Source organism: Quercus suber, unplaced genomic scaffold (genome assembly GCF_002906115.3).
Source record: "Quercus suber isolate HL8 unplaced genomic scaffold, Cork oak 2.0 scaffold_915, whole genome shotgun sequence".
NCBI classification, from domain to species: Eukaryota; Viridiplantae; Streptophyta; class Magnoliopsida; order Fagales; family Fagaceae; genus Quercus; species Quercus suber.
The window spans coordinates 82,080-213,451 of NW_027070339.1; the positions used below are offsets into that span (position 1 = coordinate 82,080).

The window sequence follows — 131,372 nt, forward strand, 5'->3', positions numbered from 1 at the left end:
GAAAAAAAAAAATTCAAGAATTGAAATAGTATTGACAACTTTTTCAATTCTCGAGAAAATGTTTCCAAAAATGGATATCTTAGGGCACACATTAACCGGACCTTTAGTAGATTACCAAATTAACCTATAAATGTAAATGTTGTGAATAATTTTGTCACCCCATGTTTTTTCTTAAGGAATTATTTTGGAAATCTACAAAAACTATACCGCCAAAGTTGGTCAAGATCATTGAATTTTCATTTCCTTTGTTATGAATTATGATACACCACATGACATGAACATATTGTAATTTCCAAACCACATAGCAAGCATGGTAGTAGGTATGATCTAAATTTTATTAGTTAAAAAGATCAACTATAATAGATGATTAAAGTAACATAAAACTTATTTACATTTATAAATGGTTTGTAATAGTTTTAAAAAAAAAAAAAACAGTTGGTAATAGAATTTTAATATGAGTAATAGTTTTAGAATTCTTAAAAGTTTGGTAGTAAAATTAGGCTTAGACCAAATTGTGTTAATAATTTTAATATGTTCATAATATCCCAACTGGCATAAGAAGAATCAGAAATCATATAAAGAAGAAAAGTAGAGAGGATGTCCATGACATTGTTTGGTATTTCAAACAGAAACATCCAAGATTCGATTCTTCTCTCCCCCCGCCTAAAATGTATCAAAAGTACATACTGGGCTAGAAGAGAAATTAGAGCCCTATGATTTCTTCTTCTGAATCATAGGCCAGAGCTAACTAAAGATCTGGGTTGATATTTTCCTAACCTGAAAATTTCATTTTTCTACCTCATTGTTTAGCAAAAATAACAATATAATAAAAGAGCCAAAACTTTTGGGACTGTTTATGCCACATCCATACTTCACAAAGTGGCACGATAGTATAAAAGGTTCTACAGATTAATGGTTTATGGAAAATGTTTGATGTGAGCTGATTAGCTGGCCTAATCTCTCAAGATTCAAGGAGAAGGAAGGCTTTTCCTTCACAAGCAAAATATTGTAGAATAAAAGGAAGAGGGCGAAGAGAATTCATTGTCTACCATGTGAAGTGGAGCCTACTCCGTAGCATAATTGCATAAACAAATTGTAATTGGAAAAGATAATATAGAATACAATTGGAAAGTAATAAGTACACAAAGCAATCAGTATCAGTGGCCTAATCTTAAAATTAAAATGTGTGTACTTTCTCATGGGAGAATGGAACCATGTCCAATCACTTTAATAAAAGGGTCATGTTAACGGGGTGTTCTGAGGGTAATAGTTAACAATTCATTTTATGAAAGTTTTAATATCACTTTTATGAAAAATGAAAAAAACTGTTAAAACATTAATTGCTTTTTTTTTAATTCTTTTTCTATAATTTTTTTTAAATAAAATATTAATTATTACCCTAAAAACATCTGTTAGTATTTCATTTTATAAAAAATAAGGTGGTGTAAAAAAAGTTCTTTGATGGTGGGCCTTTTGGTGTGCAATATGAGCCAGAAGAGAAGCCCAACAAGTATGACTTTTTTTTTTCTTCTCTTTCGGATAAAAGTTACACTATCAGTGGCTTGATCTTAAAATTAAAACGCATGTACTTCCTCACAGGAGAATGGAACCCCATCCAATCACTTTTATAAAAAGTGAGATGATGTAAAAAAAGGTCCTTGATGGTGGGCCTTTGGTGTGCAGTATGAGCCAGAAGAGAAGCCCAACAAATACGACTCTCTTTCTTTCTCTTCCGGATAAAATTTACGCTATCAGTGGCCTGATCTTAAAATTAAAACGCATGTACTTCCCCGTGGGAGAATGGAACCATGTCCAATCACTTTTATAAAAAGTTCGGTGATGTAAAAAAAGGTCCTTGATGGTGGGCATTTGGTGTGCAGTGTGAGCCGAAAGAGAAGCCCAACAAGAACGACTCTCTTTCTTTCTTCTCCGGATAAAATTTACACTAACAGTGGCTTAATCTTAAAATTAAAATGCATGTACTTCCCCATGGGAGAATGGAACCATGTCCAATCACTTTTATAAAAAGTTCGGTGATGTAAAAAAAGGTCCTTGATGGTGGGCCTTTGGTGTGCAGTATGAGCCGAAAGAGAAGCCCAACAAGTACGACTCTCTTTCTTTCTCTTCCGGATAAAATTTTCACTATCAGTAGCCTGATTTTGAAATTAAAATGCGTGTACTTCCCCATGGGAGAATGGAACCATGTCCAATCACTTTTATAAAAAGTGAGAAGATGTAAAAAAAGGTCCCTGATGGTGGGCCTTTGGTGTGTAGTATGAGCCAGAAGAGAAGCCTAACAAGTACGGGTCTCTCTCTTTCTCTCTCTTTCGGATAAAATTTACACTACCAATGGCCTAATCTTAAAATTAAAACGTGTGTACTTCCTCATGGGAGAATGGAACCATGTCCAATCACTTTTATAAAAAGTGAGATGATGTAAAAAAAAAGGCCCTTGATGGTGGGCCTTTGGTGTGCAATATTAGCCGAAAGAGAAGCCCAACAAGCACGACTCGCTTTCTTTTTCTTCCGGATAAAATTTACATTATTACTATAGCAATTATATATTCTTAAATAACTTTGCATAATTTAATGTGGATAAATTTAGGACTTAGTTGACTAAAATGTGATACTTTTTTCAATTATGCAAACGCAAATTCAAGTGCTCTAAGTAGTACTTGTAACCCCATTTTATTAGAACTAGTCGCGACCCCACTCGTTGGGCGTGATAATTTTTTTTAGAGTGGTCTTATTATTATTAATATTTATAATGTTATTATGACTTAAGCTGTGTTATATAGGAATCACCAATATATAGTAGGATTCATGCTAACAGGAGCTTTTACTCATGGAATAGAATTTTTTTATTAGAGATTACTATTTGGAACAAAATGAGGATAATTTATAGTATAATTGATTTTTTTCTTTTTTTGGAAGTATTAATTCTACAATACTCGGTTGACTAATTTATACATTTTCAAGTCAATTGAACACATTTTGCATGTTACATGTAATTCCTTGTTTCCATAAGGGTAAGGACATTCACAATCCCAACATTTTGCATGCTTGGTTTTTTGGAATGCGAAATGTGTTTGTTCCAAAAGTTGTATGTCGAAAGATTTATTGATAGTTTTGGAGCAGTTGTTTTCCATCTAGTTGATTTAGAATCGATAATAGTAGTTGTATTCCCTTGTCATTTGATTCACATAACAGAGCAATTGCTAGTCCATATCTTTCATTTTTGTCCCATTCTATGTTGGCTTGAAGAAGGATTTTTTTTCCCCTTGTACTTTGATCTTGTACAAAATATTTGCGATCATGTTGTATGCTCATTTTTGTGATTCTGTAGTTGTATGATGTCTTTAAATTGTAATTTTCAAGTTGTTTAGGATTGTAATTTATAGTGTTGTGTGTGTTTTATGGATTAGTGATTGCTTTAGTTATTAGCAATAATTTTTCATTTTCGATTAAGTGAACAAAAGCTTTTCATATATACTCCAAGCCTCCACTATAAAGCCCAAGCCTTATAGTATTTAATATATTTTTCAATTATATCTAACGTTTAATGTTTTCCTCAATAAAGCCCAAGTCAAATTGTCTTTCACGCTATAATACCCGTTCAATTGCCACTTTCCTTAAATAAAAAAAATAAATAAATAAAAACTATATATATATATATACACACACACACACACACTAGCCTCTGAGCACGCACTCACGAGTGTGCTCAGAGGCTCTTCTAGTTTTTTGGGTAAAGGTTAATAATTTACATCTATCATAATTTAGAAATATATATATATATATATTTAAACAAATAAAAAGGATAAACTTTAGAGATAAGCAGTAACTGTAATTTTTTTTTTGAACGTGAAGGGAAAAAATCCTAAATTTTAGGAGTTTTCTTTTTGAATTCAAAATGAATTTGTTATTTGACATTTATGACAATATTTCTAAATGAAGTCATCCTTCAATAATAAGGGTATTTTTGAACCACATAAAAGTCCAATTGAAAGAGGAGAATCCTCTTATATATAGTATATATATATATATATGTGAACCATCAAAAGTCTCTTATAATTAAATTATTAATAATATTGAAATAGTTGAAACAATCATTAATATCCCGTTCTTCAGCTCGTCCTCTCTCTATTTAATTGAATTACTTCTTCATACTTATTCAATTGCCACTTTCCTTAAAAATAAATAAATAAATAAATCAAAAATCAAAAGACAGTATATCTGAACTATCAAACTCCTATATAAATTAATTATTAATAATTTTGAAGTAGCTGAAAAGTTATTAATATCCACATAAGTTATTTTACCTTTTCGTAATTAAAGGTGAAATAAAATGTTGGAAAATGGGATTTTTCAATTGGGTAACTTTATTTTTTATGCAATTTATATTATTACCAGAGGACATATCCTTGGTAGCTATTTAATAGATTTGGAGGATATAGTTGAATTCAAATGTTGAATAAAATGAGCTGAGATTATATTTTGATTGTTAAATAATGAAGTTTTTATTGCTAAAATGAGTAAATTTCATGGAATAGTAGTAGCCACAGTTGCCGGCTGGTATTGATGTGATTCATTATTTTTCTATATTTTACTATTTATTTTTATCAGTGCTAGTGTTTAATTGGATACCCTTGATTCATGTGCCTCATGAGGTCAAAAAATTTTCTGCTTTATTTATTTATTTGTTATTTTAATGATAATCGAAGTAGGTAGAAGTTAAGAATGTAGGTAGTATAACTTGCATAAGTTTTGATTTTCCAAAAAGGTTTTATTATTAATGGAGCAAAGACTTGTATTTGATTGTTTTGACACAATATGAATTCCTATATCTGAATATCCTTCCTTCCTTCCAGTTATAGCCGTTAAGCTTTAGTTGAAACACAAATGTTTTTCCAATGAGCTTTTCTATTTTCATTTAGTAGGTTGAAATTTGCATTTATCTGATAAAATATTGAATATAATTTAGTATATTCTTGTCAAAGTAAATGAAAGATCATATATGCTAATTGTATGGTCTTACAGTTGCACATTTGTTTGATAGTTCTCTTGCTATTGTTTAAAGTAATTTTTCTGCTTCCTTATCAAACAAAATAAATATAGCACACTCTATTGCATCATCAACATTGAGTTGAATTCTATACCTGCATGTATAAATATCTAATTTGATTAAATTTATTTATTAAAAAATTTACTTTTATGTTTACATATATTGTATGATTGTAAAATTGATAATTTATATTTTATCTTGGTGTTAGGACATATGTGGTTCACATGTTAAGAACATATGTCATGATTTTATATAATTGGCTAATCCTTTGACAAAACACACTTTACTTGTTATTGGATAGATCTAGGATGTGTTAAAATACTTCAAGAAACCATGTTTCAAGATCAAGTGTTGAAGCCTTCAAGTCTATCCAAGAAAACAAGCTGAAAGTGCAAAGTTACTAAAACTCGATAGCTATCTTGACAGCTAGCATGTGTCGAGGTTTAAGGAAGCTGTTCTGCCCATGTCTCGACAGCTATCTCAACATATGCTCGACAACTTCTATTTGTCAAGGTTTACAAAATCAGAATTTCTAATTTGATTTCTTGGGATCCGATTTTATGTGTTTGGGCATTCTTTTCTCCTAACCCTAGACATATAAAAGGATTGTTTTAAGGGCCGTAAAAGAGTACACAAGTTGCACAAGCATTGAGCAAAGTCTGTTCAAGCAATTTGTGATTGAAGACAAAATTTCACCCTAGTTCATCTCTTCTGAAGAAGTTGCTGTGTATGTGCACCTTTGGGTTTTGTAACCAAGCATCTTTTTGATCTTCATCGTGGATGAACTGAAGAACTTTGCAGCCAACAACTCTTTCTAGTTGGTGTTTGAAGTCGTGTACTGGGATCCGCGCATTGGTTAGTCACGTACTTGGGAGCCATGTATCAAAATAGGAAATTGTCACTACAAAACAAGTCCAATTAGGTATTGGGGTAAGTGTTCAACTGTAGGTTGATAAGGTACTTGGGATTCCTTTACTTATAACAGCTTGTTGTGATAATAGTGGAATTTTGGGAGTAGTGACCTAAAAATCACCTAGTGGGGTTTTTGCCGTCAGGTTTTCTCCATTCGTAAACAAATCACCATGTTATTTATTTTTCACTGTATAATTAGTTTATTAGTGATTTGTTTGTGCTACCACGCGTTTGCATGATAATTAATTTAATTAATTCACTTGGCTAAATTAATTGGTTAATTTATCACAAGGGGTCAATTCGTTTTTGGCCTATCACTTGGAATTGGAAAATCAGAGTTACTTTTGCAATGGTTACATCGAAAATCATTTTCAAATTTAACTTCCTACAATATAAAAGAAAAACATTACTTTTTTGTTCAGTTTATTGAAAACTAAATATATTATTGGTGTAATGTTATTGAAAAAAAAAAGAAGAAGTAGAGTACTTGATTATCTGACTCCCACACCAAGGATATTATTTGCTTGATTTTCCTTCTATTTTTTGTGATCTTTTTCAAGCGGTATTACCTCCTTGAATTGTAGAGGAATTCCTTCAATTTGAGTATTTTCCATATTTCTTTCATGATAGATGATTAAAATTAAAATATAGTTAACAATTATTGAATATGAAGGTTGTTATTCTACTGAATTAACGTATTAGGATTATTTTTAAAAATAATTGATTAGAGTAAATCAGTAATCAAAGAGAACAAAAAATAAACATCCTAAAATACAAAATTTAATCGCATCAACCAAAGTAGAGTTCTAAAGAATACACAACTTTATCAACCTAAAGCAAAGATGTAAGAAAAATAAAAAAAATAAAAAAATAAACCAAAAAATTAAGAGAGAGAGAGAGAGAAATAACATTTTTTTGTGAGGGAAAACTATGCAAAGAATGTAAAAAAGAATGACAAATTTATAGAAAAATTTGTGAATAAGAAGTTACAAAATAAAGTAAGATGAAGAGTGATATTAAAGTAGAAGGTAGTGGGGAGATGAAAAGGTAAAGGAGAGAGAAAAGTATAGTAAAATGGTGTGAATAAGAAGAGACAAAATAAGAGAAGATGGAGGGAAAGATGAATAGTGATATTAAAGTAGTGGGGAGATGAAAAGGTAATGGATGGAGAAAGGTTGGAGAAAGTATAAATATTAAAAAAATGAGTAAATGTAAAAAAATTACAAAAAAAATTGGAAAGAAGCTAGATAATGACATGGACGCTAATGTGCTCAACTGAAGCATAGGAACAATAAATACTACGCTTCAGTTCTTAAAATTTTAGAAATTCGTTATGAATTCTCAACAAATTAATCATGGTCGACAGCATATTTGTTGCAACTATAGCATTACTCCAATACAATGAATGAGTGAAATGATTTTTGTTCAATTGACTAGAAGACTAATGAGGTGATGGAGAGGAGACGTTCAATGGAATCCAACCGGCACAAGAATTGACATTATTAGCATAATAGAGTGAAAGAAGCACAGGCTCAACAATAGGAGATGGCAAGACTTATTGGGAGATGTTGATAGGAGAGGTCATTCTTTTATGGTTGATGAGGATTTTTTTTTTTCTCTCCTAAATGGTGTTATCTTAGTATGATTCCTAAGTTTTTAAGGATCTGTTTGGTTGGAGGGGTGGAAAATTGAAAGGATAGAAAATGGAGAGTAGATGGAAAAGTGGGAGGATTCAAAATATTTTACTTTTCTCTCATGGTATTTGGATGGGAAGATGGAAAAGTGGAGGAATAGAAAACATATTTATTTGGTTGAGAAGAGAAATGAGAGGATATAAAATTTAGTTTGTGGGCCCAAGGAGAAGACACTTGGGCCCCGCCACTTTTTTTCCTTTCCCCCTCCCAACCAAACAACCATTAAAAATGTCATCTCTCCACTTTTCTCTCCTCAATTTTCCAGCATTTCTAACTCCAAACAAACATACCCAAACAAACAAACTCCTATATGTCAGTGGTGAAGTCAGGAATTTAACTTTGAGGGACCAAAAAAAAAAAGAGATTTAATTTTTTTTTTCAGTACATATTTTTAAGTATATCCCTATTATGTACAATAGTCTAAAACAATATTGTAAATGTATTTAATGTGCAAGTTAAAGTATATTGATTAAGATTACAAATTGTTGATTCATAAAAAAAATACTAATAGATTAAAGATTTGCTAGAAAGTAGACAAATAATCATTCAAATCTCAAAACAGATCTAATGTATTGTTTTATGTTTTTTGTCATTGCATGTCAACCACCATTAATCAAGTAATGAATAATAATAGGGCCCCTGATTTTATTTGAACATGGGTCTAGGCATTTAGGAAGGCTAGTACCTAATGTGTGCAACCTATCCGTATCAATTGTAAAATAATTTGATTACATTGTCATAATCCTAACCATTAACCATGTTTCTTGTGCTTCATATAATAATAATAAAAATTACCTCCCAAGTTCCTCAAAAAAAAAAGTTCCACCAGAGACCTTATGGTGCTATTCTAATGTAGAAATTATCATTTTTCTCACATGAAATTTTGAAATGATAGCGTCTATCATATCCTTCTTTCTGAAGCTCAAATTCTTTTTGGTTTTTGATGAATCAAATGAATTTGCACTCTCATTAAATCCCAAATCTCATTATAACATGAACTGCAAAATCTTCTTATATATCATAAATTGTAGAGTATGGCATGGGCAGTGAGGTATCAATTGAGGGGGACATGTGTAGCTTTGGAGTATTTCTACTGGAGATGTTCTTGGGAAAGAGACCAACTAATGAAATGTTTAAAGATGATCTCAATCTCCACAGTTTTGTTTGGATGGCATTGCCAAAATGACTTGTTCAAATTGTGGACTCAACACTTCTCATAAGAGAAGTTGAAGAAATGCTAGCAGTTGCAGTGGCAGCTAGAGAATATAATAATGAGAATGAAATTGAAGCAGATGAAGAAACTCAAGGTATTGTTAACCACAGCCAAGTGGAAGCTAATGTGTATAGGTGCTTAGTCTCAGTCCTTTAAAATTGGCATTGCATGTTCTGTAGAGTCGCCAAAGGAAAGAATGAAAATGGAGGAAGTTAGCAAGGAACTACTTTCAATAAAAATTGCTTTTCTAGGTTCTAGGATTTGAAGAGGTTAGAGAATCCAAGTTGAGGTCCTGCTACTTTTCAAATTCAAATTGGCTTAAATAAAATTGCAAATGAGAATTGTCTCATAAAATGGTGATGTCCTAAGCTGTAATATGCGGGTCATTAAGGTCTTTTTTTTTTTTTTGGATAGATGATCCTGATTGTACAACTAAATTTTCTTCTATATCAAGATGTTGGAGTAATATATTCGGTTGTTTAGACCCCGGACCTTACTGGACAGGATATTAATTTTACAAGAAATGACAAACATAACTAATTTTTACTTTTTTCTATTTTACATACTCACTTTTCAAAACATCCCACATTAGATTATTTATTTTACATTACATGTTATTAAAAAATCAAATTTTCTTGATTTTTATTAATTGTTTCTTTTTTCTTCACACACAATTACTATAGCAACCATGTATTTTTTTTTCATAATTTTGCAAGACTTAATGTGGATAACTTTGCATGGTCTAATGTGGCTAAGTTTTGGGCTTAGTTGACTAAACTATGATATATTTTTTATTATGCACTTATGCTAGTACTCTCTAATTACTAAATGGACATAGTTCAACTACAAAATTGGTTAGAGTCTAAGGCTATAACCTTACTCAATAAAATAAATATTACTACATATTTTGAAAATCTAACCGTTAAATTGCATATTTCTTACTCTCTTAATACATGTCAAATTTTGTGTCAATCAAATATTATTTATTATATAATCTATAAGCTTATATTTTATGCATAATTTTATACTACAAACACTTGCAATTTAAACAATGTATTGATGACATAGCTATTGATCTTTAATTTTCTAGTAATTTTACAAGCATAAAGGATATAAGAAAAAGTTGTAATCTAATGGTGGATTTGTCAAAATTCACCTCCAATAAAAAAAAATATTAAGTAAGGTTGTAGTCTAATATTATAACCAATTTTATAGATAAACTTTTTTTTTTTTGTTTTATACAAGATAGAATTTTAATTCTAGCCTAATCTAAGTGTATATGTGTGTAAAACTCCCTTCTAGAAACTTGAACTCGGACAAAGGGTGCGCGGTGGTAAACTTTGTTCTTAATAATTCTATATTATTAGAATTCTGAAAAAACTTAACAATTAACAATTAATTCTTAATCTTAAAATTTTGAGAATCAATTATAAATTCTCAACAAATTATGGTCGACAACATGCCCGTTTGGTACGTGTGTTTAAACAACAGTTTTCAGTTTTTTGGAAATAGTGTGGGTAAAAAAGTGTTTTAAACAACAGTTTTCAATTTTTTTGGAAATACATGTGGGTAAAAAAGTGTGTGAAAATATATGTAATGTTGTTTAAAAACTGAAAACATGTGTTTAAGTTTATGTACCAAATGGGCCAATAGTTGTAACTCTAGCAATACTCCAATAGAGTGAACTTTCGTTCCATTGACTAGAAGATTAATGACATGATGGAAACGTCCATGGAATCCAACTGGCACAAGAATTGACATTCTTTAGCGCATTCTCATTAAAGGTGTTAAAAATGCTAAATGTTATTTTTTAGCATTTTTAGGACCTTAAATCATAAAACCCATCTTTATCAAGGGTGCCAAATCTTAAAAATTTTAGCTACTTGCTACAGTGAGATTTTATTTCTAACACCTCACTATAGCAAGCTGCTACTATTTTTTATTCTTTTCTTTCTTTCCTTTTCACACTCTCTATCTCGTGCTCTCTGTCTCATCTCTCTTTCACTCTCTCCGCCTCTCCGTTTCCTTTTCTCTCTGCATCTCGAGTTCGTGGGTGTTGGGTGTGGCTGAGTTGAGTGGGCATTCTTAAGGTAGACCCAAATGTCGGCTTAATCGGTGTTCTTGGTTGGGGTTGAGATCAAAGAGGTTGGGCTGCTGGGTGGTGGTTATCGGATAGGTTGGGTTGGGGTGGGTTTTGGCTACGATTTTGTGGTGGGTTCAGATCAGGGTGAGTTTGATTTGATTTTGGGATTTTGGGTCTTAATTTGGTTGGGGTGGGTCTTGATTTGATTTACAGTGCAAAGGAGGACGTCAAGCCACGCCGTGGAAGAAGATGACGACGGGGAGGGAATTGGTGTCCGTGTCCTATGGGTTTTGGTTCGGCATGATGGGTCCGCTCCACTGGTGGGTTTGCTAGTGGTAGCGATGGTGGAGGGTTTTTTTTTTCTTTTTTTCTTTTTTTTTCTGCTGTGGTTTGTGGTGGTGAGTGGATGTGGTGGTTGTGGGATGGATGTGGTGGTTGTGGGTGGATGTGGATGTGGATGTGGAGGTTTCTTTCTACTATGTTTTTTTTTCTTTTTTTGTTAGTTATGGCATGGGTGGTAGTTTTGTGGTGGTTGTGGTATGGGTGGTGGGTTTTTGGTGGGTGTTTGGGTGGTGGGTTTTGTGGAAATTGTTGGTAGTGTGGTGGCCGGCGGTGCTGAGAATAGTTGGGTTAAGAAAGAGAGAGACAGAGGAGAGAGAGGAAAAATAAAAAATGAATAAAAAATAATAAAGAAAGAATATTTAAATGAAGTGGTAAAAAAAATAGAAGTTTTGATGTAGATTGTATTGTAAAGTGATGTGTTAAATGTTATAAAATTGGTTTTTAAGATGCTAAATGCTAAACTTTTTAGAACCTTTAATGGGAAAGGGAATGGGAATGCTCTTACCATAATAGTTAAGAGAGTTAAAGAAGCACAGGCTTGGCAGTAGGAGCCGGTGAGACTAATGGGAGATGTTGATATGACAGGTCATTCTTATATGGTCGATGATGCTTTTTTTTTTTTTTAATAATTTATAAAATGGTGTTATCTTGGTATGTGATTGCTTTTTTTTTTTTTTAAATACAAGATAGAATTTCTACTCTAGAGTAATCTAAGTGTATATGTGTGTGAAACTCCCCCCTGGAGACTTGAACCTTGGCCCTTACCCCCTATACACCACAAACATTTATACATGTGAAGTGACCACCGCACCAAGGGTGTGCAGTGGCTTGGTATGTGATTGCTAATGGGGCACATCTTGGTACCACATAACCATAACACACGCTAGATTCAACTCCCTATTGGTATCAAAGTTTCAATTCCTAGTAGTAGTTTTCGTTGGGCTGAGCGGCTGCTAGACTGACTTTTGAGTCCTTCGTTTTAATAATATCAGTCTTTCAAAGTTTTAAACAAGGGCAACCCAACGAATTAGGAGGAGGATATATATAAACGGGGTCTCTTTGTTATCACTTAATAATACTCCTATTTAACTAGTTTTAATATCATCATTTTTTTTTTATAACAAAACTCTATTCTTTATATTTTGTAATATGCTTTTTTTTTTTTTAAATGCTAAAACTATTACAAATTTTACTTCAAAAATGATATAGCAATGATTTGATTACAAACAATATAGCAATGATTTGATTAGTGACACTTTAAGAAGATAATTAACAAGTATTTGAATGAATGGTATTAGGGATATGATAAATTTCATCAAAGAGAATAGTTTTATTTAATGAAAATTTCTTTTGATGAAAATTTCTTTTGAAAATGTATGATCAATAATGATAATCAGTCATGTGAATCTCAGGTCTCAATAAACATCAAGGGTACGTTTGGTACGCTGTAATAGCTCTTGTAATGGAATAGCTATTCATGTGTAATATCAATTTGGTCATTTGGTTGCATCTTTATTACATGGATTAATTATTACATTGGAATAACTATTCTTTAAATTGAAGAATAGCTATTCCTCTTTAAAATGGATGTAATAGCTATTCCTTAGTGTAGATAATAGGTTTTAAAATTAATATATTTCCAGAAATGTAAAGTTTCCTTATACATCTTCTTTTACAAGTTTTCCATATGTAACAACCAAACTTATGAATGGTAATAATTATTCCATTACAATGTCTTCTATTCCCAATAATAAAGATTACTATTCCTAATGTAATCTACATTCAGTGTACCAAACGTACCCCAAGTGATAAACAGCAGCGTGTTCTACTTATTTTAATATTTTGACACAGAAATTTTCAACCTTCCACAATGAATTCATGACTAAAATGAAAAACCAGATATTTTAAATCAAAAATATCTAAAAACTACTTCTTTTTATGTAGAGCTTGCCTTGCTTGACGGTGCTAGAGGCCCAGGCCCCAGGACTTGATGTCCTCACCTTGCTTTGTGGGTTGTAAGCCACTAGTTGAACTTAGGATTGACCCATATATATAAAATATGAAAAGTCTATTTGCTTACATAAACAATTAAAAAAAAAAAAAAAGAAGAAGCTAGTAAAAGCATTCCCATACGTACATGCAAAAAAAAAAAAATTGATCTATTTTAGTATTGGAATTTACTTTTTTTATTCTATATACTTACTTTTCAAAACACCTCACATTAGATTATTTATTTTACACTTCATATCATTAAAATATCAAATTTCTTGATTTTTTTAATTGTTTCTCTTTCTTCATGCACAATAATTACCATCGACTCTCTTTCTTTATCTATGGATACGTAAAGAAATAATAAAAACTAAATGTAAAATGAACAGTATTAATATAAATACACATCATTACTATAGCAACCAGCCAACCACGTATTTTTATATAATTTTGCATGGCCTAATGTATATAAATTTTAGGTTTGATCGGCTAAAATGTGATATATGCAAACACTGATACGGTACAAGTGCTCTAAGTAATAACTTCCTCTTATTAAAATTTTGAAAACACTTACAATTAAGTTTTACTCTTAAAATTTTGGGAATAAATTATGAATTCTCTGCAAATAAATCATGGTAGGCAACATAATTGCTGTAACTCTAGCACTAATCCAATACAATGAATGAGTGAAATGATTTCCGTTCAATTAACTAGAAGACTAATGAGGTGATGGAGACGTCCATGGAATCCAACCGGCAAGGCTTAGTGGGAGCTGCTGATGTGAGAGGTCATTCTTTTATGTTCAACGAGAAATTTTTTTTTTTTCTTCCTAAATGGTGTTATCTTGGTGTGATTCCTAAGTCTTTAAGGCTTTCCCAGACTTTCCTGGCACATTGTGTTTCTGTTCCAACCTTAGCTCTCATTGCAAGTCCACCTTTACCAAAAATATATTCTATATATAGATCTTCACTCGTCCCCCTTACAAAATTGCAACCAAGTGAAGTTGATTGTTCAGTTGCATATCTGGCACCAACAAACAATTTACCAGCTTCCTGCCCCCTCAAGCCAAATGAAGCTTCGCCAAACCAACCTATATGCACTTTGGCCTATGCACCTTTATGTCATTCTTCTTTTTTCTATAAACTTATTGCAACCCACCATTACTGCCAATGCTCCAACAAACGAGACTGATCGTTTGGCTTTGATTAAATTCAAAGAATCTATAACTCATGACCCAGATATGATGTTGAGCTCATGGAATGATTCTATGGACTTCTGCAACTGGTTTGGAATCACTTGTGGCCGACGGCACCAAAGAGTCACGGCCTTGGACCTACAAGGCTACAAGTTACAAGGATCCATATCACCTTACATCAGTAATCTCACCTTCCTAAGGATCATCAATCTCCAAAACAACAGCTTCTATGGCAAAATCCCACATGAAGTTGGTCATTTGTTCCGACTGCAAAAGCTCTATCTTAACAATAACACATTGGAAGGTGACGTACCATCCATCTTATCCAATTGCTCCAATGCCATACTGATAAATCTTCAAGTGAATAAACTCGATGGGAAAGTTCCAGCAGAGTTAGGCTCTTTGAAGAAGCTTGAATTGCTTCGGCTTGGTGCAAACAATCTGACAGGAAGAATCCCACCATCTTTTGGAAATCTTTCATCAATTAGAATTTTCTCTCTAGCATATAACAAATTTGTGGGAAATATACCATATGTCATTGGTCATCTAAAAAACTTAGTCTTTTTCACCATTACAGCCAATAAAATCTCAGGTACAGTCCCTTTCTCCCTTCACAATATATCATCTCTCCAAATATTCTCAGTCTCAGAAAACCAACTCAACGATACACTGCCAGCCAACATTGGCCACACTCTCCCTAATCTCAAATCACTTTTATTTGCTAATAATGAATTCTCTGGGCCAATTCCTATTTCATTATGCAACACATCTCAGCTTCAAATCCTTGATCTTGGTGGAAACAAATTTTTGGGATTAGTTCCAACTAATTTGGGAAATCTGCTAGATCTTTGGGCGCTAGACTTGAGTCACAATTACCTAGGAAGGAGCCTGGATTTCTTAAAATCTTTGACCAATTGTAGTAAACTAGATATATTGGATTTCGATACAAACCAATTTGGAGGTGTTTTGCCTATACCTGTAGGCAACTTGTCAACCCAACTTACTGAATTATATTTTGGAAGCAATGAAATTTCTAGAACTATTCCAGTAACATTAGGGAATCTTGTCAACTTAATTGCCTTGGGCATGGAGTATAATCTATTCATAGGCCTCATTCCCACTATTTTCAAGAAGTTTCAGAAAATTCAACTATTGGCTTTAAATGGAAATAGATTGTCAGGAGAGATACCAACCTCCATAGGCAACCTTACTCAGTTATTCAAACTCGATTTAGATGAAAACAGATTAGAAGGAAGCATACCTCCAAGTCTAGGTAATTGCCAAAATTTGCAAATCTTAGACATTTCACAAAATAATCTTAGTGGATTCATCCCCGCGCACCTTATTGGTCTATCTTCCTTTTCAATACTACTTAACTTGTCTCACAACTCATTTACCGGCAAACTACCTTTTGAAGTAGGCAATCTGAAAAAAATTAACCAACTTGATATCTCTGAGAATAATTTGTTTGGAGAAATTCCTAGCTCCATAGGAAATTGTTTGAGTTTGGAGTACCTCAGCCTGCAAGGTAATTCCTTTGAAGGATCCTTACCTTCAACTTTGGCTTTCTTAAAAGGCCTCAAATTCCTTGATGTTTCAAGAAATAACCTGTCAGGCTCAATTCCAAAAGTTTTAGAAAAGCTTCCTTCTTTAAAAAAATTGAACCTCTCATTCAATGATATCGAGTGTGAGGTGCCAACAGAGGGAGTTTTCAAAAATGCAAGTGCTATATCAGTGATTGGAAATACTAAACTTTGTGGTGGTGTTGCACAACTGATGTTGCCTCCATGTCCTGTTGAAGTCATAAAACCTACAAAGTCCCTTTCATTCAAACTTAAAATTGCAATCACTATTGTCGTTATATTTTTCCTTCTGTTTTCATTCATTCTTTTTCTCATTGGAGGAAAAAATCAAAAAGGGATTCATCTTCATTGGGCTCAACAATAGACCTCCTCCCAAATGTTTCTTATAAAATGCTTTATCAGGCAACCAATGGATTTTCTCCTAGTAACTTAGTTGGGACTGGCAGTTTTGGCTCTGTATATAAAGGAGTTCTTCACCCTGAGGAAAGATTAGTTGCTATAAAGGTCCTTAACCTTCAATGAAAGGGTGCTTCCAAGAGTTTTATGGCTGAATGTAATGTACTAAGAAAGATCCGGCATAGGAATCTTGTCAAGATATTAACATGTTGCTCAAGCATGGATTACAGTGGGAATCAATTTAAAGCTCTAGTCTTTGAATTCATGACAAATGGGAGTCTAGATAACTGGCTGCATCTAAAGATAGATTGGGAAGATCAATCAAGGGTCTTGAGCCTTCATCAAAGACTAAATATTGCAATTGATGTTGCTAATGCATTAGATTATCTTCACAACCATTCTGTGCAACCAATCAGTCATTGTGATTTGAAGCCAAGCAATATTCTTCTTGACAATGACATGGTGGCTCATGTAAGTGATTTTGGTTTAGCAAGACTCCTCTCAACTACTACTGATTCTTCTCAAAAGCAAACTAGTACAATTGGGATAAAGGGGTCTATTGGCTATGCTGCTCCAGGTAACTATCTTTCCAACTGTCTAATTTCATAAAAATGATTATGGATCTTGTTATTAATAGTTTTTGAAACATATTGAATTGTTTTTTTGCAATTATCCTACTATTAATATAAAATTATCTTTGTATTAATATGCAGCATAGAAACACACAAACTCACAACAGGATTTATACCTTGATAAATCATAAATTTCATTAATTGACAAAGCTAAATATTGACTATGCATTGGCCATGCCTTTTTTAGGCATTTACTTCCTCAACTCTATATGTTGTGATGACAGCTTGTCAATCAACTATATCAGATATGGTATAGATGGTCTCAAAACAGATCTAACGTATTGTTTTATGTTTTTTTTACTGCATGTCAACCAACATTATTCAAGTAATGGATGATAATTGGACCTCTAATTTTATTTGAACATGGGTCCAGCGAAGGCATTTAGGAACGCCAATACCTAATGTGTGCAACATATCCATATAAATTGCAAAATAATTTGGTTACATTTTCATAGTACTAACCATTAACCATGTTTCTTGTGCTTTATATAAATCAAAAAATACCTCCCAAGTTCCACCAGAGACCTTAAGGTTCTATTCTAATGTAGAAATTCTCATTTTTTTTCACATGAAATTTTGAAATGATAACATCTGTCTTATCCTTCTTTCTTAAGTTCAAATTCTTTTTGGTTTTTGATGAATCAAATGAATTTTCACTCTCATTAAATCCCAAATCTCATTATAATAAGAACTACAAAATCTTCTTACATATCATAAATTGTAGAGTATGGCATGGGCAGCGAGGTATCAACAGAGGGGGACATGTATAGCTTTGGAGTATTTCTAATGGAGATGTTCTTGGGAAAGAGGCCAACTGATGAAATGTTTAAAGATGATCTCAATCTCCACAATTTTGTTAAGATGGCATTGCCAGAACGACTTGTTCAAATTGTGGACCCAACACTTCTCATAAGAGAAGTTGAAGAGATTCCAGCAACTGCAGTGGCAACTAGAGAATATAATAATGAGCATGAAATTGAAGCAAATGAAGTAAATCAAGAAGCTAATGTGTATAAGTGCTTAGTCTCAGTCCTTGAAATTGGTCTTGCATGTTCCGTGGAGTCACCAAAAGAAAGAATGAATATAGAGGAAGTTAGCAAGGAACTTCATTCAATAAAAAATGCTTTTCTTGGTTCTAGGATTTGAAGAGGTTAGAGAATCCAAGCTGAGGTCCTGCTACATTTCAAATTTGAATTTGCTTAAATAAAATTGCACATGACAACTGTCTCATAAATTGGTGATGTCTTAAGTTGTAATATACTAGCCATTACTGTTTTTTTTTCTTTCTTTTGGGCAGATGATCTTGATTGTATAACTAAATTTTCTGTATTAAATTATTTGAGTAACATATTCGGCTGTTTAGACTCGAACTTACTGGACAGGATATTAATTTTACATGAAATGACAAACTTAACTAATTTTTACTTGGATTGCACTGTAAGAAACTACATTAAAACTAGATTTGTGGATTCCCCTTACTCTGTAGTTGATTTGGCATTTATACGTAAAATATGTTCTCATGTTTGTTAAATCTTGCTTGAAAATTTTAGTAGATGATTTTGTTATCATGTTATGGCACTAATGATGCTCCACATTTTATTATATAGATTTATAAATTAATTTATTAACTTAACAAAATTAATAAAAATTATTTATTATGTGGTTAATATTTATTGTCAACTCAGTTTGTAAATTTTTGTGTTAAAATTAATATTAACTTTAGCATTTTCCTTTTGTTGTGCACTCTTCTTTTGGGTCATACTTGTATGTGCCTATCATTGGGGATGGACTTATGCTTAAACCACAAGGGCCTTGGTCCTTGGCCTTAATTTTTTTCAATTTCAAAATAATTTCTCTTTCAAAATATTAAATTAAGTGGAACTCATTAGATAAATGGTTGCTGTTTAACACTTGATGTTCATAGAGAGTCGCATGACTAAAGAACATCATACTTTGTCAAAAGAAATTTTCACCAAATGAAACTATTAACTCTCTGCTTGAATAAAAACTCCCAAGTATTAACTCCATTTTATTTGGATTCCGCAAACTCTTCAACAATCAAGTCTTAATCTTAAAATTTTGGGAGTCAGGCTATGAATTCTCAAAAAAATAATTAGGGTCAACCCCATATTATATAATGAGTGAAATGATTTCTGTCATACAATGTTCAATTGAGTAGAAGATCTATGAGGTGATTGAGACCTCGATGGAATCCTACTGGCACAAGAATTGATATTCTTAGCATAAAAGAGTGAAAGAAGCACAGGCTGCGCAGTTGGAGCCGGCAAGACAATGTAGTAGGAAATGCTAATTTGAGAGGTTATTCTTTTATGGTCAATGAAGCTGTTTTTATTTTATTTTTGATAGGCCAAGAATGTATTAACCCCTTTGTGATAAATTAATTGATTAATTAGCCAAGTTTATTAATTAATCAAATTAACATGCAATGTACATAGTAGCACAAACAAATCACCAATTAAACTAAGTATGCAGCGGAAAATTGACACGGTGATTTGTTTACGAATGAGGAAAACCTACACGGCAAAAACTCCACCAGGTGATTTTAAGATCACCACTCCCGAGAATTCATAATTATCAAAACAAGCGATTACAAGTAAAGGAATCTCAGTACCTTATACCAACCTACAATTGAACCCTTACCCCAATACCCAATTAGACTTGTTCTGTAGTGACAATCTCTCCTTTCAATGCACGGCTCCTAGTACGTGACTAACTAATTGTGCAGATCCTAGTACGCAACTTCAATCACCAACTAGAGAAGGATGTTGGTTGCAAAGTTCTCTAGTTCATCTAGACGATGAAGATCATAAAGTTGCTTGGTCACAAAAACCCTATGATGTACAAACACAACAGCTTCTTCAAGAATTAGGGCAAACTAGGTTTCCGGTCACACTCTTCTTTACTCTTGTGAAATTTGCTCTTGTGCAACTTGTGTCACCCTTTTCAGCCCTTAAAATAATCATTATATTTGTTTAGGGTTGTGAGAAAAGAAAACTCAAACATACATTCACGGATTGGATGAAAAACAGTCCTAAAAAATTGAACTTCATAAACCTCGATAGATAGCCATCTATCGAGCTAGCTGTCGAGCCACAAGCTTTAGCAGCTTTTAAACCTCGATAGATACTAGCTATCAAGCTAGCTGTCGAGCTTTAATGAACAACACTTTCTAACTTGGTTCTTGGACAAACTTGTATAGTTTTAACACTTAAACTTGAAACATTATTTCTTGAAGCATTAAACACATCCTAGATCTACCCAATTACAAGTAAAGTGCGTTTTGTCAAATGATTAGCCAATTACATAAAATAGTGACATATGTTCCTAACATGTGAAACACATATGTCCTAACAATCTCCCCATTTGCCAATCCATGACAAAATCACAACAAACAAATGAACATATGGGAGAAGTCATAAATCACTCAACTCATACTCACTTGTTGAATACAATAAAATCTATCCTAACACAAACTCTTGAAAAATTTTGCAAGAAGAGAGTTTATGGCAAGTAAACTTTGATAACCTGTATTTTTGAAACACTTTAAACGAAACTCATCAAGGCATCTTAGTGTGAAACGGAACTAATAGATTGCATACAAGTAATAAGAGGCATGTGGAGAAAGAGAGAAAAGAAACAACACATGTAAGGGTAGGTGAAAAACATACATCAATATATATAAAGAATATAAGTACAACGTATGTCAAAATATGTACAAGAATAATGTATCTAAAAAGGAGAGAAAAGAAAAAGATGCATCAAATCCTCACTAAATCCTTCAATATCAACACTCCCCCTAACAAAAATCTCCTATACTAACTCTCCCCCTAACTATGACTACTCTCATAACCAAAACTACTTCTCATTTTTGTCACAAGTGACAAAGGGTAAGAGTGTTAAGTGAACATCTCGTCGGCACTGGAAGAGCTAGCATCTCCATCATCCTCATCATCGAAAGCAGTAGCATCATCATCATCATCCTCATCCTCAGAAGCCTCTGGAGTAGGTGAAGGAGAAGCAACGAAGCCACCCATGACTGCCTGGCGTCGTGCAATACAACTAACATAGATGTTCACCTGACACAACTCATCATTGAGAGTGTCAAGACGAGCATCCATGTGTTGAAGTTGCGCCATGATATCCTTGAGAGTCACACCGCTCATAGAAGAAGAGGGAACAAATGTGGATGGAGCTGAAGGAGTGGGAGGAGCTGCTGATCCAGACCGCCTTAAATGAAACTACGCCTCGCTCCGTTTAACAGTAGCGGCGTCAATGTCACACATAACGTGAAAGTGGTCGGAAATGGGAAAGGGAATAGAAAAATGGCGTAAAATCCTCGTGATAGCAGAAGGGAAGATGAGCTTATCACAAGACGCCGTATCCCTATACACATCTATGATAGAAAGAATGAAATGAGAGGGAAAATCTATACTAAGATGCTCTAAAAGTGAAAGAAAACTGAGCACGGGGCTCTGTAATAGAGATATAATGAGATAAGGGATGTAAAACAAAAGTCATAACCATGTTAAGAAAACGAGGGCCTTTAGCAAAGACCGTACAATGAGTGAACTGACAATCACCCTAATCAGGTAAATGCTCACAAAAAGCAAAAATAAGCTCGTATTTGGACACAGTCCTCAGATGCTCACAACTGGGGTAGTCAGAATGCTCTACCCTCGGGACACGGAGCACATCGGATACAACATTCAATGTGACCACAATGCGCGTACCTCGAACGCGAGTAACAAAAAGAGGTACTAAATAATCAAATCCATACGTGTTGAAGTAGAACTCCTGGATCTGCACAGATGAACAAGTGACGGGGACGTCACACAGTGACTCCCAACCCCACTATGAATGACAGTGGGTAGGTCAATGTCAGAGAAGTCCGACAAAATGACATGGAGTTCCAAATGAATGCCTTGCCTAGAAAAGTTCTCTGAGAAGTCCTTTCGAGCGTCCTCATCACAGAACCGAACATAAGAGAAGGTAGGATTAGAAGAAGAAGTGGATGCCCCGAAACGAAGAGGGTTCCGGGATGGAACAGACTTACGTTTTGGTGCCATAACGCACTAACGTAAACTAGAAAGTGAGGGGGGGGGGGAGAAAGAGACAATCAAAAAAGTCCCAAAATAGCAAAATATATTAAATAGAGAGTACGTATGCATGGGAATGCATGAACATGTGATATGCAAAGATAATTGCATCATGGGCTTAGCCCAATCCAATCCTACCAGCACACAAGTTTGCAACAAAGTAAACACACATCTAAGAATGCATGAAACAATGTTATAATGCAAATGAGATGTGTTGTGAAACTTTAAAGTACTCGCAAGTGTATGAACTATACCAAAGTATAGTTTAACAAGAACGAGGTCGAACCCACAGGGACTTGAATGAACGTAGGAAAATTAAATCAAATCTTAACCAAATTAATCCTAATTTAGTTTAATAAAAATTCGTTGTTTTGAAATTAAATAAACTAAGCAAATAATAAAATTAAGCAAATAATTAAACTAAGCAAAAGATATAAAGCAATAAAAAGATGTAAACAATCAAGGGAAAGGAATTAAGGTTTTGGAATCCGCCTTTTAAGTTGTATCAACATATATTTATGATCATTAATTTTTTCCAACCACTACATGATAATCTAGAAATCAATCTTGCTATCATGGAAAATATCATCATTAAAACTTATGTTTGAAAATCTAAAGCTTGTTCTTCTTCGCTTCTTACGTATAAAATCAAATCATCAATTGTATCCGTAGCCAAACAAATCACAAGATACATCCAATTCTAAAAATCAAATCATAAATTTTATCCATTAACAGACAAATCACAAGTGATATCCAATTTTATAATCAAGAATTAATAAACCAAGTATTCAATTAATTAAGACAAATCCTAAATCATGAGAAAAACATGATTGAACTTATATCTAGAATCTCATTTTAGTCAATTGATATGAAGCAAGAACAATTTAAATCATTAAAGAACAATTATTGTGGGAAAAATCAAATTACATAAATATTACTGATAATCCTTAATAAGGTTTCATCCTCAACCCTAATTATAAATTTAGCTACTCATGATAATTGAAAGAAAACACAAAAATAAAATACTAAACATTAAACTAGACAAATAAAATAAAACTAACTGTTATGGAAGAAAACCAAAGAAGTAGTCGCACTCTCCATGTTCAGCCCTCAGCCCTAGCACTAGCCTCCACCCCTTTTGAATTTTTCCCTGAAGAGCCTTTAAATAGGTCAAGGAATCCTATTACAAGTTGAATTCCCGTTTGGAAAAAATCCTAGATTTTTAGGCTTCACTTAACCGATAATTTTGGCCCATTTAACGTCATAATTTGGGCTTTTGGTAAACTAAAAAGTTGTAACCCTTTATGTTAACTTTCCAGCTTAACTTGAATCATCTCGATTGGACATCTGACCCAAACGTTATACCAAAAATACTAACTGATGTGCAGGCTGGAATCCTAATCCGAATTGGACTTGGATTTGGTGCAAATTTCCTTTGATTTCTTGCTCCAATTGGACTTAAATTTAATTGGGTTGGTCTTCTCTTGAATTCATGCCTGGCTTGATGTAAGTTGGCTTGAGTCAATTGGCCTAGCCCCACTTTGCATGTAGAACCCTTGTTACCTGCAACACAAAAATATATAATCAGTCACAAAATAACATAAAAGTAAGGTTAAATATGTAGATATGTGAGTATTTTATTGTATATATTTCATGCATATCAAGATGCAATGCATGAAGTCTTAAGATCAAAAACACAAAACCCATCCTAAAAATTTTGCAAAAATCTCTTCAATTTGAAAAAATCCCGAACATTTTCCAAAAACCCCAATTTTTACGTTAAAAGATATGAAAATGCATGAAAAAGAAGGATTAAGACACTTACCAGGTGAAGAAAACTTGATTAAGGCCAAAAAATCCTTGAGGAAGAGGTTTGAAGTGAAAGAGAGAAGTTTTGGGAGGTGAAGAGTCTAGAGAGATCGAGCAAAGTGAAGTCCGAATCGCGCTGACCCTATATATAGAAGCTCAGTAATTCTCGACAGATAGATAGGTATCAAGAGGTATTGAGCTTTAAAAAATTTCGACAAATGCAACTATCGAGCAGGTGTCCAGAGGTATCCATAACAAAAACAAGCTCGATGGATCGAGGTAGCTGTCGAGGAGCTATCGAGGGGACATAAAGTTTTTTGATCGATCGACATAGCTATCTAGAGGTGTCGAGATTGCGATAAAAAGCAACTGAAGAGCTCGATAGATAAGCTAGGTATCAAAAGGTGTCGAGGAGCTATCGAGATTGCTTTAAAAATAGTTTTTCAAGAAGAGAAAAACACAGACATAAATGCAATCAAGCATAAAACTCAACCAAGGATCCAAAAAACATTTTAACCTCTCAAAAACATCTCTCAATAAGAAAAATGTAAAGCACATAAATCCCAAAACACACACACACACACACACACACAAAATAAGTCTAACTAATTTTATATTTCAAAAATAAGTTAAGACAGTTTAGTGAATATACATTAACACATGTAAACCTTGTGATGGCTAAATCACATTGTACCTACACATGTATCAAGAGTAGCAAAGAATGTTGCGTGTTGTGTGTGAAAAACATCGCAAGACTGCATAAGTGTCTACATGTTATGACGATTTGAGATATGAGAAAATCACTTGAACTCACACACAATCATAACCGTTTGATGTGAACTATCACCTTCGATGTATATCCTATAACTCTCACATCTCCTAGAAGACACGCTTGCAATCATATTTAAAGCATTTTAATTCTTTTTGCTTTTTATTTTTCTTTGCATATTTTCTTTTTAAGCAAATCATATATGAGTATATAAAAGAGAGAAAAGAAATACCCAATGATGTTAAACTTTTGACATTGCACTTTTGCTATGCCAAAGCATACATATGTCATTTCATGATTAGCGAGAAACAGTGGTGAGATAGTTATTTATGCTTTTCTCTTAGGATTTTCTAGTCCTTCCCGTCAAAAAGAGTGATACGAGTGTTAAGTACAAGAGATTACTTAATCTTACTCATCATAAACACGAGCCACAAAACTCATTTGCTTAATTGTGCATAAAGATGCTCATCTAAGCTACAAGAGATACAACGTTCAGAAAACTTTGTTTCAATGGCCATCCAAGGTACACAAGTACCAATGTACACAAACACATACTGTTTTTGTATTTTTCTAATTTTTTTAATTTTTAAGTTTTATTTTTATATGAAAAACAAAATAAACAAAACTGAAAACAAAAAAACAAAAAAACAAAAAAAAACATGTTAAACAAAGCAAAGCATAAAACTAGACTGACTCAAAACTTGAAAGCAAAACATACAAGTAATGCAAATCCAAAAACAAGAAGAGAGAGAGAAAAAGTAATAGAATCACTTGGAGCCATTTTCCTTCCACACCTTGGAAGAACCTTTCCATTTAGCGAACTCTTGATTTGGTGGTGAGGGGAAAAAGTTAAAACCGTTCAAGTTCGAAATGAACATGAGTGCTTTAAGAAGATCTCCAAGAGGAGCAAAAGAGGATGGAAGCTGATTCTGATCTCCCGACACGATCATGCTATTACTCTTTTGAGTGGCTAGCCACTTGTAGCAATTAAGTCGAGTATGTTCAGCTGTGCCACAGTGATGACAAAAATATTGTTTCTTCTGTTTAGGCTTTTGAGAGTTACCCTCTTAGCTCTAGGGTTTTTAACTTCTTTTTTATCCTGCTTAGGGGGTGCTTCTAAGATAGATTTACCCTTGTCTATGTTCTCACTAACCAAGTCATTTTTAACAACATTGTTCTCAGTTTCAACATTATTAGCAGGAGGAACAAAAACAGTAGTACTAGTAGACGTAATACTAGGAGAAGAGAAATCATACTCTAAACCGATTCGATCGGAAGTTGATTTCTGAAGACTGAGCATCTCATCTAGCTTAGCACTCGAAGTTTTTTCTAGCTGAACTCTGACTTGGAACAATTCTGCCTTAAGCTTCTTGGTCTTTGATCTTCTCAGCGAAGAAATTATTCTCAAATCTCAGTGCTCTAATAGTCTGATTTGCTTTATCAAACTTTGTAGAGATTTCTTCTCACTCAAGCTCCACATCACTAAACTTCTTGGTGGCCAACCTATACATCTTTTCATGCTTTTTTGAGATCTTGTATAACTTTGCATAGGCTGTGTGGATGTCATCTTGTTCATCCATCTTCTCAAACTTAAACTCCATCAATTCCTCTTCTTCATCCACATCTTCAACAATCCCCTCAATAGGATTGATCGTGGTAGTGAAGGCATTTAGAATTCCATCATCTTCGTTTTCTGAATCATCCTCAAGTTCTGTGTCACTTAATGTAGCAGCAAGTGTCTTGTTCTTCCCAATGCTCTTGAGATATGTAGCGTACTCCTGTTTCATGTGTCCAAAGCCTTGACACCTGAAGCACTTTGGTTCTGAGGGAACAGTGTACTGACCGCCATCCCTAGCATCCTTCTTCCCTTTGTCTTGGCTTTTGAACTGAGAGGAACTAGATTGCTTACGATCCTTGTCGAAGCCTTTCCCATTGGCATTCTTCATGAACTTCTTAAATTTCCTTGTAATCTAGGACTTTATCTTAGAATCTTCATCATCTGAAGACTTATTGATATCACTGCTCTTGGCCTTCAATGCCATGCTTTGCCCTTACCCGGCTTACCAATTCTTGTTAATCCTAATTTATAGGTCTGCAGATTACCAACTAGCTCTGTCAAAGGAATCTTGTCAATGTCCTTTGATTCCTTGATCGTGGTGATCTTGGCATGGAATCTCTCAGGCAGAGATCTGAGCACCTTTCTCACAATCTTGGGTTCAAGAATAGTTTCCCCAAGATTAAAAGCTGAGTTCACTATGTGCTTGAGCTTGGTATAGAACTCATCAAATGATTCATCATCCTCCCTCTTAATCTCTTTGAAGCTAGTAGTGAGCCTTTGAAGTTTCAAGTTCTTGACAGCCTTTGTTCCCTCATAAGTTGTCTGGAGAATGGTCCATGCTTCCTTTGCAGTTTCAATGGAGGATATCTTCTTGAACTCCTCATTTGTGACTGCACTGAATAAGGCATTCAATGCTCTGTTGTTGAAATTTGCTGCTTTGATCTTAGCATCATCCCAATCAACCGGCGCTTCCTTTGGCTTGGTCCAGCCTATCTCCACGGCTTGCCACACCTTTTCATCTAATGACTGCAAGAAAGCTTTCATGCATACTTTCCAGTATGCATGGTTAGTACCATAAAATAAATGAGGTATAATAAGAGATTTTCCTCTATCCATAACAAACAGAGGTCAATGGATCACACAACAAAGATTAACTCTAATCAGAGTGTGCTTGCTCTGATACCACTTGATAAGCCAAGAATGTATTGACCCGTTTGTGATAAATTAATTAATTAATTAGCCAAATTTATTAATTAATCAAATTAACATACAATGTACGTGGTAGCACAAACAAATCAAATTAAACTAAGTATACTGCGGAAAATAAATTGACACGGTGATTTGTTTATAAATGAGGAAAACCTACACGGCAAAAACTCTACCAGATGATTTTAAGGTCACCACTCACAAGAATCCACTATTATCAAAACAAGCAGTTACAAGTAAAGGAATGTCAGTACCTTATACTAACCTACAGTTAAACCCTTACCCTAATACCCAATTGGACTTGTTCTGTAGTGACAATCTCTCCTTTCAATGCATGGCTCACAGTACGTGACTAAAAAATTGCGTGGATCCTAGTACACGACTTCAATCACCAACTAGAGAAGGATGTTAGTTGTAAATTTCTTCAGTTCATCTAGACGATGAAGATCATGAAGTTGCTTGGTCACAAAACCCTATGATGTACAAACACAGCAGCTTCTTCAAGAACTAGGGCAAACTAGGTTTCTGGTCACACTTTTCTTCACTCTTGCGAAATTTGCTCTTGTGCAACTTGTGTCACCCTTTTTAGCCCTTAAAATTATCATTATATATGTTTAGAGTTGTGAGAAAAGAAAGCTCAAACAAACATTTACGGATTGGATGAAAAATAGTCCTTAAAAACTGAACTTTATAAACCTCGATAAATAGTCATCTATCGAGCTAGTTGTCGAGCCACGGGCTTTAGCAGCTTTTAAACCTTGATAGATGCTAGCTGTCGAGCTTTAATGTACAACACTTTCTAACTTGGTTCTTGGACAGATTTGCATGGCTTTAACACTTGAACTTGAAACATTGTTTCTTGAAGCATTAAACATAAGTAAAGTGTGTTTTGTCAAAGGATTAGTCAATTATATAAAATAGTGACATATGTTCCTAACATGTGAAACACATATGTCCTAACAATTTTCAACCTTAGCTCTCACTCTAAGGCCACATTTTACATAAAATAAATTCTCTTTAAAGTCCTTCACTCATCTCCCTTACATAATTGCAACCAAGAGAACTAGGTTGTTCATTTCATATCTGAGAGTGACACCAAAACAATTTACCAGCTTCCTGCCCTTCAAACCAAATGAAGCTTCACAAAAAACATTTATATGCATTTTGGCCTATATACATTATCTTGTTATGAACCTATGTTTATTGCAACCCACCATGACTGCCAACACTCCAACAAATGAGACTGATCGTTTGGCTTTGCTTAAATTCAAAGAATCAATATCTCATGATCGATATATGATGTTGAGCTCAGGGAATGATTCTATGCACTTTTGCAACTGGTTTGGAATCACATGTGGCCGACGACACCAAAGAGTCATGGCCTTGTACTTACAAGGCTATAAATTGCAAGGATCCATATCACCTTAAATTAGCAACCTCACCTTTCTTAGGTTTATCAATCTTCAAAACAACAGCTTTTATGGTGAAATCCCACATGAAGTTGTTCATTTGTTCCGACTACAAATGCCTAACCTTAACAACAACACATTGGAAGGTGAAATACCATCCAGCTTATCCAACTGCTCCAATGCCAGATTCATCAATCTTCTTTGGAATGGACTTAATGAGAAAATTCCAGCGGAGTTAGGATCTTTGTTGAAGCTTTAAACACTTCAGCTTAGTGGAAACAATCTAATAGGAGAAATCCCAACATCTTTAGTAAATCTTTCCTCACTCAGAATTTTGTCTCTATCAGATAACAAATTGGTGGGAAATATTCCAAATGGCATAGGTAATCTAAAAAGCTTATACTTTTTCTCAATTTCAATCAATAATATGTCAAGTACAATCCCCTCCTCCCTTTACAATATATCATCTCTCCAAACCATTTCATTTATAGAATACCAACTTGAAGGTACACTTCCAGACAACATAGGCCTCACTCTTCCTAATCTCAATAGTCTTCTCTTTGTTAATAATAAATTCTCTCGGCCAATTCCTGTTTCATTATGCAATGCATCTCAGCTTCAAATACTTGATCTAGGTGAAAACTATTTGTTGGGATCAGTTCCAACTAATTTGGGAAACCTACTAGATTTTTATTGGCTAGCCTTGAGTGACAATGACCTAGGAGGGAGCCTGGATTTCTTAACATCTTTGACAAATTGTAGTAAACTAGAAATAATGGATTTGAGTACAAACTAGTTTGGAGGTGTTTTGCCCATATCTGTAGGCAACTTGTCTACCCAACTTACTGAAATATATTTTGTAAGCAATGAAATTTCAGGAATTATTCCTGTAACATTAGGGAACCTTGTCAACTTAATTGCCTTAGGCATGGAGTATAATCTTTTCACAGGCCCCATTCCCACTATTTTCGAGAGGTTTCAGAAAATTCAATTATTGGCTTTAAATGGAAATAGATTGTTAGGAGAGATACGACTTCCATAGGCAACCTTACTCAGTTATTCCTACTTGATTTATATGAAAATAGATTAGAAAGGAGGCATACCTCCAAGTATTGGTAATTGCCAAAATTTGCAATTCTTAGACCTTTCACAAAATAATTTTCATGGATTCATCCCCCAACAGCTTATTGGTCTAACTTCCCTTACAACACTACTCAATTTGTCTCACAACTCATTTGATGGCACACTGCCTTCTGAAGTAGGCAATCTGAAAAACATTAACCAACTTGATATCTCAGTAAATAATTTGTCTAGGGAATTCCTAGCTCCATAGGAAATTGTTTGAGCTTGGAATACCTTAGATTGCAAGGGAGTTCCTTTGAAGGATTTTTACCTTCATCTATGGCCTTCTTAAAAGGCCTTCAGGTCCTTGATGTTTCAAGAAATCACCTGTCAGGATCAACTCCAAAAGGTTTAGAAAAGCTTCCATTTCTAAAAAAATTGAACCTCTCATTCAATGATATCGAGGGTGAGGTACCAATAGAGGGAATTTTAAAAAATGCAAGTGCTATATTAGTAAACGGAAATACTAAACTCTGTGGTGGTGTTCCACAACTGCAATTGCCTCCATGTCCTGTCAAAGTCATGAAACCAAGAAAGTCCCTTTCATTCAAACTAATAATTGCAATTGTTGTTGTTATTCTATGTTTCTTTCTATTTTCATTCCTTCTTGTTCTATTTTGGAGGAAAAAATCAAAAAGGGATTATTCTTTTGTCTCAACAATAGAACTCCTTCCAAATGTGTCGTACAAAATGCTTTATCAAGCAACCAATGGATTTTCTCAAAGTAACTTAATTGGAACTGGCAGTTATGGATTGTATATAATGGAGTTCTTTACCCCCAAAGAAAGATTATTGCTATAAAGGTCCTTAACCTTCAACGAAAGGGTGCTTCTAGGAGTTTTTTGGCTGAATGTAATGTATTAACAAATATCTGGCATAGGAATCTTGTTAAGATATTAACATGTTGCTCCAGCATAGATTACAGTGGGAATCAATTCAAAGCTCTAGTCTTTGAATTAATGAGAAATGGGAGTTTAGATATCTGGCTGCATCCAGAGATAGATAGGGAAGATTGATCAAGGGACTTGAGCCTTCTTCAGAGACTAAATATTGCAATTGACGTTGCTTCAGCATTAGAATATCTTCATAGCCATTCTGTGCAACCAATCATTCATTGTGATTTGAAACCTAGCAATATTCTTCTTGACAATGACATGGTTGCTCATTGCGAAATTACTCTCAGCCATGACTTATTCTTTTGAAACACAAACTAGTACAATTGGGATAAAAGGATCTATTGGCTATGCTGCTCCAGGTAAAACCTATTCTATTTGTATTAACATGCTGCACAATAACACGCACAGCTCTAAACATGATTTATGCCGTGATAAATCATAGATTTGATTAATTGGCAGACATCAACTATTGACTATCCATTGACTAAGCTTTTTTTTTAGGCATTTACTTCCTCGACTCTATAAGTTGAGATGATAGCTTGTCAATCAACAACATCAAATATGGAATAGCTAGCCTCAAATTAGAACTATGCTATTGTTTTATGTTTTTTGTTATTGCGTCTGTCAACAAATAATATTCAAGTAATGGACAATAATAGGACTCGTGATTTTATTTGAACATGGCTCCAGTCAAGGCTTTAGAAGTCAAGTACCTAATGTAAAGTGTGCAAATTGTAACAGTTGTAAAATAATTAAATTAGATTATCATAATCCTGACCATTAACCATATATTCCATTCAACATGTACCAGGTGCTATTCTAATATAGAAATTATCATCTTTTAGAAATGAAATTTTGAAATGATAGCATATATCATACCGTTCTTCTTAAGTTCAACTTCTTTTTGCTTTTTTGACAAGTGAATGATTTTGTACTCCCATTAAATCTCAAATCTCATTACAAATAAGAACTGCAAATCTTCTTACATATCATGAACTATAGAGTATGGCATGGGCTGCGAGGCATCAATCAAGGGGGACATGTATAGCTTTGGAGTAAACCCTTCTCATTAGAGAAGTTGAAGAAATGCCAGCAGCAATACTGGCAGCCAAAGGAGATAATTATGAGAATGAAATTGAAGCAGATGAAGAAACTCAAGGTATTGTGAACCTCTGTCAAGTGGAAGCCAATGTGTACAAGTGCTTAGTCTCAGTACTTGAGATTGGACTTGCATGTAGCGTGAAGTCACCAAAAGAAAGAATGAATATGGAGGAAGTTATCAGGGAACTACATTTGATCAAAAATACTTTTCTTAGTTCTAGGATTTGAAGACTTAGTAGAATCCAAGTTGAAGTACTGCTACCTTTCAAATTTGAATTTACTCCAGTAAAATTTCACATGACAATTATCTCATAAAATTGTTGAAGATGTCCCAAGTGAAATATACTGGCCACGAAGGGTTTTTTTTTTTTTTCATAAACACAAGGGTGGAGTCAATCATTTATTTATTTATTTTTGCAGATGATCTTGATTGTACAACTAAAATTTCTGTATAAAAATGTTGGAGTAAAAACTTTGGCCATTGATCCATAAAATTTACATATTAAATGTCTTTTGTCCCAAATGTCTTAATTTTTTTTTTTTTTTTTTTGAGAAACATCAAATGTCTTAATTAAGTGTGAATTTTTCTCAGCACAAAATAAAATCTACTAACTATATAAAAATGGCTCTAGCTATAGGACCCTTGGTTTATTCAACTTTTGTTTTTGTTTTTTTTTTTTTTTTTTTTTTTTTTTTTTTTTTTTTGTAACAAGCTAAAAAGGTGAGTTTAGGTGAGAAAGAAATATTTTTAATATTAAAAAAATGTTATGTCCATAATATTTTCACAATAAATCTCTTGTCTTAAGTAGCAAGTTATTATTGACTATTATTGGTGATGAAAAAACAATTTTAGTAGTGGGTTCAAATTAGAAACATTAATAATTAACTAACCACAAATTTTCTTTTTCTTTTTTTTGTAAAAGTATTGTAGAAATATTGTAGATGATTTGTTTACCAAAATTTTATATATATATATATATATATTATAGATGTAACACTTAGTATTTAATACTATTACCTAAAAGCCTTAAAGTAAGGAGAATTGGTGAGCTCTCTTCCTCTTTTCTTTTTCTTTTTCTTTTTTTTTTCCTTCAAGTACGCTGGTTTGGTTTGAGCTTTTTTTTTTTTTTTTTAATGATTTTTATATGCTTACTTTGAACTTTTACAATGTAGGCTTACAGCGTAAAATTTAGACACACAAAAAATGACAAATAATAAACATATTTGTAAAAAAATGGTAAATATTGTACAAATTTTGCAAATGTGTATAACATTTGCCAATTTTTGTGTGTCTACAATATAAATTTACATTACAAGTACACTGTAAAGATAGAGATATTGTGAAAATGTTGTGACACGTGTTAATTCTTTTTGGGTCAAACTAAAATAAAATAAAATAATAAAATATCAAACCGAGACCTAGCACAACTAAAAATGAAGCTATTGTATCGTGAAAATGTCGTAATATTTTGTTGTTATCACAATATTTTTATAATTGTTGAGGTGTAAGTTCCTTATAGGTCAAAATAAGATAATAAATATTAGATTGAGATCCACCATAGTTGAAAATAGAGGTATTGTGAAAGTGTTGTGATATTTTGTTGTGTTCCTAGACTTTTTTTTTTTGGTTAAGTCAAATTTGGTAAGCCAAAATTCACTTTTTCACAATTTTCTTAAGTTGATGTTTTTTTATACACCGTTTAAAATTTAAAGTAAAATAAAATAAAATAAAAAGATAGTTTTACACCAAAATTAAAAAAATAAAATTGGTCATTTTAAGTTTGGGGTAATTTTATTCCTCCCTAAACTTCAAAACTAACGAAATACCCCTAACTGTTACTCTTTTAGTTAAACCATTTTGAAATCTTACGATTCTTAAATTCTATTGTAAAATGTCTAAAATAACCTTACTAAAATAATATCCCAAAACATTTTCTATGTATTTTGAGTTTTATGTGGTAGTCATACTTGGAAAGTTGGAATGGTGATATATGACGTTCTATTTGTTACCTAAAGAACGTTGATTTTCCTAGGTTTAAATATTCTAGAATTAAAATTTTATCTAATTGAAACTTCAATGACACATCTTTGTTATCCTCTTTTTCTTTTTTTCTTTTTTTCTCTTCTTACTTAAAAGGGTGTTCATTAAAAACTAAGTAAGATAAATATCGTGGTTAGACTCATAAAATGTAATATAATAAAAAATGAAGTATGAATAACAAAATCTTTATTGTAGATAATTGCAAGTATTTGATGAAGGCCTTCAATTGTATTATATGATCACATCATTCATTGTGAAAATTTATATATTGTGATAATGTTTTAGCAAAACTCAGTTGCTTATTATCCGAAGAAAATGATATTCATTATCGCTCTTAGAAGTTTTTAGTGAATGGATATTGCTTTTAGCAAATAGATTCTAAGAAACTATCATGGCAAATAAATACTCATATATTAAAATAGTTACTCTAAATTTAAATACATGGTTTCACTTTTCTTCAAATAGACGTTTAATATTAATTTTCTCACTCAAAGGGGCACAAGCACCCAAACTAGTAAAATAAAGAAGTGTGCATTTTGGAAACCGATTAAAAACTAGTTTTTTGCTTAAATTATTCATTGTTTGTGGGTCCTAAAGTACTTTTTGTCTCAATCTTTATTTCAAATATTCTAACTTTCAGTTTTATATATATATATATATATAAGCTTTTAGCTTTTTATTTCACACTATGCAAATAGGAATAAACTACTAGAAATAAACCATTCTCAAAACAGATACTAAAGTTTAACAAATTAATGCTACTGATCTCTCTAATTACATTAATTTTTCTTGTCTATATGGCTAACAAAGCAATGAGATGACTTTGTTTAGTAACTTTTTTTTTCTTTTTTTGTGGAAAAACTTTGTTTAGTAACTTGGCAGTTGAATTTTTATTAAATTATTACAACATGAAAAACTTTATAAAACTATTATGAAAAAAAATTAAAAAACTTTTTTTCTTCAAATTTAAATTTTCTTACTGGCCCTTGAGTTTCAAAATTTTCAGTTTTATCACCAAATAAAAAACTGAATCAAATAAAAATGACCAAAATAAAATATTTAAAACGTGAAGGTCAAATATAAAGAAAATTCAAATAGGAAGGGTCAAAAAAAAAAAAAAAAAACATTTGAAACTTAAAGGCCAAAATAAAAATAGCTCCAAACCAAACTTTAAAAAAGTTACTAAAAGTTAAAACCTTCTGAGAGTCCAAAATCATTGTATTTGTACCCCTGTCCCTAAAACCCTAAACCCCTTCTTTCTGCAACTCAAACTCAAATTAGAGAAATGGCTTTCCCTTCCATTCTTCGCAAGTCGGGTTCTTCTTTGGCCCCACTCGCAACTCGACTCGTTCGTGACCAGAGAAATTACCATCGTGCCCTCTTCACGGCCAAAACCCACTCCAATCTCTCTCACAGTCACAGGATCTCATTTCTGAGCCCTCTTTTGGTTCCCAACCTTCACTACTCTTCTGCTTCGAAGAAGCCCAGCTCTGATGAGACCCTTTTACGAGTGATTCTGTCAGAGATCCAGTGCTTGCAGGAGACTGATGATCATGATCGGGTAGGTATTTATGTTATTTTATTCTATTTTTTATAAATATTTTTGGGGTTTATGGGCTGTTTGGTTGCTGAGAAAGTGTGGGAAAATGAAAAGAAAATGGAACTTATAGGGCTATTTTTGTAGTTTTTTGGGAGAAGATGAAAAACCCACCTCAATGTCATCGAAGGGTTGTGTTTGGGCACGGAAAAATCAATAATAATTTGATATCTAGGATTTTAATTTCTTGAATGTTTACTATCTTTCTATGCAATAGAAGGCACATGCTGATGCTGCTTGGTTTGCTTGTGGACTAAAGGTTGTCTTTTTACTATTAAAAACAAAAAAGTAAGGCAAATTTAGTTGCTCCAAGAGGAATGTAATGGAAGGAAATGAAGTTTTAAATGTTATGACTTTATGTGTTTTGAATTGCAGACACTTGGTAAAAAAAAAAAAAAATGTAGTTAGGCGGGGTTGAGTGGTTGCTTCTGTTTTCAGGCCCTGGGACCTGAATTGTGAATAATTTTAGCAATAATGGGAATTTCATATTCTTTATTGTCACAAAAAAAAAAAAAAAAAAAAAAAAAAAAAAAAAAGAAGAGAGAGAGAGAGAGAAGGATAGAGTTTTGTGCTTCAAGTTTTGATTATTGCAATTCTTAATATGCAAGCAGCTAGAGGAGGTTTTTTGAAAGTTGTAGTTATTCTTTTTATTCTTATTACTTTCCAGATAGACAAACAGAATTAAGACTTGTGATAGTTATTGTTGCCTCATACTTGGGTTGTTATTCGGCTGTAATTCTTGGTTTTTAATAAAAAAGAGCCAGATGATCGAGAGTTTTCAGATGGATTTTGGAGATAATACTTTGAATAGTGTTGGTTTTGGTTTACTTAGAGAAACATTTATTGGTTTGTTAATGTTCAACGGATATCCTTGTATACATTGTTGATCACTCGTGGAAACTGCCTTTGATGTGGATGTCTTTTAACTATTGATGCTCTTGTAATGTAGTGCTTTAGGAGCTTACCTTATCTTTTCTTTTTTTCTTCTTTTAATGAATATGCTTATACACTTATTAATTGCCTTACTGATAGTGGTGATCACATCTTTTTATTGATAGGTTGAACAGATTCCAAGTGATTTTCCTTTCGAAATTGTGGATAATCCAGGACTTCAAACTCTAACACTGAAAAGAACTTATCAAGGTGAAGAGATAGAAGTTGAAGTTCACATGCCCGATCTAGTTACTGGTGAAAATGATGATGATCCTGATGGGGATAATAGTGAAAAGGCTAGTCTATCTAGCTTGCCACTGGTTGTTAGTGTCTCTAAGAAGGATGGACCTAGTCTAGAGTTTAGTTGCATTTCTTACCCTGATGAAATTGAGATTGACAGCTTGGCAGCTAAACGTCCAGAAATTTCTGATGAGGAGATTGCCTATAAGGGCCCTAGCTTCGTGTAAGAATTTATCGTTCTTACTTTCATATCATCAATTCAATATCATGGTATATGTATTTATATATATAATTTATGAGTGTCTTCATATTTTCTTTTCCAGTGATTTGGATGAGGATCTGCAGAAGGCTTTCAAGAGGTATTTAAATATAAGAGGAATCAAGCCCAGCACAATTAATTTCTTGCATGAGTACATGATCAACAAGAACAGTAAAGAAGAATTGATTTGGATGAAGAAACTTAAGAAGTTTGTTGAAGCCTGAACTTTTGCCCAATACAGGAACTTTGGTAGAAGAGAACTCAAGGACCAAGTTTTGATATTGTATTTTCTTCTGCATAGAGATATACACTGCTGCAATTTATTTACAGAGCCTTTTTTGCAAGGCCTATGATGGTTACACTTGGTCATTAACAAACAGTTGTGTTAGGTGAGGTCTTTTATTGAGAAGTTGGTTAAGTTGCTTTTGATATAGAATGAATGTGTTGTTTCAATTAGAATTTAGATCCAACTATGATTGAATGGATCTGTTTATAACTCCTGAAGTGTTTCATTAGGAAGTCTAGTACCTAATATAAAGTGTGCAAATTGTAACAGGTGTAAAATAATTAAATTAGATTATCATAATCCAGACCATTAACCATATTTTCCATTCTACATGTACGAGGTGCTATTCTAATATAGAAATTATCATATTTTCTAACATGAAATTTTGAAATGATAGAATGTACCATACCGTTCTTCCTTAAGTTCAACTTCTTTTTGCTTTTTTTGACAAATGAAATGTATTTGCGCACTCATTAAAAATCAAATCTCATTATAAACAATAACTGCAAAATCTTCTTACATATGATAAAGATAACTGTAGAGTATGCCATGGGCAGTGAGGCATCAATCAAGGGGGACATGTACAGCTTTGGAGTATTTCTACTGGAATTGTTAGTGGGAAAGAGACCAACCAATGAAATACTTAAAGATGATCTCAATCTCCACAATTTTGTTAATATAGTATTGCCGGGATGGACTTGTTCAAGTTGTGGACCAAACCCTTCTCATTAAAGAAGTTAAAGAAATTCCATTGCCAGCAGCAACAGTGGCAGCTAGAGAAGATAATAATGAGAATGAAATTGAAACAGATGAAGAAACTCAGGGTATTGTGAACATTTGTCAACTGGAAGCCAATGTGTATAAGTGCATAGTCTTGGTCCTCGGGATTGGACTTGCATGTAGCGTGGAGTAACCAAAAAAAAAAAGAATGCTTTTCTTGGTTCTAGGATCTAAAGATTTGGTAGAATCCAAGTTGAAATACTTCTACCTTTCAAATTTGAATTCACTCCAGTAAAATTGCACACGACAATTATCTCATAAAATGGTTGAAGATGTCCCAAGTGAAATATTCTGGCCATGAAGGGGTTTTTTTCTTTGTTTTTTCATAAACACTAGTGTGGAGTAAATCAATTTTAACCTTTTTACTTTTTTCTGCAGATGATCTTGATTGTACAACTAAATTTGCTGTATAAAATGTTGGAGTAACAACTTTGGCCAAAATACATTGTTCATCCATAAAATTTACACATTAAACCCCTTTTGTCCCTAATGTCTTAAATAAGTGTGCATTTGTTCATCAAAAAAAAAAAGTGTGCATTTGATGATGGATTAAAAACTAGTTTTTTGCTTAAATTATTTACTGTTTCCTAAATTATCTTTTGTCTCAAACTCTCAGTTTTATTTTACATAATCTAACTTTCAAACTCTCAGTTTTATTTTACATAATCTAACTTTCAATTTTTTTAAAAGTAAGCTAACTTTTAATTTTGTCTCACATTATATAAATAAGCTACTAAAAATAAGTAATTCTCAAATGGACACTAAAAATTAACAAACGAATGCAATTGATCTTTCTTAGTAAGTTTATTTTTCTTGTATATTTGGCTAAAGAAGCAATGGGATGACTTTGTTTAGTGATGTGAACATTGTGAGTTGAATTTTTATTAAATAGAAAGTACTCAAAAAAAAAAACTATTATAAAACTTTTTGTTTTTAATTTTCAATATTCTTACTGGCCCTTAAGTTTTGAAATTTTCATTTTTATGAAAGGCAAATAAAGAACTGAAGCAAAAAAATAAAAATTTTAAAACGTAAAAAGTTAATATAGTTTCAAAATAAAAAATTTGAAACTTAAAATCTAAACTAAAAAATAAATCAAAATCCCTAAACCCTAAATTCCTAAACCCCTTCTCACTGCAACTCAAACACAAGTCAGAGAAATGGCTTTCACTTCCATTTTTCGCAAGTCGGGTTCTTCTTTGGCCCCACTCGCAACTCGACTTGTTCGTGGCCAGTGAAATTACCATCGTGCCCTCTTCACTGCCAAAACCCACTACAATCTCTCTCACAGTCACAGTCCCTCGTTTCTGAGCCCTTTTGGCTTCCAATCTTCACTACTCTTCTGCTTCGAAGAAGCCCAGCTCTGATGAGACCCTTTTACGAGTGATTCAGTCAGTTCAGAGATCCAATACTTACAGGAGACTGATGATCATGATCGGGTAGTTTTTTTTTTTTTTTAATTTAATAAATATTTTTGAGGTTTAGGGGCTGTTTGGTTGCTGAGAATGTGTGGGAAAATGAAAAGAAAATGGAACGTATAGGCTATTTTTTGTAGTTTTTTGGGAGAAGATGAAAAACCCACCTCAATGTCATCGAATGGTTGTGTTTGGGCACGGAAAAAATCAATAATTTGATATCTAGGATTTTAATTTCTTGAATGTTTACCATCTTTCTAGGCAATAGAAGGCACATGCTGATGCTGCTCGGTTTGCTTGTGGGGTAAAGGTTGTCTTTTTAATATATAAAAATAAAATATAAAATAAAAATTCAGGTGAATTTAGTTGCTCCAAGAGGAATGTAATGGAAGGAAATGAAGCTTTAAATGTTATGACTTTATATGTTCTGAATTGCAGAAACTTGGGGAAAAAAAAATGTAGTTAAGCGGGGTTGAGCATTCACAAAAAACAAAAACTAAAACTAAAAACAAGAAAGGCAAGAAATGAAAGAAGGATAGAGGTTTGTGCTTCAAGTTTTGATTAATGCAATTCTTAGTATGCAAGCAGCAACAGGAGGTTTTTAATAGTTCTAGTTATTCTTTTGGTTATTCTGACTTTTTAAATAGATAAACAGAATTAAGACTTGTGATAGTTATTATTGCCTCATACTTGGGTTTGTTATTCAGCTGCACTTCTTGGTTATAATAAAAAAGAGCCCGATGATCCAGAGTTTTCAGATGGATTTTGGAGATAATACTCTGAATAGTGTTGGTTTTGCATTACTCACAGAAACATCTATTGGTTTGTTAATGTTCAACGAATATCCCTGTATACATTTGTCGATCAATTGTGGAAACTTCCTTTGATGTGGATGTCTTTTAACTATTGATACTGGTAAAGTAGTGCTTTAGGATCTTACCATGTCTTTTTCTTTTTTCTTCTTTTGATGAGTATGCTTATACACTTATTTATTGCCTTGCTGATAGTATTGATCACATATTTTTATTTAATAGGTTGAACAGATTCCAAGTGATTTTCCTTTCAAAATTGTGTATAATCCAGGACTTCAAACTCTTAACACTGAAAAGAACTTACCAAGGTGAAGAGATAGAAGTTGAAGTTCACATGCCCGATCTAGTTACTAGTGAAAATGATGATGATCCTGATGGGGATGATAGTGAAAAGGCTAGTCTATCTAGCTTGCCACTGGTTGTTTGTGTCTCTAAGAAGAATAGACGTAGTTTAGAGTTTAGTTGCATTTCTTACCCTGATGAAATTGAGATTGACAGCTTGGCAGTTAAACGTATAGGAATTTCTGAGGATGAGATTATCTATAAGGGCCCTAGGCCTAGCTTCAAGTAAGAATTTATTGTTCATACTTGTATATCATCTATTCAATATCATGGTATACGTATTTTTTTATTTTATTTTACAAATATCTATAATTTTTGAATGCCTTCACATTTTCTTTTCCAGTGATTTGCCTCACCTGTCAAAGCCTTTCAAGAGGTACTTAAAACTAAGAGGAATCAAGCCCAGCACAATTGAGTTCTTGCATGAGTACATGATCAAACAAGAATAGTAAAGAAGAATTGATTTGGATGAAGAAACTTAAGAAGTTCATTGAAGCCTGAACTTTTGCCCAATACAGCTACTTTGGTAGTAGAGAAGTCAGGGATCAAGTTTTGATGTTGTATATTTTCTTCTGCATAGAGATAGACTGTTGCTGCAATTTATTTACAGAGCCTTTTATGTAAAGCCTGTGATAGTTAACACTTGGTCCTTAGCAACTAGTCGTGTTGGGTGAGGTCTTTTATTGAGAAGTTAGTTAGGTTGCTTTTGATATAGAATGAAAGTGTTGTTTCAATTAGAATTTAGAACCAACTATGATCGATGGATCTGTTCATAAATCCGAAGTGTTCCATAACCTTTTTTTAACGTTCTGATGAAGATCCATATCAATCTCAAATAATTTGGTGAAAAAGGTCATATAAGCTTATAGTAGCTTAAAGCAGAGCCATGATGTTGCTTAATTGTTGTAGGGGTGGCAATTTTTCTTTAAACCTATTAATCCATCCACCGTCCGCCTAATTTGGTTAAGCCTTAATCCAGCCTAATTAAATATTTGGGTTAAATGGGTAAAGACCCATTGAGTAATTCAATTAAATGAGTTTTGACAGATAGACTCACTGGATACCAAGTGATAACCATTTAAATTTTTAATACATTAAAAAAAAAAAAAAAAAAAAAAAAAGAATACCCCAAGCCTAACTTAGCTTCTCTACACAACTGCTGGACCCAATCTCCCCCAACTTTCTTCCTATTGACTTCCTTCCCTTTTCTTTCACATTTTCTTATCTACCAAACGTATTCTCTACCCCTCTCTATCTCTTGCTCATTTTTCCAACCGAAAACTTTCAAAATCTCCAAGCCCTTGGAGTTCCTTGTCTATATTTCTTGAAAAAATTTCAATTTCCTTTCAATTCTTTTTTTTTTTTTTTTGGGAGAAATTTCCTTTCAATTCAATTGGGAAAAAACAAAAATATTTTGATGTTGTAGTTCATGAAATCTACGAATCTTAGGCCAAAGCTTGAAACAACAATGAAGAAATCGTCTTAAATCAGTGAAAATTTTCAATTTACGCTTTTTTTTTTTTTTTGGTAAATTATATTTTCTCAGGAAAATTTTGGTGTTAAATTTTTCTTGGAAACAAACAGTGTTTGGAGTTGTGCACTATACGATCATAGTTCGTTATTTCGTTTGAGTTGGAACTAATATGATGTTGTTATGCATATAGGTGTTTTGCTTTTAATTGAATTCTTGGTGATTTTGTGAATCTAACTCAAATTTGATCTAAATTTCTTTTGCTTATTTGAGTAAATCAGAATTGTATGTAAAATCATAGTCAAAAGTGAATATTCATTTTGTTTGATTCTCAATTTTCTAAGAAACCAAGCGGTGGGTAAATCAATTTCTCAAATACCAAACACTAGTCGGGTTATCTTAGAAACCAAAAGGGGTATTTTGGTAATTTTGTATGTTTTGGGGTATTTTGGTACTTTTGGAGGTCAAGAGGATATTTGGGTCATTTTAGATATAATGGGTGGGTCACTATATTAAATGAGTGTGGGGGGTAATGAATATTTAATTTATATTTAAATAGTTAATAAATGGGTAATTATATACCCATCTTATTTATGATCCAACCCACCCCACCAATTTGCTGCAAAATATAGTATAATGCTTAGATGATTTTTTTGGTGGGAATGTTTAGACCATTTATGAATGTTTAGAAATGACACCCTTGTAGCTCAATTAATTGGAAAATTTTTGTATTTTTAAAAGAGAAAAACATGTGGTGTTCAAATTGACATGATAAATGCTTTTTGTCCTTAATTTTTCAAACAAGTGTTTTAAATCCTTAAAGTTTAACAAAATGGTCATGCTAACGAGTGCCCTTAGGGCACTCATTAATAATCAATTTTAAGAAAGTTTTGATATCGCTTTTATGGAAAATGAAAAAAACTATCAAAATATTAATTACTTTTTTTCATTTCCTACAAAAATTTTCTTTAAATGAATTATTAATTAGTGTTCTAAGGGCACTCGTTAGCATTTTTCTTAACAAAAAAGGCTATTAATCTCTCTAATTCTGTTAATTTTCTTGTGTACGGGGCTAATGAATGAAGCAATAAGGTGATCTAATTTAATGCCAAGCTGAATTTTTATTAAATAATTACATGTAGAGCTTAATAAAAATTTTCAAACAAAAAATTGAATCAAACATAAAAATGAAAATTTTGAAAGTCAAAAAAGCAAAAATAAAAATGAAATCAAAAGGCCAAAATAAAATTATTGAAACATAAAAACTAAAATAAAAACAATTCCAAAACTTTAAATGTGCTAATTAGTCAAAACTCTTAAAACCCTTCGAGTCCGAGAGCCCAAAATCCTTGTACCCTTGTGACTCTAAAACCCTGAAGGGCTTCTCTGCAAGTCGGAGAAATGGCTTTCACTTCCATTCTTCGCAAGTCGGCTTCTTCTTTGACCACACTCGCAGGTCTACTCGCTCGTGGCCATGGAAATTACCACTGTGCCCTCTTTACAGCCATCACCCACTCCTCTTTGAGCCCTCTGGTTCCCAACCTTCACTACTCTTCTGTTTCGAATAAGCACAGTTCTGATGAGACCCTTCTACCTGTGATTCAGTCTAAGATTCAATGCTTGCAGGAGACTGATGGTCATGACTGGGTAAGTCTTTTTTTTTTTTTTTTTTTTTTTTGTGGAGAAGATGAAAAACCCACCTCAATTTCATCGAATGGTTGTGTTTGGGCACGGAAAAATCAATAATTTGATAGATAGGATTTTATTTCCTTGAACGTTTGCTACATGCTGCTCTGTTTGCTTGTGTAGTAAAGGTTTTCTTTCTCAAAAAGAATAAAATTCAGGCGACTTTTGTTGCTGCAAGAGGAATGTAATGGAGGGAAATGAAGCTTCAAAAGTTATGACTTTAGATGTTCTGAATTGCATAAACTTAGTCAAAAAATGTAGTTAGGTGGGGTTGAGATTTTGCTTCTGTTTTCGGGTCCTGAATTGTCAATAACTTTTGTAAGAATGGGAATTTCATTTTCTGTATGTCACTGAAAAATGAAAATAAAAAGGCAAGAAAAGAAAGGAGGATAGAGTTTTGATTAATGCAAATCTTAGTATGCGAGCTGCTAGAGGATGTTTTTTCAAAAGTTGAAGTTATTCTTTTTATTCTTGTGACTTTTCAAATAGACAAACAGAATTAAGACCCATGATAGTTACGGTGATAGCTAGTAACGCCTCTTATATGGGTTGTTATTCAGCTGTACTCATTGGCTTTATTAAAAGAGCCAGATGATCCCGAGTTTTCAGAGGTAGATTTTGGAGATAATAATCTGAGTAGTTTTGATTTTGCAGAACTCATAGAAGCATTTACTGGTTTGCTAATGTTCACTGAACGTTTTTGTATACATTTGTCAATTGCTTGTGAAAACTTCCTTTGATGTGGATATCTTTTAAACTATTGATACTCAAGTAAAGTAGTGCTTTAGGATCTCACCATATCATTTTCTTTTTTCTTCTTTTGCTTTTACAATCATTTATTGCCTTACTAATGGTGGCGATTGCTTCTTTTTGTTTGATAGGTTGAACAGATTCCAAGTGATTTTCCTTTTGAAATCGTGGATAATCCAGGACTTCAAACTCTAACACTGAAAAGAAAATACCAAGGTGAAGAGATAGAAGTTGAAGTTCACATGCCTGATATATTTACTGGTGAAAAAAATGATCATCATGATGGGAATGATAACAGTGAAAAGCCCAGACTATCTATCTTGCCACTAGTTGTTAGTGTCTCTAAGCAGATAAAACCTAGTCGAAAATACCGTTTAGGTTTTTTCCCATGTAGGCTTGAGTTTGGTGAAAGACGTCTAGAGTTCAGTTGCATTTCTTACCCTGATGAAATTGAGATTGACAGCTTGGTATTTAAACTTCCTGAAATTTCTGATGATGAGAATACCTATGAGGGCCCTAGCTTCGTGTAAGCATATATTCTTCTTACTCGTATATCATCAATTCATTATCGTGGTTTATATATTTTTATGATCAATGAGTGTCTTCCTGATTTCTCTTCCAGTGATTTGGATAAGGACCTGCAGAAGGCTTTTAAGAGGTATTTGAGAATAAGAGGAATCAAGCCCCGCACATTTAATTTCTTGCATGAGTACATGATCAATAAGCACAGTAAAGAAGATTTGATTTGGATGAAGAAACTTAAGAAGTTCTTTGAAGCCTGAACTTTTGCCTAATACAGCAACTTTGGTAGAAGAGAACTCGAAGACGAAGTTTGGATTATTTGTTTTCTTATGCATAGAGGTGTACTGTTGCTGCAATTTATTTACAGAACCTATCATGTAAAAGAGTATGATAGTTACACACTTGGTCATTAACAAATAGTTGTGGCCTGAAGGCATGAAAAACTAATCTAGTTTGACATTATGGCAGGCTTGTATTTGAAAAGTTGGTTAAGTTGCTTTGATATAAAAATGAAGGTGTTGTTTCAATTAAATTTAGAATTAAATAAGATTGAATGGATCTGTTTATAACTCCTGAAGTGTTCTGTAAACTCCTTCAATGTTCTGATGAAGATCCATATCAATATCAAATTATTTGGGGAAAAAGGTCATATGCTGCTTATAGTAGCTTAAAGCAAAGCTGTGATGTTGTTGTATCATGCTCACATGAATGCATGATATTTTCTGGAGGGAATGTTTAGGCCATTTATGGCCTGTCAGGTTGCAGCTTAGTGGTTAGAGGTTTGGGATAAGCTGTATTCCTAGACATCTTGGGTTCGACCCCCAGTAGTTCTCTGGATTGCATGATATTAGCACTTGTGATGTTGACTGATTCCATGACAAATTTGATGGTATTTTAGGTCTCAACTTTAATTGTTTTTATGTAATTTTGTGGGCTTTCAATTTTATTGAGCTTGTGAGTTCAAGTGGTCATAGTGCAAAAAGGGAAGTCGGCTGAGTATTTTTGCTCCTATGATCGCAAGGCAAGAAGTCGAAAGAAGATATGGAATTGAAGTTTGAAAACTTGTTGGACTAGTGAGTTCGCGGCTTATTCATACAAAGTTTGTATTGTATGAAAATCAGAGAACCGAAGAGACTCTCATAATTGAATTCTCTACAGTTTAAGCCTCTTAGCCTATATATTTAAGTCCCATTTCCCACGATTTTGACACCTTGAATTCCCATAAGATTTGGCGAGAACCCATAAACCCTAGAACAAAACTCAGATCTCTCTATCTCTCAACAACCAAATTCAAGAGAGGAGATCAAACCCATCACTACCTTTGAGTTGTTAGTGTTGCTTGGAGCTTGCGAAGCATTGCAACCACCACAAAACTACCAAAGTGACTTGGAGATTGCAATTGGAGCTCAATTGCAGAACCGAAGCTAGAGTGGGGAAAGGAAAGGACTCGTGGAGTCCATTGCTAGCAAGATGGTGCCCAACACAGCAGTGCTTCCACATGAATGCAAAACTCATTTTCTCCATCAAGGTGCTACTGCTAGTCTGCTAACTCCTCTTCCACATAAAACCATAAATCTTGCGAACATTCATCTTTTGAGATACCCTTCTATTTATTTCAGTGCTCCAGTACTATGACAATTTATAAAACATTTGCAGTGTCAATTAGAGTAGCTCTAAGCGCATGTTCCTCCTCTTTTCCCTACTTAATACTTGGCAGGCGCAATAAATCTTTTTTTTTTTAATAGCTAAAAAAAAAAAAACGGAGGGCTTGTAAGTATGGTCACTCATTGAACTCAGCATTGCATTATGGCATAAGACTACTTAAGTATTAATGGGACTTGCTACTATTTGAAATTACAACTCCGAAACTTAGAGGTTTAATGGGTCATAAGGGCTTCCTACTAATAGGCCACCCCCTCTGGTAGTAGTTATAAACTGGGAAGACTTTTGCATAACAAGACATTAAATAACAAGATGCTTCCTAGAAAAACTAAACTGTTGTTTCATTTTGAAGGGAACGTATACATTACAAACGTCCGGGCACATATAGACAATGTAGGATCTAATATTTGTGAGTAAATTTACTTTATTGTGTGGTTTAGTGGCGCTGTGTGAAAGTGCTGATTTGACTGAACAGAGAAACGGTTTCTGCAGAATATTTTCGCAAATTTCTGGTCTCAAACAGCTATAAAACGATTTTTTTTTTTTTTTTTTTTTTTTTTTTGCTTAGAACCAACACAGCAGTGCTTCCACATGAATGCAAAACTCATTTTCTCCATCAAGGTGCTACTGCTAGTCTGCTAACTCCTCTTCCACATAAAACCATAAATCTTGCGAACATTCATCTTTTGAGATACCCTTCTATTTATTTCAGTGCTCCAGTACTATGACAATTTATAAAACATTTGCAGTGTCAATTAGAGTAGCTCTAAGCGCATGTTCCTCCTCTTTTCCCTACTTAATACTTGGCAGGCGCAATAAATCTTTTTTTTTTTAATAGCTAAAAAAAAAAAAAAAAGGAGGGCTTGTAAGTATGGTCACTCATTGAACTCAGCATTGCATTATGGCATAAGACTACTTAAGTATTAATGGGACTTGCTACTATTTGAAATTACAACTCCGAAACTTAGAGGTTTAATGGGTCATAAGGGCTTCCTACTAATAGGCCACCCCCTCTGGTAGTAGTTATAAACTGGGAAGACTTTTACATAACAAGACATTAAATAACAAGATGCTTCCTAGAAAAACTAAACTGTTGTTTCATTTTGAAGGGAACATATACATTACAAACGTCCGGGCACATATAGACAATGTAGGATCTAATATTTGTGAGTAAATTTACTTTATTGTGTGGTTTAGTGGCGCTGTGTGAAAGTGCTGATTTGACTGAACAGAGAAACGGTTTCTGCAGAATATTTTCGCAAATTTCTGGTCTCAAACAGCTATAAAACGATTTTTTTTTTTTTTTTTTTGCTTAGATGAATCAAAGTAACTCTCTAATATGTCATTCTCCTCTCTCTCCTCTACCTCCCCCATTGTACCTTTTCCTCTCCTTTCTTTCCGAACTGCCAAACATACCATAGAAGAAACAGTTGTTGGGTGAAAAATCCTGGGTAGTTTGAGAAACTGTTGTATTAATGGCAGGATTTTATTGAGAGGTTAGTTAAGTTGCTTTTAGTATAAAAATGAAAGCGTTTTGAGGGATGATGGTAAAGATACAATATAGAAAAAATGGTGCCCAACACAACGTGCCTCCACATGAAGATGAAGGAAGGAAGAAATCATTTCATCCATCAAGGTGCTACTGTTTTTAACTCCTCCTTTCACGTAAAACTATCAATCCTGTCAGCAATCTTCTATTTATTTCAGTGGTCCACAACTCTGCCCATTTAACACGTAAAGATTTTTACCGAGTAGGTCCCGGTGCTTGTTCCTCTTTTCCCACTTACTTTTTCTTTCTTTTGTTAAGAAAAGTTTCCCCTACTTACTTTGACTCTTTATCCAATAGAAACAAAAAGCAGACATTACGACAAAACAAGATGCTTCCTAGAATACTTGCATTCACACTAAATTCATATGCATGGTCAAAAAACTAGAAAAATTGATATTACCCTTAAAACAATTCATATGCTTTTGAATCAAGATCACTTAATAATTATACATACAATATTACCCTTTCTAAATAAAATAAAATAAAAAACTAGACAAATCAATATAAATACAAACAGAATGGCATGGAAATACAAAGCCAGTTCTCAAAATTCTAGAAATCAAGATTTTATTTCAGTGCGATTTCTGAGCAAATAGGAGTGCTCTTATGATACTATTTTAATTAAAATCCATTTTAAATCATTTTAACTAAGAAAATAAAATTTGAATTTTTTTTTTCTTCCCTGTTAGATTCCAGAGATCTCTTGCTTATGCATTCGAGGAACCTCTTTATTGGTTTAAGAATTTGCTTCTAACTAGAACCAGATTTACTCCTTCCACACGTTCGGGTAGATGCAAATAATTGGGGAGACTTTTCTATCCTTGAAATGTCTTGGACTCTTATTCAACATGATCCCAGACATATAAAGTAACAAAACGCATCCTTGGCATTACGTTACTGTAGTCATGTTTAGAAGGGAACATGGACATTTCAAACGTCAAAGTCAACAATACACTTCCTCCTACACCTCTAATATCATGTGTGTGTTCAATACAAATTATTTCCATCCACCATTAGTTTCCTCCATATATGCTGTTAAGGTTCTCTTCCAGCCTAGTCTCTTACTGAACTAACTAAAAAGCTGCAATTCCTTCCATGGAAAAGTTTCATCTTTTCCCTCTCTTCCTTCTATATTTCCTTTCTCTTCTACTTTTCTCATCAGCTTACACCCCTCAAAATAAGCACTTCATCAACTGTGGATCAAAGACCAACGTTACCGTCAATGGTAGGAACTTCGTCGGTGACTCGAATTCAAGCTCACTTTCATTCTTTGTTGGACCAAGCTCTACTGTAAGTGACACCAACTCATCAACAAATAACTCTCTTTATCAAACTGCAAGAATATTCACAAATCCATCTTTGTATGAGTTTGATATCATTGACAAGGGCACCTACTATGTACGTATCCATTTCTTTCCTTTCGTGTCTGGTAGGACTAATCTGGCTGATGCTCTATTTGATGTTTCGGCTTCTGATTTTTATCTGCTATCAAATTTTGCTCTTCAAAACAATAGTAATTCACCAGTGATTGAGGAATTCTTACTTACTATCAATGGAAGCAAGTTCAGCATCCACTTCGCTCCTCATAAGAACTCCTTTGCTTTCGTTAGTGCCGTAGAAGTCTTTCTTGCCCCACCAAACTTCACTACTTATGGTTTCCCTCATGTTACTCCTATGGGGGAAAACGGTAGTTACTATGGTATAGCATCTCAGGTTTTTCATACAATTCACAGGGTCAATGTTGGAGGTCCACAGACTAATGACACACTGTGGAGGAATTGGATACCTGATGATGAGTATCTACTTTCTGCAGAATCTGCAAAAACATGCGCTACTTATAATGGTACGCTTCTCTATGATAATCCTGGAGGAACTAATTATAGTGCCCCGGATCTTGTCTACAAGACTTGCAAAGAATTGAATCCCACTGACAACATGGGATCAAATTCTTCTAACATAAGTTGGCAATTTGGTGTGAGTAAGAGATCCAGGCATATGGTTAGGCTTCACTTTTGTGATATCATTAGCAAAGACCCTTATTTTCTCAAGTTCAATCTCTATATTTATAGCAATTTCAGTCAGAAGATAAATCCTTACGATGAAACTAATAAGGTGGCAGATCCATTTTACTGTGACTTTGTGGTTGATTCTGATAATTCAGGATATATGAACATAAGTGTCGGGCCTAGGGAAGATTCTATAACTAAAACTGCCTATCTAAATGGGGTGGAGATAATGGAATTCATTAAAGAATCAGACTTTGTCCATATTCCAGGCAATCGAAAGAAACTAATTTTTGTTGTGATCGGTACAGTTTGTGGTGTGACCTTCGTTTTCATTTTGGTAGTGCTGTTCTTGTTAAAACGCATGAGAGCAAAGCATGTTGATGGGGTGGGTTCAAAGCCAGAGGTTCATCTTGGAAAAGGATCGACGAATGCCTCCCTCGTTTTTAATTTAAATTTGAAGTTGAAGATGCCTCTTCTTGAAGTACAAGGTGCTACTCATAACTTTGATTCCAAACGGTTGGTAGGTGAGGGTGGGTTTGGGAAAGTTTATGAAGGAAGTCTTCAGAATGGCATGAAAGTGGCTGTGAAGCGAAGTGAATCAAAGCATGGCCAGGGCCATCCAGAATTCAAAACAGAAATCTTGGTTTTCTCCAGAATTCGCCATCGCCATCTTGTTTCCTTGATTGGATATTGTGATGAAGGGTCTGAGATGATACTGGTGTATGAATTTATGGAAAAGGGAAGTCTGAGAGAACATTTGTATGATTCCAATGAGAACTCTTCTCAGAGATCAGCTAAAAGGCCCACATTGACCTGGAAGCAAAGGCTTGAGATTTGTATTGGTGCAGCAAAAGGCCTTCATTACCTTCACACTTGCTTACATGGGGGAATCATCCACCGTGATGTTAAGTCAACAAACATATTGTTGAATGAACATTATGTTGCAAAAGTTGCAGATTTTGGCCTTTCAAGATCCGGTCCTGATGATCCAGAACATTTCAGTGTTGGCATAAAAGGTAGCTTTGGTTATGTGGATCCTGAATATTTTAGGTCCTTTCAGTTCACAGACAAGTCTGATGTCTACTCCTTTGGTGTAGTTCTTCTTGAAGTGCTTTGTGCCAGACCTGCTATTATTGACTCACCAAAGAGGGAGGAGGTGAACTTAGCTGAATGGGGGATGTTATGGCAAAAGAAAGGACAACTTGAAAAGATTATGGACCCGCTTTTAGTGGGAGACATTAACCCTGATTCATTGAGAAAATTTGGTGAAACAGCTTTGGGATGTTTGAAGGAAAATGGAGCTGAAAGGCCTACTATGCTTGATGTGCTGTGGGACTTGGAATATGCATTGCAGCTTCAAAAAACTGCAGTGCAAGGAGTACCATATGGGGACAGCACAACAAATGCGATTTTGGGATTGCATTTGACTCAAAATTTGGGTTTGCTTCCTGATATCATCCTTGATGAGGGAGGTGTTGAATGTAATGAAGAGCCCTTAAGAGGGGATAATGGTTCGGATATAAGTGGAGTTTTCTCTCAAATAGAGATTGATGGTGCAAGATAAAGTTTTGTGGTGAGGTCCAGAAAGTATCTCTTGTAACAAGTGTACCAAGTTACCCAGGTAACAATCAATGAATGAATGTCGTGTAATTCAATTTTATACTCTATTATCAAAGTTGGTCTCACTAATTTTTAACATATTATTCACTCATTGAGTTGTTACACAGAGGGCTTGGTATTTTATTTTGATTTTTGTTCTTCCCTGTTAGCTTTAGATGTATCTTGATGTGTTGCTTTGTTTACTATTTGTGTTGGAGTGTGCAAGTATATATGCAAGTATGTGGTTGAGAAACAAGACCGTTGAGAATAATATCGTTTACTATATGTTTATTTCCTGAAAAATGGAATTAAAGGAAAATGAGAGGAGAGTCGAGGAGAACCTTCACTATTGGAGATACACTCACTTTCTCAAAGCCCTTTGGTTCTGATTTTCAGGCTGAGTTCTGATGAGAGCCTTCTACATGTGACTAAAGTGATTCTATTTTTTGGGCGGTTTTTGCACTGTTTCATATGTGAGGAAGTGAAGAAGAAAAAAGACAATTAAAAATTAAAAAAAAAAAAATCTTTTTGCATTAGTGGTAAAAACAGCATTGCCAAACCAGTGCCTGGGATAGAGCCTAGGCATGCGTTGAGATTAATACGTTTGCTCCACTTATACAAGAACATTCCGCTGGATGTATGTTCTGAAAAATAAAAATCAATGGAGATCCTCTTGAATCATTATTTGGGATTCCATGTAACGTTTTTTTTTTTTTTAAGAGATTATGTCTAGGTGATTACTAGATGAACTAGAAAGTACATCATGCAGCGGTTACATGCATAATTATTCTCACTGAATCTACATGTGATTTACAATTAAACACCCCAAACATGAGCATATACACGTATACCTCTTTGATAAAATGGCCGCTATTCATTTCTTTATTTCATCTACTAAACCTCTTTGATAAAATGGCCACTATTCATTTCTTTATTTCATCTACTAAAAAATCTACTAATTCATTTCTTTATTTCATTTATAAAATAGGAGAGAGAGAGAGAGAGAGAGAGAGAGAGAGAGAGAGAGACCATGTCGTTAATTCTTGGGTTGATTGAAACTATATATATCCTACAATAAACTATAGATTATTTAGAATAAGTTATAAATTATAATTTTTTGCAAATAAATTTTAATACCCTAAATTGAGAGATTCGTGTCAAATTGAAAGATTAGTGCTTGTTGAATTGTAAAGCCTATCCCACCCCAATTTACTAATCTGTAAGTTTTGACCTTAATCGGATGAAAAAAAAATAAACATTACAAATCAATCTCAAATTTAGGTACAAAAATTTATAGTTTGAGGGACATTGTAAATAACCCCATTGTTTAAGATAAATATTTGGGGTCACTGGCAATAATGTCAATCAATAAACTGCACCAGTAATTATCAGGCCAAAGGACTGATGAGATGGTTATGATTTCATCAAGGTCGGCTATTTCTTTGCCAAGTTGAACTAAGAAACTGTTGTATTAATGGCAGGTTTTTATTGAGAAGTTAGTTAAGTTTCTTTTAGTATAAAAATGAGGGATGGTGGTAAAGATACAATATAGCAAAAATGGTGCCCAACACAACAGTGCATCCACATGAAGATGAAGGAAGGAAGAAATCATTTCGTCCATCAAGGTGCTACGTTCCTCCTCTTTTCCCTACTTACTTTTTCTTTCTTTTTTATTTAGAAAAGTTTCCCCTACTTACTTTGACTCTTTATTCAATAGAAACAAAAAGCATACATTAACATAACAAGATGCTTCCTAGCAATACTTACATTCACACTAAATTCATATGCATGGTTAAAAAACTATAAAAATTGATATTACCCTTAAAACAATTCATATGCTTTTGACTCAAGATCACTTAACAATTATACATACAATATTTACCCTTTCTAAATAAAATAAAATAAACAACTAGACAAATCAATATAAATTCAAACCCAATGGCATGGAAATACAAGCTAGTTCTCAAAATTTTAGAAATCAAGATTTTATTTCAGTTTGATTTCAGAACAAATAGGAGTGCTCTTATGATACTATATTAATTGAAATCCATTTAAAAAAACTTTTACTTAGAAAATAAAATTTGAGTTTTTTTTTTTTTTCCTGTTAGATTCCAGATATCTCTTCCTTATGTTTTCAAGAACCTCTTCATTGGTTTAAGAATTTGCGTCTGACTAGAACCAGATTAATTTACTCCTTCCACACGTTCTGGTAGATGCAAATAATTGGGGAGACTTTTCTATCCTTGAAATGTCTTGGACTCTTATTCAACATGATGCAGACATATAAAGTAACAAAAAGCATCCTTGGATTAGTTAATTACTGTAGTCATGTTTAGACGGGAACATGTACATTTCAAACGTCAAAGTCAACAATACACTTTCTCCTACACCTCTAATATCTTGTGTGTGTTCAATACAAATTATTTCCATCCACCAGTAGTTTCCTCCATATATGCTGATAAGGTTCTCTTCCATTCTCCCACTGGAACTAACTTAAAAGCAGCAATTCCTACCAATTTTCCATGGAAAAGTTTCACATTTTCCCTCTCTTCCTTCTATATTTCCTTTATCTTCTACTTTTCTCATCAGCTTACACCCTTCAAAATAAGTACTTCATCAATTGTGGATCAAAGACCAACGTTACTGTCAATGGTAGGAACTTTGTCGGTGACTCGAATTCAAGCTCACTTTCATTCTCTGTTGGACCAAGCTCTACTGTAAGTGACACCAACTCATCAACAAATATGTCTCTTTATCAAACTGCAAGAGTATTCATAAATCAATCTTTATATGAGTTTGATATTATTAACAATGGCAACTACTTTGTACGTATCCATTTCTTTCCTTTCATGTCTGGTAGGACTAATCTGGCTGAAGCTCTATTTGATGTTTCGGCTTCTAATTTTTCCCTGTTATCAAATGCTTCTCTTAAAAACATTAGTACTTCACCAGTGATTAAGGAATTCTTACTCACTGAATGGTTTTAGACTCCTTAAAACACAACCAGATTAGTTAGCCTAGATTAATTAGCCACGTTGTTACTTAGTCAAATTATGCAATTCTAGGTTAAAGCAATCAAATAATCATATTAAAATAATAAAGCAGCGGAATAATAAAAGACACAATGATATGATCACCCAGGAAACCACACGGTAAAAACCTGGGGAGGATTTGACCTACCTATCCTCAAGGTAAACCTGAATCCACTATGCGAAAGAATCGAAGTTCATACAGAAGGACTACAAGTTCCCCGCTTGACTTCCTAATACTACCTACCAGTAAAACTTACTGACACGACCACGTGCAAGCTCCGAATCCACGGACTCCTTCTTTCTTGGATTCTTCAATCAGCTACAAGCACCCACACTTGATATTCTTTAAACTTCAATGGTAGAAACCAAGTTGATCATCAAGATATTGATACTATCTCTAACTTGAAAACCCTAAACTTTGTGTAAAGGAAAGCTCCTCTAGATCTCACAAGAGATTTACACAAAACAGCAATGTATGAGCAACAATACAACTGGAGCAACTCTAAAAACGTGGCTAGGGTTTTACCTTATATACCTAGGGCAAAAACATAAAACCCTAAACGTTTAATGAGTTAGGGCTGAGTTGAAAATTCTGCAGAAAACGCAATCTGGTCAATTTTCGATCGATCGAATCTATTCTTCGATCGATCGAGTCAGACCGAAATGCCCCAATGCATCTACAGTCTCTCGATTCCAACTTTACAATAATTAAACAACTTTGAGCACACTATAACAAGACTAAACATATTGTTTTGATCATGATTTGCCAATATTACAATTTAGAGTTCTAAATACATAAATTCCTAAACCTTTAGAACCTAACAAACTCCCCCTTTGGCAATCCGTGACAAAACCCTAATTAAAAGCTCAAAGTTTTACAAGTAAAAAGCCCTTTACAAAGATAATGCTCATAAACTTCAAATTCAACCCTAACTACTATCCATCGGTTGCAAGTGTAAACAGCAGTTTAGTTGAATCAACCTGTATATTTCTGAAATACTCAACAAACGCATAAACGAATGTGTGACAGAAAAGAGTAAAACAACAGGTATAACATTCTTGTAAGATTCACACAACACAAAATAAAGACATATATGAATGAACAACTCATAAATATAAATTAATAAACAATAAATCACAAAGCAACAAGAATCAATGAAAAAAAATATGTATATCAAACAATATTACTCCCCCTAACATGAATATCTCCAAAAATGATATACAAAGTGAAGCACCTAGATACAATCTAAAAACTCCACAAGCTCCTCTCAAAAAGTAACAAAAAATCTCCCCCTAACTACAAAACTCCTCTACAAGACAAAAAAACTCCATTCCCCCTTTTTGTGACGGAATGCCAAAGGGCAATCATAAGTCGCCATCAAAAGGAGGTGGTGAGGGTGAATGAAGGCGCACAAAGTCGGCTCGGAGAGCACGAATCTCATCTAGTAAGTCCACCAAAATTTGACCATGAGCCGCCTGAACAGTCATGACAGTCTCCAGAGTACGACGAACATCAAAGTCGGTTGAAGGAGGTGGAGGAACATCAGCAGCAACAGCATCATCACCAACTGGATCAGAAGCATTCTCACCAACAAGACCTGTAGAAGAAGAAGGAGGAGGTGTGCTACTAGACGGCTCAGACCTAGGGTGTTTAGAACCAGCTCGAAGATGAGCGGCCCTCTGTCTAAGAAAAGACGCACCTATGGGAGCTATCACATGAACGGGCTCAGAGGAAGGAAAGCCACTAAGATCAAGATAGAGCAAAATCCTATGAATAAAAATAGGATGTACAAGAGCATGAGAAGAAGATGAACTTCTATAAACATCGTTCAAAGAACGAAGAAAGAGATGAGGAAAACTAATAGGAGCATCAGTAACCAGAGCGTACAAAAATACACACCTCTCAAGAGGAATGGTGTGAACATGAGAAATGGGTCAGATGGAATGACACGCTATCCTAAAGAACAGATAGTGCAACCCGGAGAGCTCAGCAGAAGTGATCTTAGGATCAGAACCCCACTAAACAGAAGTCCCAGTGATGTAAGACAAAACGTCGCTCAACTCGGGAGACTCGTCATATGGATAGACAGGATTCCGAACCAACGGTACCCCTAGAGCATCAGCCACTACCTGAGGAGTAATGGTGTACTCTACGCCTCTTATCCAACTCTTTACTAAAGTGTTGGAATCATAGATGCAGATAGAGATGTTCGAAAGAACTCTCTAATCAAGGCAGAAGGTGGAGGAGGATCAGAAACATCCATCAAGGGTAACCAGCCCGGACGCTCAAAGTTTGCCCTAATGGCAGGATCAAGTTCATCTAACAGAACAGAACGCTCAGCCCAAATCTTTCTCCTAAGGTTATGCTTCTTAAAAAGCTCTTGGTTTTTCTCACTCGGAAACCTCTCACGGTCAAAGGAAGGAGGGGATGGAGAAGAAGAGGGAATAGTCCTACGGGCTCTAGTCTTCCTAGGCATGATACTAAGGAAAAGGACAGAGACACAAAAGAGAAAACCAAAAGAACACAAGAAAACAAAACCAAGGACAGACTGCAAGTTAGCACAAAAAACAATAGAATGAAAATCTATATGATGCATGAACAGATACAATGCCATAATGCATGTACTAATGCAGTAAGCAATTAAGTTCAATTGAGATTAAATTGACAAAATTGGCTTAAGCAGGGAATTTCTTATCAAAAACCCCAAAAATTGAAAACCACTTGTTGAAATTTTTAAACAAATTGATGAATTGAGCATTACAAAACACATCACATATATTATAATGTTTAATTACATCAATACAACAAGCCAATTTCATCAAATTCTACCCAATTTAACAAAAGCCCCAAATCGGATCAAGAACAAACCCTAGAATTTTCAAATTTTCAACAAACTCAAAATTGATCAAATTAACAGGTAAGAATCATGTTTATGATGTGTCCCCACAAAAACCCAATGATCAATTGCACAAAATAGAGCTTGAATCAATCAGAAAATCCCAATATGCAAAGTCCGAAAATCTCCCTTAAATGCATGGATTTATGCATGAAAACAGAAAATAAAATCAAAAGGAAGGGCAAAAAAGTCTTACCGGCTTGAGGAAAGAGAAACTTTGCAAAAACTTCGGAGGAAAACGACAAAAATCTGAACTATTGAGCTTGCCTCGTCGGAGAGAGAAAGAAAAAGTTTGAAAAAGATTTGAAAAGTGTTTGAAAAAGTCAGATCTGATCTTTTAAAAAAGCTTCTCCACGATCTTCGATCGATCGAATGAACCAGTCATTTTGAAACAAACTAGAGCACTTTTTCGATCAATCGAAAAACAGACTAGATCGATCGAGATGGGCAGAAGCTCACTAAATTTTGAAAAAAATCACAGATTTGAAAAGCACAAGCCTAATTTTGAAAAACAACTCCTCAAAGCATTAAACAATGAAAGCAAAATGCATGAGTATGAGATGGAATGCTTTTTCAAAAACCCAAAATTTTAAACCCAATTTTGTCAAAAACAAGTTTCAATCATTCTCCCATTGAATTTTCTCAAGCAACAAATATGTTGTGCACAAATCTCAAGATATTTTCAAACTTAGTTGGTCAAACCCAAAAACACACACACTAGCATGTACAGTGTTTAACAAAGAGTAACTTGTGTAGTGTGTGATACTAGCAAAAACTTGAGATACATGTGAGGTGATATGTGAATAGCAATCAACCACAAAGTCTACACAATTCATCACATAGAATTTAAAAGAGACTATCACCTAAAGAGTTACATCCTATAACTCCCACATCTCCTAGAACAAAAGCTTGCAATCATGTAAGTTTCTTGCATTTTTGCCTCTTATTTGTATGAATTGGCATTCAGCCTAATAGTACACACCGGTTTGAATTAAAACTTGTGTAGTGTGTGATACTAGCAAAAACTTGAGATACATGTGAGGTGATATGTGAATAGCAATCAACCACAAAGTCTACACAATTCATCACATAGAATTTAAAAGAGACTATCACCTAAAGAGTTACATCCTATAACTCCCACATCTCCTAGAACAAAAGCTTGCAATCATGTAAGTTTCTTGCATTTTTGCCTCTTATTTGTATGAATTGGCATTCAGCCTAATAGTACACACCGGTTTGAATTAAGTGAATTGGCATCAAGCCTACTAGTACACACCAGTTTTAATTTAATTAAGGCTACACCTTATGTTCTTTTTGTACATGTGCTACACTTTCTCGAGCACACAATCTTATGATATGCACTAAGATGTTCATGATTGGCTAGTGAACAGTGGTGAGATGGTTATTTATGCCTTTCTCAAAAGAATCAAGTCCGACAGTCAAATAACATATGACTTCATGATTAAGACAAAGTGATTAAAAACCACACACATCTTTCCCGTACAACATGCACTACAAAGTTTCAACTGGTCAAGTGCAATGAATAAGTTCATCAAAGTTAAACAAGGTACATAGGACATGATATGTGTAAAAAAATTGACCAACCTTGTTTTTCAAAAATCAAGAAAAATAGTGTCAAACATAATTTTTTCTTTCTCCTTTTCTTTTTCTTTTTTTCTTTTTTTTTTTTTAAGAGAAAACAAATAAATCCTAGAATGAAATGCATGAATGTAATGCAATGCAAATCTTAGAAACAAAACAAAAAAACACAAAAACCAAAGAACAATGGTCACAGAGGAATGAGCAATGAAGCACAAGGACCATGTCAGAAAGACTCAATTAGGTCGAGTCTTTTGCATCCAAAACCTTTTAGATGCATCACGAGCATTGGAGTTCTTATTCACATTCAAGTGATTTCCAACTCCAGGATTGGAATAAAGGTTCAAAGCCTTTACCAATTCACCAATAAATGCCATAGGATCTTGTGCTTGAGATACAGACACTTTTGGTTTGTTTGCTCTCTTAGCAGCTTGAAACTTGTAACAGTTAGGACGAATGTGTCCAGACTTACCACAAAAATGACAAACCCAAGCAGGTTTACCATGCATCTTGTCCTTAGAAAGGGTAGGTTTAGTTTCTCTCAAATCAACCCTAATCTTCTTAGGATGTGAAACTTTTACGGGTTTGACTACCTCACTCACAGGTGGTTTGACAGTTTCACTCGCAACCTCACTCACAGAAGGTTCAGAAGAAGAAGAAGGAACAAAATTCGTGGAATGCGGTGCAGAGTCAAAGATGCTTTCAACATAACCTAACCCAGATTTATCAGAAGGATACTTTTGAACATTCAACATGTGATCAAGTTTAGAACTAGCAGATCTAGCAACAGATAAATCATGTTCCAAAGTTTTAACTTTATCAAGCAAAAGCATGTTCTCAGATTTAACATTGTTCAAAAGATCATTAGCATCAAACAGTTTAACAAGGAAATTTTTCTTTTCAAGCTCAAGAGAATCAATTTTCTTCAGGCCAAGTTCTACATTCATAGCATCCCTAGCAGCAATTTTGCAGAGTTTATTGTAGGCCTCTTGAAGATCTGCATCCTCAGAGAGTTCCCTATCAGAAGGGTTCTCTTCAACAGATATGCTTTCATTGACTACAGCAGTAGCAGTGAAAGCAATGAAGTTTCCATCCTCATCACATCCGGACTCATCATCAGAAACCTCATTATCGCTAAGGGTTACAGCCATAGTTTTACCCTTAGTCCTCAAGAATGTAGGACATTCAGATTTCACATTATCATACCCTTGACAACCAAAACACTGAGGACCCAAGGAATTATTTGAAGATTGACCAACTTTTTCTCTAGGTTTTTCAAGGTTATTAACCTTAGTGGGATCATTCTTCCTAAAATTTCTAGGTTCAACAGTATATGTACCTCTTGCCTTTCTGTTGGTATTTCTAAGAAAGTTTTTGAAATTTTTGGCAAGATAGGCAATCTCTGTAACAGAGAGCTCATCATCAAATCCACCACCATCAATATCATCAACTGACTTAAGAGCCATTAATTTGGATTTGTTCACTTTAGGTAGGTCAGACTCATAGAACTGAAGAGATCCTACAAGCTCATCAACAGGGATGAAATCCATATCCTTACTTTCAGTGATGGCAGTCACTTTGGGTTTAAAGTCTTCAGTTAAAGATCTAAGAATCTTCCTAACAATTTTAGGTTGATCATAGACTTCACCCAAATTAAAAGCAGAACTGACAATATCATTTAATTTAGCATAGAATTCATCAAAAGATTCATCATCAGACATTCTAATACTTTCAAATCTAGAAGTCAATTGTTGCAATTTATTGATCTTAACTGCCTTTGTGCCTTCATGCACAGTTCGGAGGATTTTCCAAGCAATATGAGCAACCTCAACATTAGAGATCCTCTTAAATTCCTCCATGGAAACAGCGTTGAAGATGGCATTCATAACTTTGTTATTGAAGCCAGCTGCTTCTTTTTCAGAAGTTTGCCACTCACTCACAGGAGTAGTAGGGTTCTCTATCCGTACTCAACGGAATTCCAGACTCTCTCATCAATGGATTTCAGGAATGCTTTCATCCTTACTTTCCAATAAGCATAGTTGTTCCCATCAAAGTGAGGAGGAACAAACAGAGAGTGTCCATGCTCCATGACAACAGGGGTCAAGGATCAGCTCAGAGATCAAGAAATCTTCAACAAAAGAGCTACCTGCTCTGATACCACTTGAACGGTTTTAGACCCCTTAAAACACAACCAAATTGGTTAGCCTAGATTAATTAGCCAAGTTGTTACTTAGTCAAATTATGCAATTCTAGGTTAAAGCAATCAAATAATCATATTAAAATAATAAAGCAGCGGAATAATAAAAGACACAATGATATGATCACCCAGGAAACCACACGGTAAAAACCTGGGGAGGATTTGACCTAGCTATCCTCAAGGTAAACCTGAATCCACTATGCGAAAGAATCGAAGTTCATACAGAAGGACTACAAGTTCCTCACTTGACTTCCTAATGCTACCCACCAATAGAACTTACTGACACGACCACGTGCAAGCTCCGAATCCACGGACTTGTTCTTTCTTGGATTCTTCAATCAACTACAAGCACCCACGCTTGATATTCTTTAAACTTCAATGGTAGCAACCAAGTTGATCATCAAGATATTGATACTATTTCTAACTTGAAAACCCTAAGCTTTGTGTAAAGGAAAGCTCCTCTAGATCTCACAAGAGATTTACACAAAACAACAATGTATGAGCAACAATACAACTGGAGCAACTCTAAAAACGTGGCTAGGGTTTTACCTTATATACCTAGGGCAAAAACATAAAACCCTAAACGTTTAATGAGTTACGGCTGAGTTGGAAATTTCGCAGAAAACGCAATTTGGTCGATTTTCGATCGATCAAATCTATTCTTCGATCGATCGAGTCAGACCGAAATGCCCCAATGCATCTACAGTCTCTCGATTCCAACTTTACAATAATTAAACAACTTTGAGCACACTATAACAAGACTAAACATATTGTTTTGATCATGGTTTGCCAATATTACAATTTAGAGTTCTAAATACATAAATTCCTAAACCTTTAGAACCTAACACTCACTATCAATGGAAGCAAGTTCAGCATCCACTTCACTCCGCATAAGAACTCTTTTGCTTTCGTTAGTGCCATAGAAGTCTTTTTTGCTCCGCCAAACTTCACAATGGATGGTTTCCCTCGTGTTACTCCTATTGGGGAAATGGTACTTACTATGGTGTACCATCTCAGGTTTTACATACAATTCACAGGGTCAACGTCGGAGGTATCCAAAGACTAATGACACACTATGGAGGAATTGGATACCTGATGATGAGTATCTACTTTCTGCAGGATCTGCAAAAACATGTGCTACTTATAATGGTACACTTAACTATGATGTTATCGGAGGAACTAATTATAGTGCCCCGGATCTTGTCTACAAGACTTGCAAAGAATTGAATTTAACTGTCAACAAGGGATCAAATTCTTCTAAAATAACTTGGCAATTTGGTGTGAGTAAGAGTTCCAGGCATATGGTTAGGCTGCACTTTTGTGATATCATTAGCAAAGATCCTTATCTTCTCAAGTTCAATCTCTATATTTATAGCTATTTCAGTCAGATGATATATCCTTACGAAAAAACTGAACTGGTGGCAGCTCCATTTTACTGGGACTTTGTGGTTGATTCAGATAATTCAGGATATATGAACATAAGTGTCGGGCCTAGGGAAGATTCTATAACTAAAACTGCCTATCTAAATGGGGTGGAGATAATGGAATTTATCAAAGAATCAGACTCTGTCCATATTCCAGTCAATCGAAAGAAACTAATTTTTGTTGTGGTAGGTACAGTTTGTGGTGTGACCTTCGTTTTCATTTTGGTAGTGCTGTTATTGTTAAAACGCATGAGAGCAAAGCATGTTGATGGGGTGGGTTCAAAGCCAGAGGTTCATCTTGGAAAAGGATCGACGAATGCCTCCCTCGCTCGTAATTTAAATTTGAAGTTGAAGATGCCTCTTCTTGAAGTACAAGGTGCTACTCATAACTTTGATTCCAAACGGTTGGTAGGTGAGGGTGGGTTTGGGAAAGTTTATGAAGGAAGTCTTCAGAATGGCACGAAAGTGGCTGTGAAGCGAAGTGATTCAAAGCATGGCCAGGGCCTTCCAGAATTCAAAACAGAAATCTTGGTTTTATCCAGAATTCGCCATCGCCATCTTGTTTCCTTGATTGGATATTGTGATGAAGGGTCTGAGATGATACTGGTGTATGAATTTATGGAAAAGGGAAGTCTGAGAGAACATTTGTATGATTCCAATGAGAACTCTTCTCAGAGATCAGCTAAAAGACCCACATTGACCTGGAAGCAAAGGCTTGAGATTTGTATTGGTGCAGCAAAAGGCCTTCATTACCTTCACACTTGCTTACATGGGGGAATCATCCACCGGGACGTTAAGTCAACAAACATTTTGTTGAATGAACATTATGTTGCAAAAGTTGCAGATTTTTGCCTTTCAAGATCCGGTTCTGATGATCCAGAACATTTCAGTGTTGGCATAAAAGGTAGCTTTGGTTATGTGGATCCTGAATATTTTAGGTCCTTTCAGTTCACAGACAAGTCTGATGTCTACTCCTTCGGTGTAGTACTTCTTGAAGTGCTTTGTGCCACACCTGCTATTATTGACTCACCGAAGAGGGAGGATGTGAACTTAGCTGAATGGGGGATGTTATGGCAAAAGAAAGGACAACTTGAAAAGATTATCGACCCGCCTTTAGTGGGAGACATTAACCCTAATTCATTGAGAAAATTTGGTGAAACAGCTTTGGGATGTTTGAAGGAAAATGGAGCTGAAAGGCCTACTATGCTTGATGTGCTGTGGGACCTGGAATATGCATTGCAGCTTCAAAAAACTGCAGTGCAAGGAGTACCACATGGGGACAGCACAACAAACGCGATTTTGGGATTGCATTTGACTCAAAATTTGGGTTTTCTTCCTGATATCATCCTTGATGAGGGAGGTGTTGAATGTAATGAAGAGACCTTAAGAGGGGATAATGGTTCGGATATAAGTGGAGTTTTCTCTCAAATAGAGATTGATGGTGCAAGATGATCGAAAGTTGCTTTGTGGTGAGGTCCATAAAGTATCTCTTGTAACAGGTGTACCAAGTTACCCATGTAACAATCAATGAATGAACGTCGTGTAATTCAATTTTGTACTCTATTATAAAAATTGTTCCCACTAATTTTTCAAATATTATTCACTCATTGAGTTATTACACGGAGGGCTTGGTATTTTATTTTGATTTTTGTTCTTCCCTGTTAGCTTTAGATGTATCTTGATGTGTTGCTTTGTTTACTATCTATGTTGGAGCGTGCAAGTATATATATGCAAGTATGTGGCTGAGAAACAAGACCGTTGAGAATAATATCGTTTACTATATGTTTATTTCCTAAAAAATGGAATTAAAGGGAAATGAGAGGAGAGTCGAGGAGAACCTTCACTATTGGAGATGTACTCACTTCCTCAAAGCCCTTTGGTTCTGATTTTCAAGCTGAGTTCTGATGAGAGCCTTCTACATGTGACTAAAGTGATTCTATTTTTTGGGCGGTTTATGGGCTATTTCATATATGAGGAAGGGAAGAAGAAAAAAGATAATTAAAAAAAAAAAATATATAGGTTTATGGGCTATTTCATATATGAGGAAGGGAAGAAGAAAAAAGATAATTAAAAAAAAAAAAATATATATATATATATATAAAAGAAAAAAAAGAAAAGAAAAAAGAGAGGATCTTTTTGCATTAGTGGTAAAAACAGCATTGCCAAACGAGTGTTTGAGATAGAGTCTAGGCATGCGCTGAGATTAATACGTTTGCTCCACTTACACAGGAACATGTCGCTGGATGTATGTTCTGAAAAAATAAAAAATAAAAATCAATGGAGATCCTCTTGAATCATTATTTGGGATTCCTTCTAACATTGTTTTTGTTTTTTTTTTTTTAAGAGATTATGTCTAGGTAATTACTAGATGAACTAGAGAGTATCTCTTGCAACAGTTTATATGCATTATTATTCTCACTGAATCTACACATGATTTACAATTAAACACCCCAAACATGAGAATATATATGTATACCTCTTTGATAAAATGGCTACTATTCATTTTCTTTATTTCATTTACTAAAATTTCTTTATTTCATTTTTTAAAATAGGAGAGAGAGAGACCACGTTGTTAATTCTTGTGTTGATTGTAACTATATATATCCTACCATAAACTATAGATTATTCAAAATAAGTTATAAGTTAAAATTGATTCTCAAAAAAAGAAACGTTATAAATTATAATTTTTTGCAAATAAATTTTAATACCCTAAATTGAGAGATTCGTGTCAAATTGAAAGATTAGTGCTTGTTGAATTGTAAAGCCTATCCCACCCCAATTTACTAATCTGTAAGTTTTTACCTTAATCGGATGGAAAAAAAAAAAAAACATTATAAATCAATCTCAAATTTAGGTTCAAAATTTTATAGTTTGAGAGACATTTTAAATAACCCCATTGTTTAAGATAAATATTTGAGGTCACTAGCAATAATGTCAATCAATAAACTGCACCAGTAATTATCAGGCCAAAGGACTGATGAGATGGTTATGATTTCATCAAGGTCGGCTATTTCTTTGCCAAGTTGAACTAAGAAACTGCTGTATTAATGACAGATTTTATTGAGAAGTTAGTTAAGTTGCTTTTAGTGTAAAAATGAGGGATGGTGGTAAAGATACAATATAGCAAAAATGGTGCCCAACACAACAGTGCTTCCACACGAAGATGAAGGAAGGAAGAAATCATTTCATCCATCAAGGTGCTACTGTTTTTAACTCCTCTTTCCACGTAAAACTATCAATCCTGTCAGCAATCTTCTAGTTATTTCAGTGGTCCACAACTCTGCCCATTTAACATGTAAAGATTTTTACCGAGTAGGTCCCGGTGCATGTTCCTCCTCTTTTCCCACTTACTTTTTCTTTCTTTTGTTAAGAACAGTTTCCCCTACTTACTTTGACTCTTTATCCAATAGAAACAAAAAGCGGACATTACGACATAACAAGATGCTTCCAAGCAATACTTGCATTCACACTAAATTCATATGCATGGTCAAAAAACTAGAAAAATTGATATTACCCATAAAACAATTCATATGCTTTTGACTCAAGATCACTTAATAATTATACATACAATATTACCCTTTCTAAATAAAATAAAATAAAAAACTAGACAAATCAATATAATACAAACCGAATGGCATGGAAATACAAAGCCAGTTCTCAAAATTCTAGAAATCAAGATTATATTTCAGTTTGATTTCTGAACAAATAGGAGTGCTCTTATGATACTATTTTAATTAAAATCCATTTAAGGTCATTTTAACTTATAAAATAAATTTTGAGTTTTTTTTTTCCCTGTTAGATTCCAGAGATCTCTTCCTTATGCATTCAGTGAAACTCTTTATTGATTTAAGAATTTGCGTCTAACTAGAACCAGATTTACTTCTTCCACACGTTCTGGTAGGTGCATATAACTGGGGAGACTTTTCTATCCTTGAAATGTCTTGGACTCTTATTCAACATGATGCAGACATATGAAGTAACAAAACGCATCCTTGGCATTACGTAACTGTAGTCATGTTTAGAAGGGAACATGGACATTTCAAACGTCGAAGTCAACAATACACTTTCTCCTACACCCCTAATATCATGTGTGTGTTCAATACAAATTATTTCCATACACCATTAGTTTCCTCCATGTATGCTGATAAGGTTCTCTACCAGCCTAGTCTCTCACGGAACTAACTAAAAAGCTGCAATTCCTTCCGTGGAAAAGTTTCATATTTTCCCTCTCTTCCTTCTATATTTCCTTTCTCTTCTACTTTTCTCATCAGCTTACACCCCTCAAAATAAGTACTTCATCAACTGTGGATCAAAGACCAGCGTTACTGTCAATGGTAGGAACTTCGTCGGTGACTCGAATTCAAGCTCACTTTCATTCTTTGTTGGACCAAGCTCTACTGTAAGTGACACCAACTCATCAACAAATAACTCCCTTTATCAAACTGCAAGAATATTCACAAATCCATCTTTGTATGAGTTTGATATCATTGACAAGGGCACCTACTATGTACGTATCCATTTCTTTCCTTTCGTGTCTGGTAGGACTAATCTGGCTGATGCTCTATTTGATGTTTGGGCTTCTGATTTTTATCTGCTATCAAATTTTGCTCTTCAAAACAATAGTAATTCACCAGTGATTGAGGAATTCTTACTTACTATCAATGGAAGTAAGTTCAGCATCCACTTCACTCCTCATAAGAACTCCTTTGCCTTCGTTAGCGCCGTAGAAGTCTTTCTTACCCCACCGAACTTCATTACCCCACCGAACTTCACTACTGATGGTTTCACTCATGTTACTCCTATTGGGAAAAATGGTCATTACTATGGTATACCGTCTCAGGTTTTTCATACAATTCACAGGGTCAATGTTGGAGGTCCAAAGACTAATGACACACTGTGGAGGAATTGGATACCTGATGATGAGTATCTACTTTCTGCAGGATCTGCAAAAACATGTGCTACTTATAATGGTACGCTTATCTATGATGTTCTTGGAGGAACTAATTATAGTGCCCCAGATCTTGTCTACAAGACTTGCAAAGAATTGAATTTAACTGTCAACAAGGGATCAAATTCTTCTAACATAACTTGGCAATTTGGTGTGAGTAAGAGTTCCAGGCATATGGTTAGGCTGCACTTTTGTGATATCATTAACCAAGATCCTTATCTTTTCAAGTTCAATCTCTATATTTATAGCTATTTCAGTCAGATGATATATCCTTACGAAAAAAAACATCAGGTGGCAGCTCCATTTTACTGGGACTTTGTGGTTGATTCAGATAATTCAGGATATATGAACATAAGTGTCGGGCCTAGGGAAGATTCTATAACTAAAAATGCCTATCTAAATGGGGTGGAGATAATGGAATTTATTAAAGAATCAGACTTTGTCCATATTCCAGGCGATCGAAAGAAACTAATTTTTGTTGTGGTAGGTACAGTTTGTGGTGTGACCTTCGTCTTCATTTTGGCAGTGCTGTTCTTGTTAAAACGCATGAGAGCAAAGCATGTTGATGGGGTGGGTTCAAAGCCAGAGGTTAATCTTGGAAAAGGATCGACGAATGCCTCCCTCGTTCGTAATTTAAATTTGAAGTTGAAGATGCCTCTTCTTGAAGTACAACGTGCTACTCATAACTTTGATTCCAAAAGGTTGGTAGGTGAGGGTGGGTTTGGGAAAGTTTACGGAGGAAGTCTTCAGAATGGCACGAAAGTGGCTGTGAAGCTAAGTGATTCAAAGCATGGCCAGGGCCTTCCAGAATTCAAGACAGAAATCTCGGTTTTATCCAGAATTCGCCATCGCCATCTTGTTTCCTTGATTGGATATTGTGATGAAGGGTCTGAGATGATACTGGTGTATGAATTTATGGAAAAAGGAAGACTGAGAGAACATTTGTATGATTCCAATGAGAACACTTCTCAGAGATCAGCTAAAAGGCCCACGTTGACCTGGAAGCAAAGGCTTGAGATTTGTATTGGTGCAGTAAAAGGCCTTCATTACCTTCACACTTGCTTACATGGGGGAATCATCCACCGTGATGTAAGTCAACAAACATATTGTTGAATGAACATTATGTTGCAAAAGTTGCAGATTTTGGCCTTTCAAGATCCGGTCCTGATGATCCAGAACATTTCAGTGTTGGCATAAAAGGTAGCTTTGGTTATGTGGATCCTGAATATTTTAGGTCCTTTCAGTTCACAGACAAGTCTGATGTCTACTCCTTTGGTGTAGTACTTCTTGAACTGCTTTGTGCCAGACCTGCTATTATTGACTCACCGAAGAAGGAGGAGGTGAACTTAGCTGAATGGGGGATGTTATGGCAAAAGAAAGGACAACTTGAAAAGATTATGGACCCGCTTTTAGTGGGAGACATTAACCCTGATTCATTGAGAAAATTTGGTGAAACAGCTGTGGGATGTTTGAAGGAAAATGGAGCTGAAAGGCCTACTATGCTTGATGTGCTGTGGGACTTGGAATATGCATTGCAGCTTCAAAAAACTGCAGTGCAAGGAGTATCTCATGGGGACAGCACAACAAATGCGATTTTGGGATTGCATTTTACTCAAAATTTGGGTTTGCTTCCTGATATCATCCTTGATGAGGGAGGTGTTGAATGTAATGAAGAGCCCTTAAGAGGGGATAATGGTTCGGATATAAATGGAGTTTTCTCTCAATTACAGATTGATGGTGCAAGATAAAGTTGCTTTGTGGTGAGGTCCAGAAAGTATCTCTTGTAACAAGTGTACCAAGTTACCCATGTAACAATCAATTAATGAATGTCGTGTAATTCTATTTTATACTCTATTATCAAAGTTGGTCCCACTAATTTTTTACATATTATTCACTCATTGAGTTGTTACACGGAGGGCTTAGTATTTTATTTTGATTTTTGTTCTTCCCTGTTAGCTTTAGATGTATCTTGATGTGTTGCTTTGTTTACTATCTGTGTTGGAGTGTGCAAGTATATATGCAAGTATGTGGTTGAGAAACAAGACCGTTGAGAATAATATCGTTTACTATATGTTTATTTCCTGAAAAATGGAATTAAAGGGAAATGAGAGGAGAGTCGAGGAGAACCTTCACTGTTGGAGATGCACTCACTTTCTCAAAGCCCTTTGGTTCTGATTTTCAAGCTGAGTTTTGATAAGAGCCTTCTACATGTGACTAAAGTGATTCTATTTTTTGGGCAGTTTATGGGCTGTTTCATATGTGAGGTAGTGAAGAAGAAAAAAGCCAATTAAAAATTTAATAAAAGAAAAAGAAAATTTAATAAAAGAAAAAGAAAAAATGGATCCTTTTGCATTAGTGGTAAAAACAGCATTGCCAAACCAGTGCTTGAGATAGAGCCTAGGCATGCGCTGAGATTAAGTGTGCGTTTGTATGCGAATGAAAAATTAAAATTATTTCACTATTCAACTTATTTTTACTATTATTTATAGGTCCTACTACACTTTTTAGCATCACTATATTATTTCAACTAACTGTTACTTTTATCTACAGTACTTTTAGCAATAATTTTTCCGTTTCAACAAAATAAACGGTACCTAAATACACCTTAATACCGTTTGCTCCACTTATACAAGAGCATTCTGCTAGATGTATGTTCTGAAAAAATCAAAAATAAAAATCAATGGAGATCCTCTTGAATCATTATTTGGGATTCCATGTAAGATTTTTTTTTTTTTTAAGAGATTATGTCTAGGTGATTTCTAGATGAACTAGAAAGTACATCATGCAACAGTTATATGCATTATTATTCTCCCTAAATCGGGGTTCATGGCTCTGAAGTTGGATATGAGCAAGGCTTACGACCGTGTTGAATGGCTTTTCCTTGAGAAGATTATGAGAAAGATGGGTTTTGATGACAAATGGGTGGCGTTATTGATGGAATGCATTACCACGGTAAGCTACTCTATTATGATAAACGGAGAGCCTACTAGCGTAATCCGCCCATCGCGTGGCATCAGACAGGGGGACCCTCTCTCCCCCTATCTGTTCCTACTGTGTACTGAAGGCCTCCATAATCTATTACACCAAGCGGCTGCTACGGGGCATATTCGTGGGGTCTCCATCTGTAAAAAAGGCCCAAGACTCACTCACCTGTTTTTTGCCGACGACAGCCTGATTTTCTGCCGTGCCTCCATGCTTGAATGCCAAAAAGTTCAATCCCTCCTCTCTTGCTATGAGAAAGCATCGGGGCAGCTCCTTAATTTGCATAAAACAAGTCTTTTCTTTAGTAAGGCTACTCACCCGGACATCCTTAACCAAATTAAAGCCTCCCTCGGGGTCCAAGAAGTGAAGCACTGTGAGAAATACTTGGGTTTACCGACTCTAATCGGGAAAAACAAGAAGGAAAGCTTCCGTTACATCAAGGAAAGGGTTTGGGCCAAGCTTCAAGGGTGGAAGGAGCAACTTCTCTCTCAAGCAGGTCGCGAAGTGCTCCTCAAGGCAGTCATCCAAGCAATTCCGACCTACGCCATGAGTTGTTTCAAGCTCCCTATCACCTTATGCAATGAGATTGAATCCCTGATCAAGAAATTCTGGTGGGGTCAAAGGGGTGAGCAAAGAAAAATTCACTGGTCCAAATGGAGCTCCCTGTGTAAGCCAAAGACACTTGGTGGCATGGGTTTTAGAGACCTCCAAAAGTTTAACGAGGCGATGCTAGCAAAACAAGTGTGGCGGTTGCTAACAAATGAGGACTCCCTGTTCTACAGATTTTTCAAAGCCAAATTTTTTCCAAATGGCAGCATTCTTGAGGCGGAGGAAGGTAATGGGTCTTTTGCTTGGAAAAGCATACTTAAGGGTAGAGTGATCATCCAAAAAGGCATGCTATGGAGGGTGGGCAATGGCTCATCAATTCAGATTTACCATGATAACTGGCTACCTGACCCTAGTTTAAAGAAAATCATCTCCAAACCTTTCCATTTTGACAATCATGAAAAGGTTTCATCCCTAATGGCTATTGGTGGGCAATGCTGGTCCCAAGAAGTAATTGACCCAAATTTTCTACCCAGTGAAGCAGCCATAATCAAGGCTATCCCACTATGCTTTGGCGAGTGCATAGATGTTCGAACTTGGCCATTGAACACTGATGGTATTTATTCTGTTAAGTCCGGTTATCAACTCTTGGTAGAACAGGAAATAAATGAGCAGCCCAGGTCCTCGGATCTCTCCAAGACAAAAAGGCTATGGAAGGGCATTTGGAGTTTGAAAGTGCCTAATAGAGTAAAATCCTTATTGTGGAGAGCAGGGTCAGACTCCTTGCCTTCGAAATCTAACCTCAAGAAAAGGAAAATCCCAATTGACGCAACTTGCTCTTCCTGTGGCATGGATCCTGAAACCTCACTTCATGCTATTTGGTCTTGTCCCTCCTTAGAGCAGATTTGGAAGGTCCACTTCGGTTGGCTGGTAAATGCAGCGAGCATGACTGCAAGCTTTCTTGATGTGCTGCAATTGTGCTCTGAGAAGAGCAACCTTGTGGATTTGTTTGTTATGACAGTTTCACAAATTTGGACTCGTCGCAACAAACTCCGTGTGGGTGAAGATGCTGCTCCGCTGGATATGATCAACCAACTGGCTTCGGCTTCTCTCCAGGTTTTCATTCAGTCCTCCCTTAATCCCACAAAAGTTCCCTCCCCCCCAAAAGTCACAAAATGGCTTCCTCCTCCTTCGAACTGGGTGAAAATCAACTTCGACGGTGCTACTTTCAGCGACCTCAGCTCTGCAGGCTTGGGAGCGATAATTCGCAATGACTTGGGTCTAGTTATGGCTGCTTTTACACATCTCATTCCACTACCTACTTCTGTAGAGATGGTGGAAGTATTGGCAGCTCGGAGTGCCCTCTGTTTTGCAAAGGAACTCGGCTTTAACAACATCATTGTGGAAGGGGACTCTGAAATTGTTATAAAAGCTCTCAGCACCAATGGTCCTTCCTTTTCCAGCATCGGTCATATTGTCAAGGATGTCAAGGTGTTAGCTTCTTCGCTTGGTAATGTCTTTTTTAATCATACTCGTAGACAGGGTAATAGGGTCGCCCACGGGCTGGCGAGATTGGCATGTAACTTTATCCACTTCCAATCCTGGATGGAGGGTGTTCCTCCAGCGGTGGAAGGTGTGTATGTTTCTGAAATTTGTCAATGATATCCTCCCCCATCCTTCTGTGAGGGTGGTTCCTCAAAAAAAAAAAAAAAAAACATGTATACCTCTTTGATAACTACTATTCATTTCTTTATTTCATTTACTAAAAAATCAAAAGCTACTAATTCTTTTCTTTATTTCATTTATAAAATAGGAGAGAAAGAGAGAGAGAGACCAGGTCGTTAATTCTTGGGTTGATTGAAACTATATATATCCTACAATAAACTATAGATTATTCAGAATAAGTTATAAATTATAAATTTTTGCAAATAAATTTTAATACCCTAAATTGAGAGATTCGTGTCAAATTGAAAGATTAGTGCTTGTTGAATTGTAAAGCCTACCCCACCCCAATTTACTAATCTGTAAGTTTTTACCTTAATCGGATGAAAAAATAAATAAACATTACAAATCAATATCAAATTAAGGTACAAAAATTTATAGTTTAAGAGACATTGTAAATAACCCCATTGTTTAAGATAAATATTTGGGGTCACTAGCAATAAAGTCAATCAATAAACTGCACCAGTAATTTATCAGGCCAAAGGACTGACGAGATGGTTATGATTTCATCAAGGTCGGCTATTTCTTTGCCAAGTTGAACTAAGAAACTGTCGTATTAATGCCAGGTTTTTATTGAGAAGTTAGTACAAAAATGAAAGCGTTTTGAGGGATGGTGGTAAAGATACAATATAGCAAAAATGGTGCCCAACACAACAGTGCTTCCACATGAAGATGAAGGAAGGAAGAAATCATTTCATCCATCAAGGTGCTACGTTCCTCCTCTTTTCCCTACTTACTTTTTCTTTCTTTTTTATTTAGAAAAGTTTCCCCTACTTACTTTGACTCTTTATTCAATAGAAACAAAAAGCAGACATTACGACATAACAAGATGCTTCCTAGCAATACTTGCATTCACACTAAATTCATATGCATGGTCAAAAAACTATAAAAATTGATATTACCCTTAAAACAATTCATATGCTTTTGACTCAAGATCACTTAATAATTATACATACAATATTACCCTGTCTAAATAAAATAAAACAAACAACTAGACAAATCAATATAAATACAAACCCAATGGCATGGAAATACAAGCTAGTTCTCAAAATTTTAGAAATCAAGATTTTATTTCAGTTTGATTTCAGAACAAATAGGAGTGCTCTTATGATACTATATTAATTGAAATCCATTTAAGAAAACTTTTACTTGGAAAATAAAATTCTTCCTTATGTTTTCAAGAACCTCTTTATTGGTTTAAGAATTTGCGTCTGACTATAACGAGATTAATTTACTCCTTCCACACGTTGTGGTAGATGCAAATAATTGGGGAGACTTTTCTATCCTTGAAATGTCTGGGACTCTTATTCAACATGATGTAGACATATAAACTAACAAAACGCATCCTTGGCATTACGTTAATTTCTGTAGTCATGTTTAGAAGGGAACTGTACATTTCAAACGTCAATGTCAACAATACACTTTCTCCTACACCTCTAATATCATGTGTGTGTTCAATACAAATTATTTCCATCCACCATTAGTTTCCTCCATATATGCTGATAAGGTTCTCTTCCATTCTCCTACTGGAACTAACTAAAAAGCAGCAATTCCTACCAATTTTCCATGGAAAAGTTTCACCTTTTCCCTCTCTTCCTTCTATATTTCCTTTCTCTTCTACTTTTCTCATCAGCTTACACCCTTCAAAATAAGTACTTCATCAATTGTGGATCAAAGACCAACGTTACTGTCAATGGTAGGAACTTCGTCGGTGACTCGAATTCAAGCTCACTTTCATTCTCTGTTGGACCAAGCTCTACTGTAAGTGACACCAACTCATCAACAAATAACTCTCTTTATCAAACTGCAAGAATATTCACAAATTCATCTTTGTATGAGTTTGATATCATTGACAAGGGCACCTACTATGTACGTATCCATTTCTTTCCTTTCGTGTCTGGTAGGACTAATCTGGCTGATGCTCTATTTGATGTTTGGGCTTCTGATTTTTATCTGCTATCAAATTTTGCTCTTCAAAACAATATTAATTCACCAGTGATTGAGGAATTCTTACTTACTATCAATGGAAGCAAGTTCAGCATCCAATTCACTCCTCATAAGAACTCCTTTGCTTTCATTAGTGCCGTAGAAGTCTTTCTTACCCCACCGAACTTCACTACTGATGGTTTCACTCATGTTACTCCTATTGGGGAAAATGGTGATTACTATGGTGTACCGTCTCAGGTTTTTCATACAATTCACAGGGTCAATGTTGGAGGTCCAAAGACTAATGACACACTGTGGAGGAATTGGATACCTGATGATGAGTATCTACTTTCTGCAGGATCTGCAAAAACATGTGCTACTTATAATGGTACGCTTATCTATGATGTTCTTGGAGGAACTAATTATAGTGCACCGGATCTTGTCTACAAGACTTGCAAAGAATTGAATTTAACTGTCGACAAGGGATCAAATTCTTCTAACATAACTTGGCAATTTGGTGTGAGTAAGAGTTCCAGGCATATGGTTAGGCTGCACTTTTGTGATATCATTAGCAAAGATCCTTATCTTCTCAAGTTCAATCTCTATATTTATAGCTATTTCAGTCAGATGATATATCCTTACGAAAAAAAAGAACAGGTGGCAGCTCCATTTTACTGGGACTTTGTGGTTGATTCAGATAATTCAGGATATTTGAACATAAGTGTCGGGCCTAGGGAAGATTCTATAACTAAAACTGCCTATCTAAATGGGGTGGAGATAATGGAATTTATCAAAGAATCAGACTTTGTCCATATTCCAGGCAATCGAAAGAAAGTAATTTTTGTTGTGGTAGGTACAGTTTGTGGTGTGACCTTCGTTTTCATTTTGGCAGTGCTGTTCTTGTTAAAACGCATGAGAGCAAAGCATGTTGATGGGGTGGGTTCAAAGCCAGAGGTTCATCTTGGAAAAGGATCGACGAATGCCTCCCTCGTTCGTAATTTAAATTTGAAGTTGAAGATGCCTCTTCTTGAAGTACAAGGTGCTACTCATAACTTTGATTCCAAACGGTTGGTAGGTGAGGGTGGGTTTGGGAAAGTTTATGAAGGAAGTCTTCAGAATGGCATGAAAGTGGCTGTGAAGCGAAGTGATTCAAAGCATGGCCAGGGCCTTCCAGAATTCAAAACAGAAATCTTGGTTTTATCCAGAATTCGCCATCGCCATCTTGTTTCCTTGTTTGGATATTGTGATGAAGGGTCTGAGATGATACTGGTGTATGAATTTATGGAAAAGGGAAGTCTGAGAGAACATTTGTATGATTCCAATGAGAACTCTTCTCAGAGATCAGCTAAAAGGCCCACATTGACCTGGAAGCAAAGGCTTGAGATTTGTATTGGTGCAGCAAAAGGCCTTCATTACCTTCACACTTGCTTACATGGGGGAATCATCCACCGTGATGTTAAGTCAACAAACATATTGTTGAATCAACATTATGTTGCAAAAGTTGCAGATTTTGGTCTTTCAAGATCCGGTCCTGATGATCCAGAACATTTCAGTGTTGGCATAAAAGGTAGCTTTGGTTATGTGGATCCTGAATATTTCAGGTCCTTTCAGTTCACAGACAAGTCTGATGTCTACTCCTTCGGTGTAGTACTTCTTGAAGTGCTTTGTGCCAGACCTGCTATTATTGATTCACCGAAGAGGGAGGAGGTGAACTTAGCTGAATGGGGGATGTTATGGCAAAAGAAAGGACAATTTGAAAAGATTATGGACCCGCTTTTAGTGGGAGACATTAACCCTGATTCATTGAGAAAATTTGGTGAAACAGCTGTGGGATGTTTGAAGGAAAATGGAGCTGAAAGGCCTACTATGCTTGATGTTCTGTGGGACTTGGAATATGCATTGCAGCTTCAAAAAACTGCGGTGCAAGGAGTACCAAATGGGGACAGCACAACAAATGCGATTTTGGGATTGCATTTGACTCAAAATTTGGGTTTGCTTCCTGATATCGTCCTTGATGAGGGAGGTGTTGAATGTAATGAAGAGCCCTTAAGAGGGGATAATGGTTCGGATATAAGTGGAGTTTTCTCCGAAATAGAGATTGATGGTGCAAGATGATCGAAAGTTTCTTTGTGGTGAGGTCCAAAATGTATCTCTTGAAACAGGTGTACCAAGCTATCCATGTAACAATCAATGAATGAACGTCTTGAGTTGTCACACGGAGGGTTGGTATTTTATTTTTATTTTTGTTCTTCCCTGTTAGCTCTAGATGTATCTTGATTGTGTTGCTTTGTTTACTATCTGTGTTGGAGTGTGCAAGTATATATGCAAGGATGTGGCTGAGAAACAAGACCGTTGAGAATAATATTGTTTACTATATGTTTATTTCCTGAAAAATGGAATTCAAGGGAAATGAGAGGAGAGTCGAGGAGAACCTTCACTATTGGAGATGCACTCATTTTCTCAAAGCCCTTTGATTCTGATTTTCAGGCTGAGTTCTGATGAGAGCCTTCTACATGTGACTAAAGTGATTCTATTTTTTGGGCGGTTTATGGGCTGTTTCATATGTGAGGAAGTGAAGAAGAAAAAAGATAATTAAAAAAAGAGGATCTTTTTGCATTAGTGGTAAAAACAGCATTGCCAAACCAGTGCTTGAATTAGAGCCTAGGCATGCGCTGAGATTAATACGTTAGCTCCACTTATACATGAGCATTCCGCTGGATGTATGTTCTGAAAAAATAAAAAATAAAAATCAATGGAGATCCTCTTGAATCATTATTTGGGACTCAATGTAACATTGTTTTTGTTTTTTTTTTTAAGAGATTATGTCTAGGTGATTACTAGATGAACTAGAAAGTATCATGCAACGGTTATATGCATTATTTTTCTCACTGAATCTACACATGATTTACAATTAAACACCCCAAATACAAGAATATATATGTATACCTCTTTGATAAAATGGCTACTATTCATTTCTTTATTTCATTTATCCAAAAATCAAAGCTACTAATTCATTTCTTTACTTCATTTATAAAAAAGGAGAGAGAGAGAGAGAGAGACGGACGTGTACCACTAGTTTGGTTACCCAAACTAGTGGTACTCTTACTCCATTGGCTCATCTCTTATAAGGTAGAAAGAGGGAGGAAATCTTTCCAATGTGGGACAAGCAAAAATGCCTGAGGCTCCAACTAGTCTAGTCCTTGGCCTTGAAGCAAAAAATGCACCCACAGATTATTCAGAATAAGTTCTAAATTATAAATTTTTGCAAATAAATTTAAATACCCTAAATTGAGAGATTCGTGTCAAATTGAAAGATTAGTGCTTGTTGAATTGTAACGCCCATCCCACCCCAATTTACTAATCTGTAAGTTTGACCTTAATCGGATGAAAAAAAAATAAACATTACAAATCAATCTCAAATTTAGGTACAAAAATATAGTTTGAGAGACATTGTAAATAAGCATTGTTTCAGATAAATATTTGGGGTCACTGGCAATAAAGTCAATCAATTAACTGCACCAGTAATTATTAGGCCAACGGACTGATGAGATGGTTATGATTTCATCAGGGTCGGCTATTTCTTTGCCAAGTTGAACTAAGAAACTAATATCAAACCTACCTTATATTACACTACTGATATATAGGAAACAACAGCCAACACAACATTTTTATTCTCTCACTTCTTTTTTTCCCTTCTTTCCAGCTTGTGGGCTGAACAGCTGAAGCTCTTGCCACGAACTCAGGACTCGTTTGTGAGGTCCTTGTGGGTGTAAACTATGTCTTTATCACCATCAACCACTTGTCCACTTCCTTTGAGAATCCTGCATATGCCACAAGTATCATACTTATACCTATGTAGATTCTCCTTGCTAAAACATGTTTCTTGTGATGTTGCATTCTTTTACCTTTCGGGAACTAAGGGGTAAATGAAGTCCATGACTAAAGGCATGTGAAAATAGCAGAGGAAAATAAATTGCTCCAACTATGTGCATTTGGATTAGCTTTTTTTTGTTAGGTAATCTACTTGTGTACAACTTTTAAAAAGCCTCACGTTTTGTAGTTATAACTGTAACTTTCAAAAACTAAGCTTTGTCCAAATACACACTTAAGTTTCACATGATAAGATATCAGTTACTTCATCTGATATTTCCTTCTCCAATAATAAAATGGTATAGAAGAAAAGGTCATGAAGTCAAGACAAGACCCACTAGATGCATGTGTAACTTACAAATTTAAAAAATGTTAGTTACTTATTTTCTTTCTTGGATGAATAATTGTCAGTTACTTTATAATTTACCTTACAGTTCCTTTTAATGCCAGTGGGGTATATTTCTGCATTTAATAATACTATTCACTAAAATTTTATCCGCATGTTATACAGTTGAGTCAAAAAGTGACACCTAATCTTTAACAACCAAGGCGCAGGCAATCCTCAAGTTGTCCCCTCTACATCATGTTATAAGAAAATATGCTATAATGTTTATTTCCGAATGAGGCGTGATTTCTTTATCTTTACCAATCTTTGCAACACAAACTTTATATTCTCATCAGGGATGCTTCTATAATTTACCAAAGGGCCAAAAAGAAAGAATTTTGATGTCATTAAATATACCAACAGAGATCAGCAGTTCATACCATCGTGTTGTTAACAGTCCTTCAACTCCTACTGGACCCCGAGCATGAATTCGGCTTGTACTTATCCCAACCTAAACAAACCATTAAAGAGAATCAAATACAAGATCAATAACATCAATCAATCAATCAATATATATATAAAAGCAAAGAAAAGTCTTGAAACATTGAACCAAATGAAACAAAAAGTCAATATTTAATTTGTTCTTATTTTTTATGTGGCACTTGAGAATATTTCAATTCTTTTTGTATAAAATGCACCACTTGGCATTCAATTCATCATTTTGGTTCAATGTTTCAAGACTACTCCTCTCTCAAATATACACACAAAATTCTTTGCATTTCAATTCATCATTTTTACCTCTTGCACTTCTACTCCTTTATATATACCTACCCATGGCCCTTCATGCCATCTCATGTCACAACAGAACAAAAATGAATTCATTTACCTTCAATCTTTCGATGATATCTACCTAGCTCTTTCATTCTTCTCTCATCTAATCCTAACCTGTATAAGTTGGCTACAACCAAGAAAAGGGGCATGCATTTTATATTGAGCGACAATGGTAATTACGATTTTGATGTTAAGGTCAAACGTTGTAAATTTGTGGGTTTTGTAAAGGATGTGATTGATTGTAGGTGTTTGGGATGTTTATTTTGTTTTAGAATTAAGGAGAAAGAGAGAGACACATTTTATATTAACTTTTATTTTACAATATTCCTCCAAAAAAAATTTTTTTATTTCTCCTTACTTGAACTGAATAATTATAATGGATGTGTGTGAAATTTAGAATTGTTTCTTCTTATGATCAACTTATTACTAACAAAATTTTATAACAACAATGCTATAATATATGTACAAAATTCTCTAAAACCATCTTACATAAAATATTACAACATTATCCATGCATCGCACGATCAACTTACTAGTTTAAGTAAATTTTTGAGCTAACTACTAAATGACGTTATACCTCGGCACCTAGTCCAAACCGAGCCCCATCACAAAATCTGGTACTTGCATTGTGAAAAACAGCAGCACTGCCAAACAAACCACAGTGACTGTATTGTTATCATCACGGATTACAGAATAAATTATTAACAAAGATCAAACTAGCACCATATTGGTATATCAAATTCAACAGTTCAAAGAAAAAAAAAATGCAGAAGCAATGAAAGTAGAAGTAAATAATGTGTGTGCGCGCGCGCATGCTCCAACCTGTCAACTTGGTGTAGGAAAACTTCAGCAACTTCCTGGTCTTCTGCAATGATGCAATCAGTATGTGCGCTGCCAAAATAATTAGAAATAAAATCGATTCGTCTCCCAATGTCTTCTAGACAACTTTAGATGTGTGCAGAGAGAGAGGGAATTAATATGATTCTTATCAAAATGGAAATGCTAACATACCTTCCATGTTGATGTATATGATCTATGGCTGCATATACATCATCTACAATTTCAACAGTGCAAGCCAGTGAATTGTACTCATGATGAAATGACCTGGCCTCGGGAAAATTCAGCAGGGAGCTTGCCCGTGGTCCACCATATAAAGTAACACCTGCAAAAGATGCACATCAGTTGTTTAACCTTCTCGATTGTCCTGAAGGTTACTGCATTGCGTAACAGTAGTCAGAATACCAAACTTGAAGACATCTAAAATAGGGTGAAGGAGCAGTATCAGTGATAATTCCATTCCACCATTTTGTTTTGAGCTTTTGGTAAGCTATCATATCAGTCATAAAAGAAATCAAAATGAAATTTCAACCTTCTAAACTGCTGTCAAATTTGATCTAATTACAGGAATGCAAAACCTAAATGGCATAATTTTGATACTTCTGCCATTTCAATTTGAGTGTGTTGGTTTGAAATGACACAAATTTTTAATTAAGAAAACAAAGTATACAACTTTTACTAAACTGACCAAAGGTTATGCAACTTTTAATTAGTGTCTTAATTGATTTTTTGAATTATTGAGTTATGGGAAACTCGAGCTTTTAAATAAGAGGTGAGGAAAAATTTTCATGTAAACACGACTTATACCTAAATTGGTCAAACCTAACAAAGATTACCCACAGTTGATGGTTCAAGGGTTCTATCCTATAAAGAGAAATTTAGCATGATTACAAATACCTTCCAACGTCCCCAGCAATAAAAGGGATACAAAAAGTATGAAGTTTTTTTCACATGTAAAATAAAAAGGGTTTGCAAGAAAAGTCCAACCTTCAACCTGAAGGTCAACAATAAGCTCAGATAGTCCTTCACTCTGACTCAAATCCTTGTGAACAAGAAGTGTTTCCTAAGAAAAGTAAAAGACATCAACCAAAAAAAGTTGTAGACCCTCATTTACAGAAATACTATATAAGGTCATCGAAATTGAAATTATCAGCACAAAAGCCTACAACAAATTACCATTGCATTACAGGCTGCTGGATAATCTACTTTTGCATCCACAACGATTCGCTTTGCCATATCCATGTTAGCAGACTTATCGAGGTAAACATGGCAAATTCCATCTGGTAGCAAACAATGCAGCTTTAGTTATCATATTCTTCTCACAGAATGAAGATTACTAATCCTGATCAAGCACAGACTGTAGATTATATATGAACAAACAGATATATGTAGCTTGCCTAACCTGCATGACCCAGAACTGGAATTTTAGTAGAATTCTTGATTTGAGATACAAGTTTATTGCTGCCCCTTGGAATTACAAGGTCAATCACATCATCGAGCTGGCACACAAATGTAAAGGCTGACTTTTAACTTAGGTCTAAAAATTAACGTCTAGAAAATCAGTTATTGTTATTAGCTCTGCCCACCTTAAGCAGATCAGGAATCTCCTCTCTCGAAGTTACAAGTCCAATAAGTTTTCCACCAACACTATCCGGGATGGCATCAGTGATAATCTACGAATATTCACAAAGAACGGTGACTTAACAACAACTAATTTCACCAACAATGAAGTAAAATTTTGATATTACAAACAAATCTATTCCCAAAAAAAAAGTCATTTAAGGAGGGAGAAACCTTGTGCAAGATTGCATTTGAGCGCTTGGCCTCCTTTCCTCCTTTCAGGAGAAGTCCATTCCCACTCCGGATTGCTAATGAAGCTATCTATTCAAACGATAATAAATAAATAAAAAATGCCAGTCTTATAATGATGAAAAAAGGTCAACATTTATGGTTCAAAACATGTGAGCATCATGCCTGTTGTCATTCTTCACCAAATCAGCTCATATGACTTAAATGAATAAGTACAAACCACACAGTAATGCATCATACACAATATTTTTATGTAACAAGTTTACTTGACAATGAATAACCAACGTAACTCAAGCAAGGTACATAAAGTCATAAACACCATTGCTTTTAGTGTCATTACAAACTTCATGGGATAACAATCCCTTTATTTTATTTTATTTTTTTTATTGGTGAGTTCCACATGCATCCAATGGGTTTTGAACTCAAGACCTCACTCTCCACCTTGCTCTTACAAGGGTGGGAGTTGCCATTTGAGCTTATGCCTATTAGCCTAATAGGATACTAATCTCTACTCTACAAGTAATCTATAATTCTTTTCTTTTAACTGTCACTGTCTTTTAACCATCCATATTACTTATTAATTTCTTTATATGTCAGTATATATATCGACAATGTCAGTTCTAGAATATGAACCATCAGAACTTTAATCTGATTTTTGAAGGGTCTGTTGATTCTTTCAAATATTACACAAACCAGACCACAACTGCAGAGATTTTAGCCCATCATACTACCTTAAAAGCACATTTTGTGCAGGGAAACAAACATTTGTAGGTCAGGCAACCTAACATTGGAGCCCTGCAAACATCATAACCCAATATTTGCTTGCTTTTTACTTCATATTCCCAATCAACAATGCCAACAAAGGTTGTCATTTTGCTAGATAGGTTATCATATAAATCAATAAAGGAACAATATGCCCCAAAGTTATAACAAAATCAAATTAACTCATTCACAATATCCAGAAAAAAAAAAAAAATTAATGCAAATTTTAGTCCACAATTTAGGTCCTGTATACCTGCACCAGCGCATCAGGACGTGACTCAAAAACAATCAGGAGAACACCCAAGGGAGATGATGTTTTCTCTAATACAAGTCCATCTGCAAGCTGGATGCAAAATTAATCATCAGCAACATCACAGACCTATTATCAATATTAAGATCTAAATATCTTTTTGGAATATAGATTGGAGGACTTTATCTGTAATAAATCTGAAAAAAATATCTAGCTTGTTTCTCCTTAGCATTTTTTTATTGATAAGTTACACATACACCCAATGGGTTTTGAATCACACCATGCCCAAAACTTGTGAGAGAAGGAAGTGTCGTTTGCGCCAAGGATCATTGGCCTACCTATACCCTTGGAATTGGTGTGTGAGACTACCCAAAGCCTGAAAATATCATTACAACCTCCCCTGCATACCTCAGTTCTCTTCAGAATGCGACCAATTGGATCTTCCATGTTTGCAAGCACACGTATTGAGTTTGCAAGGCTTGAAATCTGTCAAGTACAATTGATTTGTTGAGAACAAAATATTTAAACTAGCAATGCGCAAGATAAAGACACATAACCCAATAAGGCCATTACACCCACATGGCACCATTTCTACAGGATCAAAATAAAGATGGACAGAATCCAAAGTGATAAGCAGTAACAGGAATTTTAAAAGAGAAATATATTAATATTGCAATAGAGTCAAACTTATGTTATTTTGCATGTCTTGCCTTCCCAGGCTTTAGAGCCAGCCGAGCTATCAAGGACTTTTCATATCCTGCCTGTTGTGCAGTAGTAACATCAGCTTCATTTTCTGTTTTAATCAGTTTTTCATTTGCTTCTAGGGCATCAGCTATGTCCAGCAGAATTTTTCTCCTATCATGTGAAGAAATGGCCTGTAGAACAAGATATTACTGTGTAATGATGCTTCTGAATCACAATGCTTAAATGGAAGAATGAGTGACCCAATTTGCAGAAAAACCATAAACATGAAGCAACTTGATGATACCTGAAGCCGCCTGGAGCTTTCCCTTGCTGCAACTGCCATCTCACGTGAACTACATTCTTTAACTGGAGCCCATAAATGTGCATCTTGATGAAAGAGGGTTCCAAGACACTCTCCTTGAAGGACTTTAATAATGTTTTCAGGAGCACACCCACTTCAAAAGAAACAACCAAGAAATCATTGCATAATCATGCAAAGCAGACAGCTTATAAATAAATACTTTCCCTTGACTGAAAAGTTGTACAAGTTATTTAAGTTGTTGGAATAAGATACCAGACTTGAGAAAGAGGGTGGGGGAGAGGGGAAGTAGAGGGCTATAACTTTTTTAATCTAAACTTGTTAAATAGAAGACCTGTAGTACATGAGCAAGATATGAGTAAAAAAAAAAGTAAATGATATTAATATTTTATCAAAAATAGATATTTAATATTTTTTTCTATTTCTATAAATTAGAAAGTTATTTTTTTCTTTTTCTATTTCTATTTCCCTCTTGCAATCACATGGCCCAAAAATGTTCTGATAAATTGGACAAAATAAAGATATTCCCAGATGTAACATTTGTCCTTGCATTGTGTTTAACCAAGTATTGAAGGACAGGCTTCTAGGACAAAAGCATACCTGGTGATAACAACAGGGATGCCGGCATAAGCTGCATTGACAGCAGCTTTTACTTTTGCAGTCATGCCCCCTCTTCCCATCCTAGACTTGTCTCCAAAGGTAATTCCACCTTGATGTTTTTCCTTAACATATGTATGGATTAGATTTGACTTTGGGTCACTTGGAGGGCCACTATAGAGACCCTCTACATCACTCAACAAAATAAGAAGATCAGCCTTTAGCTCCAAAGCTAGCAGAGCAGCCAAACTATCATTATCCCAAAATATACCAGAAGAATCCTGCACAAGAAAGGTCTTAATCAGAACCACGAGTAAATGGCACATTAAATACTGAGATAGGTTGAGAGAGTCTAGGAAAGACATTTTCAAACTTGCCTTACATGCCAAAAAGATACAATATACTGATTTCCAATAAATCAAGGGTAGATGCCTGAATCTACCATCCTTCCCCCTTGGTACCCCAACCCAAAAGTACTCTTGCTGGTATAGGGGTCAGCGCACACATGCACGTATATTTGCCTCATATAGTCATATGGCAAAAGCCAGACAGTTTAATGTATAAAAAGATAAGATTACAATCCTAAACATTGTCTCCATTTCTTGTCAAGCTAAACTCATCAGGACTGTGTACATAAGGTTCCCTCTTTACTCTAGTAAAAAATTTTATTATATTAAGTGTAACAGCCTATACTCAGCACTACTAAGTCTTAAAAGCAACTGAATTGAAAGTTGAAACCGATTAAGAGGGAAAAACCTAAGGCAATAAAGTCCAAAAAGACTCATATAAGAAAAAACCAGGACATAATTGATGCCAACCAAAGCAAGTATAGCTCAGAGATGAAGGAGGAGGTCTCCAGAAAATTGAAGTATTGTAAGAGTCTTTTTAAAAAGCTTGATCATGTTATAGCATTATCGAGTTAGGTTAAATGGCTTCTTACATACATTTTTTAAAATAAATAATAATTCAATAGTTGGGGGAAGGGGGATTTGAACCCTAGAAGCCTCCTTTGGAACACCAGGAAGTGCCAGTTGAGCCATTAGGCTCTTGGCTGAATGGCTTCTTATACATGCTGCTATTTCTTGAGAATAATAGTAAAATTTACTTCCAAGCAAGAAACAAAGCAGTTAAAAATGGTAACATACCTCATATGGAGCTCTCCTGGTGCTGACTGCATCATTTTCATTGAAAATTGGAATAACCTTGAGAGCTAATAATGACTGTACAGTTTCACTAAGTTGATTTCTAAAAGCTTTGTCCCTAAAATCATTATCTGTTACAAGAAGCTGAGCCGATGTGACATCCAGCTGCAGATGGGGAAAATAGACTAATACATTAAATCCAAAACAACCACAAAAAGGAACATGGTAGAAAAAAAAAAATATATATATATATATATATAGGTCAAACATTTTAATTACCTGACTAAACAATGTATCATAGAGAGCCATAAGACAATTTTGTCCAACAGCGGCACATGCCTTTCATCAAGCTCAACTTGTGGTTTTTGGAGATCAGCAAAGCTGCAAGCAATAAATAATTACCAAGTTCATAAGCAATTTGAACTAGCTCAAAAAGGAAATCGACCCCCCACCCCCCCCCCCCCCAAAAAATAATCTTGGTAATGTTGTAACACATTCTAAAGCTTGCTTAATTTTTAAGGCTGCATTCCAAAATCTTTTTTCCTTGAATGTGCAGCAATGTCCAACCTGCTGTTAACTAATCTCCTGTATTTAAGCCGTTGGCGGCCAAGGCCGACAGCACCCGATGACACTACAATAACCTCGTAACCTTGAGTGTTCAAATCTTTAATCTGCATCACGTTCAAATTTAATAATATCGTAACATTCCCAATTTGAGAACAGCATAAGGTAATATATATATAATGGTATACCTGTTCACATAGTGCTCCTAGTCTTCCTAGCGCTAGTCTTCCATCGGCTCGAGTAACAACAGCAGTCCCTACCTTCATTAGTTAAGAGCACAATATCAACAAATGTGTAAAAAGCATCAAGGTTTCAAATTAGTCGTGCATACCAACATGACAATTCTCATAATTACTTGAGAGGAAAAAAGTCATTTTTAGTCTCTTTAATGACAAGGCCAAACTAACTTAAAATCATCACTCCACAAGGACTAAAAGCAATCATTTTAAGGTTGTTGGGGACTAAAAAATCAATCACTTTTAATTTTTTTTTTTTTTTTTTTTTTTAGGACCTTAAGTTCGTTAAGAATTAAAAAGCAATATCTTTAAACTTCAGAGACTAAAATCACTCATAGCCTAAGGTTAAGGGACCAACAATGTATTTTGACCACACACCCAAAAAAAAAAAAAACTAAAAACACATTTTGAGAACCTTATGCTTTCTTTAATTGCACGAAAAAATAAATCCATGAAAACAAAACAACAATGTGTGGAATTTTTGGTTAATATTGTGATGATTGGGAAAAAAAAAAAAAGCCCATTACTCCATTTAGATTGGATTATAGTTAGCTTGCACAATATGCTCTAAATGTCTAACCAAAAGTGAGAAATGATAAAATTAAAACCTTCTCTGTACAATTTTCTGGGCTAAGAAAACACAGAGCATATACATAGAACTGAGAAACAGAGCAATTAAGTATAAGCATCCAAACATTGGTTCGGTTTATTTACAGCCGAAAATGGGAGATTTTCATTAAGCAAAAACAAATAGGAAGAATATCTCAATTATAGAAAAATTTGAATGGAAATGTAAATGGAAGAAGAAGAAGAAGAAGATTAAAGAAGGATAAAATGTGAGAAACCTTGATAACGAGGCGCTTGACTTCTTTCAAGAAAGCTCGAGAGCGATCGAGGCCGTCCATGGCGAACACTGGGCGAGTCCGACTCGGTCAGAAGAACGAGGCGACTCGGACGGCGCAGCCTCGTAGAGTTTTTTGTTTTTGAGAGAGGGTTTTGTTTTAAAAGTAGCTAGCTAGCTTTCAAGTTTTACAAGTTTTGTTTAAACTTTAAAGACTTCAGATGCCAAATGCCGAATTTTATAACATGAACTGTAATTGCCCTTTCTGTTTCATGCATTGGTCCTGACCAAAAAGCTAGAGGCCTTTGTAGCGAAAATTTAGAACAACCAACTCTTTTTACCATAACTGTAACGTGGTAAATTATGATTCATAGAGAAAATATAGTATGTCCAATGTCCATAAAAAGATAAAGACAATTATTCACGATTTGCCATATCAAAATTGTGATCCTAGAACTACTCTTCTTTTTTTTTAAGGATTGGCTTACTTCTAATATTTTTTTTACCAGAATCTCCTTTTATTTTAATAAGAAATTGCTATATCACTCACTAACTAAATAAAAAAGAAAAATTAAAACTCTCCATCACTTACTATTGTATATTTAAAATAAAATGACATATCCGGTTGAAAAAGTACGTAAGCCAAACACTTTTTTTTTCTTTTCTTTTTCTTCTTCTTTTATTTAACAAAAAATGTATAGGGTGGACAAAGTTTGTGGAAGTAGATGAGGAGGTCCTACTCCTACCGCTATATAATTATAGAACTTAGACTACGATTTATCTGTCCACGCCTTATTAAAATTTGAAAGTGAGAAAAGGTTAACTCCAAATTGATTGAGAAGAATTTTTCTTCGATCCATTACATGGCAATTAAAAAAAAAAACATCTACTTATATCTTTAGTTATATAATTTTGTTAATAAATCATATAGCTTGTTTAAATAATATGTGGTATAGATATTGATTCGTTTAATGATAGATTAAATAAGTATTAAATTTGTGATTATAAATTAATTGAGTTAACACTCATTTAAATGGATAAAATTAACTTAATACTAATCTTTTATATTATCCATTTCAATTATCAAATATCATCCATTCATTTTCAAATTTAATTATATATATGTGTGTGTGTATATATGTGGGGCAAGAGAATTTGGTATCCCCGGCCCATTTCATATCAGGCCCAAGGCCCATGCCGAGGAGGAGAGAACGCCCGAGAACGAAGTTTGAAAGTCCGAATTGCCCAAGAACCCTGCCGAGGACGATCCTGTCCTCGACCAACCGAGACCATGGGAGGAGGAAGTAACGGGCCACCAAAAGCAGCCTTCTTGAGTATCTAAAGAGAAGGAATAAGCACAACATGTCGGTCGTGGAAGCATGGTGAAGGAGCAAGTCCAAGATGAACTGTCACCTCCACATTAAATACCCACAACTAACATTTTGGCCGCATTAATGAGGAAATGACCCTTGAACAGCACAACCTTGGTTGCTGCAACCCATAGAAAGAATGAGAAAGCAACTCATGGGACAAGCACTCGAGTAGTGACCTGTTTGATCAACAAATGTAGGGCTAAGATCAACTGAAAGGGGGTATATAATGTAAAGGATCCCTCTTAAAAGGGGGACAGAAAAAAGGGAGAAATGCAGCAGAAATATAGAGCACTGTAGCATCCTGTATCATGACTGAAACCTTTGTAACCGATTACTAAAGAAATAAGAGAACTTCAAGCTCCCCTGAGGAGAGCCGAGGAGCATCATTACACATTTCAATCCAAGTTCATGCTATTTAATCCCTATGCATCCATGTCCAGTCGTTGTATCCCTCACTAGGACCTAGTTCTTGAACCTGCTCTCTACAAATTCATTGTATTGGGCTAGCTGGGGGTGAATCCACTCACTCAACAGTAGAAGTGCTCAGACCCAGTCCCTACAATATATATGTGTGTGTGTGTATATATGTATATAATATCAAAGTGAATACTAAATGATTACCGATTGAATATTCATAATTGACAAAGCGTTTTTCTAAATCATGTTGAAATAATCTTCTTCATTTATTAGGTAACTCATAAGACTATTCCAATAATCCAATCTGTGATCCAAGAACCACTCTCTCTCTTTTTTTCCCCTTTTCTTTTTCTTTTTCTTTTTCTTTTATTTAATAAAAAAAATATATAGGGTGGACAAAGTTTGTGGAAGTAGATTAAGAGGTCCTACTCTTACAGGCTACAGCTATATAATTGTAGAACTTAGAGTAGGATTTATCTGTCCATGCCTTACTAAAATTTGAAAGTGGGAAAAAGGTTTACTCAGAACTAATTTAGAAGAATTTTTCTTCAACCCATTACATGGCAATTAAAAAAAAAAACACCTACATATATCTTTAGTTATATAATTTTGTTAATAAATCATTTACTGTAGCTTGTTTAAATAATATATGTGGTGTGGATATTGATTCGATTAATGATAGATTAAATGAGTATAATTTGTGATTGTAACAAAATTAAGTTACACACTCGTTTAAATGGATAAAATTAACTTAATACTAATCTATTTCAATTTTCAAATATCATCCATTCAATTTCAATTTTAATTTATATATATATATATATAAAATATCAAAGTGAATACTAAAACCGATTTGGATATTCATAATGGACAAAGCTTTCTTCTAAATCATGTTGAAATAACCTCCTTCATATATTAGGTGACTTATAAGATTATTCCAATCCATGACTATTGGGTGATTCATAAGACTATTCGTGTGTTTTAAATCATTTTAAATAATCAATTAAATTCTAAATATTAGGTCATGTTACTAAAGGCATGCATAAAATTTATTTTTATTTTGTTTTTTAAGATAAGCAAACTGTGCAAAAGATGTGGGGTTTCAACCCACATACACGAGTCACCATAAAGAATTCGATTACCACTAGTTTACCCCTTGAACCCCACATAGGTAGTCTTGTTAAGTTGCTACCTAATGGCTTGAAGATGCTACCATTGATGAACTCCTAACTAATCCACTTATTAAAGTCATCGATTAGGCTGGCAACATAAAAGCACCCCTTTGACTAGTTAAGGTTGCTTGACCTGATATGCAAAATTCATTGCACGGCTCTTAAATTATTGAACCAAAAACCATTAACTTCAAATAATTCTGATGGATAACTTGATATTCCATGACGGATGTCATTTTGAATTTCTCACTCTAATGCCCTATTTGGATGGAGGGTGGAATGAAAGGGAGTAGAGCAGAATTGGCTAAAAATAAGTTAATTCTGTTTTAAATCTACTTTACTCTCCCTCCGTCTTCCCTAATCCAAACGGACCATAAGATTGAGATCTTTCTCCAAGAGGGTTTATTATTATTATTATTATTATTATCCTCCATCAGGTGTTGGGTGTAAGAGCAATTGAGATTTCCATGATTATTGGTTTTTGTTTTTGTGTCTGAAACATGAGATTTTTGTTTAATATTATCTTAAATCTTAAATAGTTTTCTAATGGTTTGCTTGAAAAGAAAACAAAGGAAATAAGAATTAAAAAAAGGGTAATTTTATTGTTTTATGAGATAATTTTTTAGTTGATGTAGTTTATTTCTTTCTCTTTTTCTTTTCCAATTAAACAAATTATAACTTTTTTTTTTGGTTATAATTAAACCATTTAATGTAGCACGTAAGCATTTCATCAACCATAAAAAAATTTTGCGAATCAATGACGGTAATTGGCACACAATAATAACATCAAAACATGTTTAAAAAAAAATAAAAACGAAATTGTCACACGAAAATTGTTGAGGACCATAAACACATTTATAAGAATGGGAAAAAATTAGTTAAATTAAGTATAGATATTCATTTTTAAAAAAGTATAGATATTTAATTAACAAATACTACTAGTTAATTTGGTGTTTATGTACTACTTCCCCGTTTATCAGCCACCCAAACCGCTTGTTTGTCAGTCCCATGTTGAAATCTTACTTTTCTCAACTAAAAAAAAATACAATAATAATAATAATAATAACATGAGATTTTTGTTTAATATTATCTTAAATCTTAAATAGTTTTCTAATGGTTTGCTTGAAAAGAAAACAAAGGAAATAAGAATTAAAAAAAGGGTAATTTTATTGTTTTATGAGATAATTTTTTAGTTGATGTAGTTTATTTCTTTCTCTTTTTCTTTTCCAATTAAACAAATTATAACTTTTTTTTTTGGTTATAATTAAACCATTTAATGTAGCACGTAAGCATTTCATCAACCATAAAAAAATTTTGCGAATCAATGACGGTAATTGGCACACAATAATAACATCAAAACATGTTTAAAAAAAAATAAAAACGAAATTGTCACACGAAAATTGTTGAGGACCATAAACACATTTATAAGAATGGGAAAAAATTAGTTAAATTAAGTATAGATATTCATTTTTAAAAAAGTATAGATATTTAATTAACAAATACTACTAGTTAATTTGGTGTTTATGTACTACTTCCCCGTTTATCAGCCACCCAAACCGCTTGTTTGTCAGTCCCATGTTGAAATCTTACTTTTCTCAACTAAAAAAAAATACAATAATAATAATAATAATTTTTTTTTTCTCATTTTCTGCAAGTGTTTAATAGTATTATTATGTGGCTTTTGGCCCGATTGGATGGCACATGGAATATTTGGTAATACGAACTAGGCAGGATTATTTATTATTTTAATATGTTTTTGTAAAACTGTTACAGCAGCGCGCGGTGTCTTTGGGTTGGTGGCGACGGGGCGTCACGACAAAATTCATATGACTTTTATAGCTATAGATCCGTGCATTATTAGATAGATATCACGGTCTACAATTGCCTAACATTAGATCCGTGTCTTTTGTGGGCAGAGTCTGTCGATCCTAGCATAACTTATTGAGAAAATTTAGCAAACACGAGCTTTTGCGTCACATTTTTTGTACTGGCGGTAGATAGCTATTGGTAGTAAATTGATGTGAAAATGAAGTATCAATTAACTGAGACTCGTGTCGTGTGTGGGTAGAGTATCTCTCTTCTAGCCTTCACTTATTGATAAAATTTAGCAACACTAGCTCTTGCATCATACTTTTGCCACAATTTGGTAGATTGCTATTATTGGGTTTATGTGGAAAGGACAAGCATCAATTTAGTGAGACTCGTGTCATGTGTGGGTAGGGTATCTCTCTTCTAGCATCCACTTATTGATAAAATTTAGCAACACATGCTCTTGCTGTCTTGCCTCATATTTCGACCACAATTTGGTAGATTGCGATTAGTAGATTTATATAAAAGTGATAAGCATCGATTTACTGAGACTCTTATTATGTGCAGGCAAAGTATGTTAGTTTTAGCATTAACTTATTGAGAAAATTTAACAATATAATCTTTTGTGTAGCATTTTTGTCGCAATTTGGCTAACTATAGGTAATAGATTCATGTAAAAGTGATAAGTAGTTAATCATAATTTATGATATATAGTTTATTTACAAGCACAAGAAATAGAGTAATAATGGTTGTGATTTGAAATAACTTTAACTTATTTAGTTTGTCAATTTTTTTTCTTTTTTGTTCCTTTTTGAAAGTTTAGTAACATGACAAAATGTCAATTTATTTCTATAATATTTGTTTTTTTAGTTACTAAGGTAAAGTTGATACTTCAGCTTGTGTTCAAATATTATTAGATTTTTCGTTGTGTCAATTTTTTCTAGTTAAATACATTTCTACCCAAAAGAAATAAAATTTCAAAAATTAAATAAACTGAAAGTAACTCTAGAAGTAATGTTTTTGTTAGTGCAAAGCTTCATGCACAATAAACTAGTATAATTGGTGAGTTCATATGAGAATGTCTCCAATCATAACCTATTATCTTAGTTCTTAACAACTTATGAAAATTATTGTGAAAAAATTACATCTCTAACATTGCTAAAAAAACAAAAGGGATGAGAGTTCAGACTTCGTGGAGGAGAGAGAGGGGTATCCAGTATCCAGGACCTCCAGGTGCACCTTTTGCTACAATATATTTTTTTCTCAATTAAAAGAGTAAGAGGATACATGAATATATACGTGTAGGAAAAGAAATCAAGAGTCCAGAGGACCAGAAGTGTTTTACTTGCCACTTATGATGATTAAATAAACATCTACCTAATTGCCCTTAAAGCTGTATATTCCTTGCACTTGGTTTCAGTTCTCATTCCTCAAGAAAAAAAAAAAAAAAAACACAACAAGAAGAGCAACATGAACTCATGCCTTTATGTTCACCATCATGTGTTTCTTCCACTTGGTTTCACCGTTTCAGTTCTTATTCATAAAAAGGAAAACAACAAGAGAGCAACATCATTTTTTATAAAAAGGAGTTGGTTAAATTGCTAATTTTATGGTAATGGTTAAACTACTAAATTAGTCACTAAATATTACGCAAAATTCAAATTGATCCCCAATTGTTTGTTTTGTCAATTTCATATCTCGCCATAACAATAAAGTCAAGTTCATCGTTGAGTCACATTATTTTTTTGATAATGACACCTATATCTCTATGCTTTCCATAGCAAGTCACCCTCCACATAAGCACAAAAACAAAAGAGAGGGGATGGTAATGGATGAGGAAACTAAACTTTTGTCCACAAATTATAACCTTAGCTGTGTAGATTTTTACATTAAAGAAAAAAAAAAAGTGGAGCTATGAAAGAAGATAACATATAGGTGAATATATTGATTAGCTAAAAAAGACCCTTCAATCCTTATCTCCAACTAAAATAATTTTGTCTCTGAGCATCGACCTGTCTGCTTCTGCTTGGACGGGTGTAATTAGATTCTCCTAAATCAATTCATGCAAAATACTCGTAAATCAACAATCTCGCTTTTGCATTACATGTTTCATGGCCATTCTTTTGTTGCCTGTAGTATGAGTCTTGCAATTTAGATTGTCGCCGACATTTGTCAACGTCCTCGTATATTCATAAATATGAAGTCTAAATTTACAGCAGCAATGTCCAAGGTTCAATTCTCTACCCCCCCTATCAAATTATCTAAAGAAAAATTACCCATGTTTAACCCAAAATAAAGTTGTTGCCACGTGAATGTTGCTTTGCTAGATTTTTTGGGGCTAAATTGGGTGTTCCCAAATTTCTTTTAATATATTTATTTGAATAGGAAGGTGTTCCCATTTCAAATCTCAAGAACTTAGCCTCACCATGGCTCAGATTAAAATTTCCTGCCTCTTATCGTTTTGGTAATTCTTACATCCAATGGAATGTTCAGTTCCCCATGGGCGCTTTGCAGCTTTGGTTACATCGAAATCTAGGCAAAAATAGCCAAATATCATGTTTTGACAAAATTTGTGACAAATTAACACTGTTTTAGAAATATTTAGCAATCTATTACTTTTTTAGTACTTGAGTTTCACAAAATCGAGTTTTAAATAGTACTCGAGTTCAGTGAACTCGAGTTCCTAGGTGAGTCGCCAGCATGACACTGCTGACTTGGAATTTGTAGAAATAAAAAAGTAATATGGTATTCAATATTACGGAAATTGAGCACTTCTTTATAGTATTCGAGCTTAACAAAGTCGAGTACTTTGTTTGTTTGTTTTTTTTTTTCCTACTTTTTGTTTCATACAAAACTTTTACTTATTTTATCTTCAATTGCTTGTGATTGTTGTGTCAACCAAACTAAGTACAGTGTTTGGACTTGAAAAAGTTCATGTGCAAGTAACTAGAGTTGCAGTTAGCTAAGCACAAAGTAGTCTGGCAGTAACTATTCACTAAAGGTGCCCATGAGATGTTAGGAAGTTAGTAAGATGCAAAATAACCCTTACCTTGGATAACACCTAAACAAAGGACCAGGTGGAAGAGGTCTCATTGAGTATACTGTTGTAAAAGTGCTGCACAAAAAAATGATAAAAGTTGGTAATTTGATATGATCTTGAACAAAAAAATTCTAAGAGTTGGTAATTTTATCTGATTTTCATAATTAGAAATCACCAAAGACACATATGGATAGAACCTTTCAGTTCATCACTGTTAGAAGCCATGACATGAAAAATTATTTGTTGTATACATATGTGTCAACAAAATTTAATATAGTTTTTTTTAACACATCGTCCACGTGGCTAGCCCGGCCTCACCTTAGTTTGGTGTGTTGGAAAAAATTCTATATAACTGTGAATAAATTTCAGCAAGTACAACGGAATTACAACCGCACAAGGATACAAAGATTTACGTTAAAACCCTTTCTCCTTGAAGGGAAAAACTACGGGATAAACTCCAAATAATTTCACTCTATTAAATAGAAATTACAACACTTAGAGATACAACTTGAGCAAAAAATAAAAATAAAAAACTCTCTTTTTCTTTTTACTCACTGCTCTCTCTCACTGTGTATCTCTCACAATTTTCTCTTACTCTCTCTAGTTTTCTCTTCTCTTTTGCTTACTCACTCACGCAATTCTTCGAGACTGCACTTAGCCCTCACTTACTCTGGGACTTCACTTCTTGCTCACTTGCTAAATGGCCTCCCCTTTTATTTCTTCATATTTTCCTTTTTTTTTCCTTTCACACTCTTGACATCAAATCACAATAAATGCAACTCACTTGCCTTGACTTGGCTTTAGCCACTTTCCTTTTCCTTCAACTCTCACTTAGGCTGAATAGCCTTAATGCATTAGCCCCTTTCTTTTCTTCTTTTTCTCCTCAGCATGTCCAACACACCTAAGTCATTGCCCAAGAAAAAAATAGGCTAACTTTTGTGCTTTTCCAACCACCTCTTTAACGAGGTGTTTTATCAAGTGTGGGCTGGACCCACGATGTTATGATGCACCCAACATAGTGGACACAACGATACAAGCAGTTGAAGATGAAATAAATAAAAGTTTTGTTAAAAGAAAAAGAAAAAAAAACCAAGGTACTTGACTTTGTTAAGCTCGAGTACTATAAAGAAGTACTCAATTTCTGCAATATTAAGTACCACATTGTTTTTTTAATTTCTCAAATTCCAGGTCAGCAGTGCCGCACTAGCGACTCACCTGGAAACTCGAATTCACTGAACTCGAGTACTATTTAGAACTCGATTTTGTGAAACTTGAGTACTAAAAAAGTGATAAATTGCTAAATATTTCCGAAATAGTGCTAATTTGCCACAAATTTTGCCAAAACGTGATATTTAGCTATTTTTAGCTCGAAATCTCTTTATCTTTCAGAAAGGAATGGTAAACCCTTAACTTTCACGAAGAGTGCTTCAATGAAGGAGCTGAATTCGCGACCAATTCATCTACTAGGCTGGCCCATTATACCTTTGCCCTCTTAATTGAGGCAAAACTGAAGCCGCTCAAAGAGCCACAGTATTGTCTTACAAAATAATTTTCGATAAACAAGTACAACCTCTCGCTCTTCCTTTTTGTGAATATATGCATATGTGGACGCAAAAAAGATGTGGTTCTATTTTTTGTGATAAAATTTGCCTTGTATGCTGCTCAGAACAGTCACCATAATACAATTCGTGTATTAAAATTGAAGTATATTTACACGGGGTCAAAACAGAATTCAAAGATTTAGTTCTCCCCTTTGCTAGTATTGGTGTTCTTGATACTGTAGGCTGACAACACCTAAAGCTATTTCGGTCCAACTCATAGAAAAAAACACTACCACTCTCAAAAGCATTATCCTACCTCTTCTTAGAATTCTTTCTCCAAATCCGTATCTCAGAATCTTCTCTAAATGACACATCCAACCAAGTCAGTAATTCCAACACACAGGAAACTCATCTTCAAGACAAACTCCACTCCAGCTAATGTTTTGATGAAATGTCCCATAAAAGTAAATAAAACTGGTCATAAGCCTGGACTCTACAGACAGTCACACTGCATGAGGCTCATGGAAAGAACCAGACCTTGATGAAGATTGCCAAAGCCATTTGCAACAAAAATGCAGCAACCACCGTCAATGAAAGATCAGCCCTCCCTTCTACATGAGATTTGAGGTTGAAGGCAACAAAGCAAGCTGAGGTGGCACCAGCAAGAATTATGATCATCCACCGTAGAATCTCGACAGGTATGAGCAACAGAAACTGAAAAATACATGAGTTTACAAATTATGAAGTGGGGGTTTCTCAGCTTGGGAATTGCAAATACAAAAGCTTTCTGACAATATTAAATTGCCTTCAGTGATCATCAATCTTTTATAATAGAAGTTGCCTCCTGGTTTCCACCACTCACTAAGAACAAAACAGTTAAAGCTTAAACAGAAGCTATACTGGTTCAATGGAGCAACTGGGGTTTAAATTATTAAATACTTCAGAGGGAACGTATGCACAGTTCAGAGATATGCACCCTCAAAAATCTATATAGAGATGACAAAGAGAGGGGGGGTTGGGGAGGAGCAAAGCAAAGAGCACAGCAACTTACCGCGGCCAGAACAAAAACAAAGAAGGAATATCCCCACAAGCACCAAAATTGAACAAGGCTGGGCTTTGAACCCAGATACTGAAGCAAGAAGTAAAATGCCAATGGCACCCCTATTGCATAACCATAGACTGAACCTGCTGCCACATTTATGTAGCTGACATCGAAGTTCCAGGAAGTAGTGCTATCGGTGTGTTTTTCCATGAGGTAGGTGGCACAATTTCCAAAAGAAGCAAGCACAAATACCAATGTTGTGGAGATCCAGATAAGCCCATATCTTACACATCAGGGAGAAAAAGTCAATGTCAGATACTCATGAAATCAAGGCTGTTGTCAACTAACCATCAGATTCAGAACCCAGAGTAATAATTTAGATTCTCCAAAAGTTCAGATATTTGTCAGAAAAGTGTCTTTTTATAAGCAATACAGTTTTTCCCAAATGTGTGATTTCTCTAAAGTCAAATTTCCTACCCAGAAATTGTACTTGCATATATGTAAACTTATGCAAATGAGAAGAAGACAAACTTAAAACATTCGAAATCCATAAATGTTATCATATCAGCATTCCAATTTTCTTATAGAAAGATCAATTACAGAATTCTTTGAAATCCCTTATGAGAATTCAGAGACTTTGCTTATGAAGAAAAGGAAAAGAATGTGGTGTATGCAATTTGAATCTGCAGAGAACAGTACGAGAAAGGGCCATGAAACTGTAAGCATAATGAAAGCTTGAAAGTGCAGCAACCTTTAACCAACAACATTCATGAGATACCACTCTTCAGAGAATAAAAAATAACTTGTTGCACATTAAACCATCATCCTTCCAAGCAAAAGATTGGAGACTTCATTCCTTGTTATGTAAAGACACAAAAATTTACAGAATCAGGCATTTAAGTATGAAATCCTGGTTCACCTTCCCCATCAGTCACTGTCTTTAGTTCTTCAAATGTTGTTGTGTGAATTCACAGACAATATAAAGGAGCATGGAAAATATTTGCAGATAGATATCAAACATCCTCTACTTGGCTCATATCATATCTTGGTTCATATCATATCAAAAGATACAAATATTTCTTTTACTTCCAGGGTAGAAGGAAAAAAAAAAAAAAAAAAAAAACCCTGAAAAGACAAGCCACCTACCTGATATTTTTTTCCAGAATGAACTTTTATAAAATTATTTATAACTTTGTAGTGGATGTTAGAATATCAAAGGAATTTATCTTCAAACATGTTTTTGTACAGATATGAACTGTATTAGTTTCAAATAATCGTTTTGAAGGAATATATTAGTACCAATTTTTCATAAAGGAGTACCAAAAGGGGGAAAAGGAAAAAAGAAAAGAAGCAGCAGTACTCACAGATCAGGGTTAGCATCAATTTTGCTAAAAAAATCTCCGGCAATTGGATGCAAAGAACTTATCAGTCTGTTTACGACAACATCTGTATCAACATCAAAATATTGTGTGTATGATAAGATATTAAACATTCCCCTCCAGCCATTTGCTGGTTGTTGCTCAAATCCTTCTGCAAGGATAGAAAGACAGAGATCATTCTACATGAAGTGAATCTAGCATCAGTCATTGGAATGACAAAAATGCCATAAAAATGACAGCTAGGTCCAACAGCACTACCAGAAAATATGCATAGAAAAATAACTAAACATTTAAAATTTTATCAACTCAATGTTATAAATATATATATATATATATATATATCCACTAGGTTGAGAAGAAGCAAGCAAGTTCCAATAAGTCCAAAGAATTGGTTAACCATATATATATATATATATATATGCAACTATCAGATAAGTCACTGATAGAACTACCATCTAAGCTCTCATTCAATATAACCTTACCCATTGAGATTTCAGTTCAATGTCTCGCATATGTTCAATGGCATCCGAATTTTTTGTGCATACCTGTTCCAGTCAATCCTACGCATCTCAATTGAATATCCATGAATTGCTTTGTCTTTTTTTTTTTGGGGGGGGGGGGTTGTGGGGGAAGGTGTTGGAAGGCAAGTAGGACTTGCTGAGTCAACCAAGCTAAATAATATAAGTCAAAGACAATTCTATTGGATGAAGACTCTATTTCTCTGATTTTTCTTCTAGTTTAACTTATTCCTGATATTTTGGCCAAAATTTATCTCTGATGTATCCTCTTCTAATGCTAATTTTGAGTTAGTTACAAAACCTTAAAAAGACTCTGCTTAGAATTCAACAAATTTGGCTTTCAAGACAATATGTTATATGACCTCGGTGAAATGATCTCCACATGTTTCTTGTCTCAACTAACAAAACAACCTCCTGTCAGATTTTTTTTTTATTAGTAATCTCCTGTCAGAATTTTTTCTTTCTTTTATTTTTAATTTTTGTTTGAGAGGGGTTGGGATCGATCCTATGTATCTTGATTTAATTGTGTGAGTGCCCAGTTGGCATGATTGGGGTCTACATCCCGAGTATGAAACCTCTTATATATATATATATAAAGTTGTGCGTGATTCCTTTTAATGTCTAATAGTTGGTGGGAAAAAAAAACTCCCATAATGGCAGGCCCAGAGATTCAATCAGCCAAGCAAACAATTGCATGCAAAGATAATAGTGGTTATGAAGAGTCCCTTTTCTCTAATTACCACACAAGTCCCAAATCCAAAGTTACCAAGCAATATGATGATACTTCCATGAAGCCACAAATCCAGAATAAAACCAATAGATGTCCCAGATAGATCATTGTAATTGAATCCAATTGTCCTACAGATATTGCCTCTTTCCTATTCAGCAGGGTTTCTTAAGAGAAGAATCCCACATTGAAGCTACATGAGTTTTATGACCATAAAGGAGGGGGGGGGGGGGGGGGGTGGGGGTGCTTTTGATGNCTTTCTGTTTCTTCTCTTTTTTTTTTTTTTTTTGGTCAACAATTTCTGATAGCCCCAAATCATTTCAAACAAGGAAACAATCTCTTAGACTTGGTAAGTTTTTTGACCTGAATAGGTTTGTCTGCTTTACCATAAATCATGTTTTTTGTTGAAGGAATTTCTTAGTTCTTAAATATCTTTAATCCAACTATTTATCCTGAATATATTTAGTTCCAGTTTATGTTAATCTAATTCATAGTGTCCTAACCCTGTATGAATGGATGTCTATCCCAAGCAATGTCCATTTCACATTTTTTTTTTTTTTTTAAATCAGATTATAATCCACTGGCCATTGGAGTTGCTCTAGTATACTTCCTGTGCACTATAGCATTTTCCTCTTTTTAGTAAAATGCTTATTTACTTAATACATATTTTTTTTCCAGAATGAACTTTTATAAAATTATTTATAACTTTGTAGTGGATGTTAGAATATCAAAGGAATTTATCTTCAAACATGTTTTTGTACAGATATGAACTGTATTAGTTTCAAATAATCGTTTTGAAGGAATATATTAGTACCAATTTTTCAATAAAGGAGTACCAAAAGGGGGAAAAGGAAAAAAGAAAAGAAGCAGCAGTACTCACAGATCAGGGTTAGCATCAATTTTGCTAAAAAAATCTCCGGCAATTGGATGCAAAGAACTTATCAGTCTGTTTACGACAACATCTGTATCAACATCAAAATATTGTGTGTATGATAAGATATTAAACATTCCCCTCCAGCCATTTGCTGGTTGTTGCTCAAATCCTTCTGCAAGGATAGAAAGACAGAGATCATTCTACATGAAGTGAATCTAGCATCAGTCATTGGAATGACAAAAATGCCATAAAAATGACAGCTAGGTCCAACAGCACTACCAGAAAATATGCATAGAAAAATAACTAAACATTTAAAATTTTATCAACTCAATGTTATATATATATATATATATATATATATCCACTAGGTTGAGAAGAAGCAAGCAAGTTCCAATAAGTCCAAAGAATTGGTTAACCATATATATATATATATATATATGCAACTATCAGATAAGTCACTGATAGAACTACCATCTAAGCTCTCATTCAATATAACCTTACCCATTGAGATTTCAGTTCAATGTCTCGCATATGTTCAATGGCATCCGAATTTTTTGTGCATACCTGTTCCAGTCAATCCTACGCATCTCAATTGAATATCCATGAATTGCTTTGTCTTTTTTTTTTGGGGGGGGGGGGTTGTGGGGGAAGGTGTTGGAAGGCAAGTAGGACTTGCTGAGTCAACCAAGCTAAATAATATAAGTCAAAGACAATTCTATTGGATGAAGACTCTATTTCTCTGATTTTTCTTCTAGTTTAACTTATTCCTGATATTTTGGCCAAAATTTATCTCTGATGTATCCTCTTCTAATGCTAATTTTGAGTTAGTTACAAAACCTTAAAAAGACTCTGCTTAGATTCAACAAATTTGGCTTTCAAGACAATATGTTATATGACCTCGGTGAAATGATCTCCACATGTTTCTTGTCTCAACTAACAAAACAACCTCCTGTCAGATTTTTTTTTTATTAGTAATCTCCTGTCAGAATTTTTTCTTTCTTTTATTTTTAATTTTTGTTTGAGAGGGGTTGGGATCGATCCTATGTATCTTGATTTAATTGTGTGAGTGCCCAGTTGGCATGATTGGGGTCTACATCCCGAGTATGAAACCTCTTATATATATATATATAAAGTTGTGCGTGATTCCTTTTAATGTCTAATAGTTGGTGGGAAAAAAAAACTCCCATAATGGCAGGCCCAGAGATTCAATCAGCCAAGCAAACAATTGCATGCAAAGATAATAGTGGTTATGAAGAGTCCCTTTTCTCTAATTACCACACAAGTCCCAAATCCAAAGTTACCAAGCAATATGATGATACTTCCATGAAGCCACAAATCCAGAATAAAACCAATAGATGTCCCAGATAGATCATTGTAATTGAATCCAATTGTCCTACAGATATTGCCTCTTTCCTATTCAGCAGGGTTTCTTAAGAGAAGAATCCCACATTGAAGCTACATGAGTTTTATGACCATAAAGGAGGGGGGGGGGGGGGGGTGGGGGTGCTTTTGATGACGTTAAATGACAACTGAACTGCACTCTCATAGAGAGTATCATCATAAGTTGCTTGGGTAACTTTGATTGGACTGGTGGGGGTGGGGGTGCTTTTGATGACGTTAAATGACAACTGAACTGCACTCTCTACAGAGATTGAACAAAACAATAAAGATATCTCATTATAAGTGGAGGAGTGAATAGAAGATGACATATTCATCAATTAGCATATTCAATAAAGAGCCTTGAAGTTCTTATATATATAAAGGAGCCTTCAAGCTTAGTGGCATTGTCTAATCTCCTCTATGAGGATAGCCAAGGTTCAAATCTACCCTTCCCTACTTGTTGTAACAATTGAATTACCAAACATATTGCTCATGTTCCTTGAAAAACTGTGTAGTTATCCTATAAGCTCCAAAAGTCTGGGAAAGAGAGAGTTAAGAACCGTACCAGCTGCACTTCCAAGAGTTTGATAACCCCGCCCTCCTCCTCCCCCTCCTCCATTGGTTGGAGGGAATATTTGCAAATTTGCTTCAGGAACTGCATATGAGTTCAGAAACAAGTTTTAGGGGAAGAAAAGGAGAATGATTCAGATTCAACAGTAACTATGAACAAAAAATAAAAAATCATTGTATCACAAAGCAAAAATTTTGAAAATAGAATCTCATACCCTCATAGTTTGAAGTGCTCTTTTCATCCTTGATGACAGCCTATGCACCAAAAAACAATTTTAAGAGAGTATTCATTAATGATAACAACAGCAACAACAACAACAATTCAAGATTATATAGAATTTTACAACTCAACACAACTTCAACATATATATATATACCGTTTTGGGAATTTTGGCACATGAGAATTATAACTCGAGAACAAAATGTAATAAAAAAATTTTAAATAAAAATATTTGCAGACAGATTAATCTTTACCACCAAAAAAATAAAAAGAAGTTAAACCTAACTTAGGAATTTACAGCACAAGTAAATATTTGGTAACCTTGGATAAGAAGTTTCTTTTGGCATTAGCTAACAATTTGCTTCTTATAGTCATAGATTGGTGTTGAATGTTACCTAATTTAACATTAGGTCAAGAGGTTGATACATAAATTATGACAGTCCATTAAAACCTCCCAAGTCCCAACAAAGAGAAAATTATTATGAAATTTCTTCAACTGCAGAGAAAAACATTCCTCATTAGGTTACTTTCCTGTAAAGCCTCTAGAAGTCTAAAATTCCAAATCATAAATAGTTAAGCGAATGGTTCAGATTTCGTCGCGTCATCAACATTTAAACAAACCTAGACTAGCACTACTTTTGGCATCTATTGAATATGGCAAAATCCGAAGCAATCATTGAACTATGAACAGTTCGAATTTTAAGAACTCTACAGTGGATTTATCTTAGGAAATTTAAAGGATCTTGGTGAAGTCTCTAGGTTTTTACTCAACTTAACTAAAGCTAATATATATAAACAGAATGTACTAAACTCAACCATATACATAAATTTATAATCGATCATTATCCATATATTAATCGTTGTGAAATAAAGCTCTAGCTTCTAGTAATGCGAAATTTGCTTCGTAGAACCATTTCGCTGACTTCAGTTTTTGACTTTTTGTTCTCTTAAAAGGCACAATACTTGAAATTACATGAAATTTGAAATTCTTTTCCGTTTTCCTCAGCTTTCTCAGGAAACAACCAAAACGGAGAAAATAAAAAAAGAAACGAAAGTGATCGATCTCGATTACTACATGCAGTAGATCAATATGCTCCCAAATCAAAATACAGAAAATGGAAAACCAAAAAAAAAAAAAAAAGTTCAAATTAGTAAAATTACAGAGAAGTAAACACAAAATTGTTCAGAAAGAGAAATAATAGAAATCTGAACATACAGGAACTGAGCCGAGCAAATGGCTGGTAGGGAGGCTTGTGTAGGACTCGTCCATGGCACAGAGAGAGAGAGAGAGAGAGAGAGAGAGTCAATGCGTTATGAATATATGTGAGAATCTGAGAATTTGATGAAAGAAATGAAATGAACGAGAGGTGAAACGAGAGAGCCCTAAGACGACGTCGCTTTTCGTAGCTTGGAAGGAACACGGAGGACGAGACAAGAGAAGGAAGACTGGACTGACCGGTACGTACAATAAAGAGCTCTCTGAAAGAGGAGGGAAAGAGGGGAGGAATTGTAGTACGCGCCTAAATGGCGTGTGAAGGTAACGCTCGGTTTTATTTTATTCGTTTACTTTTCTACTTTACAGCCACGGACACGTGGGTGTATGAGTGCCTTGTTTTGCTTTTTTTGGTGTAACCTGGGCTCCACGCGGGCCTCCTGGGCCTTCATGTTTTTTTCTTTAATATATCAGAGCCTGATATTAATGGGCCGGTTTATCGGAAACTCGAATCCACTAGTTCTGCCCATGAACCTACCTTAATGGAACTCCTACACTTGGATTGAGCTTGGTTTTGAGTGATTCTTAGACACACCCATTATACTTTTCATGTTTTAAACATGGACATTTAAAATAAAAAAGGTGAAATCGTGCCTTCAACAACTGTGTAAGAACATTAGTTACATTCATTGAAATGTATAGTAGGGGACACTGTAATGGATCCTGTGGGGGACGGAAGTTTGGGGGAGAAAAACAGAAGAGAGAGAAACCATTCAATTATATCTTCATATTCAGATTGAATCCGAAAACAAACATTTAGCTAATTTTTATGCTATTTTTAGTTGAACATTTCCACTTCGCAAAAAGAAGTTAACTCAGATTTTTGCCTTTTGTTACACAATAGGTATTTTAAGGTTGACCTTGCATCCCATCTCTACAAATTAATTGTAAGTGAACTATAACACAATTAAAAAGAGTCTTAATCAATTGACTTACTTTTTGCCCGCCACATATCCATTGATAATAAAATGACTAAATTTTGCAATAGTTCTCAACCTATCACAATCTTCCTCATTTTTTTCAAATTTGGGACCAATTGTGATTGAAATGTACGTAGACTTGCTCATAGTTTATTAATATTTGATGACAGCCAACCAAGTTAGAAAAGTAAAATTTGAATACACTTCTTTAAGTGCATTACCTTACATAATTAAATTAAATTCAACCATATAATTGCATACTTCATTTATAATTAAAAAAAATACATAAAGGAAGTTTCAACGAATTAAATTGATTTCATTTTAATAATAAAAAATCTAAAATTTTAAATTATCTTGTTGTTTAAATTTAAAAGTTGACATTCGTTTATAAAATTTGTGTGATAAAATTTGTAGCAGTTTAATCACACTATTATCACTGAACACACACATTTAAGATGCCGTAATGATAAATAAGAATTCACATAGGTTAAACATAGTAATACGAGACAAACAACAAAGTTTAGCCGTTCTAAACTAGATAAAATAAAAAAGCAGCGAAGCATTATTGTAAACTGAGTCATGTTTCAAAAAAAAAAAAAAACAACTGAGTCAAAAAAACTACACTGCATAAACCAAACTATACAATATGAAGTTCCTCATGAAAAATGGATAAAACAAATTAAAGGGGACAAAAACAAAAATGATTCACATATTATAAAAGGATATTAAAAAAAGATGATCCCAAATACTAATAAAGTTTCATATCATAAATATAACAAATCCCAAGTCCGAAATTCAAAATCTTAACTTCTCTAAGAAATCCAAACCAAAATCCTATTAATTCCTCCTCAAAAACTCGGAGGAAAAATAAAATATTTAACTCAAATAAACTTAATATTTCCCTAATAAGTCCTTAGCAAGGTATATTTTCTAACAAATTTTACATGATAGAGCATGAATAGTCTGGATCATAGAATGGATGAATCTTCATTGGCGATGGTGGCTGGGGAAAGCATTGCGCCGGTGGCTCGTACTGCAGGTAATAAGGGTGCTGTGCCCAAGGCTCATAGCGTGAAGGCTCAATGCGTGACCTATAGTAGCGTGGCTCATGATAATTAGATGGGTAATAAGGATACTGATGTAAAGGCAAAGGTTCCACCCTTCCATAATTCTGATAATTACAAGAAGGATAGTCATGGTAAGACTCATAACCATGGTCATAGTTATACATCATCATATTCATATCGCTATTCCTATAGGAATAGGGATCATCATCAGAATGAACTTCAATGAGTTCCGCCTTTTTCCCAGCTTTTCGTAGCTTCTTCAAAAGTACTTTTGGATCTACCTTACCATAAATACGTGCAACCCCTTCTGCTACGTCAACATCATAAGATAGTCCTAACAAGAAAAATAATAATAGATTATAAGAAACAGCCCATTAGCCCAAAAAAAAAAACTCCTAGCTATATCAAAAGTGAAAGAGAGCAAATTGAACCTCTAACACCCTTCAATACTTTGATCAATGTCGTGTGCCACTCGGGAGCTTTGGTATCAACTTTCAGAGAACAACTCTGCAAAACGTAATATGAAAAGCACTATATCATGTTAAGAAAAAGATATAAAACACACAAACAAAAAGGCTAAGGATGAATGATAAAAAATGACTAACCATGTATCCGGGGATAGCCATTGAAAACAAGCTTGCTATAACAGGAGACAAAAGGTTTTCTTCTAAAACCTTAAACTTGAACGCAGAATGTTGTAAGAAAATGACTTTCTAAAGCTTTAGGTTAATACATATAGGGTTGGTTCGTTTATATAGGCGAAGCCGTACGCGAAGGCCAAGTAACTAAAAAAAATCTAGGGTTAGGTTTCAGTTATGGAAGTTTTATAAGTAATAGTGTATCAACCGTAAATCACAATCTAATTCTGGTAAGAATATTTGGTATATATGTTCTTAATTATGTCACGTGATTCGTGAAGGTTTTATTTCTCCGTATAAAATCAGAAGATTTTATTTTCCCATTATAAACTATTGGATTTCTTATTTTATTTTATTTTTCGAGAATCATATAATTAAAATGGATTTTTTTTTTTTTTGAGAATCAATATAAAATGGATTTCAATTCCAAATAAACTTTTTTTTTGTTTTTTTGAGAATCTAATTCCAAATAAACCAATCGTGAAATTAGGGATTCCAAAACCTTATTTGTAGCTAATTAAGGTTTTTTCTCATAACCAATAAATGAGACTAATTAAACCCATTCAACCACTTATGAGATCTCATCCTTCCACTTATAAGATCACATCCTTTGTGGCCTGTTTGGATGAAAGAGAGGAGGAGGGGGAGTAGAGTAGAGTTGGCTAAAAATAAGTTAATTTTGTGCTAAATCTACTCTACTCTACTCTACTCCCCCTCTCCCCCCCAATCCAAACAGACCATTAGTGTTAGTTATGTGGGCGCGGGAGATAAATGACAAAATTTGGCTACAAAATTGCTTGTAGTTTAAGACTACAACCTTATTCAATATCATTTTATTGGAAATAAATTTTAACAAATCCATCATTGGATTTAGGGCTGTCCATGGGTCGGTCCAGGTCAAGTTTGTGCCCAACCCGAAATCGACCCAATCACTTCGAGTTTCCCATGCTTAGACCCACCACCGACCGATGAACGGAGTCAGTTTGAGTGGTCGGATTTTCGTCGAGTTTAGATCAATTCTTGGTCGGTTTCGGGTTGTTTGAAAATCTGCTGGATTTTGCCAAAAGCCACTGGATCTTGATGAGATCTCAATGGATCTCGAAGAGATTAGGCCAATCTTAGCGAGATCTGGCCAGTTCTCGATGAGATCTCGGCATATCGGACAAAAAATGGGTGATTTTCCTTTGAGTTCAAGCCGAATCTCAATAGATCGGACAGAAAATGGGCGATTTTCCTGCAACTTTAGGCCAGATCTTAACAGATCAGATAGATAATGAGCGATTTTCTATTCAGATATAGTCAGGTCGGTTAAATATCAGTTTCTCAGCCTCAAACCCGCCAATCAACCCATCGTTTTTGGGTTCAGGGAGCAGAGACCCACCGCTAACCCGTCACTGGCGTCAGGTTGGCCGGTTCTCAAGCTGAATCAGACAGTTCCAGAGGGTGGGTTGAGTTCCGAATCTGGCTGGACACCCCTAATTGGATTATATCTTCTTCTTATATTCTTCATACTTGCAAAATTTCTAGAAAATTAAAAATCAATAGCTATGTTATTCATAAATTGTTTAAATTGGAAAAGCTATGTTATCAATAAATTGTTTAAATTGCAAGTTTTTATAGTTTAAAATTATACATAAAATATAAGCTTATAGATTATGTAGGGACTCAATTTGGATTTTCAGCCCAACAAACCCTAGACAATAAATTTGTAGAGAATGGATTGAAGGTTTAGGCGCTGGCCGTCGTTCACCAAGCATGAACTCTCTTCTTTTATTAAAAAATACTTGGAACTTTTTTACAACTGGGAGGACGCTCCTCGGCCCGTGGCCGAGGAGCCCTTTTTCTTCTCCCTTCTTTTTTTTCCCCCCTTATCTTACTTTACTAGCTTTTCTTATATAGTCTTCATCGTCCTATCTCGTTCTTCCATCTGTTGATCATCCGTTCGTTTTTCTTCTGACCGTCCGTCATATCAGAGGCCTTATCAACACTCAAGTGGTTCACACTGATCAACGTCGCCCTGCTAAGGGGTTGCATCCCCATTAATGCGGCCAGGGGGGTTAGGTGAATGCATTAAGTGTGGAGGTGACAGCTTGCTCTAGGCTTGTCCCTTCCCAAAATTATCCTTAGTATGCCGAGGACGAAGAGGTCCTCGGCGTGGGTCAAAAAAGAGTCTCTCCCCAATTTAGCCTTGGATGGTCATCCTTCTTCGGCGCGGGCCTTGGGCCTACTACACAATGGGCTGAGGCTATCAGGCCCACGGGCCCCACAGATTATATAGTAAATAATTTTTGATTAACACAAAATTTGACATGTATATTAAAAGTGTAAAAAACATGCAATTCAACGATTAAATTTTTAAAATATAAAATAATATTTATTTTATTAAATAAGATTATAACTTAAGGTTATAACTAATTTTGTAATTAAATTTTTTCCGAAAATAAATGTCCTGGACTTTTCCATAACTTCACTTAGAAAGATCGGCATTGGCGAATCAACCGTTTACAGGAACAGTATATATTGCCCTAAGGTGACTGGATTGATCATTAATCTCAAAAGCTAAACTGAAGACTAAATCAATACGTATCGCATTAATTACTCCCCCAACTACCCACCCAGACCTTCCACTCAAGATTTAATGCAATCTGACTTATTTCCGAGCAAGACTCCAACCAATTGAGAAGAGCATGAAATCCAACAACATAGCTAGACGTGGGGCTGTCACATATAACAGGCACACAACCAAGAACCAAAAACACACATAGGAGAAATCTTTTTCCACTTCTATTTTCTCTAACTTAAGCTTCGAAATGTTTATTGCTGCTCATTGCGTACTTCTATATATGTAAGAACATGAGATGTCAAACTTCTCTAAGATATTTCAATCTCAATCCTTAAATTACTAATTTACCCCACTCAATTTATCACCACTAAAAGCTCTATATGGACCTAATATATATTCACCAACACAAAATCCGACAGGAAGTGTTGGAACGACTACTACCATACCATTTTTTTTAGATAAGAATGACTACTACCATACTAATCACCCATGACTGAGGACAAGCAGAAAAGGATAGGAAACAGAATGACAAAGCATACTTTACAAAATTGTTCAATAATATAGGGTGAGTTTGGATTGAACTTATTGTTGCTGAAACTGAAAACTGAAAACTGAAAACTGAAAATACTGTAGCAAAATAATTTTTAAATGTGTAAATAGTACCGTGGGACCCATTTTTAATATTTTTTAGTGCGTGAACAGTGTCAAACAGTACATGAACAGTGTTTTTTGTCTCATGAACAGTAAAATCATGTGATTTTACTGTTCACTTTCCGGGAAAAAAAAAAAAGAAAAAAGAAAAATTGCAAAACGTGAAACGTGGACTCAGCAAAACGCTGAGTCCAAACGCACTCATAGTATATTTGCTCACTATAAGTAATTAGAATTAACAAGCTATACTAGATAAACATGTTTAAAACTATCTTACTCTTAACTTAAATTACTATGTATTAATGAAAAAAATCATTCATATATTATTTTAGTCACATGATTTTTTTGAATCAAATGACTTTTTTAAATAATGCATATATATTGTTTTATAATTTGTCACGTAATGAGTTGGATTTTACCAAATACAGTCGCACTATGTATAAAAACAAAACAAAAACAGGCTCACTCACATCAAAAGATCACAACTTCATGGCTGCTTGTAGTTCACTTGCACCGAAGTGCACAAAACTCCTCACATAAAACATATTCAAGTGTGCCATCAAATTAGGCGTTTTAAAGTTTGCGTGAAGAACGGTGACCGCAAATGAGAATCCATGTGGACCATATCACTGAAAGGTAACACATAAAATGGTTGGGCAAAGTTCATAAAATGTAACATTTCCTAGTATGGATTTACATAAGGGCAATGGTAGTAACTACAAGCTTGTCTGAGAATTATCAGCACCAATGATTGGAGGACAGCCAAAACTTTGTTTGCAGAAAAATGGTATAGAAGCTAACCTTTCCACTAACAAAGGAACAACAACAACAACAACATACTTTCTATATCTACCCCAACAGTTATTACTTTTGGTTTAAAAATGCACTCAGAAGCCTTAATAATATATGAATGGTTTAAAAAGCTTATGCTTTGTTTGGTTAAAGCATATATTTAATTGAGGGGACAAAAAATAAAATTTTGATAAATTAATGTCTGAGCCCGGGTTCGAACCGGGGACCTCTAGTGTGTGAGACTAGCGTGATAACCAACTACACCACCCAGACGATCTGTTAGCATCGCTCAAATTATTTAACTTCTTCTTTGATAAAAGGAATATTGACTCTCTCTAACACGAGACATGAAAAAAGTCAAAAACCCAAAAAATGGAAGAAAGACAAAAATTTAAGCTAACAAATCATTGTCTTATAACGAGTATTAAGATCAAGGTTGTTGAAACTAGCCATTTCCTAATTTAGTCTTCAACCTCTTAAAGCTCCTCTTTGTTCCATCTTCCAAGTCAACAGTCTCAACTTGATCTCAAAGGCTGAACAATCGATCAAACTAGCCTTAAGGTTTTGTTTGTTTGATCATTCAAAAAATGTCCACCACCTCCTTCTCCCTCCTCCTCCTCCTCCTCCTCTGCCTCTCTTTCTTCACCACCACAATCCACTCCAAACCACTCACCTCACCGTACCTCTCATCCACCACACTCTTCCCCAATTACCAAAAAATGCTCAAATCTTTCAAAATCTTCATCTACAAACCAAACGAAGCCTTAACTTTCAACTCCCCAGCTGAATCACTCTTCTACTCGTCTCTTCAAAACAGCCCTTTCGTCACTCAAAACCCCGAAGAAGCTCACCTCTTCTTCGTCCCTTTCCGCTCCACTATCTCCACGCGCTCCATCGCGCGTGTCGTCAAACGCCACAAAGAAGAGCTCCCATATTGGAATCGAACTCTCGGCGCCGACCATTTCTACCTCTCGTGTGCCGGTTTGGGCTACGAATCGGACCGAAATCTCGTCGAGTTGAAGAAAAACTCAGTCCAGATTAGTTGCTTCCCCGCTTCGCAGGGCAAGTTTGTCCCTCACAAAGACATAGCTCTACCTCCAGTTTCAATCTCCCACGCGCCTCACGCGCCGGATAACAAAACCACGAAGTTTCTCGGTTATTTCAGACAAGTAAAACTGAAAGAGTCAAGCTTGATAAATGAGTTGGTCAATGATCGCAACTTTCTGATAGAATCTGAGCCGTCTAATCAGCTGACTTATACGATGAGACTAGCGAGCAGTAAATTTTGTTTGTTTGAATATGGAGGCGACGTTTCGGGAATAGGTGAGGCCTTGAGTTTTGGGTGCGTGCCAGTGGTGATTACTGACCGTCCGATTCAGGACCTACCGTTCATGGACGTGCTGAGGTGGCAGGAGATCGTGGTGTTCGTGAACAACAACGGTGGGGCCAAGGAGCTGAAGCGTGTGTTGGGTGACACGTGGGGCAAACGGTATGAGCAAATGAAGGGACTGGGCGTAAAAGCGAGTCAACACTTTGTGTGGAACGAGCTGCCACAGCCGTTAGATTCGTTTCATACGGTGATGTATCAGCTGTGGCTGAGACGGCATACCATCAGATACGCAAGGTGGGGTTAGGGAACTGTGGATCCTATCTTGGTGTGTACGTGGCCCCACTATGATTGTTATACAATTGTTACATAGTGGAGAACTGGAAGTCACTTCAACTTTCAACTTTTTTTTTTTTTTTTTTGTTGAGTAAACATTAGTGTTTATCAGAATATATAATTTTAGTGTTTTAAATCGGAATGTTTATTACACAGTCGTTGGACTCGTTTCATACGGTGATATATCAACTATGGCTGAGACGACATATTATTAGATACGCACGGTGGGGTTAGGGAACTGTGGATCCTAACTTGGTGTGTACATGGCCTTACTATAATTGTTATATAATTGTTGTTGACTTGACTTACATAATGGAGAATTTGAGGTCACTTCAACTTTCAACCTTTTTTTTTGCTTTTTTTTGTGTAAACATTAATGTTTATTAGAATATATGGGAAAGGCTCCCCTCATGTTCAAACTTCTCCAGTTTTCTACATTTCTTAGGCGAAAAGCACATTTTCGTCCCTATATTTTCACACGATTTTCATTTTGGTCCCTAAATTTTTTTTACCGCTTTTAGTCCCTATCCTGGAAAACGCCTATTGTTTTTGTCCCTGCCGTTACATCAGAGACGAAAAATGCTGACGTGGCAAACGGATGGCACTGTTGGCTGACGTGGCCATTAAAATAATAATAAAAATATTATTTGGTATTAAAAAAATTTAAAAATTAATTTATTAATTTTAACTAAGTAAAAAAAAATCAAAACAAAAATAAAAAAAAAATTGAGTAACTTTTATGATATGGGTCTGAATGAATAATTGTTATTACTGTATGTTTAGCCGTCCCACAAGACCTTCATGATTAAGAAGAAGCTGGCGAAGAAGGTGAGGCAGAATAGGCCTATCCCTCACTGGATCCGCATGAGGACTGACAACACCATCAGGTTCTTTCCATTTCCCACTTCTTGGTTTCTTTTTTTTCTTTTTTCTTTTTATAAATTTTTGTATCTGATTCTCTGTTTAAACTGTTTCTATTGGTTTTGTTTCAGGTACAATGCAAAGCGCAGGCACTGGCGCCGTACCAAGCTTGGATTCTGAGGTGTTTTTGTTGTTTTATTTGTCATTGCTTCTTTAGCATAGTATTTGCGAAGATGATGATGTTGTAGGGCTTTTCATTTTTTTTCCATTTCCTTAAGAATCCAATTTGTATGGAATTCATAAGATTCCCTTTCCCCAGATGTTTATTTACTGTTTTTGACTAGTATTTTCTTGGATTGGTGTTTAGGTGGCTGGGTTGGTGTTTGGGTTGGCCGGATCTGTGTTTGGATGGCCGGAAATGGGGTTTGGTGTTTGGGTGGCTGTGGGTTGGTGTTTAGGGGCTAGGTTGCTGTGGGTTGGTGTTTAGGTGGCTGGGTTGGTGTTTGGCCGGAAATGGTGGTTTGGTGTTGGTGTTCTTAGTGTTCTTCTTCAAGATGCTTTTTGATCTTAATTCATATAAATTTTTATTTTTATTTTTGTTTTGATTTTTTTTTACTTAGTTAAAATTAATAAATTAATTTTTAAATTTTTTTAATACCAAATAATATATTTTATTATTATTTTAATGGCCACGTCAGCCAACAGTGCCATCCGTTTGCCACGTCAGCATTTTCCGTCTCTGATGTAACGGCAGGGACAAAAACAATAGGCGTTTTCCAGGATAGGGACTAAAAGCGGTAAAAAAAAAAATTTAGGGACCAAAATGGAAATCGTGTGAAAATGTAGGGACGAAAATGTGCTTTTCGCCCATTTTTTATTTGGATGGAGGACACATGGCACTTAAAACATCTGAAGGTTAAAAACATGCCACATCAAATCGTTAATTACTCCCATTTAACCCACTCTTTCAGCAACCTCTGTTCACAAACCATCATTGGGACCTGCTTCTATGCGGGCTTTGAGAAGAAGAGGAGACGAAACAGTGTAAGAAAGAAAAGAAACTTACCCATATATATTAGATTTCAATTTCCATTTTTTATAAAAGCTTCAAGATTTCAATTTCATTTCTTTTCTTACGCTTTCTCATAGACCAAAAAGTGAAAAATGGTGATGATAAAAGAGTGAAATTTGGAAATCACCAAGTGGGCTTCATGAGGAGATGAAGATCTGAGAGAAGTAACGAGAGATTGTCAAAAATATTTGAAACTTTTAATGTTAGAACTTTCCCCCTAAATCTAATGTATTCGTGAGCCAAGGGTGTTAGTGGGTGGCTTCTCTGGCATCATTCTAACAGCTCCTTGCAGTCCATTTGCCAAGAACTTTGGTGTATGGGAGGTGGGCTTGTCTTGTGAATGGAGGATGCTGAAAGAGGTAGACAAGATAAGAATAAATGAGGTTTGATGGGGCATGTTTTTGACGTTTAGATGTTTTAAGTGCCACGTGTCCTTTATCAGGATAAAAAATGGAGAAAATTTGAGAAATTTGAACGGGAGGGGAGCTATCCCGGAATATATAATATTATGGTACATTTGGTACACTGAATTGGAATTACAATAGGAATTGTAATTTTTATTACTAGGAATAAAATGTGTTGTAATGTAATAACTAAACATATTCATTAGTTTGGTTGTGAGTATAACATTAGAATGAAACTTAATATTTATTTTTAGAAATTTCTTACCCATACAATTATATTTCCTTAAAAATTGTTATTTTTAAATTTAAGAGAGATATGTGTTATTTTTTATAATTTTTTATTTTTATAATTGTTAGATGTATATGAAAAGTTTGTTTACTTGGAAATATATTAAGTTTTAAAATTATTGCACTTACTAAGGAATAGCTAATACAACATTTTAAAGAGGAATAATTATTCCTCATTTTGAATAATAGTTATTCATAAGGAATTATTATTTTTTGTAATAAAAATATAACCAAACTAAAGAATAACTAAACTATAGGAATAACTATTACACTACAGTACTTATTACAGTCTACCAAACATGTCATTAGTATTTTAAATTGGAATGTTTATTACACAGCCATTGGATTCATTTCATACGGTGATGTATCAACTGTGGTTGAGACAGCATACCATTAGATACGCATGGTGGGGTTAGGGAACTGTCGATCCTAACTTGGCATGTATATGGCCCCACTATGATTGTTATATAATTGTTGTTGACCTGACTTACATAGTGGAGAATTGGAGGTCACTTCAACTTTCAACTTTTTCTTTTCTTTTCTTTTTTTTGAGTAAACATTAATGCTTATCAGAACGTATGATATTAGTGTTTTAAATTGGAATGTTTATTACACAGCCGTTGGATTCGTTTCATACGGTGATGTATCAGCTGTGGCTGAGACGGCATACCATCAGATACACACAGTGGGGTTAGGGAACTGTGGATCCTAACTTGGCGTGTACGTGACCCCACTATGATTGTTATATAATTGTTGTTGACCTGACTTACATAGTGGAGAATTGGAGGTCACTTCAAACTTCAACTTTCAACTTTTTATTTTCTTTTCTTTTTTTGAGTTAACATTAATGTTTATGAGTTTATCAGAATATATAATATTAGTGTTTTAAATTGGAATGTTTATTCTATATTGATTATGTGTATCTAGTATCCGCTGTTTATAACTCCAGTTTACAACTACAAAGATTAAGCCCTTTTATAATTATACTCTGATTAAATAGTGTATTAAAGATCACTTCAACTCGCCTGTGGTTAATTAACAATAAGTTTTGAACTAATGACTTTAAATTTATGTTTTTTTTTTTTTTTTTGTTATTGTTTTGGTGGTGTGTGCAATAAATACTGGCAGTTTGTATGTCATCTAGAAATTGAAGTAATTCTTCCTTGGAGTTAAAATTTTCTTGTCTTCGTAACAAGGCCAGCCCAAGATAATTTGAAGCCTAAGACGGAAATTTTAAAGGAGCCTTTTACATCAAAATATCACTTAAATAATATTTAGTTTTTTTTTTTTTCAAATTTATTACTAATTCATACTTAATAAAATGCATAATTCACCCAAAGTGAGCTAATGATACTTACTATATAGGTTTTACAAACTAGCATATCATTAATAAAGAAAAAAGTTATTCAAATATTCATTTATTATACTGTTTAAGTGACACCGATCATATTACTGTCATGTTAGTTTGTAAGATTTTTATCGTAAAATTTGTATTAGCTTTAGCATTTTTCATTCACTTAATAGAGATTAGGTTGCATTTCTATTAATTCCTTTTTTTTTTTTTTGAAGAAAATGCTAATCTTACTATAAATTTTATTACAAGAAACTTACAAACTATGTGGCAATGATGTGATACTTCCACAAAAGATTAAATGAGTATTGAATTATTTCATGTGATTAGTGACATGTCAATTTGTAAAAGTTATACAATAAAACTTGTAATATACTAGTATAACTCTAATATTTTAGGTCTTGGAAAAAAAATGTACACTTAAGTACTTAACTCACATTTTTCTTTAATTAATAAAAAAAAAAAAAAAAAAAAAAAAAAAAAAAAAAAAACCTTACTGCCCCATATTTGGGGGCCTTTCCATGTTAGGGGCCTTAGGCTTATGGCTGGCCCTGCTTGGTAAACGAATCAAATCAAGCTAAATGCTTAAAAATTTAATATCAATTCATTTAATTTGATTTCAAATATGTGCAAATCTAGAATTCAAGGTTTTTTTTTTAAAAAAAAAGAGTTTCAACTTATGGTGTTCGCTCCTAATGATAATTATTTATCATCAGACTAAGATATCATCTATTTTGGTTAAGGCCCTTTTGGATATACACCACTGTTAGTTTCTTTAAAACCTTCTCCTATTTTCACGTGTGTATGTTAAAAATACTTAGTATTCTAAAAAAAAAAAAAAAATTTATTTTCAACCTAGATTATGTTCAACAGTTGTTTATTTTCTTTTTAAACAATTTCGAAATTGTTCACAACCTATTTAATTAATTGGACAAGCCCCCAATGTTGACGTGCAGTAATGGATGGGATACATTGAGATTCAAACACGCGTTCAATGCACTGATGCACTAAAAGTTTAACCCTAATTAATTTATGAGAAATGTTAATGAATGCTCTAAGGGCATTGATTTATGAACTATTTTTATAAACATTTTATAAGAAAATGATAAAGCAATTAATTTTTCTAACAACTTTTTAAATTTCTCACGAAAGCTTTATTAAAATATTTTCTAATATAATTTATTAACAATTTCCCTAAAGGCACCCGTTAACATGACCTTTAATTTATTCATATAGATCAAATTGAGTTACCATAACTTGCAGTAACTTTAAATCATGTTACACGACCTAATAATTTTTTATTTGATTAGTAATTTGAAAATCTCATAGTTTGATTATATGTTCTCTATATTCTTAACATGCATATTATATTTATTTTCAATCATATATTATTTATTGTAGGGATAAGGGTCAAAATTATATATTGGGCCTTGGGCTTTGTCCGAGAATGTTGACAGGTCTGAGGAGGGATAAATAGTTATGAGGGATTCCAGTTTGGAGTCTCATAAATAAGAAATGAGGGGAAGGCGGTCCAAGGAGGAATTCCTCCTCGAATATGATAGATATCGCTTAGATGTGTATTCCAACGGTGAAAGTAATCTTCGTAGAAGCCCCAGTGATAGGAACGTGCCTCATAAACATACGAGACGGAAGAGAACCCAAAAATATTTAAGGAAAAGCTGCTACCACTGCATTAAATGCATTGCAGCTACTTTTCTAGCCGCATTTATATGGAGAAGACCCCTGAACAGTGTTGCCTTGGCTATCACAACTCACAAAAAGCCAAAGAGGGTGTTTGATGGGATGGGCACTCAAGTGAGGGCTCAAATGATCAACAAGTGTAGGATCAAGATGGTCTAAAGGGAACTATATAATGTGAGAGACCCTCCATGAGGAGAAGGTCTAAAAAATAGAGAGATAAGACTATAGCAATCAATATTATACTTGTAAACAATTTAATCAATTTATATGGAGAATTACCTCATCGGACAGTGAAATTCAGTTCGTTCTATGTTCCTTGTTCTTGCTTGATCATCTGTTGAATTCATATTAGCCGTTGTCTAATTCATTAGGGCCTTGTTCTTTGACTCACTCTTTACAAATTTATTGTACTGGGCTCATTGGGCCAACATCTCTTATCTTTTAGGCTTGGGCTGTATATCATGTCCTTACATTTACTATGCAATCAATAAACTTATTTTTTATGCATAATTTTAAAAATACTAAAACTTGATTTTTAACCATTTTATAGATGAAATAACTATTGATTTTTAATCATTTTGAAATTTGCAAGCATGAGGAGTATAATAATAATATGTAATTGTGCGCACCGATAGCGAGATGACTGGGCTCGGACTTACTTGGGCTGACAACTTATTTGTATAATGGGCTTGGATTTCCTACTCCGGGTCGTTCCCCCCACTAAGACTCAATGAGATCACTTTTCTCCTTTACACTGCCTGAAACACTCTTCTTTTTATATCCTCTCCCTCCCCCTTTCTTTCTCTCTTGCTCCCTCACTCTTTCTCCCTTTCTCTCTCTGAAACTTCAACAACCTCATCATGTTCCTTTGTTCCTCATATTTATAGCCCAAATTTGGTGGAGAGGCTATGATTATGCCTGGGTTTAGTGCAATCGGCGGTCCAATGTCGTTGATCATAAGTGGGTGGTTAGGTGAGAGTGGAGAGTGGTGTGAGTGGCCTTGGAACTTGGTTCTCCCCTCATGCAGGTGTCCTCAGCAGCGGCGCATTCTGAGGAATTGCCGCGGACGGGGCGTTTGAACATTGGTCTATATAACAATGACGAAGCGGTGAAGTTTGGGTCCGCAGCTTGTGTGGCTTTGGGATGGGCCGCTAGGTAGAAAAAGATTGGTCTTATGGGCCATACAACCAGGCCAAAATCCCAGGCCCAAATGGGCCCCGGTGCGAGGGCGGTACAATAGCCCCCCTTGATTCGTTCCCCATTCTCGAGGATGAATCAAGGATCCCAAGGGGCAGAAATCCACCCGAGAAGCCGAAAAGTCAGTACCCGGCTGTTGATGAATGTATTAATGTGCGCCTCAAAAGGCGCATTTAAACCTGATTGATGGCTTATCCATCATCATTGTCTAACAGTTCGTGAACCGAGGCATGATGCACATGGCAATTGAGGTGGCGATTCGCGTGGTTTCCCGCCAGCAGATCATTTAATGCTACTTATCTCATTCCTTGTCTCTATAAATAATCATTTCTGTCTCTTTTCCTCACTTTTGCATTCTTCATCCTTCAATCTCTTACTCTGCCGAGCATTCTACTTTCTTGGCTCATCTTCTAGCCCAGAACACACCTCTTCCTTAGAGCCCACAGTAAGTTCCTTTTCTTCTTCTTCCTGTTTGCTCCATTTCATTCCATTCTTCAGTAATCTTGGTATTCCTTTTCTTTTAAGAATTTTCGCTTGTGCAATGGGTTACTCCCACCTCCTTTCTTCTGCGGACACCTTGGCTAGTTTTAGGGCTGCCTATAACATTCTTAGGGATGTCGATATTGCCTACTGTCATATGGGCGATATTGACATCCAAAGGCGCCGTGGTGCAAATACGGTTTTCTTTCCTTTGATGGCTATTCTAGAGGGTGGGCTTAGGTTCCCGGTCGACCCTTTAATCCTAAGTACCCTTAGATTTTACAGCCTCTGTCCCGACTAACTCCTTCCCAACTTTTACCGGGTAGTGAGTTGTGTGAGTAGGTTGAACCAGTTGTTTGGGTTGCAACTGAATCATCATGACATTAATTTTATGTATAGTTTATGACTTTATGTGGCAACATTGATTCGAATTACTATCTAAAAACTAGGGATGTAAGGGTACGGCTTATTTCATGCCTACAAGATTCAAATAGAAATTCAGCTAGAGATTTTGTACGGGTGAGCGGCAATTGGTTTGCCGAGGAGCTCCCCTACATATTTTCATCATGCAATGTTGGTCGGTACCAAACGCCATTCATTTAACTTCTTTTGATTTTGATTTGAGTAAGTAATTACTAACTTTTATTTCTCCCATGCAGAGAGCAAAAGGTTCAAGCCGGATCTTAGAGTAGTGCATGTTCGGGACCTGAATTTTGTGCTTAAGTCAGAGATTTTTGTTCACTCGGATGGACAACTTTGAGCGTCTCATCTTATCCTTGGTATCGACCCCGTTTACTCAACTTGGCAAGCATTTAGCCAAGCCTTGTTAGTTGACAGCCCTCTCCTCTCATATATAGACGTCCGGCACGCGAACTTCCTCCCACCAAAGTTCACCATAGGCGAGGCACGTGATCTCGACCCCCGGTTCATTTGTTCGAACGAGCGCCAACCCATACCTGACGATTCAGCTGAGTGTGTGTCGCGAAAGCGCTGAAAGCGTGCTCACAAGCAAGTTCAGCCATAAGCTCCCGCCCAGCCCGAGAACCTTATAGAGTTCGAGGCTCCTGTTCAGGAGGCAGAAGGTGCAGCCGCAAAATCAATCAACTCTTCTAAAACAGAATTCGACCAAGGCAACGCCATGGTGACCAAGAAGAAAATGACGATTAACCGCTTTGTCCCAGGTACCCAGTCAGCCGCGCAACAGCAACGAACCCCTGGCCAAGACCCTACGCCTCCCTCTGCCCCAGCAAGCCGTGTTCGAAAAAGGCAGCGCATAGTTGAACAAACGCAGACGAGCTCGGGCAATGCGCCCATCTGAACGCCTCCCCGTCCATCAGCGGGAATTGTTATCAGGGAGCCGGTAGCATCAACCGGGGTAAACCTGGCCTCTACTTCCCGGGCTTCGGCGGAATGGCAACCCTCCTTCCAACTCGAGGGCAAGCCTCTTCCTACCACAGCCAGTGTGCGAATGTGGGAGAAAGGTCACGGGGGTCGTATTGCCCAGAGTTTGGCGTGTGACCTTCTTTTGCCTGAGGATGTGCATGCTTTTACGGAGGGGACGGATGAGTCTTTGGGGAGGCAATTGCAGTGGCACACCATTGCGGTAACTATTCCATTTTATTTCTTCATTCTCGGTTTTTATTGGTTTATACATGTGTACTTTCCTTTTCTTTTTGCAAACGTCATTATTGTGTGGTCAAGCCGCGCAACTATCGCATATTGTGGACGAGAGGAAGAGGGAGCTCGCTGAAGATGCTGAGCGGGAGAGGGCTTTGAAGGATGTTGCCGAGGCTATGGTGAAGGAGAAGTTGAAAGTTGCCGAGGATGCTGAGGAAAGAGTTACTTTAGCTAGGAAGGCACGGGCTTTGGCTGAAGGGAAGTTTGCGAAGCTTGAAGTGCAACTGGGGGGCACCGAGCTTAAACTAGCGAAGGCCCAGAGTCTGAATACAGCGTTAGAAGAGAAACTGGCCGACTCGAAGGCGGCATTGGAGGCTTGCGAAAGCAAGTGGTACGATGAGGGGTTTGCAGATGCTGAGAATTCGGTGGAGCCAGTCATTCGTCAGGTTCATGTGCTACGATTCGAGGAGGGGTGGTTTGCCACTCTTCAAGCCATGGGGGTTCCCGAGGATTCTCCCCTAAGGGACTGAGGCAAGATACCCTTCCCCATCCCCCTAAATGCCGCACAGCATGCCCCCTTGTGATCGATGAAGAAGAGACCACCAGCATGAAGGAACTGGTGAATGTTATTGATTCTCACGCGGAGCCGACCGACATGGAAGTGACTAGCCACCCTTATGCTGGGGATCAAGTCGGGGGGAATGTCCAGTTGCCAACTTCTTACGCCGACCAGCAGCTTCTTGAAGACCTCTGAAGTCGTTTACGGATCTCTGAAGTCAGCCGCCGAACAGCATTTTTCGTACTTTCTTTTTCTTTTTGTTTAAGAAATTAGTTGAACTGGTTTGCCTATGTCACCAAGCTGTGGTGATAGAACAATTTATTTCCTTTGGGCTTTATTTTCTACCTTTTGACTTGCCGGGTTTTGGCAACTAAACATTAGTTTAAATTTTATACTCTATTTTGGGTTATGCTCATGAATGCTTTACTATAGTGTGCTTTTACTTCGACCGAGTAATCAACCTTCGTCGGTTGCTTCTTTAGGGTGTGGTCCCCCCTTGACCGAGTGATCGAACCGAGGGTTAAGTTTTCGTCCTTAGGATAAATTTTTAAGGTTTCCACCTGCTCGGTGATAGGGATCAAACCGAGGGCCAGGTTTCTATCCTTAGAACATATTTTTAAGGTTTCCACCTGCTCGGTGATAGTGATCGAACCGAGGGTCAAGTTTCTGTCCTTAGGATAAATTTTTAAGGTTTCCACCTGCTCGGTGATAGGGATCGAACCGAGAGTCAAGTTTTTGTCCTTAGAACATATTTTTAAGGTTTCCACATGCTCGGTGATAGGGATTGAACTGAGGGTCAGGTTTCTGTCCTTAGGATAAATTTTTAAGGTTTCCATCTGCTCGGTGATAGGGATCGAACCGAGAGTCAGGTTTTTGTCCTTAAAACATATTTTTAAGGTTTCCACCTGCTCGGTAATAGTGATCTTACCGAGGGTCAAGTTTCTGTCTTTAGGATAAATTTTTAATGTTTCCACCTGCTCGGTGATAGGGATCGAACCAAGGGTCAAGTTTCTGTCCTTAGGATAAATTTTTAAGTGCTCAGTGGTAGAACAATGCAAATCCACTCGAGCAAACATCATCACTATCATTAACAAAACGTATACAAGACACCGCCTTTAACTTCATGCTTGGCGTATTGCATATCAGTGATAGTACTTCTTCAAATTCTGAACGTTCCACAGTCGGGGCAACGGTCTCTCGTCGAGGTCTTCCAAATAGTAAGCCCCAGTGTCGGCCACCGCAGTTACCCTGTACGGCCCCTTCCACGTCTGCGCCAACTTCCCGGCGTTAGTGTCTCGCATGTTGCCCACGGCTTTTCTGAGAACCAAATCACTGGCAATAAACTCTCTCGTTTTTACGTCTCGGCTGTATCTCTGGGCGAGCTTTTGTTAGTACTCAACGAGCCGTATAGTCACCATTTCACGACATTCCTCCAGCTGGTCCAAGCATCCCACCATCATCTTATCATTTTGGGCAGGATTGAATCTCGAGATTTGTGCGCTACACAAACTCACCTCGGCAGGTATCTTGCTGCCAATACCAATCCCGAGATAAAATGTCCAGTCTTCTGATAGCCAATACCGAGGAGTCATTCTACGTACCTTGCTGCCTTCCTTTTCGTCACACGGGAGTCAGTCCTCGGCCAGGAAGTCGATGATGGGGTCCATCCAGCACGGCTCAAGGGTCGTGATTGTTGTGACTTCGGTCCCTGCAATTCCCAAATCACTCAATGCCCTGACGCTCAGTTCTGAAACAAGTTCTACTTTAATCAGTCGGGGTATCTCTTCGGCTACTGACGATGCCAGCATGGCGAGGGAGTCAGCGTGTCTGTTTTGCGTTCGAGCCACTTGAAAAACCTTTACCGTGCTGAAGCCGGTTATAGCCCGCTTCACCTGTTCCAGGTATGCCTTCGTTCGGAGATCTCGGGCTTCAAAACTGCCTTGTACCTGATTAACCACCAAACGTGAATCTGAATATACCTTCACTTCCCGAGCTCCTAAACTTGAAACTGTCCTCAGTCCGGCCAGAAAAGCTTCATATTCCGCCTTGTTGTTGGACGCTTTGAAACCCAACTTAAATGAGTGCTCCAACAGCATTCCTTTCGGGGTGATTATGACAACCCCTGCACCAGCCCCCATGGAGCTCGACGCACCGTCCACGAATACCTTCCACGGGCGAACTTCTAAATGGCAAACTATCTCCGCACTCCCTTTCAGGAAAAACTCTGTGATGAAATCTGCGAGGATGTGACCTTTCACCGAGTTTCGGGATCTGTACCGTATGTCAAAAGAACCAAGTCGAGTCCCCCATTTTGCTATTCGGCCCATGAAGTCTGACATTTTCAACAGTGACTGCAAGGGATATTCGGTCAAGACATATACCGTGTGAGCCTGAAAATAGTGTGGTAGCTTTTTGGTGGCGTGTATTAGGGCTAACACAAGCTTCTCCAGAGGCAAGCATCTCGTCTCGGCATCGACCAGGGTCTTACTGATGTAGTACACAGGTTGCTGGATTCCTTGGTCCCTCAGTAGCACGGCACTAACTGCGTGCTTAGACACTGCCAGGTACATGAATAAATCCTTACCTGGTTCTGGTGCCATAAGCATGGGTGCCTGCACTAAATAATCCTTTAGGTCCATAAAAGCTTTGTTGCACTCTTTGTCCCACTAAAATCCAGTCCATTTCTTCAGCAGTTGGTAGAATGGTCGGTAACGATCTGCGAATTTGGAGATGAACCGATTAAGGGCAGCTAGCATCCCGGTTAACACTTGCACTTCTTTCGGATTGCTCGGTGGCTTAAGTTTTTTCACAGCCTCAATTTGGTCGGGGCTGACCTCAATTCCCCACCTAGTGATCAGGTACTTCAGGAATCTTCCGGCCCCCACGCCGAACGCGCACTTCTCCGCGTTAAGACGCAACTTGTGCTATCGGAGAATCTCGAAAACCCCCTGAAGGTCCTCCGTGTGTCGCGCTTCCTACTTGCTCTTCACCACCATGTCGTCGATGTACACTTCGACGGTACACCTTATCTTGTCTCGGGAAATTCTCATCATCATTCGTTGGTACGTGGCCCCTATCCTTGAAAGGCATCCAGAAAGCTTATCCTTGGGTACCCATACGTAGCATCCACTACTAATCGATCTTCGGCACGGGAAAATGGTCTTTTGGGCATGCTCAGTTCAGGTCTGTGAAGTCCACGCAAACCCTCCATCTGCCATTCTTCTTCTTTACCACCATGGTATTTGCCAACCAATCCATGAAGAAAATCTCCCTTATCACCCCAGCATCCTTCAACCTTCGGACTTCCGCTTTCACCGCTTCGGCGTGCTCCCAGGCCGATCTCCTTGGCTTCTGCTTCTTAGGAGTGAACGAGGGGTCGACTCTAAGCCTATGGATGATGAACTTGGGATCCACCCCGGGTACTTCATATGGACTCTGTGCAAACACATCTACGTTCTGTATTAGAAGTAACAACATTTTTACTCTTTCTTGGTCCTCCATGTTTTCTCCTATCTGGAAGTACTTGTCTATGTCTGGCAACACCTTCACCTTGACCATATTCTTGGCACACCCGGCCCCCTTCTCTTGTGAATTCTATAATTGCTATAACGGATTCTCCAGAGTCGGGCGTTTTTACTCGACCTGCTCATTCTGGTCGATTTGCTCTTTCTTTCGGTTGACTATAGCGACTAAGCATTGTTTGGCCGCCTGCTGGCTCCCTCATACCACAGTGATACCTTGATCAGTGGGGAATTTGACTTTCACGTGCAGAGTGGATAGGACAACCCCTATTGCATGGATCCATGGCCTTCCTAGTATCGTTGTGTATGGGGAGAATGAGGCAACTAATATGAACTTTACCACTACCTCCTTGCTTCCCATATTCACGGGCAGAGAGATTTGCCCCTCGGGAACTACCACTTTACCGTTGAACCCAACCAAGGGTGTGCTATACTTTGAAAGATCCTCATTCCTCAACCCAAGCCCCTTGAAGAGGTTTGCGTACATAACCTTGGCCCCGCTTCCCTGATCTATCATTATCCTCTTCACAATGAAGTCGCCTATCCCGGCCATGACTATCAATGCGTCGTCGTGCGGCTGAATCGTTCCTTCCAAATCGCTATCATCGAAAGCGATCGGCTCTCGAGTCGGTCTTATCTTCTTTGCGGGAGGTGACATGCCCGAGCTTCCTTCCATTGACACTACTGTCAACACCTCTTTCCCCCTTTCCGTACGGAGGCCCCTCGGGGCAATGTGGATAACATCAATTATCCCAAGAGGGGGTGGAAGGGGGTTTCTTCTTTGTAGGGCACCCTGCCCTGCTCCTCGATTCCCGGCATCAGTCACAAACTCCTTTAGTTGCCCAGCCTTAGTCAGCTACCCAAGATGATCCCTCAACACTCAGCATTGCTCGGTGGTATGTCCCTTGTCTTTATGGTAGGTGCAGTATAGGTTCTGATTCCTCCTAGAGGGGTCGCCACCCATCCGGTTTGGCCATCTGAAATATGGCTCATGTTTAATCTTGTCCACGATTTTGTGCACGGGCTCCTTGAACATCACGTTTACCTCCCCCATCGGTGCCTTTGGTTCTTGAATTCTCAAATTCCCCCGTGCCTTAGATTGAGAACTGCCCTGCCAAGGACGATCTATCATCTGCGCCTTGCCTTTGCTCTGTATCCGGTCATCTTCCAGCCGTTTATATTCTTCAATGCGCCTCATTAGCTGCCTCATATCCTCGAGAGGCTTCTCAGTTAACAATTCCCTTAGCCCGGACTCCTCGGGCAATCCCATTCTAAAAGTGCTTGTGGCAATCTTCTCGTTCCCTCCACCGATCTCATTGTAGAGCTCCCAGTATCAGCTGGCATAATTACGAAGGGTTTCCCCCACCCTCATCTTCATGAACAGCAGTGCGCCTATCGGTTGTCGTTCCCGGCTGCATGTTATGAACCAGGTCCCGAACTCTTGTATCAGATCTGCAAAATTGTGGATGGAGCCCTTGCATAACCAGTTGAACCATCTTAAAGTTGTGGGACCAAGGTTGAAGGGAAAAACCTTGCACATCAGAGCATCATTGGGGGTATGTAGAGACATCATTTGGATATAGTGGCTGACGTGCTCCACCGAGTCCGTTTTTCCATCATACAAATTGAAAGATGGACGCGTAAATCTGTCCAGCATTGGCGCCCGCTCAATATCTGCTGAGAATGAGGATCGAGCGGCCCTGCGCAGTGCACGGCTCATCACATCCATGGCCGCATTGTGGGGCTGTCTCTCCTCTGGAGAGTCCGAGCCCCGATCTTCATATTCCCGCAAACGAGAGCGATTTCGTCGTCGGTGAGATTCCCTTGAATATGAACAGTCTCAGCGTCGATGGGACTCTCTCGAATACGAATGCTCTCGATGGTGGTGGGATCCTGATTGATTCGATCCCATTCTGTGTTGTTCTTCCTCAGTGTCAGGCCTTCTCCCTTGGTTGTCTTGATCCATTCTGCGGCGCTCGTTTCTTGCTTCCAACTCCAAGTCTCGTACTAACCTGCGCAGCCGTTCAAGCTCCTCGTCCCTCTAATCAAACTGCTTGCGCCATGAAGCATTGGACATTGTTCTTTGTGTTTGATATAACCCTTCTCCTAGGCCGGACCGTTCTTCCAATTGCTCGTAAGCCCGATCTTTGCGTCTCTTCTGCCTCTGTTCCCGCCAGGAGGATCCCTGAGAAGATCCTGCCGAGCCACTTTTGGCGTTACTTCTAGACATTTTCCTGTCCATGAGTCTCAGCGGAACCACTGCTTTGTAGGAGATTCCCACAAACGATGCCAATTGTGCGCACCGAAGGCGAGACCACTAGGCTGGGACTCACTTGGGCATACAACTTATTTGTATAATGGGCTTGGATTTCCTACTCCGGGTCATTCCCCCCACTAAAACTCAATGAGACCACTTTTCTCCTTTACACTGCCTGAAACACTCTTCTTTTTATATCCTCCCCCTCCCCTTTTCTTTCTCTTTTGCTCCCTCTCATCAAACTGCCTGCGCCCTGAAGCATTGGACACTGTTCTCTGTGTTTGATAAGACCCTTTTCCTAGGTCGGACCGTTCTTCCAATTGCTCGTAAGCCCGATCTTCACGTATCTTCTGCCTCTGTTCCTGCCAGAAGGATCCCCAGGAAGATCCTGCCAAGCCATTTTCGACGTTACTTCCAGACATTTTCTTGCGCACAAGTCTCAGCGAAACCACTGCTTTGTAGGAGATTCCCACAAACGGCGCCAATTATGCGCATCGAAAGCGAGACCACTGGGCTGGGACTCACTTGGGCCGATAACTTATTTGTATAATGGGCTTGGATTTCCTACTCCGGGTCGTTCCCCCCACTAAGACTCAATGAGATCACTTTTCTCCTTTACACTACTTGAAACACTCTTCTTTTTATATCCTCCCCCTCCCCTTTCTTTCTCTCTTGCTCCCTCACTCTTTCTCCCTTTCTCTCTCTGAAACTTTGACAACCTCATCATGTTCCTTTGTTCCTCATATTTATAGCCTGAATTTGGTGGAGAGGCTATGATTATGCCTGGGTTTAGTGTAATCGACGGTCCAATGTCGTTGATCATAAGTGGGTGGTTAGGTGAGAATGGAGAGTGGTGTGAGTGGCCTTGGAACTTGGTTCTCCCCTCATGCAGGTGTCCTTGGCAGCGGTGCATTCCGAGGAACTGCCGTGGACGTAGAGGATGGGGCGTTTGAACATTGGTCTTCATAACAATGACAAAGCGGCGAAGTTTGGGCCCGCAGCTTGTGTGGCTTTGGGATGGGTTGCTAGGTAGAAAAAGATTGGTCTTATGGGCCATACATCTAGGCCAGAATCCCAGGCCCAAATGGGCCCCGGTGCGGGGGCCGTACAGTAATCTAATGGTAGATTTGTCAAAAATCATACTGAATAAAATATATTTAGTGGTGTAACATTGTTTAAAATTAAACCACCTATAATTTTAAGCAAGCCCTATTCCTTTTCAATATATAGTAACTAAAATTGCTTACTCCTTTATGAATCTATTCTTAAAAGAAACAACTAAAGTTTAATTGAAATTATATTGTTTGAATTAATTAGAAAGAATTGTTTTCATTTGTGAATTTATAAAAATTTAGATTCATCAACCTTGCAATTTTAAATGTTATGTGTGATTTTTATTACAAAATGGAATATTTATATTATCAATAAATTACAAGTAATAATTTGATATCTTACAAACTTATTTATATTCTAATTTCAAGTCCATACAAGTATATTTACGCACATGTATACATATAAAAAACCTATTATATATACTTAAAATTACACCTTATGGTTACGTTCTTGTTCACAAAATGTTATTAAAGTTTGGTTCATTAATAGTCAAGCATAAACCCAAGCTTGAGCTTTATTTGCTTGCAAAGTAAACGAACATAAATAATTTGTTTTTGAGTTGAACTTAAGTTGTCAGTGAACAACTCAATTCATTTACAACTCTACTTTCATGTAGACTTTATAAATTGCATTATTATACCCTCATGTGTATTTGAGAAATGGGTTGTCTTATACATATTCAAATATGACCTAATTGAATACATATTAGAAATAAGTAATGGATTAGAATTGGGTTGGGGATATAGTCATTCTCACAAGGGGGTAGAGTCGATGAAATGGAGGGCATAGGTTGTGTAGGTAAGGTGTTTGTGATTTGATTTGAGGGTGGTTTCAAGTTTGGTAGAAATTGGGTTGTATTTGAATGAAAATGTATGAAACAGGTTTTCTCCTTCATCTTTCTTAAAAAAAAAAAAAAGGGTTTTCTCCTTCATATTATAGTT

The 131,372-nt window shown here is 35.6% G+C and overlaps 11 protein-coding genes, 1 non-coding gene and 4 pseudogenes across 12 annotated transcripts; 12 read left to right on the forward strand and 4 right to left on the reverse strand.

Moving 5' to 3' along the window:
- Positions 1-13,974: 13,974 nt before the first annotated feature.
- LOC112001289 (probable LRR receptor-like serine/threonine-protein kinase At3g47570) lies at positions 13,975-18,528 on the forward strand (annotated as a pseudogene).
- Positions 18,529-28,778: 10,250 nt separating this feature from the next.
- Positions 28,779-30,014, forward strand: LOC136065284 (LRR receptor-like serine/threonine-protein kinase EFR; annotated as a pseudogene).
- Positions 30,015-30,373: 359 nt separating this feature from the next.
- Positions 30,374-38,501, forward strand: LOC136065285 (probable LRR receptor-like serine/threonine-protein kinase At3g47570; annotated as a pseudogene).
- On the forward strand, positions 35,307-37,657 carry LOC112001355 (uncharacterized protein At2g39795, mitochondrial). Its single transcript, XM_024033526.2, has 3 exons — positions 35,307-35,693; positions 36,788-37,125; positions 37,226-37,657. The coding sequence occupies exons 1-3, from the start codon at positions 35,418-35,420 to the stop codon at positions 37,383-37,385; spliced, it is 774 nt and encodes a 257-aa protein (XP_023889294.1). The 5' UTR covers positions 35,307-35,417; the 3' UTR covers positions 37,386-37,657.
- Positions 38,502-39,329: 828 nt separating the features above from the next.
- Positions 39,330-41,601, forward strand: LOC112001411 (uncharacterized protein At2g39795, mitochondrial-like; annotated as a pseudogene).
- Positions 41,602-43,567: 1,966 nt separating this feature from the next.
- Positions 43,568-45,757, forward strand: LOC112001388 (uncharacterized protein At2g39795, mitochondrial). The gene is made up of 3 exons (XM_024033558.2): positions 43,568-43,914; positions 44,835-45,229; positions 45,326-45,757. Exons 1-3 carry the CDS (start codon positions 43,669-43,671, stop codon positions 45,483-45,485), a joined length of 801 nt encoding a protein of 266 aa, XP_023889326.1. The 5' UTR covers positions 43,568-43,668; the 3' UTR covers positions 45,486-45,757.
- Positions 45,758-49,533: 3,776 nt separating this feature from the next.
- Positions 49,534-52,392, forward strand: LOC112001400 (probable receptor-like protein kinase At5g24010). Its single transcript, XM_024033568.2, has 2 exons — positions 49,534-49,726; positions 49,870-52,392. Exons 1-2 carry the CDS (start codon positions 49,659-49,661, stop codon positions 52,004-52,006), a joined length of 2,205 nt encoding a protein of 734 aa, XP_023889336.1. The 5' UTR covers positions 49,534-49,658; the 3' UTR covers positions 52,007-52,392.
- A 2,092-nt stretch (positions 52,393-54,484) lies between these two features.
- On the forward strand, positions 54,485-64,742 carry LOC112001253 (probable receptor-like protein kinase At5g24010). Its single transcript, XM_065768267.1, is given in 4 exon segments — positions 54,485-55,018; positions 62,619-62,749; positions 62,752-62,817; positions 62,820-64,742. Coding segments are annotated over 4 exon segments (2,475 nt in total). The 5' UTR covers positions 54,485-54,563; the 3' UTR covers positions 64,643-64,742.
- Positions 64,743-67,220: 2,478 nt separating this feature from the next.
- LOC136065286 (probable receptor-like protein kinase At5g24010) lies at positions 67,221-70,189 on the forward strand. Its single transcript, XM_065768264.1, is given in 3 exon segments — positions 67,221-67,278; positions 67,381-69,225; positions 69,228-70,189. Coding segments are annotated over 3 exon segments (2,562 nt in total). The 3' UTR covers positions 69,887-70,189.
- Positions 70,190-74,816: 4,627 nt separating this feature from the next.
- On the forward strand, positions 74,817-77,661 carry LOC136065287 (probable receptor-like protein kinase At5g24010). Its single transcript, XM_065768266.1, has one exon. It carries the CDS (start codon positions 74,955-74,957, stop codon positions 77,427-77,429), a length of 2,475 nt encoding a protein of 824 aa, XP_065624338.1. The 5' UTR covers positions 74,817-74,954; the 3' UTR covers positions 77,430-77,661.
- Positions 77,662-78,764: 1,103 nt separating this feature from the next.
- LOC112001264 (delta-1-pyrroline-5-carboxylate synthase) lies at positions 78,765-88,614 on the reverse strand. Its single transcript, XM_024033443.2, is given in 21 exon segments — positions 78,765-79,135; positions 79,950-80,020; positions 80,918-80,984; positions 81,163-81,231; positions 81,352-81,502; positions 82,165-82,240; positions 82,354-82,457; positions 82,580-82,676; positions 82,764-82,850; positions 82,972-83,058; positions 84,002-84,091; positions 84,407-84,484; positions 84,709-84,873; positions 84,987-85,137; positions 85,602-85,879; positions 86,744-86,905; positions 87,020-87,084; positions 87,087-87,121; positions 87,308-87,411; positions 87,493-87,564; positions 88,386-88,614. Coding segments are annotated over 21 exon segments (2,151 nt in total). The 5' UTR covers positions 88,446-88,614; the 3' UTR covers positions 78,765-79,053.
- Positions 88,615-97,862: 9,248 nt separating this feature from the next.
- On the reverse strand, positions 97,863-105,950 carry LOC112001377 (uncharacterized). The gene is made up of 6 exons (XM_024033548.2): positions 105,660-105,950; positions 104,439-104,478; positions 104,219-104,308; positions 102,280-102,445; positions 98,785-99,058; positions 97,863-98,447 (listed from the first exon to the last, which is right to left on the reverse strand). The coding sequence occupies exons 1-6, from the start codon at positions 105,711-105,713 to the stop codon at positions 98,253-98,255; spliced, it is 819 nt and encodes a 272-aa protein (XP_023889316.1). The 5' UTR covers positions 105,714-105,950; the 3' UTR covers positions 97,863-98,252.
- Positions 105,951-112,546: 6,596 nt separating this feature from the next.
- On the reverse strand, positions 112,547-112,620 carry TRNAV-CAC (transfer RNA valine (anticodon CAC)). The gene has a single exon. It is a non-coding gene; the product is annotated as a tRNA-Val (tRNA).
- Positions 112,621-112,770: 150 nt separating this feature from the next.
- On the forward strand, positions 112,771-114,353 carry LOC111996350 (probable glycosyltransferase At5g11130). The gene has a single exon (XM_024028318.2). It carries the CDS (start codon positions 112,935-112,937, stop codon positions 113,979-113,981), a length of 1,047 nt encoding a protein of 348 aa, XP_023884086.2. The 5' UTR covers positions 112,771-112,934; the 3' UTR covers positions 113,982-114,353.
- A 416-nt stretch (positions 114,354-114,769) lies between these two features.
- Positions 114,770-115,214, forward strand: LOC111995969 (large ribosomal subunit protein eL39z/eL39x). The gene is made up of 2 exons (XM_024027913.2): positions 114,770-114,897; positions 115,003-115,214. Exons 1-2 carry the CDS (start codon positions 114,812-114,814, stop codon positions 115,049-115,051), a joined length of 135 nt encoding a protein of 44 aa, XP_023883681.2. The 5' UTR covers positions 114,770-114,811; the 3' UTR covers positions 115,052-115,214.
- Positions 115,215-127,260: 12,046 nt separating this feature from the next.
- On the reverse strand, positions 127,261-127,737 carry LOC111995973 (uncharacterized). The gene has a single exon (XM_024027916.1). It carries the CDS (start codon positions 127,735-127,737, stop codon positions 127,261-127,263), a length of 477 nt encoding a protein of 158 aa, XP_023883684.1.
- Positions 127,738-131,372: the final 3,635 nt, after the last annotated feature.

What these genes read in the sequence shown, in the direction of transcription:
- LOC112001355 (XM_024033526.2), top strand. Translation starts at nt 35,418, where the DNA reads ATGGCTTTCCCTTCCATTCTTCGCAAGTCGGGTTCTTCTTTGGCCCCA. An exon ending in AGACTGATGATCATGATCGG is followed by an intron (nt 35,694 to 36,787) that starts GTAGGTATTTAT and finishes TTTTATTGATAG; the next exon opens with GTTGAACAGATTCCAAGTGA. An exon ending in TATAAGGGCCCTAGCTTCGT is followed by an intron (nt 37,126 to 37,225) that starts GTAAGAATTTAT and finishes TTTCTTTTCCAG; the next exon opens with TGATTTGGATGAGGATCTGC.
- LOC112001388 (XM_024033558.2), top strand. Translation starts at nt 43,669, where the DNA reads ATGGCTTTCACTTCCATTCTTCGCAAGTCGGCTTCTTCTTTGACCACA. An exon ending in AGACTGATGGTCATGACTGG is followed by an intron (nt 43,915 to 44,834) that starts GTAAGTCTTTTT and finishes TTTGTTTGATAG; the next exon opens with GTTGAACAGATTCCAAGTGA. An exon ending in TATGAGGGCCCTAGCTTCGT is followed by an intron (nt 45,230 to 45,325) that starts GTAAGCATATAT and finishes TTTCTCTTCCAG; the next exon opens with TGATTTGGATAAGGACCTGC.
- LOC112001400 (XM_024033568.2), top strand. Translation starts at nt 49,659, where the DNA reads ATGGTAGGAACTTCGTCGGTGACTCGAATTCAAGCTCACTTTCATTCT. An exon ending in TTGTTGGACCAAGCTCTACT is followed by an intron (nt 49,727 to 49,869) that starts GTAAGTGACACC and finishes CGTGTCTGGTAG; the next exon opens with GACTAATCTGGCTGATGCTC.
- LOC136065287 (XM_065768266.1), top strand. Translation starts at nt 74,955, where the DNA reads ATGGAAAAGTTTCACCTTTTCCCTCTCTTCCTTCTATATTTCCTTTCT.
- LOC112001377 (XM_024033548.2), bottom strand. Translation starts at nt 105,713, where the DNA reads ATGGACGAGTCCTACACAAGCCTCCCTACCAGCCATTTGCTCGGCTCA. An exon ending in ATTTGCTCGGCTCAGTTCCT is followed by an intron (nt 104,479 to 105,659) that starts GTATGTTCAGAT and finishes TTTGGTGCATAG; the next exon opens with GCTGTCATCAAGGATGAAAA. An exon ending in AACTCTTGGAAGTGCAGCTG is followed by an intron (nt 102,446 to 104,218) that starts GTACGGTTCTTA and finishes CTATCCTTGCAG; the next exon opens with AAGGATTTGAGCAACAACCA.
- LOC111996350 (XM_024028318.2), top strand. Translation starts at nt 112,935, where the DNA reads ATGTCCACCACCTCCTTCTCCCTCCTCCTCCTCCTCCTCCTCTGCCTC.
- LOC111995969 (XM_024027913.2), top strand. Translation starts at nt 114,812, where the DNA reads ATGATTAAGAAGAAGCTGGCGAAGAAGGTGAGGCAGAATAGGCCTATC. An exon ending in AGGACTGACAACACCATCAG is followed by an intron (nt 114,898 to 115,002) that starts GTTCTTTCCATT and finishes GTTTTGTTTCAG; the next exon opens with GTACAATGCAAAGCGCAGGC.
- LOC111995973 (XM_024027916.1), bottom strand. Translation starts at nt 127,737, where the DNA reads ATGGAAGGAAGCTCGGGCATGTCACCTCCCGCAAAGAAGATAAGACCG.